The sequence below is a fragment of the Schistocerca nitens genome, chromosome 1 (assembly GCF_023898315.1).
Source record: "Schistocerca nitens isolate TAMUIC-IGC-003100 chromosome 1, iqSchNite1.1, whole genome shotgun sequence".
In the NCBI taxonomy this organism is placed as follows: domain Eukaryota; kingdom Metazoa; phylum Arthropoda; class Insecta; order Orthoptera; family Acrididae; genus Schistocerca; species Schistocerca nitens.
The window spans coordinates 748,271,061-748,415,239 of record NC_064614.1 but is presented as its reverse complement, the minus strand read 5'-3'; the positions used below and the strand labels follow the sequence as shown (position 1 = coordinate 748,415,239).

Here is a 144,179-nt window from a genome sequence, read left to right as displayed (position 1 = left end):
TTTCGGGACGCCCCGACTAATATTATGCCCCAGCTGACAACGCCGGAGGAAATTCGGAGGTTTATCAGGTATACCAAACACATATCACCCAGAACAAATCGGCAATAAGGAATTGAAACACCTACCGAGAAAGCCTCTCATGCTTTTCACCCGGATAGTGAACAGCTGCCTCAGGACTGGATACTTCCCCGAGGCATGGAAGATTGCCAGAATAGTGCCAATACCAAAACTGGGTAAGGATCTCTCACACCCTGACAGCTACAGACCCATAAGCTTACTGCCGATGCTGGGAAAGTGTCCTACTGAAACGCATGCTGGACATCCTTGTTGCACACAACATCATCCGACCGGAGCAGTTTGGCTTCCAGGTGCAGCTATCGACTGAGTTACAACTACTACACATCACAGAATCTATCCAAGACAATTTGAACAAGAAAAAACGTACCACTGGAATCTTTCTCGATATAGAGAAGGCTTACGATAAAGTATGATGACGCAACTTGATTTTCAAACTCCGACGTACTACGCCCTTGCTGAACTGCTATTTAAAACTTCTCGACAATTTTCTCCAGGATCGCAGATTATAGGTCCGCATTGATGACAATAATTCAACAACATGGCCTGTCCTTGAAGGACTTCCATAAGGATAAGTCATATCTCCACTGCTGTTTAATTTATACATTAACAACCTCCCGACAGTGCGACATGTTACTGCCAGTTTCTATGCCGACGACACAGCACTCCTGACTGCAGGAACCAGAATGGAACACCTCATCCCATGGATGCAGCGCCAACTAGATTTAGTGGACCACTGGATTCACAGGAACAAAATAACGTTCAATGCAGAGAAAACCAAAGTTCTTGTCTTCACACGTCGGAGACCCATTGTCAATGAACGCCTCTGGGTATCAGACAACTGTAAAATGCGTTGCAGTGCATCTGGACGCCAACCTGCGGTATAGTAATCACATTACAGAGAAGAAGACATCTGGCCTCAAAATTCTGGGAGCTCTCCTCCCATTTCTGAAGAGCTCGTACCTCAGCCAACACACGAAACTCCAGATGTACCGTGCCACAGTCGAACCATCTATTTTGTATGGATCGACCTCCTGGGGTACTATGTGTGCCACTAACTACAAGAAGTTACAGGTTATGCAAAGCAGATGCCTACTACGGATCACTGGAGGCCAATGGTGGATCTCTCAGACGAGGTCAAGGAGAAGGCACGAACCTTATGTCAGAAGTTGGACATGATACACGACAGTACACCACAACTCAGCACAGTAGGTATGGTAGAATACTCAAGCAACCACAAATATAAAGTACCGAAGGCATAGTATTTGAGCCCCCGTAAATGTTATCCCTACATAATTCTACATAATTTACGAACATAAAGTCCTTTAGCACTTCTACACACTGTTTTCAAACACACTCCAAATGCAGCAAATTAAAGAACCCCTGTGTGTGCCCAAACTAAAGATGATAGAAGAATAAATAATTAAAGCGCAAATTTTTACCCTTTCCATTCCCTATAGAAGTAAAAATTAACGAAGTTGATCAGACTTCAGCACCACCACACACACACACACAAATGCTTTACCAGAGTTATTGGTGGAGTTGTTTTCTTACAGAGAAATTTTATGGGCGCATATCCACGATTATGTTACTTAACAGATATATATCTAAAGAATGTAGGCATTGATGTTTTCGTATTTAGGCAGGATGTATGGTCGTTTACAAGACGCTAGAGTGCAGAGTTGTTACTGAACAAGTAAATGGAGTGACATTCAACCAACTCCCTCTACCAAACTCCAGTCCCTCAAGAACAGGTCGGAGTCCGGTAGTGTTCACTGCATGTTTCCTTGCGATTGTGCGCATAGATCTTTCGTTACGTTCATGAGTATCCTCTACAGCGTTGTGTTGTCGTTTCATACCACGTGATTTGTTACTGCCTTCTTAGACATTATTTTTGGTGTACGTTTTTTCGGCGTTGTTGTAGATACCACCCTGACTACACCGTTACAGCCAGGGTTTCTTGTGGATAACGCCTGGCCCTCAAAGCCGCAGCAAGACGACTCCTCCACCACCTTGCGTGGCAGTGTCGTGCTTCCGGTGGCGCCCATACTACCACCTCCCAATGGACTAAGGACCGTGTGTGGCGGGCCGACCGCCAAAAGTCTCTGGTCACCTCCAGCACTGACACCAATCGAAGTGTGCCTCTCCTGCACCCCCGAATGCGGGAAGGCTCATCGTCGTCCTCGTCTGACAGTTCACCTGCTCGCCTGGTGGTGACCTCTCGCCTGCCAGCTGTCCTTCCCTGTCGAATCAGACACCTGCTGTAACTCATCTCTACTTGGACACACCTCTTTGGGTTGCTCCGTCCGCCTCCTCTCACCAACTGGATGGGCCTTCTGAAGCTGTCACCCCTGACCGATCACACCATCACCAGACGTCCTACCGCTCGTCCGCTCATGCTCGTTGCAGTGGGATGGCTCTGCCTCAGATGCCTCTCTTCCTGGGGAAGCCGCACCTGCTGCAGTCGTGGACGTGGGTCCCCCTGCTGATCTCTCCTCTCAGGCTGCGTCGTCATCCCCACCAAAGCACCACCAATTTGCAGCCCTACCGAGTGCAGATGCGTCTACTCTGTCTACCTGACCTGACAGGCCTTCTGAGGACTTCACTCCTGTCAGTCCACACCATCACAGAACATCCAAACGTGCTCGTTGCGGTGACGGTGGTTCCATATCTGACATGCTTGCTAAACGGGAAGCCACGCTTGATGATGCCATGGACATGTGTCGCGCTCCTGGTCCCACTTCTCCAAAGAATTACATGAAGTTGAATGCTGAACTGCGACACCTCATTGGTGGCCATTTGTGGGCTGTCTTTCAGAAGGACCATGTCCAGTACCTCCTTGATAGCCGAGAAGATTACCTTGCTGTCCTTGATTTCATCAAACCACAGGAAATGCCTTACTACACTCATCAAGTTTCTGGTGACAGGAAGATGAAAATTGTCATTAAAGACTTGACACCTGTAGTTACGGAAGTGGATTCAGGAGCGAACTGCTCCATCTCAATTCTGTGGACCTTGGTCCATCAATACAGCAAGAGAGAACCTGAGACCCAGTGATTAACCCCATTGTCCACACATGTGGTCTCCCTCTTTAGAAGAGATGATGTTGAAAGGATCTACCAAATCCTGTATCTTCTGAGCACTAAAGTGCGCATTGAATCCTATGAAGGCTGCGCTGGGCCCTCCATTTGCCATAGGTGTCAGCACTTGCGCCACACTGCTAATTACTGTCCTTTGCCACAGCAGTGTCTCAAGTGCCCTGGACCACATGCGTCGGAGGTGTGCACCCTCCCAGCCTTGGAGAAGCCCATGTGTGCCAGATGTCAGGGCACTTCTCATGACCCCCACCTCCTGCCTCCTGGACAGGTTGCCCTATGTATCAAAAGGCGTTAAAGTCTTCCTGCCCACCCAGGAAGAAACTTCAGTTGAATCAACCGCCTCCACCCTCGCAAGACCTCGTCATTTCCCCCTCATCTGGGGCCAACCTGAGGTTTCTCTGACAGTGGGCGTTCAGACTCCAGCTGCAATTGCAACACAGGAGCCCCTTCGGTTCAGTCCCACGTGCCTTCCTTTGCTGATGTGGCGCAGTCTCCGTCTCCTGTGGTGGCCGCTAATGATCACCAAACGAAAAGACCAGCTGCAGCATCCTCACGAACACCTGCTGAAGTGGCTAAACCTGTCAGGGTGGTAACTCCTCTGCCTGCGTCAACTCCCGCACCTGCTCGTCGCAGGGTCCAGCAACCCACCCAGGATGTATCCCTAGCTGTGGAAACCGACACATCCTTTCGGGACGACTTGCGAGAAATCCTACAGGTCGTCTCCTTTTTCATGAAACCCCACATCATGACGGTTATTCGTGGAATGGCTTAAAAATCCGTCGTTTGGAGGACGGGGGCGGTTATTCGTGGAATGGCTTAAAAAATCCTTCGTTTGGAGGAGGGGCTCATGTAGGTCATCACCCTGGTTCAAGGACTCAGTCAGATCTTAATATAATGACGAATCACCCACCAGATGACCATCATCCCCCTACGGACCTCGTAGTCTGCATCCTTAATGCCAATGGTATCAAAAGGATGAAGACTGAACTGAACGGCTTCATTCATGACTACTATCTCGATATTCTCCTTGTTACTGAAACACAACTTAAGCCAACCATCAAGTTTCGCCTATGCAACATGGTCTACTGTCAGACAGACCAGCTCAATCACCATGGTGAAGGCACAGCAGTGTTCCTCTGCAATGCATTGGTCCACAACCAAGAGGCTCTTCAGCCACTGGACTGCATAGAGGCCACAGCTGTCACTGTCTCCACTTGCCTTGGGGCCATCACTTTTGCTGCAGCTTATTTTAGCCGTATCCAACCCCTCCTTGAGGTCGATCTCCACAAGCTGACGTCATTTGACGAGCTCATCATTTGGGCTGATCTCAATGTCAAACATTGAGCGTGGCATTCTCGTGTCGCCATTCCCAAAGTCTCCTCCTCCTTGAGCTGGAAGATATCTTGGCAATGTCCGTCTATGGTACACACACTCCTACACACATGCCAGTCCACTCCAACCGTCAACCGGGCACTTTGCATGTGGCCATTTTTAAAAACGTTGCATTACATGTTTTCCTTGGAAACAGTACATTACTTAACTTCTGACCATGACCCAGTACTTCTACACCTTACTGATGTTACGTTATCCTTTGATGTCTGTCCTTCTGTCACAGTTACTGACTGGGACAAATTTGCAAGGATCCTCAAAAACAGCACCCGGCTGGACCCAGACCTGATGACCCCTGCCAATCTTGTTGGTGCGGTTGACTACCTTCCCGCAACAATCCAACGAACGGTAAAAGTCTCCACTTCCCACTTTCCTAGGGCTCTAACCCCACTGGATGATTTACCTCCCTTTTATGTGAACTGAATATCCAGAAGAACCGCTGCCACTGCCAGTGGAAACAATATTGTGACCCTTGGGACAGGCACACAATGAAGCATCTCCATGGGAGTTTGGTCGCCACCTAGCGAATTGGAAGTTGGAACAGTGGGAGGATAGGATGTCCACATTTCTCCTCCAGCATAAATCAGACTGGGCTGTTGTCTGAGTCCTGTGTCGTACCACCTTGTGGACCCACCACCCCATCCACACAGGTGCTGGTCTCATGTATGAAACCCTCCAAGTGGTGGAAACTCTGGCTGATGCATTTGAGGCCCAAAACCAACTGCTCATTCTGGACTCCACGCCTGGAGAACTCCAGGATGACCAAGATATTTTGAGGGCTGTGGCTGCCTTCCAAAACAGACCACAGCTCATAGCCCCTCGCCTTATGTCCACGGTGGAAGTGTTCCAAATCCTCCAGAGGAAACATGGTAATTCAGCCCCCGGCCTGGATGGGATTGTCAACGAACATCTCTGTTGGCTACCACGTAAATCCCTGGTCCTATTCACCAGGATCTTGAACTGTTGTCTTCAGAGTGGCCTTTTCCCTCCACAGTGGAAAAAGGAAAAGCTTATTGTGATCGCAAAGCCTTCTAAGGACTCTAAGACCCCTAAAACAACAGGCCCATCAGCCTTTTGAACACTGTGGCGAAAGTCCTGGAGTCTCTCACACTCTACCACATTTCCCAGCCTCTGGCAGCAGCCGAGACGATCCCTCTCGAGCAGTTTGGGTTTACCTCACACCTGTCTACTGAACTACAAGTTCTCTGGATCACGGAGCACACCAGCAAGGGTTTTAACTCCAGCATGTCGACTGCAGTGGTCTTCCTGGATGTGCAGAATGCTTATGATAAGATTTGGCGTGACAATCTGGTGTATAACATGCTGACGCAAACGAGCATCCCTAACATCTACGTTAAGATTGTGTATGATTTCCTCCACCAGAGGACCTTCCCCGTAGCTCAGTGGGGAAAGCACTCCAGTGTATGCCACATGTCGATGGCTACCCCTCAAGGCTCTAGCTGTCCCCTCTTCTTTTTAATGTCTTTGTTAATGACATGCCCATCAATTACCACTGCCATTTGGCACAATATCCGATGACACAGCGCTTTATACGACTAGCCACAATCCTGATCAACTCATTGCTCACCTCCAAAGGCAAGTGTACGCAACTCTCACCTGGCGTCGCTCCAATAAGATTGCCCTCAATGCCGCCAAAACTACAGCTGTGTATTTCACTAAATGGCACCCTATACTCCACCACAACATCTCATTTGGGGGTGAACGGGTCCCCTGCGCCCGAGATACCAAGTATCTCCGGGTCTGCTTGGACAAGAAACTTTTCTTTCACCACTACACAGAATACATCGCCCATAAAGGATTAAAGTTAACTAGGGCCTTGTACCCACTCCTCTCCAGCCGAGAGCTGATTTTAGATACCAGGCTCTGGCTGTATCACTCCATATTACTACCCTCACTAACATATGGTTCCTGTGCATGGGCCACGATTAGTAAGTTCCAGATTCTGACGCTGCAGCGCCTACAGAATAAAGTTCTCCGGTGGAGTCTTCACGCCCCTCCGCTCACCAGAATTGTCACTCTGTGTGAGGAGACAAATATGGCCCTTCTCAAACGACCAACTGCCATAATGCTCGACAACTATACAGTAAAGTGGAAGCCCTCTGTGAGACAGTCGCTCGACTACAACCCATCGGCACCACAGTTCCATGGCGCTGGCACCGACTCCTAGTTCCACTCACCATCCTGGAGGACTCGGATTCGGTCTATGACTGACGATGGGCCCAATACAACCACATTTCTATGTCTGTTTCATACAATCACTAGCAGTGGCTTGTTCTCATCCAGCCACTTTTTTCCTTCATCGTAGCTTTGGAGAATTACTGCACCCCTCCTCTATACTTCCACCTTCGTAGGGTGGCACAGAACCTAAAGTTCCACTGCCATTCCTTCAAAGTGCTATGCTTGGCTGTTATTCAGCCATTGCATCAAGTCTCCTCTCACTTGTCCACTGAGACAGTTGGGCCAAATCTGAACCAGTGACGCTGTGTTATAGTAAACTGCCACAAAATAAAAATCCAGTCCCTATGAGCTGATTCCTTTCCCCCATCTGCTCCTTTTCCACAAACATATCTGCGCCGTCTACACCTCCTGCTGACTTGATCCCCCGCATCCCCTGGTTGCTCCTCTCGTCTCCAACCCCTGCCCTTTGCTGCACCTTCACCATTGTGTCCCTCTAACTTCCACCTCTGCACCCTTCATCTCCTTTCCCAAGGTGGCTTCCATCAACTCCCCCTCCCGGATAATGCCCTCTCTCCCTCCATTTATCCCTGGTATCAACTCTGCTCCTCACCTTCCCCCCATCCTCCTCTGTCCTTTTCCCAGTCTACCTCTCCCCCCCCCCCCCGTCCATCCTGTTTTTTCCCTGCCTACCCTCTCTCTGACTCCCTTCTCTCCCCCCCTCGAGTCCTTTTGCTTTCCCCTTCACTGCCTTCCCCAGTCCTTCTCACAACCGCCCTGCCCCCTTTCTTCTATGTCCTCTCCCTCCATCAGCTCCCCCTTTTTTCTTCTTTTCCTCGCCTGCCCCCTTTTTTTCCCCTTCATCGGTCATGGTCCTCACCCCGCCCCCATCTACCACCGTATCGCCCCTATAGTGCTGTTTTAAGTGAATGTTCAGTGTTGTGCGTCCCCTGTCACTGTTGCAAACAGCAATCATACTGTCGCTAGTTGTGGTTTTTATCTTGTGCGAACAGAAACCAGACTGTTGCTGTGTTCTTTTAATTGTGCCCGTGTCCTTACTGTGTGTCTTCATTAGCATCATCAATGCCGTGTTTTTATATTTTAAATTCCACAACTTTCGGCCATTTACTGTCTTTAACAACGTCACCATTTTGGAGCCCTTTTTCATATTGCTTGTTATCTTCCCACTATGTTTTTTAACTCTTCTATAGGCTGTAGAGCGGCGTATTAAGCTGCTGTCAGCCTGCCTCCTCCCTCTGGGGGGCGGGGGGGGGGGGAGATTCGAAATTCAATAAAGGAAAAAAAAACTCCAGTCCCCCACCCTGCTGCCCCTCTGACACCCATACACAACTACCGCCGCACTGACTGGGATGCCTACTGGGAATCCATTGTCTCACAGGTCGAAAGCACCCTATTATATTTCACCATCCTGCTGATGTCACCCATGCCTCTTCCTTCCTCAACAAGACCATCACTGATGCTGTGGAGGCTGACATTCCTACCAAACTCATCCATCCTCACCACCCTAGGCTTCTTCCATGGGCCGTCCTTCTTCTCCGTGAATCCTTCAGGGTCAACGGCTCGTTTCTCCACACTTGTGACTGGGATACACTCCTCCACCACTGGCAATTACAACGACACATCTGTAACCTCCCCACACCAAAGAAACGGCGGGACTGGCGCCAGACATTTACACACTTCAACTGTGCCCTCCCTGTCAACTCCTCCAAGTCCTGGTTTGCCTTCTATCATCTTATTGGTAGTCATCCTACTCCACATTACCCTCTTCTCCATGACAATCGCCCCTTCTCTAACAACCTCAATAAGGCTAACCATTTTGCTTCCCACCTTTCTTCTCCATTCCCGACGATCCCCATTTTCATTACTCCCTCTTCCCTACCATCCTTGAATGCACTGATACCTCTGTCCTGCTACTTGCCTCTAGTTTCCGGTACTTGGATCAGTTATCCCCCCTCAGACATAAACACTCGCATCACTGCACACAACATCGAACTTGTCCTCTGCCTCTAATGCAACACTGCCCCTGTTCATGATTGTGTCACGTACCACCACCTCAAGGAATCCCCTCCTCCTTCCTGGCTGCCCTTGCTACCCTGTACAGTATCCTCCTCTCCACTGGCTTTTACCTTGATCTGTGGAAGAGTTCCTGTGTCCTGCTGTTCCCTAAATACAACAAACCCCCCTCTGACACCTCTTCCTTTTACCTCATCTGCCTCACCTCCATGTTCAGTAAGGTCTTTGACTCCGTCCTCTCCCGCCGTTTTCATCACCACCTTAACCAGTATGGCTTCTGGCCCTCTTTCTCAGCTAACAACCAGCTCCTTAACCCTACCAATCTTCTTTCCCTCCAACTTAATTCCCGTCACTCTGCTATCTTTCTTTACCGCGACCTCCAGAATGCCTATGGCCATATCTGGCATCCCGGGCTCCTCTTTAAACTCCATCAATTTCGTCCATCTCGTTGCTTCCTTCATCTCTCATCGTCCCTGCTATGTCACTATCCACAATAACAGTTCCTGTACTTTCCATCCCACTGCCAGCATGCCCCAAGGCTCCATCTTTCCTCTCTCCTCTGCCTACTGTATACTGCCGATATGCCCAAACCTTCCCTGGCTGTTCACCTCCTCCAGTTTGTTGATGAAACCGCCTTACTGGCTCTTTATCCTACCCTACAACAGTCCCAATGTATCCTTCAAACCCACCTCAACCAGTTCACAGCCTGGTGCAACCAGTGTCTCCTTCACATCAATCCTTCCAAGACTCAGGTAATCATCATAGGTCATACCACCTGCTCCTTCCAGCTCCACGATTTTACCTTACCATTTATGGTTACCCTATCCACTTCACTCCTACCCTGAAATACCTTGGCCTCACCCTCGACCGTCACCTCACCTGGACCCCCATCTCCTTACGATCCAACACAAAGCCCACAATAGATCCCACCTCCTGAAACTCCAGCTGGAAATGGGGACTGCATCCTTCCACCATCCTTCACACCTACATATCCTTGATCTGTCCCATCCTTTGTTATGCCAGTGTCACTTGCATTTCCAATCCTCCCAGATTTTATAGAGCCCTCCAAATCCTAGAGTGCCATGCCCTCTGCCTCTCCTTCTGTATCCACCTTGTGTCCCCCACACAAGTCCTCTATGACCTCATCCACTTCCGACATCTTCTTATTTTCCTCAAACACATCCGGGCACTGATAACTATGCAGTTGAGCACCACACAAACCAAAGTCATCATCATCATCAAACATAAAACACATCTGCACCCTGTACATCACACACCGACTCGATCTCCCCACCCCCTAGTGTCTTCTATCCTCTCTTTACCCAGTCTGTTGCCATGCCGTGACCATGCGGTTCTAGGCACTTCAGGCTGGAACCAAGCTGCCTTTATGCTCACAGGTTCGAATCCTGCCTCAGGCATGTATGTGTGTGATGTCCTTAGATTAGTTAGGGTTAAGTAGTTGTAAGTCTAGGGTACTGATGACCTCAGATGTTAAGTCCCATAGTGCTTGGAGCCATTTGATTTTGTTGGCACGGCTTTGCCATTGTGTCCCACCCTCTCACCATCATCCCCACCCTCCACCTTCTTTCCCAACGCAACTTCCAACACTTACCCCTCCCAGATGATGAGCTTAATCCTGATCTCTACCGCTCCTACCAACTCTAACCCCACTTTCTCCCTCCTACTCTTCAGGGCTCCCTCTCCCCTCTTCTTCCCTTCCGCTGAGCGGTTTTCCTCCCTCCTACACCCCCCTCCCTTTCCCATGCCCCCCTTCTGTGTCTCAGTGCTCCCTCCTGGATTGCCTTCTATCTCCTGCTCTGCCTCTCTACTGCCTCCTGGTGAACCCCCGAATCAATTTTTTCTTTTCCTCCCACCCCCTCCAGTCCCCTCCCCCACTGCACCTTCCACTCCTTTTTTTCCCTCCTCTTAGGCCTCCCATCCCTTGGCAGGTCCCTCCTGGCAATTTTTATTCTTCATGTGTGCTCCACAGCTTACAGTGTTTTTTAAGTGTCTCTCGTTCTGTGTGTTTTTATACTGTGGCCGACTTGTAACTCATGTGTGTGACTCCAGTGTATTGTAAGTGCCCCACAAATCGCCAACTGTTTTCTTAATTTTATGTCGACTTTTTTAACTGTCCCCCAATAGAGTGTCTCCATGTCAGTATGTATTTTAACTTCCATTATCTCCATTTAGTAGGTTTTTATATCCCCCCTTTTCCGCCCTTATTTTATGTCTAGTGTCCTCGGAAGAGTGGCAGATTGTGCCACTTCCAGCCCTCTCCTGCCCATATGGGGCATGGGAATGAAATCACAATAAAGAAAAAAAAAACCTTTCCCAGACAATGATATCTGCACCAACTTTGAATTCACCCCAGCCTGTCCAACCCCACCCCGTCCTCCCCCTCCCATCCCTCATCATCCTGTTCCACATCTTCATTGTCATCCTCATCCTCTCCCTAGACCACACCACCCCTTTTTCCTCTCAAATCTCTAGACATATCACCTACCCCACTCTCCTTGTTCCCCGCAGCCACCTCTGTCTCATAACCACCATTCTCCACAGCCCTCCATACCACCTTTCGTTTCAACAACAATCTGTCATGCCAGGGCAGTCCTTTTCCAGTTTTAGCGAAAGCAGACAGTGCTCTGTTTTTAAAGGCCAGTATATCTTCTGCCATGTTCTGCGTGTTTCAAGAGTTATTTCAAGTGTTTAGTGTTAACAACTGTTTTTTCACATAATTAGTGTACTTTAAGTGTTTTTGATTGTGCTGTCTGTCCATATTGTTGTCAATGTTTTTAAATAATTCATGATGACAGCTTCATTTGCTTACATTCTCCCATTAACATCACCTATTAAAATAATTTTCAATTCATGGTCTATATATCTCCGTGTCTTTTGTTGTAGCGTCTAAGTTAGAGACTAATGTCTACTGCCTGAAGAACGGGTTGTTTGTACTGCTGACAGCTCCCCCCCCCCTCCCCTGCCCACATGGGGTGAGGATGGATGAAATATAAATAAAAAATGAGATCTGCCCTGATGTCTATCCCTCCTACCATCTTCAATTCTTCTCCACCTATCCCACTCCAGATCAGGCCCCTTCTCATCTTTTCCTTCTCCATCCATTCCTATCCCTTTCCTCTTGTAGCCACTACTCTCTCCACACCACACACTGCTCCTCACCCTCTGTCTTTCCCACTGTCTGTATTCCCCCTATCCACCTTATCTACTACCTAGGATCTCCATAGTTTCCCTACCTAACAGTCCTTCCATCTCTACCTACACCCTCAAACCTACGAAACTTCCTTCAACAAAACTTCTTCTTTTTTTTTATTTCATCACCCCATGTCACATGGGGGGGGGGGGCTGTCAGCCCTTCAGCCAAGCATGCTCATAAAAAGGTAAAAGAATGTGATAGGAATATAAAAATATGACGACTGTTTACATTAGACGTTAAAAAGATTAATGATGGACAGCTAAAAGGACAAAGAAAATATACAATTTAAAAAGACAGTTGCGATGAAAAAACACTGGAGCACTGCACTTACACTTACCATCTGACGTACCTGTACTGGGTGCAAAAGTATTCTCAGAGAAGAGAAATATGTTCCACAGACACTCAGGAAGAGGGTGTGGGCAAGGAGATAGGGGTCTGTTAGGTGGAGAAACTATGGCGATGAGAGGTAAGAGGTGAAGCAGATAGTGGAAAGACAGAGATTGGGAAGGACAGAGAGTGAGGAGGAGTAATGGTATGTGTAGACAGTAGTGACACGAGAAGAAAGGGATATGGATATGTACAGAGGGAAGAAGAGAGAGGAATTCTAATGTGGAGTAGGTTGGTGAGGAAGGGTTAAAGTTGGTAGGAGGGATGAATATCAGTGTGGGTCTCATTGTCTGGGAGAGAGAGTTGGTTGAAGTTGCGTTGGAACAGGATATGGTGTGTGTGGAGGTGCAGGGATGGAGGGATGTGTTTGTGAAGTGCGGCACCAGGGTTGGTGATCAGAGGGGAGACAATGGGGTTATTGGAAACTAGTTAGCAGACAGTATCAGAGGTGCACAGGTGTTCAATGTGGGCGAGGAGGGTGGGAAATTGATAAGATGTAGAGGATCTATTTGGGGGAAGGTAATCAGATGCGGAAAGTGAGAGCGATTTATAGAACTTTGGAGAAACTATGTAACTTTTGCATAACAAAGGATGGATCAGGTGAGAGTTTTACAGGTACAGAAAATATTGGAGGGATGTAATCCCTAAGTTCGGCCTGTTAGTAGGTTTAGTAGTTTCAGTCTGTTGTGGACTTTCTGTTGGATGGTTAGTAGGTGAGGGAACAATATTCCCCCCCCCCCCCCCCCCCCCCAGTGATGGTCCTTCAGATTTTAAGTGAATGTGCAATGATTCACTGTTTTTTATCAGAAGAATTTCATCTTTCAGTGATGAGTTTCTAAACTGTGCACATTTTCGTTTTTGGCTGATTTTTAATTTAAAAAAGAAAAATGGCATGAATTTTATTTCTCATTCCATTTTTTTAAGTCACTTGGCTCAGGAGAGGAATATTGTACCACTAACAACCTAACCCCTACCCATAGAGGGCGAGGGAAAGAAAAAAAAAAGACGAAGCAACAACAGCAGTGCGACTGTCGTGCCTCTCTCCAATCTGGATGGCGGAGGTATACGACATTGCATCGTGACTCAGTCGCAGGCAGAAGATGGTGGGGTGCAGTACAAGCCCTAGGAAGTAGTGTAGTTAGTGCGGTTACTTTTATGCGTGTACTTTGTGATAATTTTGAATTTTTCTACCAGACACTCACTGAAAATTGTGGGTCAGGGCAGTAAATAAGCCATCTACTCGCAGCTACTAAGGTGAGTGTGCTTGCATTCCCTTGTGCGAGAGTGCATGCAGGCACACGCAGACAATTAATAGTGGCAGTGCAAACCCGGAGACTGCTGCAACGACGGCAACCTCTCCGGCCCTGGCATATGGCTGTGCTGCATTGCCATTTATGTCTTCCCATTGTCCTCATCAAGCCTGACTGCCAGGGTCAACCTGAGAATGGGCCGACAGTTTGATTTGCAGGCCTCAAAAATGGACACAGTCGAGACACTGAAAAAACTGATTTTGAGGAAGCTGAAAGTGCCCAAGAAGCACATTTTCCTGTTACACAGGGATAGATGAAACACCTGTCTTATTAAATATGCAACATCCCGGCATAGGCTACTTGGCATTTGCTTTGTATGGCCTGATTAATGAACAAACCAAAGGCTGTATATTTAATATAAGGGTCAATGTATTTTCTTATGATTCAGGGCCACATAATTTAGAATTAGGGCCATCATGGTTGCAAAGACAGCAACCTTTCAGAATAGCTGCACGTTGTTGCTTCTTGTCAACATGCTGATACAGCCTTTTTGTTATAGGCAACTGCAGGAAGGAACTTTGCAAGAAATCCAAGTTGCAGATGGTAGCAGACTAACCTTATTACCCAGTGTCGAGACTAGTTTACTGGTGAGTAGAACAGTAATACTTAAGGGGAACCAGAACGATCTATCTCCTCCATGTTAATTTTAGCAAATAGAAGGAATATTTCTTCTAAAATCATTAAACATATTGTTCTGAAATTTGGACAAAGTTATAATGCCATGTTAAGGAATATTTATTGGTTTTTGTTTTACAATTTTTTTAAACAGATGCTTATTTTTTTTGTCTAAAGTTTTGCACTTTTTCTTGTATAACCCTTGAATTATACAATATTTTTTTACAATTTGTTATAAAAATGAAGGAAAAGAAGTAAACAATATTGTATATAAATTTCATTGTATACTGTTTGCGGTTTTTGAGAAAATTTTCCTCAAATTGAAAATTTTAAAGCTACAGGAAATGGCTTCCAAAGTTTTTTAATACATTCCTGACCCTTATGATGGATTATCAGCATCCTCTTCTTTTTCCAGTGTTAGTTTCCTTTTCATTGGTCTTTTCTTCCCTTTTGCTGCATGTTGTAGGCTTTTGTCTCTTCTTCCTGCACTTCTTAGTCTTTCTTCATCAATTAGGCGCATTGTGGAAATGGTGTTGTGTCCTGGTTGGAAACCTGAACGTTTCAGCATATCAGATTTGATAATGTTTCCTTCATTGTACGTTACCACTGCATCATACATTCCAAAATGCTATGTTTTTATCTGTACAAACACTCTTTTGGGAATCCTAATCCAAAGTAAATTATTTACACTTTCATTTGGATTTTGTGTTTTCCCATGTAAATATTTTTCCAATAAACTTGGTTGTGATAAATCTCTGAATATGGGCTTAATTACATCAATTACAGCACTTTGCAAATGTTTTTATGGGCATATTCCTTTCCTGATTGATACTTACACCATGAGTCATCACCTCTGGGGCACAGTGCATGTTGTGGGTGCTCATTTGTCGATGCAGTATGAAAAAATAATGCCCATTCTGCTCTCCTCATATGACCAATCCTTCTTGTATTTTGCCTAACTGCACACCCATAATACCTCTGCAATCTATCAATTACTTTATCTGTCAATCTTCCTCCTCCTCCAAGGGTCTTACCATCACTAAGCTTCTGAGATCCTAATGTCTGCTTTTGTTTGCGCAAGTGAGCCCCCATGCGCTTCTGCACATATCCAATGCACTCCTGTTTTTTAATGTGAATTTCATGCCATAAGGTTTGAGTTCCTCTACAGCTTTATATCCCTTAGAATCACCATCTCCTAAATAGTGTAGTGTACATTATACCACCCCTGTGATCTGGAAAAAATTGCTTTCACTCCCTCTACTTCCATCGCTCCACTCGTGCCGTGAAAATTTGCTTCACAACTTTCACTATGTTCGTTCTAGGTACTGCCCTTACATCTACAATGTTTTGAGAGAATAGCAACATCAATTACTTTGCAACTGTCTCCATTGGTGGCTGTCACAACTCCATTTAGAGATTTATGACCTCTACGTTGCTATGATCCATCTAAAGCAACAGTTAAATCTCTATGATTCCCGTTATCTGTCACAGCTTCTTCAACTGCTTTCTTCATTGTTGCTTCAGCAGTATCTTCAGCAGAAGATCCCACAAATTCATTATAAAATCCAAACTTGGTTGGTGGTTTTGGCAAGTTCATAATTACACATAACATTGTCCCTGCAGCACAGCCCTTGCCAATGCAACGCAAGCCATACACTAGCCTAACATTTATATCATACACCTTCTTCCCACTATTACCACTACAAGAATTACTGTTAGAATTAGAAAACGAAACTTCTGCAGCACATTTGTTACACTTCAATAACATTTTACATGCCAAACCAATGTGTGAAGTTATTTTCAATTCCAGTCCTCTTTCTTTGCAAACTTGGCATAATACGCTATGTTTCAAAATATTAGAGAACAAGGAAATGTTAATTATTTCGTTCACATCATTACTGTCACTTTCATAGTTTTCAAATTTTTCTTTGTTGTCACAATTTCTTGCTGGAAGAAGTTCTATCACATTCATTTGGAGTAGTCGGTGAAGCAGTCTGAGCAGTATCTCCCTTCGAAACAACAAAATATTTCTTCTTCCACTCATTGTGCGTATTCTTAAACACTTGACTGCTGAAACGGGGCATATTGATATCCACAAACCAAATACGTAAAACAGGTAGAAACAAAATTCGTCAAATACGCAAAATTGAACAGCTAAAAAACACAAAGCAAACTCCACAAGTTAATACACACGGCATAGCGCTTATATTTACCGATATGAACAGTCACTTGTCACAGGGATAAAGCCATACAACGTTGGAAAACAAAACACTGTCTAATTCCGCAACGATACCGTGCTTGCAGCCAGCGAGCGGCCCCATCAGAGGTGACACACCAAGTCGCTGCAACCATTTACGCGGCGCGTCAACTTTGCAGCGATAAAAAACACACTTAGAATTCACTTAGAAGGGTGAAACTTGATTTGTTTTATTCAGAAAACTCCAAATAATTTTATAATGAAAACAACCAAAAAACGTTAATTTTGCAATTTTCATCGTTCCAGCTCCCCTTAAGCATTATACATTTTGGAGGTAGAGGAAAAAGTCTTGGTTTTTGTGCACCTTCTCGAGACTTTTGTCTAATCTTCCTGGGATTGTTAAGTTATAACTTTGCAGGTCATTTGAAATCATGGTTTCTCGGTTCACATGTTCCAGGCTCTCCTTTTTAGTGACAGTCCCCATGCACTGTCGCTGTTTGTTATGTGGCCTTGTTGCTACGGTCTGTATGTCTGCTGAGTAGAAGCTGAGCGCGACAAATGCTTCGATAAGAATTTGCGGAGCTCAAGCGACCGTAAATTCTCACTATCGATCCAACAATACAGATACTCGAGAAAAAGCCACTCCTGCAGGAATTTACACTGCTAAGCTGACGGTGAAAATGATGCCTCTTATGGGGATATTCAGATAAGTAGTTTCTATATCAAAGCATTTGATTGTTTTATCCTCTTAGTATTGTTATTGCTGTCAGAATCCTGAAGTTACTTCATCTCATCATTGGACTCTATCTTTTCCAATAATATACTCCAAAAATCTGGCTATAGCTCAGAGCTACTACCTTGCTTAAATTTAGTAATATCACCTTCTCTGTATCGCTTTGTCATAAATGGTCACTTACTTCCTATAATGTGATCAGTTTTTGATCTATTGACAAGTTGCTAAGTATTGTAGAATTTTAGGCTACACATCTCGAACTCCATGGCTGCAGGCCATTCCGCTATGTGAACTGAGGCTAAAGCCTATTTTATTGATGGTGGACCAGACAGATTCACTAGATACATGGTACCTAAAAACATGCAAAGAGACACAAACCACACTTTTGCGGTTTTGCCAGATGTGAAGACCTTGATTGCCCCCCACCTCCTCGAACAGCTGTTGACGCAGCTGCATCATCAGCTGCTGGTTCTGCGTTCCTCAGTGATGTATTCTCACCACCTGTTGATCGATCAAGAAAGCTCAACCACACCATATTGATGTCATTTGCTGTCACCTTGTTGCTGTGTGAACGAGCTGTTGTAGTCTCGTTCGTGTCTACTTCCACAGAAAGACACATTTATTTACTGTAGCCTTCAGAGAGTTACTTTCTCATCAAAGATGACATCTCTTCTCAAGAGGATTTTTCTCTGTACAAGACTCCACAGATGATATCCTTTTGATCCTACTTCCACTCCAAGAAAAACACACTCTTCTGCTCATTCCACGAGTTTGTCAGATGTCAATGTGCTTGGCTAAGCTTTGCAGCCAAATACATTGAGCATTTTCAAATAGTCTTTAATCACTTCTTTCTGCTTCCAGATATCATACGGGATTTTTCCTCCAAGAGATCTTGTTGGGCATCTGTTCTGGATGTAGCAGGCCAAAATCAGAGTCCATCTGTTCTGGATGTAGCAGGCCAAAATCAGAGTCCCCTCTCCCAAAAATAAAGGTGTTGGGCAAACCACTTTACAATGGTAGACACCTAACTATGGATATAAGTGTTTGATTTTTCTGTTAGATGGAGGAGAGAAAACTGTGCTTTTTCAATACAATATGCCGTCTTCAAATTTGCTCCTGATGTAGTAATTCTGACTGTCCAATTGGAAACGTTGCAGTTTCCTTCCTTTCTCACACTCTGCACATCCCTTAAACTCCACAAAAGACTCAGACGTGCCATTTGTTTGCTTCAACTCTTTCACTACTAAATATCTTGAGTGATTATCCAGGTAAGTAGCACAATAATGTGCTCCACCCAAGGTGGTCTCTCTAATACAACCTACCGGTTCTTGAACATTTCCAGCAGTAGTTTGGATTGGTCTGAAAGACTGCATAGCTGGAGGCAGGGGCTGGTTTTCTTGACAACGACCAGGAACATGACCTATGCACTGGCTTTAAAAGATTCAAGCACCCTAGACTCATGAAGACAGTCACGTTCCTATGGAAAGGCCACCCACAAGAAGGCTGAAATTATTCATGCCTGACAGAAACAGGACACGGTGTCCAGATGGTAAAACAACCGAGTTAGAAAACTGCTGCGGAAGCAAAGGGAACTTCACAGCAAACATAAACATAGCCAAAGCCTTGCAGGCAAAAAAAAATTACGCAATGTAGTGTGAGGAGGGCTATGCGAGAGGCGTTCAATGAATTCGAAAGTAAAGTTCTATGTACTGACTTGGCAGAAAATCCTAAGAAATTTTGGCCTTATGTCAAAGCGGTAGGTGGATCAAAACAAAATGTCCAGACACTCTGTGACCAATATGGTACTGAAACAGACAGACTAAAGGCCGAAATACTAAATGTCTTTTTCCAAAGCTGCTTCACAGAGGAAGACGGCACTGTAGTTCTTTCTCTAGATTGTCGCTCAGATGGCAAAATGGTAGATATCGAAATAGATGACAGAGGGATAGAAAAGCAATTAAAATCGCTCAAAAGAGGGAAGGCCGCTGGACCTGATGGGATACTAGTTCGATTTTACACAGAGTACGCGAAGGAACTTGCCCCCCTTCTTGCAGCGGTGTACCGTAGGTCTCTAGAAGAGCGTAGCGTTCCAAAGGATTGGAAAAGGGCACAGGTCATCTCCGTTTTCAAGAAGGGACGTCGAACAGATGTGCAGAACTATAGACCTATATCTCCAACGTCGATCAGTTGTAGAATTTTGGAACACGTATTATGTTCGAGTATAATGATTTTTCTGGAGACTAGAAATCTACTCGCTAGGAATCAGCATGGGTTCCGAAAAAGACGGTCGTGTGAAACCCAGCTCGCGCTATTCTTCCACGAGACTCAGAGGGCCATAGACACGGTTCCCAGGTAGATGCCGTGTTTCTTGACTTCCGAAAGGCGTTTAATGAACAAAGTCGTTTAATGAACAAAGTAAGAGCATATGAACTATCAGACCAATTGTGTGATTGGATTGAAGAGTTCCTAGATAACAGAACGCAGCATGTCATTCTCAATGGAAAGAAGTCTTCCGAAGTAAGAGTGATTTCAGGTGTGCTGCATGGGAGTGTCGTATTTACAATATACATAAATGACCCTGTGGATAACATCGGAAGTTCACTGAGGCTTTTTGCGGATGACGCTGTAGTATATCGAGTGGTTGTAACAATGGAAAATTGTACTGAAATGCAGGAGGATCTGCAACGGATTGACGCATAGTGCAGGGAATGGCAATTGAATCTCAATGTAGACGAGTGTAATGTGCTGCGAATATATAGAAAGAAAGATCCTTTATCATTTAGCTACAATATAGCAGGTTAGCAACTGGAAGTAGTAAATTCCATAAATTATCTGGGAGTAGGCATTAGGAGTGATTTCAAATGGAATGACCATATAAAGTTGATCGTCGGTAAAGCAGATGCCAGACTGCAATTCACTGGAAGAATCCTAAGGAAATGCAATCCGAAAACAAAGGAAGTAGGTTACAGTACATTTGTTCGCCCACTGCTTGAATATTGCTCACCGGTGGGGATCCATACCAAATAGGGTTGATAGAAGAGATAGAGAAGATCCAACGGAGAACAACACGCTTCGTTGCAGGATCATTTAGTAATCGCGAAAGCGTTACGGAGATGATAGATAAACTCCAGTGGAAGACTCTGCAAGAGAGACGCTCAGTAGCTCGGTACGGGCTTTTGTTGAAGTTTCGAGAACATACCTTCACCGAGGAGTCAAGCAGTATATTGCTCCCTCCTGCGTATATCTCGCGAAGAGACCATGAAGATAAAATCAGAGAAATTAGAGCCCACACAGAGGCATACCGACAATCTTTATTTCCACGAACAATATGAGACTGTAATAGAAGGGAAAACCAATAGAGGTACTCAAAGTACCCTCCGCCACACATCATCAGGTGGCTTGCGGAGTATGGATGTAGATGTAGATGTAGATACAGATGCAACCCCACACCAGATGCGAAGATAGGTACAAAAGTGGTACAAAGGTTGATTAGTTCCCGGAAGGAAGCATGTCAGAGATGATCTGGAACATCTCTAATATCCTTTGCAGCACATGATTTTGCTAGGTGTCGCGTGGGACCGCTTACCACAATGTCAGGACAGCTTATGAAAATCTGGCACGTAATAATCTGATATTCTCTCAAAACAAAAATTATAAAATAATCTCCCTGTCGTTACCAAGTGGTCATCAGCGACGATAAAATCGCGATAGTGAGGCATTAAACACTGGACTAGTCAAAGCATCCAACTTACAGACGAGAATTGGATGGCATCGTGTTTTGCACATTGCCTGACATCGTCTGAATCTGCCTAAGTTGTCACAGAAGAAAATGTACTTTGGGAACACCAAACAAATTCATTTCCTGCGTGACTTTACTTGCTAAGACATTACTGACTTGATGTACCTAAAAACAAAGTTTTTATGCCACAGCTATGGAGATGAAGTTCGCCGCACATCTGACCACTCCAGCTCCATTCCCCTAAAAATGATGCATCACTCCCCACTGCTCCCTGTCCTAGGCGTCAGTGACGTCACACCATGCACTTTAACAATTGTTAATTCTTTTAATGCTATAATAACTTAAATTGATTACTCCATAAGAAACACTCTCTGACTTACATCTGACACAGTTTCTCATATGTCTTAACTTTGACACTGCATAACTTCTTTATGTACTGTTCTTCCTTTGTCCTGTTATGCGATCTTGGACTCTTCCTTCACTTCTGCATACTATGCAGTATTTTTGCTTAGGACACGTTTAGTAGACCTCTGCTAGCTTTTGAGCATTCCTCATGCCGTGGGCTGAGTTCACGTCACGGGTGACTTGCGTTTTTGTGGCAAACACTGCCTGCTACACAATTATGACAGTTCGCACTGGTCTCTGGATTGCATGAATTCATATCAACAGTTTGAATTAAAATTTAAATAACTCTTGAGTCTTCACTCAGATCACAATGCTGTTTACACCAAACTTGTTCTAATAAACTTTTCGATACATTTGGATGTGATTACATCTGATTATTTCTCTCCTTCGTTATTTTAATTTATTAATTTATTGACAAGGAGTGTGATGATCGTGCACAGTGGACAGGCATACCACTGCCATGTCTCAAGCGTCAACTTGATTACCGGTGAAGATTTTTTTGAATTTGTATTTTTGTGATGTAAATATTGAATTGTGTAATATGAAAATGTATCTTGAAGTGAAGTCAGTTGTGGTACCTTTTATGCAACAAGAGGGCGAGGGTAATAAGGCTGTAGAAGCTGAATATCCAGAGGTGGAGGATGGAGAGCAAGTGGATCGAGTAAGTCCCATACAGAGAATTTGGAGAGAGAATCAGAAAGAGAATCTGATGGTTAAAGACCAACAGTAGGTTATGGATGAGTTAAGGTAGACAGCTGATAATCTGAAGATCTCATTCAATACACAGAAAGAAACAATGAATGAGCTATTGCTACCAATAGTGGTAAGTTTTCAGATTTTCCTTGGTGGTGAAGGAATTTGAATGTCACTTAAAATAAAGCCTCTCAAAATCTTTGCGGTCAAGATATATACTGTGCCTTTTGTATGAAGAGAATGTGTGCAGACGGAAATAAATTGGATGTTTTCATGGGGGGGGGGGGGGGGGGGGGGGATTATTGAACGAACCGGTAATGAATACTTCAGTCCATTATTTGTGATCCCGAAAAAGGATGAGAGTATTTGTCTTGTGTTAGATGCTTATAAATTAAATGATACCGTGGAAAGAGAAAATGATAGGCCTGGAACTGTTGATGAACTGTTACAGAGGGTTCATTGGACAAAATTTTTGTCATCTGCGGACCTGTGTGTGTTTGTGTGTCTGGAAATCTCAGATTAGCACAGGAGTTCAAAAAGTACACACCATTCGTACATGGAGTCTTCTGTTACAAGTTTTGTGTGGTGCCATTTGGTCTGAACATTTCGTTTCATGGTTTGCGCGAGCAATTCGTAAAGTCCTAGGGCCGAAGTTGATTGAGCAACTGGTGCAATGCATTGATGATGTATTGCTAGCTTCACCCACCTCGGGAGAGCATTGTTGCTTGTTGGAATGAGTACGGGTGGCCGTGCACAAAGGAGGAATGAAGGTGAAATTTATCAAAGCCGAACTGGTTGAAAGTGAGATAATATTCTTAGTGCGTGTCATTCATGTCTAAGGCATAGCACCTGAAGAAGGAAAGCTTAGAGCAAAGGAGGAATATCCTAGTTTAAAAAATAAAAAGCAGCTGACGAGTACGTTCAGTCTTTTTAGCTTTGATGGACTGGTGGCGTGTACACAGGCTTTTAACACCGAGTTTGGAATTGGCGTAGAGCTCCTCCAAATGGAAGGTGACGAGGGTGTAACTCAACAGCATATGGTGTCCTTCGCGGGTAGGATGCTCACAGCAGCAGAGTGATATAAATGTAAGAATCTTCAACATCGCAGCGCGTCAGCAATCGTTGGTTAATATATTTAAAAAAACTAAAAACCCGCCTCGATTGCGAAAAAAGCACATAGTGTTAAGTGTTAACCCAGGTTTCGGCGTAGATAACTACACCTTCTTCAGAACAACAATAAAACTCACAAGTGCCTAAGAAGACCTTTGTCAATGATTAAAAGAACACCATAGCTATACATTTATAAACGAAAAAGTAAACGAAAACACAAACAGTACATATGTACAAAGTCAAAACCACTACTTAACTTAATGGTGTACACTCCACCTCACACCGGCCCATGTTTGATGGGCCATGACCCGCCATAAACTGCAGCTACAAATGGTCGCTCACTTACAAGCCCGACCCGCTACCTATGCACATGCTTAAGACAAGGGAAGTTACTTGAATGCACATGCACATACGAATACGAGAAAGTTTATACATGGGTCGGGGCTAAATAGCCCATATAATCCCAACCCTGGATCAACGTATATCAAAAAATGGAATGGATAGAATAAGTGATGAGCTAAATAGGAGATGAAACCTAAAAATAGCCGCACATGGTTGCTTATGCTGGAAAAGAAACTTATGTATGAAGCTACCTATGACAACAGGAGGAACTCTCAAAAACTATACCTAAAGCCAGGAGCGGGGGCGGTGAGGGGAAGTGAGGGGACGTAACCTAAAGACGTCGTGGTAATAAAGATATAGGGATAAAACGTGAGGTGTTCAACGGGCTAAAATCACCTTCATCGTAAAAGGAAAATGAGGATAAAAAGAAAGAAGATGAACAGCTTGCCCAACCGGGACCGCCAATCAGCGCGCACATGTGAAAATCCCCAGATCATCAGCCCTCCAGTTAATATCGAGTTACTTCATGCCAAGGTTAAGGGCTTAAAACTGGATATTTTGGAAGAAATGCAGATCTTTAAGCATCTGCAACATGCTAAAGACAATATCCTTAACGACGAACTCCTACTAAGAAACAGAAAATTTTTTGAAGGTTTCGCATCTTTAATTTGTTCTTCATACTTGTAAATGTAGGTGATTTTAGCCCGTTGAGCTCCTCACGTTTTATCCCAATATCTTGCATGTGCATAGGTAGCGGGTCAGGCTTGTAAGTGAGCGACCATTTGTAGCTGCAGTTTATGGCGGCTCATGGCCCATCGAACATAAGCCGGTGTGAGGTGGAGCGTACATCGTTAAGTAGTGGCTTTGACTTTGTACATATGTACTGTTTGTGTTTTCGTTTTCTTTTTCGTTTATAAATGTATAGCTATGGTGTTCTTTTAATCATTGACAAAGGTCTTCTTAGGCACTTGTGGGTTTTATGGTTGTTCTGAAGAAGGTGTAGTTATCTACGCCGAAACCTGGGTTAACACTTAACACTAAGTGCTTTTTTCGCAATCGAAAAAATGGTTCAAATGGCTCTGAGCACTATGGGACTTAACAGCTGAGGTCATCAGTCCCCTAGAACTTAGAACTACTTAAACCTAACTAACCTAAGGACATCACATACGTTCATGCCCGAGGCAGGATTCGAACCAGACTGAAGCGCCTAGAACCGCTCGGCCACTACGGCCGGCTTTCGCAATCGAGGCGGGTTTTTAGTTTTTTTAATATGAAATAACTGTGTGGCTGAGCACGAACTGCTAGCTCTTTAGTGTTTGGTTTCCAGAAATTTGAGGGTTGTTTACTGGGAAACTGTACCATAGTTTTGACTGACTGTAAGAAGCTTGGTTTTATGAAAAGTTGCCGTTTTAGACGTCCACGTTTAGTAAAATGAGCTATGAGCCTGCAGCAATTTAACATGAAGTTAGCTACATAAATGGCCAAGGTAATGTCATAGCTTATGCGTTATCCACGTTATCTCCAGAGAAGGATAAGCATGAGCAAGTGCATATTGTGGGGCTACAAGTATCGATAATGAAAGGAACATGAAACGAAGCAGCAATTCGGCGAATATATCGCGATATTTGAAGGGAACGCAATAGGGATGATCACTTGAAATACGTGAAACAGATTTTGGGATTCGAAGGTGAAGCTATATTACAAAATCCATCAAGTGATACTGTGGTGTCACCGCCAGGCACCACACTTGCTAGGTGGTAGCCTTTAAATCGGCCGCGGTCCGGTAGTATACGTCGGACCCGCGTGTCGCCACTGTCAGTGATTGCAGACCGAGCGCCGCCACACGGCAGGTCTAGAGAGACGTCCTAGCACTCGCCCCTATTGTACAGCCGACTTTGCTAGGAAAGGTTCACTGACAAATACGCTCTCATTTGCCGAGACGATAGTTAGCATAGCCTTCAGCTACGTCATTTGCTACGACCTAGCAAGGCGCCATTACCAGTTTATATTGAGATTGTTATTAGAGTACCGTCAAGAGCGATGTACACCAATTATGGATTAAAGTTAAGTATTCAAGCCACTACGTTCTTTATTTATTAGACTCAACTCCTTTAATTGTTCCAGACCTCACGCCAGTCTGCGTGAGCTTAAACGCGTGTATTTCGGCCTCCTCTAGCAACACGGTGTTGGCTCTTCTGCCAACACTACAGATACTGTTTAGAAGAAGCAAGAAAGATGAAGAAGAATGGAGGATGTGTTTTTCGAGTAAATATGTAGAAGCTCTAACTGACCCGATTCACAAAAGTTGTGGCCATTATAGTGCCTGCAGTTATATACCCAAATTACAAGAGACAATTAGTTCTGAGAAGATGTGGTGGTGGGTGAAGAAATGGATCACTGCATAATCGCTGTGAATATTTTTGATCCATTACCTGTGTATAGAGGGGATCACACTAATATTTTTTTTGTTATTAGAAGTGTTCTCTAAATACGGCATGTGAAATTCTGTCTAGTAACATGGGTGAAAGCAAAAGTCTTAATTGAGAAACTGGGAAAAGATTATTTTGCACAAGTGGGAGAGTGAAATGTGTTACTGTCAGACGGTGGTCCACAATTTATGGCTAATATCTTTATAAATATAACCTAAGTGAGAGGGTTATGAAAGAATTAAATCGGTGTGTCAGTCTTTCTGTCATAGACAAACTATCATGGAAAAATTTTATTTTGGCGTTTGAAGAAGCAATAGTCAATCTATGGCATGAAACTAGGGGTTTCGAAATATGTGAACTAATGTTTGGTAGGAAACCTGCAAACGTCACTGGGGAAGAAGTCTCTTTTCTGGTGAGCCAGATACTCACAGAGCACACAAGATCGAGATGTCGACGAAGGAGGAAGTGTAAAAGAGACTCAAGCAGAGGCAGAAGAGGCATGATGAGAAGGCAAAGACGACAGTTTTTCAGTCGGGGTACTTGGTCTTAGTAATCACGAAAGAGAGGTCGAAGAAAGTATCACAAGGAATTAAAAAGTTTCTACTCGTATATCACAGATCGTTCCTGTGGAGAGTTCACCACATCCTAAAGTGTATCACTTGGTCTACCCAAAATCGGAAACAGTTTTTGGATTAATAAGTTCTCTGGACTTAAGAAAAAATTATTCTACTGGAGAAGCGTACAGGATTTCCTATGCTTTAGGAAACTTCACAGTGGAGCAAATGTGCGCACTCGAGCACCGTAGAACAATTCTTCGTTTTTATGATCTATTTTCTTCTCCTCTTGTTTGGTGTCTAGTTGTTTGTATTTCTAGGCATCGGAGAATTTTTCATGGAGTAGTTGGTAGATAAGTTGCAGAAATTCAACAGAAAATGCGAAGTAAGCATAGATAAAGAATGTTGTGAAGGTAGCAGAAGAAATGTTGAGTACCAGGGTCAGATCCAAGTGAATAAAGCTTTAAAATATAGGGAAGCTAACGAGATACAGGTGAATTTGGAACGACACATTAGTCTGGAGAAACCAGGATATTGGAAGCAATGCCCCGAGAAACTTATGGATTTTTTTGGTTTAATTTATAAAGATAAAAGGTGGACTAAGTATAAATGTAATACAGCTTGGAACTGAGGTAACGGTGTGAATTGTAGACTGTATACGAGGACGAGGATCGTATGCCAAGGAAATGAGTTATTTGGGCCACCAACAACTGATTAAGCTGTATATATCATGAGCTAGGATCGGAAAGTAAATCACAATAGTATGTCTTATATATCTACACTGTGTGATGGTTTTAGCTGTATTACTATTATAAGAACGAGTTTGTTCTGTCTTTCTGTTATTTTTTTTACTGAGTCTGTGTGTTACATGTGTGTCTCATCTCTTTTTCCTAGCTAATTGTGTGATTGTACTAATTTCTTTTTCATTGTTCCTCTTGTTGAGCAGAATACTGTTTAATGTATATAACACATGCCTTAGTGCTGCAAGCTTCTGGTTGTGGGGATGATTAGATGTGGAATGTTTTGTTGCATCTGTAGCCGCTGGTTTTCTGAAAATGTGAAATGTATGTTTGCCACGTTCTATTATTATGATTATGTGAAAAAAATTGTTGAGTCTTCTTTTTCTTTTTCAAGTGTGAATTTTATGTTCCGGTGTGCTTTGTTGATTTCAGAGTGGTGTTCATCTACTTTTCATTTGGCTCATCTACCACACAAATAATGCCATCCACGTATCAATACAATCAAGATACCTGGCTCAAGGTAGAAAGTAAACTGCGTTATGCAGTAAGGCAATTAGTGGCCTTCAGACATCAGTGTGAAACCAAAATTCTGAGATTTGTGGCCTTTTTCCACCAATGTTTGGCAAGTGTCAATTTGAGAAGTCATAGAAATCAGACTGCAATTGAAGATACAACCATACTCAACTTCCACACGAATTTGCGTTGCCTTCCAATTAGTCGTTTTATCCTAATAATGATGGGCGCTGATTTCTGCAATTTCCCTAACGGTGGTACGTATTAAAAAGCGTAAATGCAAGCTCCATTGTTGCCTTTCACAGCTGTTATATCTTTATGCACGTAAATCTACATAAAGCGCTAATATCACGTGTTTAATTTATTTGCTTTTGGGTTTCTATGCGTCTCGTGAGCGCGCGTGCTATGTTGCCGGACCTGTGAACAGTATTTACGATTCATTGTTTATTGTTGCAGTGTTTGCATCAAGGCTCCTGTCGGATAGGAAACGATCGTGCTCCCATTCGTTGTTTTGTATTCTTGTAAAAAAGTGCTCCTAACATAATTAGTTGCCTTGTATATACTTAGGTGAAAACTTGCATCATTTATGGAGTTACGAAGAGTCTTCGTGATCACTGCGTGTGCTTACTTCGAGGCCGAAAAAGAACTACAGTTCCGTATCACAATCAATAAAGATTATTTCTGAATGTCTCGGTATTAGTGAAAGTATCGTGAAGCGAATTTCGAGAGAGTATAGATAAACTTCATGTCTTGTATCACCAAAAAACAATTCTGGCAGGTGACGATGTTTGCATTGGGCGAGTTTACAGAGGGAGTCATAAGAACAAAAATCCACGACTCCTATGTGGAAAATCAGTTTCTAACAGTGGCAGCCATGTTGGAAAAGTTGAAGACTGAAGCGGAAGATTTTCCTGATATGAGTAAAACAACCTTTTGGTGTGCCGTTCGAAAATTGGACTTCAGATACAAAAAGTTCAGCAAAAAACCTGTGCTGATGGAAAATAACCAAGTAGTACGAAAAAGAAGTGAGTTCTTGCGGAAATAAGACACTTGTGCAACACTGGATGTACCATTTATGAGAGTGATGAGAGTTGGTGTGGTGCAAATCATTCCAGAAAGTGTGTTTGGCAGGAACAAAAAAACCCTTATGCACCGCAGAATGTGTACGATTATCACAGAAGTGTTCAAGAGTGGAATGGCTGGAAAGGAGGAATCCAAACACCGTCAGGTTCTGGAAAAAGGATTATAATGTGCCACATTGGCTATGAAGATGGGTTCGTCCAATACGCTGGCTTATGTTTTCTTGGACAAAAAGGAAGTGCAGATTATCGTCATCAGAAGATAAAAAAATTGCAAAACGATTTAGAAAAGATATCTGAATGGTGCGAAAATGGCAGTTAACGCTAAATAACGAAAAGTGTGAGGTCATCCACATGAGTGCTAAAAGGAATCCGTTAAACTTGGGCTACACGATAAATCAGTCTAGTCTAAAGCCCGTAAATTCAACTAAATACCTAGGTATTACAATTACGAACAACTCAAATTGGAAGTAACAGATAGAAAATGTTGTGGGGAAGGCTAAACAAAGACTGCGTTTTATTGGCGGGATACTTAGAAAATGTAACAGATCTACACTCCTGGAAATTGAAATAAGAACACCGTGAATTCATTGTCGCAGGAAGGGGAAACTTTATTGACACATTACTGGGGTCAGATACATCACATGATCACACTGACAGAACCACAGGCACATAGACACAGGCAACAGAGCATGCACAATGTCGGCACTAGTACAGTGTATTTCCACCTTTCGCAGCAATGCAGGCTGCTATTCTCCCATGGAGACGATCGTAGAGATGCTGGATGTAGTCCTGTGGAACGGCTTGCCATGCCATTTCCACCTGGCGCCTCAGTTGGACCAGCATTCGTGCTGGACGTGCAGACCGCGTGAGACGACGCTTCATCCAGTCCCAAACATGCTCAATGGGGGACAGATCCGGAGATCTTGCTGGCCAGGGTAGTTGACTTACACCTTCTAGAGCACGTTGGGTGGCACGGGATACATGCGGACGTGCATTGTCCTGTTGGAACAGCAAGTTCCCTTGCCGGTCTAGGAATGGTAGAACGATGGGTTCGATGACGGTTTGGATGTACCGTGCACTATTCAGTGTCCCATCGACGATCACCAGTGGTGTACGGCCAGTGTAGGAGATCGCTCCCCACACCATGATGCCGGGTGTTGGCCCTGTGTGCCTCGGTCGTATGCAGTCCTGATTGTGGCGCTCACCTGCACGGCGCCAAACACGCATACGACCATCATTGGCACCAAGGCAGAAGCGACTCTCATCGCTGAAGACGACACGTCTCCATTCGTCCCTCCACTCACGCCTGTCGCGACACCACTGGAGGCGGGCTGCACGATGTTGGGGCGTGAGCGGAAGACGGCCTAACGGTGTGCGGGACCGTAGCCCAGCTTCCTGGAGACGGTTGCGAATGGTCCTCGCCGATACCCCAGGAGCAACAGTGTCCCTAATTTGCTGGGAAGTGGCGGTGCGGTCCCCTACGGCACTGCGTAGGATCCTACGGTCTTGGCGTGCATCCGTGCGTCGCTGCGGTCCGGTCCCAGGTCGACGGGCACGTGCACCTTCCGCCGACCACTGGCGACAACATCGATGTACTGTGGAGACCTCACGCCCCACGTGTTGAGCAATTCTGCGGTACGTCCACCCGGCCTCCCGCATGCACACTATACGCCCTCGCTCAAAGTCCGTCAACTGCACATACGGTTCACGTCCACGCTGTCGCGGCATGCTACCAGTGTTAAAGACTGCGATGGAGCTCCGTATGCCACGGCAAACTGGCTGACACTGACGGCGGCGGTGCACAAATGCTGCGCAGCTAGCGCCATTCGACGGCCAACACCGCGGTTCCTGGTGTGTCCGCTGTGCCGTGCGTGTGATCATTGCTTGTACAGCCCTCTCGCAGTGTCCGGAGCAAGTATGGTGGGTCTGACACACCGGTGTCAATGTGTTCTTTTTTCCATTTCCAGGAGTGTACTAAGGAGACTGCCTATACTACGCTTGTCCGTCTTCTTTCAGAATACTGCTGCGCGGTGTGGGATCTTTACCAGATAGGACTGATGGAGTACATGGAAAAAGTTGAAAGAAGGGCAGCACATTTTGTATTATCGCGAAATATGGGAGTGTCACAGAAATGATACAGGATTTGGGCTGGACATCATTAAAAGAAAGGCATTTTTCATTGCGACGGAATCTTCTCACGAAATTCCAATCACCAACTTTCTCCTCTGAATGCGAAAATATTTTATTGACACCGACCTACATAGGGAGGAACGATCACCACGATAAAAAATAAGGGAAATCAGAGCTCGTACGGAAAGATAAAGGTGTTCGTTCTTTCCGCGCGCTATACGAGATTGGAATAATAGAGAATAGTGAAGGTGGTTCGATATACCCTCTGCCAGGCACTTAAATGTGATTTGTAGAGTATCCATGTAGATGTAAATTCTGAAATGAATGCTTGACACTACAAAGAGTGGTTTAGGACCGTTCTCGAAAAATTACCAAACAGATCTGCGATTGTTTTAGATCAGGCTCCATACCACACAATGATAAATCCACTATCACGAAATCCATCTATGAAATAGAGAATGGATTCTATTATTGAACGGAAGGAAAGAAATAGTGCAGAGCTGCCATCTAATGCCACGTCATATGAGGAATTTACTAAATTGGAACTAGCGCGGCCGCACTTCGGAGCACAGGAATACCTTTTGGAAAGTATATTGCAATCAGTCGACAAGGAAATTAAACTTCTGCGGTTGCCTGCAACACACTGCGAACTGAAGGCCACTGAACTTATTTGGGAATTTGTCAAGAACTAGGTAGCAAAGGAGAACAAGAATTTTAAAATAAATGATACGTTACACTTGTATCGCTCCTCTCTGGAAAGTGGTTCCCAAATTGTCTGGAGGAATTCAGTGAGTCACATACACAAACTTGAAAACAGTTATGCACACAGAGCCCACTGTCTGGAAGCGAACAATTAAGTCGTTGGGCGTGGCGTCCGCCATCACCACAGCAAGGTTATGGAGACCTGTTTTATCTCCCGCGTGCGGGACGGCCGTACAAAGCTACGACCCATGCAGTGTTGGAACGTGCAGACACTCTTATTCAAGGTGATAGAAAATGGAAATGCCGTGCGGCTAGGGCCTCCCGTCGGGTAGACCGTTCGCATGGTGCAAGTCTTTCGAGCTGACGCCACTTCGGTGACTTGCGTGTCGATGGAGATGAAATTATGATGATAAGGCCAACACAACACCCACTCCCTGAGCGGAGAAGATTTCCGACATAGCCGGGAATCGAACCCAGGCCGTTAGGTATGAGATTCCGTCGCGCTGACCACTCAGCTACCAGGGGCGGACTTCAAGGTGGTCAATGGATCACAAGGAAACACTCGCTGCTCATCTGAAATTCTCTGTTAGTAGTTCTGACACACTCGTCCACCAGTTGGGGTACTCAAAGTTGCGCACCCGCTGTGTCTCTACCTAACAGAAGGCCATAAATAGCAACGAAGGACCATCTGTGCGGAGTTACATGCGCGTTATGATGATTGTCACATGCGATGATACATAGGCTCATCACTTGGAAACGGAAACAAAACGGCAATCCATCGAGTGGCCCCACACCATCTTTTCTCTGAGGAAAAAGTTCAAAGGCGCACCCTCAGCCGTTAACGACATGGCGACGGTGTTCTCGGACTCTTAAGGGGTTGTTCTGTTTGGTGTCCTCCTGCAAGGTGCAACGATCAACTCTGAAGTGTCTTGTACTACCCTCAGGAAATTAAAGAAACAACTGTAGCGTGTTCGTCGCCACAAAAACCCAAACGAACTTCTCCATAACGATGTAAGGCCTCACAGAAGTCTGCGCACTCGAAAGGAGCTCACAAAACTTCATTGGACCGTCCTTCCTCATCCACCCTACAGTTCGTATCTTGCACTTTCCGACTTCCATCTGTTTGGCCCAATGAGGGTTGCGCTCCACAGGAAGCCTTACGTGGATGATGCAATAAGACGTTGGCTCTGACGTCGACCAGTAAAGTGGTACCGTGCGGGCATTTTCATTTCTCCACATAATTTCCATCCCTCTCAACTGCCTTATGGCATCTTGGAACCAGCGCCTATATACCCGCATGGTAAAATTCTGGACAAACCTGTTGGGCCGGCCGGGATGGCCGAGCGGTTCTAGGCGCTACAGTCTGGAACCACGCGACCGCTATGGTCGCAGGTTTGAATCCTGCCTCAGGCATGGATGTCTGTGATGTCCTTAGGTTAGTTGGGTTTAAGTAGTTCTAAGTTCTAGGGGACTGATGATCTCAGCAGTGAAGTCCCATAGTGCTCAGAGCTACGTATTTGAACTAACCTGTTGGAGCCACTGTTTGGCAGCGCACACAAGGGAGTCATCATCTTCAACAGTTTCAGTTTCCCAAAGAGATGATAGTCACATGGAGCCAGGTCAGTTCGCTGCATACCGTTTTTCTTGTTTCCTTGTGAGCCACTGTCAGCATCCTGGAAACCCACCTGGCACAAACATTTTTAACGCCAACACTTTCAGTGTTCTGCAAACACTTCCTTCCCCTATCCCAACGTAGTGTGACAATTCGTTCACTGTGATGCGTCTGTCAGCAGTCACCAATTCGTTAACTCTCTGCACATTGTCTAGAGTGTTTGCAATACGAGGCCTGCCGCTGCGAGGAAAATCCTCAATATTGCCATGCCGGCTTTCATCACGTAACCTGCTTGCCCACCGACTAACTGTACTGCGATCAACAGCCGTATCTCCATACACCTTTTTCAACCTCTTGTGGATGTTTCCCACTGTCTCATGTTCACAGAACAGGAATTCTATGACAGCAAGTTGCTTCTGACGAACGTCAAGTGTAGCAGCTATCTTGAAGACATGCTGTGACGCCGCCACTCACGGGAACAGGTTGAACTAAGTTTGAAAATAAGCGGGAAGGATGTATCTACACACTATAGAACTTTCACACATGCACAATGAAAACTGTATTTTTACAAAAATAGTGTGCATTTCTTTTGGAATGACCCTCGTACTTCAGCTAGCTGTACAGACACGGTAGGTCTAAGTAATCAGTGCACCACGAGCAATTAATTAACCTCAGGCGGAGATTGACAGAAGGAGGCGATCAGAAACCTATAAACAGGATCGAGCAAGCAACGATACCTTGAGACTACCGAGGTCCATTGTTTTAAATTCTCACAAAAGTACACACACTCAACCAAAGCAACTCTGTGGCCCCATCTACATCTACATCTATACTCGGCAAGCCACCTTATGGTGAGTGGCACTGTGTACCACTGTCACTTCTCCCCTTTTCCTCTCCCAGCCATGAAACATTCGAGGGAAGAGCGATTGTTGGTAAGCTTCAGTATGAGCTCGAATCCTTCCAGTTTTACGTTCATGGTTTGTGCTCGGGATATGCGTAGGAGGAAGCAATATATTGGATCGCTGTTGTAGAAACGTACGCCCTCGGGACTTTTAACATTAAAGAACACCGGGATGGACAGTGCCTCTCTTACAGCGCTTGTCATTGCCGTTGGCTGAGTATCTCAGAGACACTTTCACGCTAACTAACGAAGCTATAACGAAACACGGTGCTCTTCTATGGAACTTCGCAAAATCCTCTATCTATAATATCTGGTACAGATCCCAGACTGACTAGCAATATTCGAGTATCGATCGAATGAGAGTTTTGTAAGTTGCCTCTCTTGAGGGTGGACTGCGCTTCCTGAGGATTCTCCCATTGTATCTCAGTCTGGCATCTGTCCTATCTGCAGATAGTTTTGTGTGATCGTTCCACTTTAAATCGTTCCGTACGCCTACTCCTAGATATTTTATGGGTGTGACTGCTTCCAGCGATTGATTCGCGGTCGTTTAATCACACACTTACAGGTCTTTCTGTCTGTTTATGTGCAGTTCGTTATATTTCTTTATGTCGAGGGCCAACAACCGATCTGTGCACCAAGCGTTGATCCTCTGCAGGTCTTCCTGCATTCGCTACAATATTTCAGCATCGCGACTTCTCTGTATACAGCAGCTTCATCTGCGAAAAGGTTCATGGAATTTCTGGCATTATCCATTAGGTTATTTATATTTATTGGGAAAAGTAATGGTCCTATAACCATAGGCGTCCGCAAACGGGTGGCAAGAGGGGGCACCTGCCCCTCCCCCACCCCCGCCTTCTGAAATTTGGAGTACAGAGATTTCATTCATAGACTGAATGGATAACCACCAGTTCTCTAGGATATATTATAATAAGTTTTTGTGTCACCTATAAAAGTTAGTTCTTGTGGCATGACATGTCTCGAAACTGATCAACTCATTTATATAAAAAATAACAATTTTACGAGTTGTGTCCACAAAATAAGTTCCGCCTGGTTATATAAAACAAACGTGTACAGATACAGAAAAAATATTTATTGCACAAAAATCTACAACTGTTAAACTACTTTTCTACATAGCTTCCGAAATATTGTAGGCTCTTGTCATAGCGTGGCACAAGTTTTTGTATGCCTTCTTCATAGAAGGTTGCCGCCTGTGTATTCAACCATGTGGTAACATGTTCTTTCAGCTCGTTATCATCGTTGAAGTGTTGACCACCAAGGACAGATTTTAGGTGCAAGAAGAGATGGAAGTCGCTAGGAGTGAGGACCGGGCTGCATGGAGGATGATCAAATGCGTCCCAGTGTAATTCCCGTAAGAGTTGTTTGGTCACATTCACCGTGTGAGGTCTGACATTATCGTGGAAAAAAACAACACCTTTTGACAGTAATCCTCGGCACTTGTTCTGTATTGCGCGGCGCAATTTCTTGATGGTTTTGCAGTAACCATGTATATTGATTGTTTGGCCTTGTGGTAAGAAATCAATCAGCAAAGTGCCTTTTCTGTCCCAAAAAACGGTGCACATGACTTTTCGAGGTGTCAAAATTTGCTTAAGCTTAACCTTCGTTGGGGATGAAGTATGTCTCCATTCCATTGATTGCCCTTTTGTTTCAGGCTTGTCGTACGATACCCAAGTTTCATCCCCCGTGACTATCCGAGAAAGAAAACCATCGCCTTCTTCACTGTAGCGTGTCAAAAACTGACGTGCACTGCCCATCCGTTGTTTTTTGTGTTGTTCAGTAAGAATTTTGGGTATCCAACGTGAGCAAAGTTTTCGAAATTTCATGAATTAGTGCTCGTGAGATTTGCGGAACCTCTATAGCAAAGGCACTAAGTGTAAACTTACGGTTGTGCTTTATCTTCTCTTCAGTTGTGTGAACCAGTTCATCAGTAACCACAGACGGGCGTCCACTTCGTTCTTCATCGTGCACTTGATCACGTCCTTCATTGAACAGTCTGACCCATCTTCTAACCATTGAATCACTCGTAGCATTTTGTCTGTAAACCTCGCAGATTTGCCGATGCATTTCCTTTGGTTTAACTTTCTTTGCATTTAGAAAATGAATCACATATCTGATTTCACGCGCGGTGGCACTTTCAATTACGGCTGACATTATAAAGAAGCGCTACAAAGCACACTTCGGCTGCAGCGATCTAAAAATGGCGTACATGTCTTCTCCTTGAGTCAGAGAAACTGCCGCGCATGCTCTGAACTGCAATCGTAGCGCTGCCACGGGTAGAAATAGAAACAGAACTTACTTTGCGGACCACCCTCGTAGATTCTTATCCACCCTGAAAAAATTTCTGCAGACTCCCTTGCCCGTAATACCCCCTTGGCTTGTACCCCGGAGTCACTTTTACATCTGACGACTTCTCTCCGTAGAGAATGACATGTTGTGTTCTGTTTGCTAGAAACACTTCAGTCCAGCCACACAGTGGGTCTGATATTGCGCACACTCGTATTTTCATCATTAGGCGGCTATACGTAACTGTACTGAATGCGTTCCGGAAGTCAAGGAACATGGCATCACGCTGGGTGCTGCTATCCACCACTATATGGATCTCGTGGGCGAAGAAAACGATCTGGGTTTGACACGATCGTTGTTTTTGGATCCGATGCTGGTTCCGACTAAGAAGATTTTCGGTCTTCAGAAATGTTACAATGCACGAGCATTAAACATGTTACAGAATTCTACAACAGACAGACGTCAGTGACACAGGCCTACTGTTTTGTGCTTCTATTCGACGCCGTTCTTGAAAACAGGGCTGACCTGCGTTTTTCCCAGTCACTAGGAGCACTTCCCTCCTCCAGAGACCTACGGTACATTGCTGAAAGAAGAGGAGTTAATTCTTTCTGATACTGTATATAAATAAAATATGGCGTTTCAGTCGTCGATCGCTATTCTTTATTTTCAATTACCGGTTTCGGGCTAGCTGCCCATCTTCAGATCTGTTAGACAAAGTTGAAAATGTAATTAATAAGAGAGATACAGTTAGTGATTGAAATATCTTAGTTTACAAAAAGAAATTTTTGAGCGTATTAAATGCCAACATACCATATATTGTAGTTACAGAGTAACTTGTCCGTACAGAACACTCGGTTCGCTGTCATAAGTAAAGTAAATTTCAATCTGTTAAAACCTTATATCGCAGTTTTTAAGGGTAACCTGATTGGTAGCAGTAAAAAGTGCCCTCTACCAATAACAATTGTGCATCTGTTAGTATTTCACCGTATATATTGATGGCGAATATTCTTTTTAATAAAACAATTTTTAAGGTAATAACATGAGCACTGAAAGACCTGAGTCGAAACAAGACCCCCGGAGTAGACAACATTCCATTGGAACTACTGACGGCCTTGGGAGAGCCAGTCCTGACAAAACTCTACCATCTGGTGACCAAGATGTATGAAACAGGCGAAATACCCTCAGACTTCAAGAAGAATATAATAATTCCAATCCCAAAGAAAGCAGGTGTTGACAGATGTGAAAATTACCGAACTATCAGTTTAATAAGTCACAGCTGCAAAATACTAACACGAATTCTTTACAGACGAATGGAAAAACTAGTAGAAGCCAACCTCGGGGAAGATCAGTTTGAATTCCGTAGAAATATTGGAACACATGAGGCAATACTGACCTTACGACTTATCTTAGAAGAAAGATTAAGGAAAGGCAAACCTACGTTTCTAGCATTTGTAGACTTAGAGAAAGCTTTTGCCAATGTTGACTGGAATACTCTCTTTCAAATTCTAAAGGTGGCAGGGGTAAAATACAGGGAGCGAAAGGCTATTTACAATTTGTACAGAAACCAGATGGCAGTTATAAGAGTCGAGGGACATGAAAGGGAAGCAGTGGTTGGGAAGGGAGTAAGACAGGGTTGTAGCCTCTCCCCGATGTTGTTCAATCTGTATATTGAGCAAGCAGTAAAGGAAACAAAAGAAAAATTCGGAGTAGGTATTAAAATTCATGGAGAAGAAATAAAAACTTTGAGGTTCGCCGATGACATTGTAATTCTGTCAGAGACAGCAAAGGACTTGGAAGAGCAGTTGAATGGAATGGACAGTGTCTTGAAAGGAGGATATAAGATGAACATCAACAAAAGCAAAACAAGGATAATGGAATGTAGTCTAATGAAGTCGGGTGATGCTGAGGGAATTAGATTAGGAAATGAGACACTTAAAGTAGTAAAGGAGTTTTGCTATCTGGGGAGCAAAATAACTGATGATGGTCGAAGTAGAGAGGATATAAAATGTAGACTGGCAATGGCAAGGAAAGCGTTTCTGAAGAAGAGAAATTTGTTAACATCGAGTGTAGATTTAAGTGTCAGGAAGTCATTTCTGAAAGTATTTGTATGGAGTGTAGCCATGTATGGAAGTTAAACATGGACGATAAATAGTTTGGACAAGAAGAGAATAGAAGCTTTCGAAATGTGGTGCTACAGAAGAATGGTGAAGATTAGATGAGTAGATCACATAACTAATGAGGAAGTATTGAATAGGATTGGGGAGAAGAGAAGTTTGTGACACAACTTGGCCAGAAGAAGGGATCGGTTGGTAGGACATGTTCTGAGGCATCAAGGGATCACCAGTTTAGTATTGGAGAGCAGCGTGGAGGGTAAAAATCGTAGAGGGAGACCAAGAGATGAATACACTAAGCAGGTTCAGAAGGATGCAGGTTGCAGTAGGTACTGGGAGATGAAGAAGCTTGCACAGGATAGAGTAGCATGGAGAGCTGCATCAATCCAGTCTCAGGACTGAAGACCACAACAACAACAACAACAACATATGAATAATCTTTTTTGAGTGTACCATGAAACGAAAAATTTTTAGATTAATTTAAAATTTCTTTATAAAGAATGCAACAGCACGGCCCAGTAAGAAACAGCTGCAGCGGAACGGCCCCCAGCGTACTGGCGGCGAGGTGAATTGGGCGCTGCGGAAGAGGACTCGGCGTTGCGTTGTATAAGTTCTGACGTAGGGAAATCCACTCCATCACCAATCAAAACAAGGAAGTGGAAACGCACATTTTCGGAGGAATATCTACATTTTAATTATATTTTATGTTTCTTTATAAAGAAATTTTAAATTAACGTAAAAATTTTTCGTTTCATGGTCCACTCAAAAAAGATTATTCATATGCTATTACCTTAAAAATTATTTTATTAAAAAGAATATTCGCCATCAATATATACGGTGAAATACTAACAGATGCACAATTGTTATAGGTAGAGGGCACTTTTTACTGTTACCAATCAGGTTACCCTTAAAAACTGCGATATAAGGTTTTAACAGATTGAAATTTACTTTACTTATGACAGCGAACCGAGTGTTCTGTACGGACAAGTTACTCTGTAACTACAATATATGGTATGTTGGCATTTAATACGCTCAAAAATTTCTTTTTGTAAACTAAGATATTTCAATCACTAACTGTATCTCTCTTATTAATTACAGTTTCAACTTTGTCTAACAGATCTGAAGATGGGCAGCTAGCCCGAAACCGGTAATTGAAAATAAAGAATAGCGATCGACGACTGAAACGGCATATTTTATTTAATGAACGATCGCGGAATTCCCATTGAGACAATAATGTCTAGTTTTGATAAACTGTATATAGAATCGCATAGGTCCACTGTTGAGCGATTTCAGTTGATTTTCTATCCCGTCACTTATTTCGATATATATAATTTCGACGTTCTTGTGACTATTTGAAGGCGGAACTGCACTACGTGAAAGAGTTTTACAACAAGACGTGAAGTATTTTGACGTTCTCTCTGTCATACTCCGTTTCGATGTCATTATGGTCGTAGTGCGTCTTGGCAGATGGCTACCGTTGAAATTGAGATAGCTACCGATGAAATGGTGCGGAAGCTCCGATTCTGAGAAACCGCTCCGTACCTAAAACCGATTCAGCTTGTTCAGATGCTTGTTGCACCTCAAAATTCTTCATCTACATTGAGTTCCAGTAACACAAAGATTTATAAAAACATGAATATACATATCGCTATCGAACCAGGTATTCTGCAATTGTGAAGTCATCTGCGGTAGCATTCACGTGCATCTAGAGACTTTCCATTGCATATGTCACAACTGCGCACTTCAGCTTAGTGCAATGCTTTTGTACACATACTACGATGAACTTGGTGACTATAACTTAGGCATGGAACCGCCTCCAGATATACAGTACACTCATGTTGAGAAGAAACAGATCACCTTGAACGACTAGAGATAGGGCATTCATATTCGCAGGATATGTATATTAGTATGTTCTTCAGAAATGATTAGCATTGAACCATGTCGGCCCGTGGGTTCAAGGTCAACATCGATATCACGGCGCAACACCACCTACCCGTAAAATGTGCCTGTGGCTCTCGTTGTCGCTATAAACCGAAGGTAATGGATTGGAGTGACTTGAACAGATATGCTGGATGCCTCACACACGTATGCGCGAACCGTACCGTCAAAACAGTGAGTTGCAAATTGGGCGTATTATTCGTGTGAGAGAATGTGATGCAACCATTCAGGAAATTGCTGGTTGTGTGGGACGAAGTGTTTCGGCAGTGCAACGGGTGTCTGCGGAGTGGTTCACAGAAGACCGTAGAACACAATGAGATGGATCAGGTTGCACTATAAGACCATCCCTCGAGAAGATCGACACCTCATTCGAATGTCATTGCAGGACAGATCTGCGTCCTCCTCGGCTCTGGCACAACAGTGCAACACATCGTACATTATCAGGAGTGACAGTCCATGACCGTTTGTTGCGGCATGGATTACGTGCGTGTCGTCCACTTGTCTGCCTACCTTTAGCGAATGCGCAGAAACATGCTAGGCGGCAATGGTGTATGGAACGACGTCACTGAGGACAGGAATGGCATCAGGTAGTGTTAACGGACGAATCCAGATTCTATTTGTTTGAAAACGATGGCCGAAATTTGGCTCGCCGTAGACAGGGGGAGCTGCATCATAGTGCCTGCATTCGCACAAGGCATACAGCGCCAACTCGAGGCCTTATGGTGTGTTGTGCTATTGGATGCAGCCACAAATCACAGTTGGTGTGTGTCCATGGCACTGTGACAAGTGTGAGCTACGCGAATGACATCCTGCGATCTGTATTCATACTATTTCTGCATAACACCCCATACGCCATTTTTCAGCAAGACAATACACGACCTCATGTTGCTGCACGAACACGAGCCTTCTTGGCATTACAGGATGTCAGGCTTTTCCTTGGCCCGACAGAATACCAGACTTGTCGCCAATCGAAAATGTGTGCCATTTGGTGTAAAACGGATGCACCGCTGTGACTCAATGCCACCCAGTGTAGCGTGGATGGCTGTACCACAGGGCACCATTCCCGCATTATACGCGTCGATGCCATCACGCATGGAGCGAGTTATAAGGGCCCATGGCGGACGCAGTGCCATCTGAGCAACAGGACACATGCTGAACCGAGGTGGCTGAAATGTTAATCATTTCTGCATAACATACTAATGTACATGCCCTGTGAATATGAAATTTCTGTTTCTAGCCGTTCAAGGTTTTCTTTTTTTTTTTCTGAACATGAGTGTATTTAACGATTCCTCCGGCAACACGGCGTATAGCGTCTTCAAACACAAAAAATCATAAATGATCATATAAATTGATCGTTGTCATTTTCTGTGCAGTACAGTATAGGAAATCATTCCAGGAGGATTTTAAAACATTCTTCACAAGTGAGCCATTTTCCTTCAATCGAAGGCATACCATAGACTGCGTACGTTTGCATTGTCCTGCTTGACGGCGACGCACTGTAATGATTAGTCAGGCAAACGGGGAATATAAACCGTGCCGAAAGCAATCCCGATTCATTGTCGCTTCCCTCTGCTCGTCCTGCCTTTACTCAGCAGTTATTCTAAACTATCCATTGTGCTTTTGCGGAAAGCAGCCGTTTCACAAATGGGTCATTGTGTTCGTAGTCTCCCGTTCTATCGTCGCAGACGAATTAGCCATTATTCAAGTCGCCACGCGGGGTAGTCTTGCGGTCTAGGACGCCTTGCCATGCGGCAGTGGAAGTGTTGTTCTGTACCTTCTTGTGGTTGCAATATCTCACCGTATTCGTTACCACCCAGTCGTAGACAACATACCAATCACTAGAGACAGAACGAGCGCCTTACAGCGTAGCGCTGACGTCGAAATCTCCAAGACAGAATCGTAAACATCTTTCTGACCCTTGTATTTTGTTAAGACGCCTCACACATACACCACACTTCTAAGTCTCAACCTCACACATACAACACACTTCTTCTCGAGAGTCTCAACGGTGCACCAGGCATTTGTGACGTTTTAAAGTAAGGAATAAGGATATGAACGAATTTACGTTGAACCTACCAGCACCGAAACGAAAGATGGTAAACAGGAGACCGAAGGAAAAACTAAAATTTTGCTTCCGAACTTTTTTACTGTGTACTTTCATACTTATTTTGTTAATCAGCAACCGAAGATCTGTTACCGTTCCTTCATCGGACTTCTTAGGTAAGCGAATACTTCTACTTCATCAGATTTTAGTATAGGTCATCGAGACGTTTTCCATGTTTCTTAATTTTTTTTAAAAATTTTGATGAACTTTCTTAAAGGTTCGTATTTACATTAGAATGTAGAACATAACAGACCTGCAGACTAAACAAAATTTGTCTCTGTAAATTGGTTCTTAAGGACGCAACACATGCACAATTTCATCGGTAGGCCGACCGACAGATTGTACATGTCAAGCCTTATTGGCCGGCCGACCGACCGATTTTCCTTGTGGGGTGGGGCTGTCGACCGGCTGTTGCCACTTGACAGAAACCCCCTCCCCCTCGCTGTATTTCACTCAAAAAAGTGCATAGTGCTGTCTTGCCAACGGCACGAGAAAACTACAGGGTGTACATAAAGTCCGGGAATACTTTCAATTATTTGTTGCACAAGAACCAAACATTGTACAGATATCATACATATGTCATTTTGAAGAGAAACCCTGAAGCTTTTTTTTTTCATGTATAACCCCACAGCGTAGTTCGGTAATTTGCCAATAGACGGCACTAATCGCAAACATGGCGAGTTAAGATGCAGAGTGAGCTTTCTGTGTGTTGGAATTCGACAAAAACAAGTGTGCTACAGCTGTTCAACGGATGTTTAGAACCAAGTACGGTAAGAAACCACCAACAGGGAAGGCCATTTACCACTGGCACAACAAATTCGTTATGACGGGTTGATTGTGTCTGGCAAAGAGAACAGAATGTCCCAGTTCGAGTGAAGTGAATGTGGAGCACGTAAGAGAGACATTCATAAGAAGGAAATCAGTGCGTAGTGCATCCCGTGAACTCGAAATGGCTCCATTGACAGCGTGGAAAGTCCTGCGACAGAAGGAGCTAGTGCAGAAGCTCAATGACGACGACAAAGACAATCGTTTTGAGTTTTGTTCGCAGTTGCACCAATTGAATGAGGATGGGGATGGCATTGTTGATCGCTTAATTTTTAGCGACGAAGCCACTTTTCACACTAATGGGAAAGTGAACAGGCATAATTGTCGTATGTGGGGTACAAAGCATCCACACGAATGCATTTAATTTGAGCGTGATTCCCCAAAGGTAAATTTTGTTGTTGTTGTTTTTTTTGCCTTGTCGTGCCGAAAACTGTATGGGCCACTCTTCTTCGCCGAGAGCACTATCACCGGATATTCCTACTTGTACATGTTGCATCAATGGCTGATGCCTCAAATCCACTCGGATTCTCTGTTCATCTTTTAGCAGGATGGGGCTCCATCCCATTTTCATCGTGAAGTTCGTGGCTACACGGAGCTGCCACATCGATGGATCGGTCTTGATGCAGAAGGGGACAGCTGTTTCATGAAATGGCCTGTCCGATCACCGGATCTCACTCTGTGTGACTTTTTTTTTTGTGGGGACACATTAAAGATCTGGTGATGTACCGCCTCTACCACGTGATGTAGCAGAGCTCCGGGAGAGAATATGGGAAGCAACTGCCACAGTCGAGGATGCCATGCTGGGACGGATATGGCAAGAATTCGATTACCGTATTGACGTCTGCCGGGTCACTCGTGGTTGGCATATCGAATGTTTGTTAAAAAAACTTTCAGAGTTTCTCTTCAAAATGCAATATGTATGACGTCTGTACTATGTTTAGTCCTTATGCAATAAGTAGTTGAAAGTGTTCCCAGACTTTATGTACACCCTGTACATCTGCTGGCACTGTGCAGGGAATAAACGCTTTTCAAACTTGGCTACTATCACAGCGTGCGAGGTGGACGAAACTTTGATGACAGAGATCCTGGACACGGTTAAAGACTGCATTTGGTCATGGGACACGTTGTGCAAGGGCAATAGAGAAGCAAATTTTCATGTGACGTACTGAGACAGGACAAGATACATATTTTATGCATAAAAGTGCCTCTACTGCCTGCATTTCGATTTTTAGGTTTCTATCTCCGTTGCTTGTCGGGAATGAAATCTAAAAACCGATATAGAGACGTATTAGATTTTAGATTTATCGTAAATGAAATCAAGAAACCGAAATACCGACAGATTACATTTTAGATTTCATTTCCGACGGGTATAGGAAATAAAACTTGCAAATCGAAATACAGCCAGTCGGCGGAAATTTATTTATAAAATAGACTTGAAAAAATGTAGCCGATCGACGCGCTTTCTGCTGTGAAAAGCAAAGTACAGGACAATTTTTTACAGTTGTAATATTTGCTAAATGCTTCATTTTTTGTGTATCTGTTACTCTATTTATTACATGATGTGTGCGACCACCTTTTGTCGTCTTCCTACCTCAAATTTAAAATGAGCCCTGACAAATATATCATAATGATTCTTCTGGTATGTTATCTCAATAGCCTTTTTTCGGTGAAAATGCCTTCATAAAAGTGAAAAATTCTGTAATATGCAATTACCAAAACATACAACACAAAACAAAGAATAGTGAAACAACCGTCAGACACAAAATTAGCGTAATGTGGCTGACCGGCCGGAGTGGCCGTGCGGTTCTAGGCGCTACAGTCTGGAGCCGAGCGACCGCTACGGTCGCAGGTATAATAAAATCGTGTCAGCGCTTTTTCCAATCTTGGAAGCACTTCTGAAACTCACTTTTCATTATGGTGTTCAGCTCATTCAGCGATTCTGTTTTATCTCATCAATGACGGCAAGACGACATCCAGCATTGAGGTGTGAGCGGGAGCATTATCGTGATGCAACTGCCACGACTGGTTTTGGCACAATTCTGGCCGTATTCTTCAGAGTGCTTCACAATCGGCGCATAACTTCCAGGTAGTACTCCTTATTGACCACACGACCATTGGACAGGAATTCATGATGCATTATCCAATTATAATAGAAGAAAACAGTGTGAAGAACCTTCATATGTGATCGGACTTGCTTTCGGTCTTCGCTCTTCAGGCAGTGTCCATTCGGACGATTGAGCCCTGGTTTCGACGTCATACCTGTATATCCATGTTTTGTCAACTGTTGCAACGGAAACCTTTATTAGAAGTTCTGGATCTTTGTCGACTTCATTCAGTAATTCCTGAGCGATGTTTATGAAACGTCGTTTTTGGTTGAAATTCAACAATTTCAAACTTCGCTGCTACACGTTTCATTCCCAAAGCATCAGAAAACATAGCTTGGCATGAGCCAAAGGATAAGCCGATATCATCGGCAATCTTTCTGATGGAGATTTTCCAGAACCATTTTCTTTACTTGTTCCACATTGGCGTCAGAGAGGTCATCGTCTTCAGTCTTCTCAATCCTCTTCGAAGCGTTCATAACAGTCGTAAATTCTTGTCTACTCATAGTAGATTCGCCCAAAGCCACGATCAACTTTTCGAATGCGGTGCTGCGCTTAACTCCATTTTTCAAGCAAAATTCAATGCAAATTCTTTCTTTATCGAAAGTAAAAATTCGCCGAGCACTCGAAAACATGTATCACCTTTTCGACTGTCAGTAATAAACTAAATGTTGAAAACAGCTGAAAGTGCAAACATATATCAGGAACATGTGTATGCCTACCAAGAAAAAAAAAGAAAACAACATCTGAAAATCCGATGCATAAAACAACCGAATTTAATAAATCCCGTAGCTTTTTCGTCATAGCTCCTGAGTAACCAATAATTACTTTTGTCAAAAAATAAATAAATAAATAAAATAAAAATAAAAACGTTACCATTAAGAATGGAGTGGACGTAAGAGCTTGCAAAACAAACATACGAACATCTTCCTTATTCCTTGCATACACCATGTGATCAAAAGTATCTGGACACCCCCAAAATCATATGTTTTTCATATAACCTGCATTGTGCTGCCACCTACTGCCAAGTACTCCATGTCAGCGACCTCTGTAGTCATTGGACATCGTGAGAGAGCAGAATGGGGGGCTCCGATGAACTTATGGACTTCGAACGTGGTCAGCTGAGGGTGTCACTTGTGTCATACGTCTGTACGCAAGATTTCGACACTCCCAAACATCCCTAGGTCACTGTTTCAGATGTGATAGTGAAGTGGAAACGTGGAGGGACACATACAGCACAAAAGCATACAGGTCGACCTCGTCTGTTGACTGACATAGACAGCCGACAGTTGAAGAGAGTTGTAATGTGTAATAGGCAGACATCTAGCCAGACAATCACACAGGAATTCCAGACTGCATCAGGATCCACTGCAAATACTACGACATTTAGGTGGGAGGTGAGAAAACTTGGATTTCATGGTCGAGCAGCTGCTCATAAGCCACATATCACGCCGGTAAATGCCAAACGACGCCTCGCTTGGTGTGAGGAGCGTAAACATTGGATGATTGAACAGTGGAAAAACGTTGTGTGGAGTGACGAATCACGGCACACAATGTGGCGATCCGATGGCATGGTGTGGGTATGGTGAATGCCCCGTGAACGTCATCTTCCAGCGTGTGTAGTGCTAACAGTAAAATTATGGTGTGGTCGTGTTTTTCATGGAGGGGGCTTGCACCCCTTGTTGTTTAGCGTGGCAGTATCACAGCACAGGCCTACACTGATGTTGTAAGCACCTTCTTGCTTCCAGCTGTTGAAGAAAAGTTTGGGGATGGCGAATGCATCTTTCAACATGATCGAGCACCTGTTCATAATGCACTGATGTGTCGGAATGGTTACACGACAATAACATCCCTCTAATGGACTGGCCTGCACAAAGTCCTGACCCGAATCCTATAGTACACCTTTGGGATGTATTGGAATGCCGACATTGATATCCCTCCTCACTGCAGCATCCTTGAAGAATGGGCTGCCATTCCCCAACAAACCTTCCAGCACCTGACAACATATGCGTGTGAGAGTGGAAGCTGTCATCAAGGCAAAGGGTGGGCCAACACCATATTGAATTCCAGTATTACTGATGGAGGGTGCCATGAACTTGTATGTCATTTTCAGCCAGGTGTCCGAATTCTTTTGATCACATAGTGTAGTCCGCATACTACATACTTAGTTTGAACTTGGTGCCATGTGTCAGTGGCAGTAAAACTGAGACATATATGTTTAAATATCTCATGGCAAAGCCTTCTCTGTCTTGTGGGTAGTTCTCGCAATGCACCACAAATTGCTTCATTATTGACTTCGCGACAGGTAACAAGCTAATTGACAGCACAACTGAACTGTAAATATGTAATGGCTACTACAGTGATGTAGGAGTTACACGGTATTATTATTATTAGTGATAGCGGTCAAATACAAAGCGCAGTTGCTCGGTGAACATGTGTCGAGCATTAATTAATAAAGCATTTAGCGATGGCCCATCAGGGTGACTTACAGTTCCGACTTGCCTTATAGTTAGGGAAAAAAAAAACATGATATGACGTGAGACACAGAGTTAGATGTTTAGTAACTGCTTTAAATGTCATTTGTTTTGTACTCACTGACTTGTATTACAACAGGATTGATTGAAGTTCATATTCATTACTCAAAATAAGCAACACATTTGCATATGAACATTCCTATAATAAGTCTTCAAGAAACTTTAGTTCAATGTGCCATTTGTACCATAGCAGCTGATCGTTGCATGGAGCCTGATTTGGTAGCAATGCAAGATAAAGAGAAAACCATCCCCCCCTCTCCATCCTCCTCATCTCATGGCTCCTTGCGGTATGCTTTTTTTTTCTCTCGTTGACAAACATAACTTGAGACATCAGCATGCTACTAGATCACTGAGTTTGCTGGCCATCGTAAATAAAGGTGATATGTACAGATCACAACTTTGAAGCAAAGCTCAACTTATCTTGGGTATACTGGACCTGGACACACACACACACACACACAGTACATCGTTCCATGTCCTTGCTCATCGCACCACTTTGGTCACCGAGTGTCGCGTCCACTGGTGCTAGTGCCGTGGCATATTATAGTTATGTGTATGTGTATGTGTCAACAAGATCTATCCATTTGAAGATCAAAGATGCTATCAACCTTGAAGAATAAGGCTGATAGGCACCTATAGGAACAGCTTCATATCCAGCTTCTGCGTTGGTTCTAGTGACCCGCTGCCGCCCACCTAGGAGCAATTCAAGCATATAAGCTCATCCGGTCCACAGATACTGCTGACCCATGGAAATGGCATTCACAAATTGCTTACAAGTGGCAGTGCCATTTTGAATTGACACAAAAGCAGATCTACTAGCTCTTGGTATGGGCCAAATTTCAGTTGTTATCCAGGAAGAAGGCTAGAATTGTTTGAAACCTACCTAAGTACTGTTCTTTGTGGCTCAGTGATAAAATACCAGACTATGCATCAAAAGGTCACAAATTTGATCCCTGGTCAGTCCTAGGATTTTTATGTATCACTTGTTTCAGATCTGGTACTGTTTCTTGATGTGAAAAATGCTTAGCTGTACCATGGTTTTGAGTACACATGAAATTGTAATTTAACCTAGAATTGCTGTAATTCAGACCACAGGTTGAAAGAAGACAAGGGCATACCACCTTCAGTAAGACCATGCCTAATAAAGCATCTTCAGTTTGATGGCAGCTTTAATTTTTTATTTACATTTTATTCAAGCAGTGCAGCTATATACCTTTTTACACTAATGCATCTAAGAAGACACTTGACCATGTTTGCTGTTTGTTTCTTCAGTTGCATAATTCAAATTGTGCCATTATATTTTTCTCTCTGATTTCATTTAGTACTTATTGAAATTTCAATAAACACAATAAGTAAACAAATGGTGTTGAGTTTTGTTTTATAATACTTTGATTTACTTATGAATCTGATTTTAAGACATACGTTTAATTCTAAAATCCACTGTATTGACAAACATATGAGTCTAAGATAAGTGAGTCTATACACTTCACCAAAGAGCTTGTAAAGCATGAAAGAGTATAAGTGTGAGTATTGTGACTCAAAATAAAAGACGAAGATGAACAAAAGCATTATGTCATAAAAACCAAACTAAGTTAAACAAAATATCTCTATGCATGATGCACAGTTGCTTTTTGATTTGTACTTTAACACAATGTTTCTTTTAAATATATTATTCAAAGAATTTTCTTTAACACTTTCCCTTGTTAATTACAATTTTTTTAACAATAATCCCGTTTGATGTCAGAAAGTCTTCGTGTATGTCTTCGGTAGAGCTTTGATCATGATGTCTGCTATCTGCTCTTCAATTGAGATTTTTAGAACTCTAAATCTTCCTTCAGACAGTTTTTCATGAATAAATAAATGCTTGATGCCTGTATGTTTGCATCGGTAATGAAATTCAGGATTCTCTGCCAACTTAACTGCTGCTGAATTGTCAATTTGTATAATTGGAATTTCACATAGTCTTGTTATTTCTCCAAACAGCTGAGTTAACCGAATAATCTCCTTGACAGCTTCATTTGCGTCAACTATTTCAGCTTCAGTTGTAGATGTTGCTACCAAGGCAAGTCGCTGACTTAGCCATGAGATCATCCATGCTTGATGACTACTCCAGATTTTGATAAGCTTGTTTTTTAACTTTCTCCAAAATCTGCATCATTATAGCATTCCAAAGTCGTACCCTTACCTCTTGATTTGTATATGATTCCATAGTCAGTTGTTCCTGCTACATAATGCAAAACTATTTTTACTTTTAATATGTCTTCTTTGGTGGGATTATCAAGAGATCTTGCAGAATACTTGCACTGAAAGCTAGATCAGGGCTTCTGCTGAACATAAGATATGTTAATGCTCCAACTGTTTCTCTATATGGGAAGCACTGCTTTACCTTTTCATCTTTCCCTGACTGTGAACTTCTGTAACTTTCAACATTTGGGTAGAAACTGCTTTACATTCTGAAAAGTTGAAGCATTTTAAAATGCTTTGTGTATAAGCCTTCTGATGAATCTTGATATTGCCATCCTTGTCATGCTCAGTTTGCAGACCTAAAAAACAGTTTGCAACTGATGTTGAGATCCTGAACTCCTTTTGTAATTCTTGAAAAAAATTCAAGTAATTTTAATCAGTGGCAGCTATCAACCATCATCAACATACAGAAGTATCAGAACTTCTTTGCCATCTTTATTTTGAATGTACAAGCACGGGTCTGCTTGGCTTACCCTGAAATCTAGACTGAACAAAAAGTCTCTGAATTGCTTAAAAAATGGTTCAAATGGCTCTGAGCACTATGGGACTTAACATCTGAGGTCATCAGTCCCCTAGAACTTAGAACTACTTAAACCTAACTAACCTAAGGATATCACACACATCCATGCCCGAAGCAGGATTCAAACCTGCGACCACAGGAGCCACGCGCTTCCGGACTGAAGTGCCTAGAACCACTTGGCCTGAATTCTTTATTCCAGCATCTTGGCACTTGTTTTAAACCATGCAAGCTATTCATCAACCTGCACACTCTGTTGGTACCATCTTCACAACTCACTGGTTGTGTCATATAAATGGGTTCCTCAAGTTTTTAATACAGGAAGGCCATTGATACATCAAACTATCTGAGATACATACTTTTTGTTGCAGCAACACTCAGAATGGATCATATTGTTGTCATTTTTGCAACTGGACTAAACCTTTGACTGTAATCTACACCTTTGGCAACCAGTGAAGCCTTAAATTTTTTTATCTGACCCTCACTATTTGTTCTCAGTCAAAACAACCATTTACACAGTATTGCCATGGCACTCCTCAGCATGTCTTCAAGTTCTCAGGTTTCATGTTCCATAAGAGATTCCATTTCTCTGTCCATTGCTGCTTTCCATTTGAAGATATCTTCTTGTCTAAGTGCATCCTCATAGGTGTCAGGATCTCTGTTGTGTCTGTTGTGATTGAGGAAATCTTCTGACATCATTGCATAATTCTTGAGGTAATTTGGCCTCTTTAATGATGAATAATCTCTTAATTTCACTCCTATTCTCTCTTTGTAGGTCTGTGTATGTGCTAGCTTTCTACTCCAAGCTGTCTTCTGAGAGTGTTTTTTCCTCACTCTCTGATTAATATTCAATATAATATGAATCTGCAGCTAGTTTTTCACATTGAAATGGTAGTGTAACTTCTTCAATACAGCGTCTTGGTGTTTTTTCAAGCTGCACATCTCTTGACAGCACAACCAAATTACTTACTTTTATCCCAATCTTGAAGCATCTATCACCATCATAACCAATAAGAAGTTCTTTCACTGCTTTTTTGTGCGTTTTCTTCATTTTTTATTTGGAATTTGCGCATAACATGTTGAGCCAATTACCCTTAGATGTGTAGTTTGAGGCTTCTTCTGTTCCCACAACTCATAGGGACTATAATCTTGTGCATGATTTCCCTGTTCTGTTCAAGATGTAAATTGCTGTGTTAACCAGCTTAGCCCTTCTTTGTTCTGGATAAATGACATGTGAATTTGACTATTGAAGTTTAACGAAGTAATCCAATGCCTTTGGGAGTGAGAGAAAATCTCTGAGAACTTTTCCTCAACTCTCATTTTTCTGCAACGAAATAACCATAGTGAAACTTAGTGTAATTGTGTTTAAACAAAATGAGGTAACATTTCTTCTGGAATGACTGATCAAAAGGTCCACACAGGTCATCTGATATCAACTCAGCAGGCCATGTTGACTTTTCTCTTGTTCAGAATGGTAGATGATGTGCCTTCACAAATTTGCACGATTCAGAAGTCTCTGCTCATTCCTTGACATCAATGTTAAATTCCTTTTTGAGTTTTGTTTTAACCTGATATTTGTCTTGATGACCCCATCTTTCGTAACACAGTTGAAGCACATCAAATTTAAGATTCACATTTGCATCCTTCTCTGGTATTAAGTGCTTAATGACCGCTTTTTGCAAAGTGCCACCAACTTCATGTGTTCCACACAGTCTCACTTTACCAGCAATTGCCAAAGAACAATATGTAGAACTTGACTGAAATGTGCTATTTTTGTTATAATCTTGGGCAGCAAAAACAGAAAGAAGACTTTAGGAAAATTTTGGTTCATACCAGGTATGAATCAGGGTCATTTCTTCAAGTGTACTTCCAACTGTTAACAGAATCTGAACTGATCCTTTCCTATTGCTTCTAGAGACTTGTGTCCAGTGGCCTTAATACAGCAGGGATTGTTGAATGCTTTGAAGCTGACAAAACAATCATGACTATTTGTCATATGTGTTGTTGCACCACTTTCAATTCACCAGTTGTGCACATGTGCACATGAACATATCTCCCCACATGTGATGAGCAGTGCTACATTTGCAATCACAATTTTTACCACATTCTTCTACTCTGTTGCAGTTTTAGCCAGTCTTCCATCAGCACTCCACTTCTTGCAATATTTGATCTGATGGCCCAGTCCTTTTCAATAGTTGTGTTTTTCTTTAATTTTGAATTTGTGTGTGTGTGTGTGTGTGGTTTTTTATTTTTTTTTATTTTTGTGTACTTGATTTGGCTACTAATGCGTCTTATCCAGTTTTGTCACGACATTTTTTGAAATTTCTCTCAAACATGCACAATTGTTTCTTCAATTCATGAAATGGTTTCTTATTATCTTTCATTAATAACATCCAGCTCAATTTAAAAGAATCGAAACTTGCAGGTGAAATACGTAAAACTTTACATGCCAGTATAAAATCAGGTACACCATTTTCTCCTTTTGCTTTAAGGCCGGTGTTCAGCTTGTTCCACTGACATTTTAACTTTGCTGTGTGTGTGGAAATGTCCTCTCCCGAGTCCAGTTAAATGCCAAGAATTCAGAATAAATCTTGAACAGCTGATCCTTTGATGTTGCTTCAAAATTCTGCTTCAATGCCTCCCCTGCTTCATGAGCCATTTCTTTGTCCATGATCTTCTGATGCACAGTATCTGTAACTGCAGTAAAAATGATTGACTTGGTGTAACTGTTCACCTTACAGTATAAATGTGACTTAGCTCTGTGATCCTTTATTGCTGCATCATTAACACCTTCAGAAAGTTGGTCTGGTTTCACCATCTTGCCATCAATTACATCTAAAGTTACTTCATGATAGTCCATTAGATCTCATGTTTTTTCTCTTCCACATAGGCCAATCAGTTTCACTAGTCAATGTCTTGCTGTGTTTTATCCAATCCATTTCACCTTTAAAAATTAGACACACTCTAAATACTAGTTTAAAAAAACTGTGTCTGTTTACCTTTTGCACACATATGTAGCTGGCACCCATAGTCTATTGAAGTTTCAATAAACACAATGAGTTAAAAAAAAGCATTTAGTTTTGTTTTCTAATACTTTGAATTATTTATGAATCTGGTTTTAACACAACGTGTTTTATTCTATAGTCTGTTCAAAATTATTTGATGGTTGAAGTCCGTCAATTGCACAATGGTGATGCCACATCGGCTACCGGCTACCACTCTCAGTTACAGATAACACACAAACATGGCAAGTCACTTCACAAATGCTGTTAATGTGTAACACAGAGCAATGTTGGAAGTGCCTGCTACAAGGTATGTTGGAAATGTGAGATGCTCTATCAACACCTAAATTGAAGTGATCAGTGACTGAAATGTGGCAGTTGATGTGCATTGTAGCCCTGAATTTAAACTGTTATCTTAAGCTAACCTCATGATGTGTAATGTATCTGAGAAACTGGAGGTCAACAATCTGAGGCAGAAATAAAATCATGATCACTTTGTTCACAGATATTAAAGCTAATCTTCACAAACAAACTAAAAACAGAAAAAGTTCCTTTACAGCGCTAAAAGCAAACTAATTTCTTGCTATCATTGGTTATCTGAAACTATCCTTTCATGAACTGCTGCATTACTAACTAATGGGCAGTGCCTGTTGGCACTTGACTGAAGATTATAGGCAACACAGGCAGATTCCAGATAAAAAAAGATTGATAGGTACAAAAGTAAGAGCAAATAAAAAAGTCAGTAAGATGACGGAAATGACATAGCAAAGAATTAGAAATTAAAAAAAAAAATACATTTACACCAATTAACTGGATAAAAATGACAATCAGACTGAAACTTCCTGGCAGATTAAAACTGTGTGCCGGACCGAGACTTGAACTCGGGACCTTTGCCTATCGTGGGGAAGTGCTCTACCAACAGAGCTACCCAAGCATGACTCATGCGCTGTCCTCACAGCTTCACTTCTGCCAGTACCTCGACTCCTGCCTTTCAAACTTCACAGAAGTTCTCCTGTGAACCTTGCAGAACTAGCTTTCCTGAAAGAAAGGATATTGTGGAGACATGGCTTAGGCACAGCCTGGGGGATGTTTCCAGAATGAGATTTTCACTCTGCAGTGGAATGTGCATTGATATGAAACTTCCTGGCAGATTAAAACTGTGTGCTGGACCGAGACTCGAAATCGGAACCTTTGCCTATTGTGGGCAAGTGCTCTACCAACTGAGCTACCCAAGCACGACTCACGCCCCGTCTTCACAGCTTCACTTCTGCTAGTGAAGCTTCTGCCAGCTTCACTTCTGCCAGTGAAGCTGTGAGGATGGGGCGTGAGTCATGCTTGAGTAGCTCAGTTGGTAGAGAACTTGCCCACGATAGGCAAAGGTCCCAAGTTCGAGTCTCGGTCCGGCACACAGTTTTAACCTGCCAGGAAGTTTAATATCAGCGCACACTCCACTGCAGAGTGAAAATCTCATTCTGGACAATCAGGCTCTTTTGATCAGATTTACAACCTTCAGCATAGCAGGTTAATATGCTAACCATTCCACTAAAGTTCAGCACAAATTATGTTGTTATGTGTTAGTTTGTAATCACCCTGTTGCAATGATGAGTTGCAGCCTTCAAAAACTCAGTTTCATGCAATCTCATGCAAAGCTTATCTAAGGTAAGCTGATCTCTGTGATTATGATAACCGTAATTGTGATTCTGAATCACATCTTGTGCGGAAGTTTCCAGTAATGTGTAGTTAGTGCTGTGTATGAAATGAGCATATTTCATTGACATCATTATGTTTGTGTGTTGTTTGTGGTATGTTATCATGTATGATGAAATGTGAAATAAAACTGCCAGATCCATTATTCAGGATTCAAACACACCAGGCAAGAATGGTAGAGAAGGATTTGGAAGTGAACTAACCAATTGTTGTGGCAGTTGGGCAACGATGAATATTTCAGGCATAATGTTGAGCACTTTGGTCAGAGAAAACCAGCTCCAGAGTGTGACGTGTCAAATATAATGTAATTTTAATCAGACTATAAAATCTACTGCATTGACAAACTTATGAGTCTAACATGGCATGTTTTGTTGTTGCTCCATGACAATGTATACACTTGACAAAAGGGCATGTAAAGCACAAGAGAGTATAAGTGCAAGTGTTGCAACTCAAAGTAAAAGATAAAGTTGAACAAAAATATGTCCATAGAAACCAAACTTACTTAAACAGAATAACTCCAAGCATGATTACTTTTTGATTTATACTTTATTTATTTAAATTTTATGGCCTTCATTGGACCACACTAGCCAACTTTTTTTAAAAGTATGTTATTAAAAGAATTTACTTTAACAGTACTTCTTCACCTGTTTTCGATTTACCCATCTTATCTTTAGCATTCTTCTGCAGCACCCACTTCAAAAGCTACTGTTCTCATTTTGTCTGTACAGTTTATTGTCCACATTCCAAATCCATACAAGGCTATACTCCAGACAAATACCTTCAGGAAAGACTTCCTAAAACTTAATTTAAAGTTCAATGTTTACAAATTCCTCTTTTCAGGTATGCTTTTCTTCTGATTACCTGTGTGCACTTTACATCCTGTATATTTTAACAATCACCAGTTATTTTTCTGCTTAAACAGCAAACTCATCTGCTACTTTGATTCTGAATTCAGTTCCTTTAGCATAACCTGCTTTAGTTTGTCTACACTCCATCTATTTTTATTTATTTATCATATGAAGAAAACAAATACAAATACACCACATTCCTGGAAAAATGTGCGTAATCACAAGCTCGTCCAATCCTGTGATCCATTCGATTGCTTCACGTAATGCATAGTGAATGCCCATTGTTGTCCCTTTGTACACTAAAAGAGCACTGTGAACAACAATATCGTGAAATGACTGTTAGGAGACACCACAGTCACAAGTTTCGAAACTAATCCATCCCCATTTGTGTAGCAGATAACTACATCTGCCTTACCCGGTTCACATCCAATTCATGATCCTCCATTGATGTCATGGGAAAATGAATCCTTGCACCTGCATGAAAGGGTACTCAACTAGATGTTTGTTGGCTACTGATAACTGCTCCCAGTGATTCTCCAGGAATGACTGACTCTGAAAGAGACCCCAATAAGGGATGTTACTGGTTACCATAATGGTTTCGTTGATTTCAAGTGTTGGTGTTCTGATAGTGCAATATCTCAATGAATGCGTAGCTAAGGATTCTATTGAAGTCGCAAGGTTCTTTCTGGGACCCACAAATTTGTGAAACTGGACCACTGTTGTGCTACTACACTCCATTAGCAATGTGATTACTTTTGTTAATGACAACTGATCTTCCAAGTCCTTTTCCATCTCTGATAGTATTAAAATGTCATAAAACATTATAAAGTTTTGTTGTTTCTCTGTAAATAATAATTCCTTTTACAGCACTTGATACAGTCAAGTTTGTAGAGTATGCTATGCAATCTTGTTTTCAACATAAAATTTGTATGTCTTGATCACAGATTTATAACATGATCAGTTTCAATTTCTCACCCAGTCATCTTCAGATCTAAAAGAGACAGAAAAATATTGTACATAAAAATGTTTCCAACTACTTAAATTACCTACTGTGTAAAAATAAAATGATAGAGAACATCTCAAAATTTTGTGACAGTCAGTAACTCATCACATGTAGTACAAATACGTACTGTGTCATTAACCTTACTGTGCATTGTACAATGCTACTACTCAAAATAGGGGCAAACACACTCTGCCAGAGGGTGCAACAGTGTGCACAGTTACATGAATAAACTTACTGTATAAAACAAAATTAAACAATGGAAAAAAGTTGTGGAAGATTAATTGGGTTAGTAAAGTTTAGTTTGGGGTACTAAAGGAATCATAAAATGTGAAGTAATTTAAAAAAATAAAAATAAAGGAACAAAAGGACAGAGACGAAACATTGCAGCACTGATGTTAGACGAACTGAATTAGGAACCAAGATACTAAATATTAAAATGTGGTGCATTAGTATACAGAAACAAGAGAGATTCTGACACTGACTGCCTCATGTGAAACCAAAGTCCATCTGAATAGTCCATCTGCACTAGGGTTGCCATACGCCACGGATTTCACGGACAGTCCGCGATTTTAGGGTAAATGAAAACGTCCGGGCCGAAAAGGCAAATGTCCGCGATATTTGCTGGATTTGAAGTCAACTTCCGGTAATTTCAAAAATTGCTGTCAAAGAAGCATCTTATCTCTTTGCCTTCACATTATATAAAATGCAAACAGAACAGAACAGCTTTCGAGATATGGAAACAATGGGCAGTCAGGCTCTATTCAAGGTTCTGAGAAATACGATTGGTATAAGAAAAGCTCAAATGATGACAATAGAACTTCGTGTACTGAATAATGTAATGCATATTCTTATTTTTTGTAATAAATGCTTTCTTAATGAAGCAGTCCTTCCCAAACTCTGGATCATTAATTAAATGCACATTTCCCTTAGCTTATGGGCATGAGGACTCCTTATTCCTCTTATCTCTTTCAATCGGGTATGGTGACCGTAAGGTTTGTCCTGGTTTTGGATTCCGAGATTATGGCAACCCTAATCTGCACACACATATCAGCGACTGAATACAACAAGAAGTTAGTGTATGCCAGAAGACAGTGACCTTTCCTGGCAGCAAAGAACTCATTGACAGGGTCTTTGCGCTCTATCCTTTTGTACCTTGCATCTTAATTGTTTAAATTACTTCATGTTTTATGATAAATATTTAGGGAATTCTTTTATTACCCATAATTAAAATTCTGTTGTTTAATTTTGTTTTTATACATTAAATTTAATCATGTTACTATGCACATTGTTGTGCTCTCCGGCAGGTGTGTGTTTGCATCTATTTTAAATAGTAGCGTCACAGAACACACAGTAGTTTTAATGACACAGTATGTGTTTTTACTACCTGTGATGAGTTAATCTTTGTAACAAAATTTTAATGGTATTTTTCTATCAGTTTCTTGTCTTTTTACACAGAACATATTGTAAGTAGGTAGAAATTATTTATGAACAATATATCTGCTATATATCAGCCATGAAAACCAGTCATCATTTTATAAATACACACTCAAGATAAGTAAATTTTATAAATAATTCCTTTTCCAAATTTCTTGATCTCTGTATTTTATTTCTTTCAGCTTCAGAATTTTACTTCATTGTGTATAAAAACAAAATTATAAATAGCTGAATCATTTGCATTATGTTTTATGTTAGTAGTAGAGATCAAGGAAACTGAAATATAGCTTACTGGAACTGAATCCTATTTTAAATTCAGGAAGAGAAAAATATTAATACATTGATTGTGTCTAGCTTACCAGTGTTTTGAGTCATGTACCATCATTGTAAATGTTATAGTTTTGTTACATTTAAAAACAAGAGTAAATAAAAAAAAGAAAAAGTCCTTACAAGTCAACTGTAAGCCATCCAGTGAAAATAACTAGCACAGAAAGTAGTATAGAGCATACAGGATTTCCTTCTCTGCCTACAGAGGTTGGGAAATTAGATGACATTGTGCCAAGCATGTGAGAACTTCAGCCAATAAACCGACAGACGAAACAGGCTAGGAGTTGTTTAAAATTCCTACTGTGACACATTATGTCATCCCTCTGAGGTTAGCGACCTCGCGTCTGAGGCATATGGTCTGTATTTTCATCTTCACTGTGCTAGCCACCTAACACATTGTGGTGGATGGTATTTCTGCTGTCATCATTTCTATCCTTTCTTGTTCCATTCATGGATTGTGTGTAGGAAGAAAAAATGTCAGTAAATTTCCATATGATCATGAATTTCCCTGATTTCCCCTTTCTGGTCATTTTGTAAGATTTATGTGGAAGGAAGTAATAAGTTGTCTAACTCTTCTTGGACTGGATGTTCTCAGAAACAGTAAGCCTCTCCATGGTGCACAAAACTTCTCTTGTAGATTTTTGTCACTGGAGTTTAATGAACATCTCCATAACACTCTCTCTTTTACAATCCCCTCACAGAATATCCTACTTTTCTTTTTCCCTATATCTGCTATTAAATCTATGTGGTAGGCATCCCAGACTGATAAGCAATATTCAAGAATTGGTCAAATGATTATTTCTTTAAACCAATACATTTCCTTAGGATTCTTCCAGTGAATCTCAGCCTGGCATCTGCTTTTCATTCAACTTGATTTGTGTAGTCATTTCACTTGAGGTCAGTCTGAGAAAGTTTCAGATCTAGGAATAACCACTTGTCTGCATCATGTATATGAAGTTGAGTAGGTACTCCTAGATGTGAATCTTCCTTCATATTTATGAGCAATATTTTATTTTTTCATCTTAGTCCTTGCTAGTCCCTGCTCTAATTGTTGATTCTCTACAGATCATCCTACTTTTCACTACAATTTTCTGGCTTCAAAAATTGTCCATAGAAAACACCATTGTTCATGAATAACCTCAAAGAGCTTCTGACATTATTTACTAGATTATTTATATGTATGTCACAGTCTATTGCTGGACTTAAAAATGTAATATGTGTGCTGAGTTCTATACAGCAAGAAAAGATATGAAACATAATGCAGTATTTTGAGACAGTATTTTATTCAGAGCAGTCACTCATGCTAATATGTAGCACAATTAGAAAAATTCACAGAGAAGCTGTTGCATAACTAATTACACATGATTGTGTACTGTCAAGTGGGAATTAAAACACATAAATTAATAGCCACAGAACTTTGCACTCTGCAGCTAGGAGAAACCAATCAAGGTGCTCCTGGTGGCCAGTGCATGAACACTGTTGACACCTCATCGGATCAGCTGTCCACCTAACATTGCTGTGGTCTGCCGTATGTCACTACATCAGCTCCCTTGGTGAAAGCAGAGCATCATTCTCGATGTATGCTGGGAGCATCATCCAGGAATTGTCTCAGGAAGTGTATGCACCACCCAGAATACATATGTCATGGCAGTTGAGCCAAATATGATTACAATTGAGGTTGTTGAAATTCTGGTGTAGGATGCAACTGTTTGCATTGAGCATTTGGTTGTGATGTTTCTTACAAAATGAAAGCTGGCACCACTCTATTGAGACAGTAATATGCTTGATGTTAATGAGAATATCTATTGTTCTTCCACTTCTGTTAAGGATACAATATGGACCAGCATATTGAGGCATCAACGCAGGTTTCACCTCATACCTGTGCAACATTACATGAGCGCAGAATTACAACTTTCAATGCACAAAGGTATGTGGAGTTCCATGACATGATGTTTGATGTGGCTGGATTTGTGACGTTTGTTCCCTTAAGTAATGAAATCTGATTCATTTGAGATATCAGTCGTGATTGCACGTGAGTCAATAAATCCAACAGGTAGCCGCAGAACTTCTCCATAAACTAACTTATCCAGTGAAGAGTCTAGGTCAGGACTGCAACTGTTATGCAGGCCAAGCAAGACTAATGATAATCCAGATGCCCAATTTGATTCATTAGTGGGGCCTTAATGACAAGTGCCAGTGTCCAACCGTACCATTACTTGCAGGGTGGTAGTTTCTTCTGTGGTGCACTGTGCCACAAAATTTATTCTGCTGGGCAAATAGTTTAGACTCAAACTCCTTGGTCTGTTGTAATGTGAAGTGGACAACCAACGCTCAGTACCCAATGCAACACTAAGGTAGTGGCCAGTATCACAGCTGAATGTTGTCTACTGGGATGGCCTCTGGCCATCAAGTAAAACTGTCAATTGCTGTTTTGTTGCCAAATAAATGATGATAAATCATCAGCACAAGAACAACAATACGACAACCCTTGTTGCAGTGAATCTATGAATCTTTGCAATGTCTGAGCAGCATGTCCTAATCCAGACATCATGAATCAGCTTTCAAAGAGGCCAAATGATGAGTTGATAGTCATCTTCAGTATGTCTTTCTCAATGATAGGAATGTGAATATATGCTTCTGCACAATCTAACAAGCTAAAGACTGTTGTGCACATAATGCGTAGTTATAATCTCTCAATAGCAGTAGGCAATAGTGATCTGGTATTGTCTGAGCTTTAAGGGCACGATAATCCCTACAAGGGCACCATGCCCCACTCTTCTGTGGGAGCAGATGTAGAGGTGATGACTATGGGATGCTCGATGGATGAATGATGCCTTCTTTCGACATGAAATTAAATTCAGCCTTCGCAATGGTATAATGGTCTGGATGATATTGGTGGGCCTGCGGTAATATTAATATAATGTATGGTGCTGTGACATACCTCTTTTGGGGTACCTGGAAGATGCGTGATATGCTGGAACTGCCCCAGTAGCTGAGCATATAGTATTCTGGCTGTTGACCAGATCAGCTTGGTGATGCTCTTGATGAGATGTGCATTAGCAAATGGCAGCAGGCGATAGTGAGCTAAAACGTGGGCTTTTGATGATCAGGTCCATCACAATGCCACAGTAAAATTCCTCATAAATTCACATTGTAGAGCCAGATGTAATTCCATATGTTGCATTACATAAGTAGTGATGGATGAGTTGTTAGCCACAGAAAGATGTAACAAGATTGCTTGCTGATACTTGTGTAACAGGGTTCACCACAAAATACATGCATCAGAACCAGTGTCCACTAAAAATTTTTGTCCTATCTTGTGGTCTGTTATGAAGAGGTGCAGAGACAGTGAATGACAATTGGGTTCCCCTTCTTCAGGCTGTCATTTTTGATTGAAGAATGAGCACAAAGACATACACTTGTGTTCCTGATCTCTCAACTTTCAGTGATATCAGCAAGTGTCAGGTTGAGTAGAGTCATATGCTGCTGAGCAGTCTGCAGAGGAATGGCTTGTCAGTCAATTATGGAAACGCTCCTCAGTGTACTGGTCAGAGAGTAGTTCACTGATCTGTTTTCTCAATGTGTCGACCTGGGTTTTGAGGCTGTCGTGATCTGCACGTGTCACTCTTGATGTGCTGTGGCCTGCCATCGTGCTTGCAGTGCAGGAGGTCAGCACAGGTGCATCCTGAATCCTGTTTGCCAGGTCTGCTATGACATCTAGCAACATTTCTGTTTGGGAACCTATAATGGCTTTTACTTGTGCTGCCAGGTGTCTTCTCCATAATGTGTGTAATAAGTTATCTGGCACCATGCGCATATCAACCTTGATTAATAAATGACAGAGGTACTGGGATGGTTTTTTGCCTCCAGAGTCCTTCTGTATCAGTACTTGTCTTGTTCTTCTTGGCCGGCCGAAGTGGCCGTGCGGTTAAAGGCGCTGCAATCTGGAACCGCAAAACCACTACGGTCGCAGGTTCGAATCCTGCCTCGGGCATGGATGTGTGTGATGTCATTAGGTTAGTTAGGTTTAACTAGTTCTAAGTTCTAGGGGACTAATGACCTCAGCAGTTGAGTCCCATAGTGCTCAGAGCCATTTGAACCATTTTGTTCTTCTTGTGAAGCGGCCTCTCTACAAATTAACTTGACCTCAAGCTTTCCATATTCCTCCATATCTGGAGGTGAGAGTTTTACATTTACTCCTTTGCTGCATAACAATAATCTAATGAGCCAATCCCAGTGTAAATTTGGTGAAATCTTTTATCACTCCAGTGCAGAGAAAACTTGCCTCTGTCTGCACATACCATAATGCTGGGGTGTGTGGGCAAAATGGCGGTAGCCCCACTGCAGGTCTGGATACTGTGGGTGTGCCATCCATTTCGCAATTTCCTGCTTCTTGGAAATTCATTATGATGCTTCTGTATTGCTGATTTTATTTTCTCTAACTGTGTCATGCTGGGGTCACTGCTACCCAAGCTGTTGATTGATTTGTGAACTTAACATGTATGATGAATTCTATACAGTGAGAACAGATATGAAACATAATGCAGCATCCTGAGACAGTGTTTTATTCAGAACAATCTTACACATTCATATGTAGAACAATTCACAGAGAATCTGTTACATACTAACACAAATGAGAATTAAAACACAGTAATTAATAGCCATAGAACTTTGCACTGTAGCAAGGATAACCCGATTACAGTGCTCCTGGCAGCTAATGCATGGACCCTGTCAACAGCTTAGCTGTCTACCTGACATCGCTGTGGTCTGCTGCATGTCACTACACATATTGTAAGTAACTCCACTATAAAACTTCCTTGGGGCACTCCCAAAGTTACTTTTACTTGGTACCCCTGTCTATTTCCTCCCATTAAGAACAATATGTTGAGTTCTATCTGTTAGGAATTCCAGAATCTAATCACAACTTTAGTGCAATACTTGCTTAGCTCATGTTTTATCATGTGTCATAGACAGGATGAGTTCGCCCTGCCAGTATAATGAAATGCCCCCAAATAGAACATATAATTTCCACATTGATTAATTCTCTGATGAGATAAGTCATCCCTTAACAATTACAATAACCACAACAACAACAATAACTTTTTATTCCCATTCTGTTGTAGCAGAATAATGCTTTGTTATTGCTATACCAATTAGATAGCTTTACGCTGAAGCTTAACATGTTGGGTGGATCGCAATAAGAAAGAGAAATGTGAAGATCACTTCCAAAAAAAAATTCACGATTTTTTTTTTTTTTAACATCTAATTAATTTCTACACGTTTGATATTTCACAGTGTGTTATTATATTTTTGAGAGATAGAATTTCATTTTTCTACACAAACTCCATTTCTTTAAGCTGCCTTGTGGCACCATGGAACTAAGGCCTTTATACTTGTGTGGCAGACATCAGGATCAGCATGTATGGCCCACCATTTAGCAGCCTTCACAAGGGAGTCATTGTCTTCAAATCTCATACTTTGAAGGGATTCCTTCAGTTTACTGAAGATGTGGCAATCACTTGGTGCCAGATCAGCACTTTAGAATGAGTGTTTCAGTGTTGTCCACCCTAGTTTTGTGATCTAGGTTGTGGTTTTATCACCAACATGTGGCCTGATGTTATTATGCAAGAGTGAAACATCATGCTTCTGTCAAATTTGTCAAATGTGGCACATTCGAACATGAAGTTTTTTTAAGGTTACATAGTGTCAGGAATGAACATGGGAGAGATAAGGAAAGGAGATAAGGAATTTTTATTGTCTCAATGACTTATACACAGGAACACTGCGACGCCAACAACGATGATACCCACGTCGCAAAGGCATTGCTGTAAATGTCCCTCAGCAATGCCTTTGCGACATGGGTATCATCATTGTTGGCATCACAGTGTTCCTGTGTATGTGACTGAGAGCAATAGAGATTGACCTGGCTGGACATTTTAATAAACAGTAATTAATGGGTGGTCCAAATGTTTTTCGTGGACTATGAATGCAGTTCACATGTGATGTTTCTGCTGTATTTGGAGGCAGTTTGGCTTGGAAGACATGGAGTATAGCTGAGAGTACAGGACTGCTTGCTAAGGTTACATACGGGACTTTGGTGCCAGACAAGCCATTTACTTTGTCTACAAGAAGAAAGAAAAAGCCGAATGCAGATGAGTATCTATTTTTATGGGCCAAAGTGGGGAACAACAATTGTAAAATAAAGATTACTGGTGACTGTATGTTCTATTATAGACAATAAAAATTCATTATCTCCTTTCCTTATTTCTCCCATGTTTTAAACAAAAAAAAATTACTTATGCACTCTGGCACCAGTAGCAGTGTGAGCTTGAACTGGACTTAGTCTACTGATGTGTACCCAGTCTGTACTTAGTCTGCTGTGTTCCCAGTTTCACCAGACAATCTATTTGCACAGTGACTATCAGTATTTCAATCAAGAGTGTTATCTCCATACTCCTTTTTCAGTCCCTTGTTGAAATGATGTGGATTTCTTTTGTAGTGACCCTTGTACATGGAAAACTGTGTGTTGGTCTACAACTCTTTTGAGCCATCAGTGTGGACTCACTTGATATAAACTTCTGAAATATTTACCTTTTTCATTGCCACCCAAAGCTAAAACTGGACCACTGGCAAGCATATCTGAATATTTGCTGCATCTCATTTCTGTATTTGTATCTGTTATATGCATAATAATTATTGCTGTACAGTCATTTAATTTCCTTTGTAAACCCCCTCCCCTCCCTAACCAAATGTCTTTTACCACTACTGAAAATTAAGACTGGCAAGAACATTCTCCTAAAACCCTGTATGAATGAGTATAAATTGCTGTTAATGTGATGCAGCATAGAATGTTGAATTATAGGGGCACAGTTTTAACCACACAGTTGCTGCCATTGTGTCACTCCTGTGCTGTAATGTGGAGGCCATTATCAAACTAATTAGAAACACATTTGGGGCACCTTCTGCCTGATCACTTATCAGCTGATGTCACAATCTGGTGGGACTAATGTCTTCTCTGTCTATATATATGTGTTCCCCTATTGTATGACACAGTGATAAACCAATACTTGTGATTATGTTACTGTTACTATTTATCTGTATTTTATGCATAGGAAAATCTGTGTTTGGTCAACGACCCATGGTCCAAATATCTGATGGAAAAATAAGAGGAATTTATGACTTTGCCTATTATGGAAGGCAGTTTGCAGGCTTCATTGGTATTCCTTACGCTGAACCTCCACTTGGTCAACTTCGATTCAAGGTATCAGTGAAAATGGTTTCTTTATGTTTTATTCAAGTATATCTACAGGTGCATTTTTTGTTCTTGTGCAACCCACACCATAAAACTCACTTGTGTATAGATTGTCAAAGTTGTCAACAGAAAAATGTTATATCAGAAGCAGAGCAGCAGTTTTAGCGTAAGACTTAGGAGAGTAAATGTACATGTTTGGAAAACTTATGTAATATTTATTGCCATGCTGACATCAACTGCCCATCACAGACTTTCTTCAAAATATGCAGATAGTGTTATTTGTTACAGAAATTCAATACTAAACCACTTTTGTTGTATTTATTTTAATTTTTGTAAAAAAGGTGCTAAATTATGTTGGATGTTTACACTCCTCATTTGTCCATGAAATTAGATTCTTAGGTTGGATCTGAAGTAAATAACATTGTAAATTACTAAGACTGAACAACACATTTTATTCATGAATGGTATATTTTTTCAGGATACAAAGAAATTGTATAAAAACAAGAATATTTCAAAAAAATACCAAAGCATAGGCAAATGTTTTGCAATGAATGCAAAAACATTTTTCTTCCAAAAGGAAAAATAAAATATCAGTCAAATAAACAAATAAAGAGCATGCCAGTCTATGCTCACAGCAAATTAAATCAAATCCACTTAAGTGGCTTTGTCAGAAGATCACTTAACTGGTTCTTTCCATCTATATATTCCAATATGATTTCACCATTCAGAAATCTTTCATAAACATAAAAATGTCAGACCTCTATATGTTTTGATTGATGATGATATTCAGGGTCTTTGCCAATTTTAAAGCACATAAGACATCCAGTTGCCTCATGGTAGGGGATAGAGGACGAAAATGCTTCATCATGATCATTTTCTTCATATCCAACTTGAGTTGAAACCGTGTTGGAATCTGCCATTGAAAATCTTTCCAATATTTTTCATGTATCTTTCTTGACTTAACATAGTCACTCCATATTCATTTTGCTTTATTTTTAAGCCAAGGAAATTGTCAAGGGTTCCCGCTGTTATATCGAATTCATATTTTAAGGTGCTCAGAGAAGCAGTAATTTCTTCTTTGTCATTGCCAACAATTATATCTTCATCAATGTAAATTGCTACATAAAGTCTATTTTCATTGTATTTATGATAAACAAGGATGTGCAGCACTGCTTTATTCATGACTCCCATAAAACATTAGTTCCAGGAGCACAGTGCTTCTCTGAGTCCTTAATGACTCCATTCCAAGAGACATACTCTGTGCGTATTATCTTCAAAGCCTTCTGGTTGTTTGTATACACTTAATCTTGAAGTATTCCATTCAGAAGGTCATCTTCACACCAAACTGTATCAACACACCTTCCCTGAAGCAGCTGCCACTAACAAAACTCAAACTGTGTCATAATGTGCAACGCGATTGCATCTGGGCAATTACATCTCACATCATACAGGACATGTCGATTCATGATCATGAATTTCTCTGGTAAAAATATATCATAGACCACTATATCATATATGTGTAATAATTAAAATATTTTCATTTTCTCTTGGTTTTTGTTAATGGTATAGTCCTTTAAAAAGTGTATTTTGTAAGCAGAGAACTAAAAAAATATAACTAATAAACCAAAAGTACTAGACACCTGACATGTTTTGCTTTAAAGCTCCTCTTTATATGTTGAAATTTAGTTGACACACACTCTTATGAACTCTCTTTTAACTTACGAATTTAAGAAGAAAATACAAAAATTTTGATTTTTTTGCTTAAAATTTTTTTTCTAATTTGGAAAGTCACAGAATGCTAACTTCCTTGTTATATTACCAGACACAGCTGATATAATCATAGGTAATATCTTCTCTGCTCGAGCTATCTGTATTATCACTAAAAATTTTTAAAAAGCACATTTTTATTATTTTTACAAATTATTTACTTGAAAACACCATCACAGAATTTATGAAAATTGTGCAATACAGTGCGAACATTAATAAAACTGACAAACTGCAGGGACAGGTTCCTGACTGAAAATGGAGGAAAGAAGGTCCTATGAACATGTCTCTGGAAATGCATCGTTGCCACAATAGATGGCGCTGATGAATGACAATTCTTCTGGCCACATGCCATGCATTCCTTGTGTGTTTCAGGCTGTGTGACTGATGCAGCATACAGTAAGCAGCAGGATGGCCTGGTATTCATGTCAGGAACAATCTGAGATGGTGTTTGTGTGCGGCCAAGCACATGGAAATGGTAAAGAGGGAGCATGGCTATATCAAAGCAAATACCCTCACAAACACCAACCACATCACACAACATTTCAAGATCCTTTTGGGTATTTGTGTGATCATGCAAACGTACAAAAAAGGGCTTGAAATTTTTTCCTGAGGTGACAGTTTAGCTATGCATGTAATGGCTTTCTTTTGAAGTTTTAGGATTCTTTGGATATGTACATCTGCTCCACCACTCCATATTGGAATGCAGTACAATATGTATGGGAAAATAAGTCCATAGTACATTTTAAGCAAGGTTTCCTATGTCCACTGTGTAGCATATTTTTTTCATTAAAAATATGTTTGTACTTATTTTGGAACAGATCCTGTCAATGTGTTTTTCCCATATCAGAAATTTTTCCACATCTATACCCAGAAACTTGTTCTGTTTGTTTTGGAATTTGTACACATAGTCTTCTTCCTGTTGATTAATAAGTTATTTTCTGTAAAATGCCTTTCTGCCATTTACAAGTTCACTCTGGCTCTTTTTTCCAACTCCTTCACTGAGGCACTCCATATTGGTAAAGTTGTGTCATTGGCATACATGATCACTTTTTCATTTACAGCAGTGAACATATCATTTATATTTAATATAAAGAGCAGAGGTTGTAGTATTGAACCCTGAGCTACTCCATATTTTGCCTGCAGAAAATCAGAGTAGACATTTCTCTCTGTATTTCCAGATTTATGTTTTATTTCCACAAACTGTTGTCTGTTTTCAACAAGTTTTTATAATATCAGCAGCTTTCCTTCTTATGCCATAACATGCCAGTTTCTGTAGAAGAGCCACTGTCAGAAGCTTTTGAAAAGTCTACATAGACACTAGGTATTTTCTTTTGATGATCCAATGCCTCACTGATGTGTGTTATGAAGTTTGTTGCTGCAGTCTTGGTGGATCTACCCTTTCTAAATCTGTTGTGCCTCATTTAAGATGTTATGCTTGTTTATGAAGTTTATAAATCTATCTTTAATCATGGTTTCTATCATTTTAGGCAGAACAGGTGTAATCATTATGGGCCTATAGTTTCTGGGGTCTCCTTTATCCCCTCCTTTGAATACTGACACAACTTTACTCATCTTTAAACATTTTGGAAATACTCCTTGCTTCATTACTAAATTTATCAGTAATGCTAGAGGTTTAGCAAGATATCTAGCACAGTGTTCACTGAGATGCCATCCAGACCTGTATTTTTATTTCTACTGCTCCAATTCTTTTAAGAATTTCCAATTCATCTGTAGGAAGGAGGTATAAACCCTTCACTACCTTTTTGGGACTCTCCATTCTTTTTGGTACTGATATGTTCTTTTGAGAAGTTTCTACACTATAGCTATATAGTGCTGGTTGAAAGTATTGCACACTTATTGTGGATCAGTCACTTCATTCCCTTCTCTTTTCAGTGCTATATTTATATCTTTCAAGGCATGTGATTCTTTTCTGTTTTCCAGACTGTTTTATACATGTTAAAAGAATATTGTATTTCAAATTTTTGGTGGCTGGCCTTTGCTTCTCTTATCATCCTAGTGTATGCTTTCTTCTTATACTTGTAAGCCTCATGATTGACCAGACCTTTTCCATTCTGATATGTTTCAAAGAATTCAGTCAGTTCATCTCTTGCTTTTTTACTTTCTGTGGTGAATCATTTTTTATTTGGTTTACCCCTAGTAGTTCTGCATATCATAGGACCAGCTGTATGTTATGGGTGTGTTTAAGCATGCTGGCATGTCTTTCCCACAGTGCTACAGATGTGTCTACTCACACCACTTGGTGTTTTTCTGAGTGCTATGGGGAATTGGATAGGTCAGTGGTGCACTACACAGCTACTCGGGTAGCAGAGTACATGTGGAGTATACATGGGGCCTTTTTAGGCTAGGTGGTAGTTTGATGTACTCTGATGAACACTTGGCATATGACACACATATAATGTAATCAGACTGTGCTCAGAATTATAACACTTTTACTGTCAAACTTTTATCAGTGAATTGTTGACATGTTCGTAGCATAGTTCCTGAATTTACTGCACTCTAGGAAATCTTTCACCCTCAAATTATTCTTGAGACTGAGAGCTAGCTGAAACACAAAGTAGAAAGCTCACATACATTTAGCAATTCATCAAATGTGTATCAGAGAGGCAGATTACATGCCATAGGAGGGGGAGTGATCATTGCAGTTCACTAAAATATTATCTCTATTGAGGTTGAATTTGAGTGTGACAGTGATGTTATCTAGTTAGGTGTAACAGATCTAGACAAAATTGAGTTAATTGTTAGATTTTTTTACTGGCCACCTGATTCTGCTTGTGACAGTTTTAGAAACATTCAAAGAAAGAGTATGGTCAGTCATGCAGAAATATCCATATCATGCAATATTAGTTGGAGGTGACTTTAACCTGCTGAGTGTAGACTGGGAAATCTATGGATTCATTGTAGAGGGTAGAGACAGTCTTGCAAAGTACTTGTGAACACATTATCCAATCACCGTCTTGAGTAGCTAGTTAGACAGCCCACACATATGGGGAATGCATAGCTAAAAACAAGCCTGACCTTATCAATGACTTCAGTTGAGGGATGGTGATTAGTGGCCATGATGTCATCATATTGACTGTGTTTAAATGGATTGTAAATAATACTCTGTAGGAGTATGTACTGTGTAAGTGGATAAAGGATGGAAAAGAAGCACCATGGTTTAGTAATGAAATTTAGAAAATGCTGAGGAAGAACTCAGTTCAGAATATAAAGTGCAAATGACTACAGGGAAAAGTTGTAGAATTTTGTGTGGCTGTAAAAAAGTCAGTACATGAAGCATAAAACAACTACCATCTTTATACCTTAGCAAAATATCTTCCTGAGAACCCAAGAAAATTCTGATCCTACTGAAAATCATTTAGCAGGTCTGAGGTTTCTGTCCAATCATTCATTGATGAGTCTGGTGTGGCAGTTGAAGATAGCAAAAAGAAAATGAAAGTTTTAAAATTTGCATTTAATAAATCATTCACACAGTGGAATCATATAAACATGCTGTATTTTAAGCATTGTGCAGACTCCTGTATGGAGGTCATTGTAATAAGCATTCCTGACATAGAGAAACAACTGAAAGATTGAAAGAAGATAAGCTGTCATGTCTGAATGGAATCCCAATTTGGTTTTACAAAGAGTACCCTATGGCATTGGCTCCTTACTTAGCTTGCTTTATCGGGAGTCTCTCTCTCCCAGCACAAAGTTCCAAGTGGCTGGAAAAAATCACAGATAACTCCTGTATATAAGAAGGCTGAAAGAACGGGCCTTCAAAATTACAGACCAGTATCCTTAACATTGGTCTGCTGCAAAATTCTTGAAAATATTTTCAGTTCAAAGATAGTAAATTTCCTTGGCACAGAAAAGCTTCTGTCCATAAATCAGCGTGGTTTTAGAAAGAATAGCTCATGTGAATCTCAGTTTGTCCTTTCCTCACATGGTATCCTGTGAACTGTGGATATAAGGCAGGGCTGTGTAAATAACGTTTCATGAGTGTGGGCACTTGCAAATGCCCACGTGGCCTGTCCATGGCTCTCATCCACTCTGCCGGCCAGCAGTACTCCCACCATCTACTCACCTAGTCAAGTACGTCACTGCTCTGCACGGAGCCACACGCTCCATTTACTCCCCGTCGTTTCTATTGTCTGTGTAGACATTGCATTTGGTGTTTGTGATAAAACAGAACTAGTGAATGGAAAATAGCTGAAGAGGAGCTAAGATTGTTGAAACAAAAGTCCTTTGAACCCATAGTCGTTAATTCACAGTGGGAAGAAGAGTACATTTTTCTTAGAACAATAAAGCAGGCCTCAGTGTTTCATTTGCAATGCAACATTGTCTTCACAGAAGAAGTACAATGTGAAGTGACATTATCAACTGCTTCACAAGAAGGACAGAGTCGGTTTGAATAATGAAGAAAGAAAAGCCAAACTTATCGAACTGAAGCAGAAAAAGGAGAAAGACATATGTATACATGTTAATAATTATGACACTGATTCACATTATTACTGTCACTTTTACCTTCATCTGTATGTATTTACAAGACAAAAACCTCATCATCCACAATGATGCAGTGATGACAGTAAGCTATGATGTAGCTCTTAAAATAGCTAAAACAGATCAGCCCTTCAGCAATGGAGAATTTGTGAAAGAATGTTTTGTTGCTGCCACAACAGTTGTGTGCCCAGAAAGCATTGCACTAGTTGTTACTGAAAACCATTTGGAACAGGAGAGGCTCAAAGAAAGTTTTGATGGGTTTGTAATGGTGCTACAGACTCTTGAAGGCATTTTTGATAGTAGCTTCGAGGACTTAAATTGACTGGAATGTGATGTCAACCATTTTGCGACTGCTTTTGCAGTTAACATTGAAAATGTGCCTTCTTAAATTCAGTTGGAACTCATTGACTTTCAGTGCAATCATGTGCTGAAGGAGAAGTTTCACACTGCAGAAACCTTGGAAAGCTTCTACAAATATTTCCCACGTGAACACTTTCCATTGTTATTTAAAATAGCTGCTTGTGTGTATAGTTTTTTTGGAACAATATACACTCCTGGAAATTGAAATAAGAACACCGTGAATTCATTGTCCCAGGAAGGGGAAACTTTATTGACACATTCCTGGGGTCAGATACATCACATGATCACACTGACAGAACCACAGGCACATAGACACAGGCAACAGAGCATGCACAATGTCGGCACTAGTACAGTGTATATCCACCTTTCGCAGCAATGCCGGCTGCTATTCTCCCATGGAGACGATCGTAGAGATGCTGGATGTAGTCCTGTGGAATGGCTTGCCATGCCATTTCCACCTGGCGCCTCAGTTGGACCAGCGTTCGTGCTGGACGTGCAGACCGCGTGAGACGACGCTTCATCCAGTCCCAAACATGCTCAATGGGGGACAGATCCGGAGATCTTGCTGGCCAGGGTAGTTGACTTACACCTTCTAGAGCATGTTGGGTGGCACGGGATACATGCGGACGTGCATTGTCCTGTTGGAACAGCAAGTTCCCTTGCCGGTCTAGGAATGGTAGAACGATGGGTTCGATGACGGTTTGGATGTACCGTGCACTATTCAGTGTCCCCTCGACGATCACCAGTGGTGTACGGCCAGTGTAGGAGATCGCTCCCCACACCATGATGCCGGGTGTTGGCCCTGTGTGCCTCGGTCGTATGCAGTCCTGACTGTGGCGCTCACCTGCATGGCGCCAAACACGCATACGACCATCATTGGCACCAAGGCAGAAGCGACTCTCATCGCTGAAGACGACACGTCTCCATTCGTCCCTCCATTCACGCCTGTCGCGACACCACTGGAGGCGGGCTGCACGATGTTGGGGCGTGAGCGGAAGATGGCCTAACGGTGTGCGGGACCGTAGCCCAGCTTCATGGAGATGGTTGCGAATGGTCCTCGCCGATACCCCAGGAGCAACAGTGTCCCTAATTTGCTGGGAAGTGGCGGTGCGGTCCCCTACGGCACTGCGTAGGATCCTACGGTCTTGGCGTGCATCCGTGCGTCGCTGCGCCGGTCCCAGGTCGACGGGCACGTTCACCTTCCGCCAACCACTGGCGACAACATCGATGTACTGTGGAGACCTAATGCCCCACGTGTTGAGCAATTCGGCGGTACGTCCACCCGGTCTCCCGCATGCCCACTATACGCCCTTGCTCAAAGTCCGTCAACTGCACATACGGTTCACGTCCACGCTGTCGCGGCATGCTACCAGTGTTAAAGCCTGCGATGGAGCTCCGTATGCCACGGCAAACTGGCTGACACTGACGGCGGCGGTGCACAAATGCTGCGCAGCTAGCGCCATTCGACGGCCAACACCGCGGTTCCTGGTGTGTCCGCTGTGCCGTGCGTGTGATCATTGCTTGTACAGCCCTCTCGCAGTGTCCGGAGTAAGTATGGTGGGTCTGACACACCGGTGTCAATGTGTTCTTTTTTCCATTTCCAGGAGTGTACTTGTGCCAAAGTGTTTTCTCCATAATGAAACTGACAAAATCGAAGCTTAGGAGCAGTCTTACTGATGTTCATCTAACTGGTGCATTGCGCACAATGACTAGTAATTTCACACAAAATATAGAGATGCTAGTTCAAAATCATATTAAAAACATCCAGGATGATGTAAATTAATGCCTCTGTCCTATTCATATGTAGTACCCCTCCTCCTAACTACACAGGTCTGTGTGAATATAACATAGCATTTACAATACAAATGTGTTAATTTCTTAATTGTTTACGTCTACATCCTATTTGTGGCCATGAAAGTAGAACATGTTAAATGGTTTGAAACTGTGTTTCGTACGTATATGGCCAACCATTGCATGGCACAGGATACATGAATTTCGGATAAGCACGATTTACACATACATCCCATACACGCATGTTGTGCCACATATGACTGGCCTCCCAAAAACTGTCTACCGGTGCCAAGTTCATGGACACCACATACGCATGAAACAACCTCGGACATATGTGTACTCCATCTGCACTATGTACATTAGTTTGTCAATATTCGGCACGGTTGCCCCCAGTATTGTGTGCATACCCAAGCGGGCAGCCACATTGCACAGCTCTGCGACCTGCACTACATGCCCTTACAGCTGCTTAACATTGCCCTTGCGGCTCACGGTGCCCAAGGGCAACCATGCGAGCAGCTTTCGTGCCCAACCCTGAACAAGGCAACAAGCAGATTCCATGTTTCTAGTTTTCTGAAAACATGTAACACAGTGCCCAACTGCTGACTGTTAATGAAGTAATGAGTGTATGGAATAGATTCCCAGATATGTGATTGGCTTGAAGACTTCATAAGTAACAGAACACAGTGCATTGTCCTTGATGGCAAGTGTTCATCAAAGACAAGGGTATCATCAGGAGTGCTCTGGAGAAGTGTGTGAGGACCACTGTTATTTTCTGTATACATAAATGATCTGGCAGACATGGTGAGACTCTGCAGTGGTTTGCTACGATGCTGTGGTGTACTTGAAGATGTTGTCATTGAGTCACTGTGGAAGGATACAAGATGACTTAGACAAAATTTCTAATAGGTGGGTTGAATGGTTGCTAGCTCTAATGTAGAAAAATGTAATTTAATGCAAATTAGTAGGGAAAACAGGCCCACAGTGATAAAATACAGCAGTACCAGTGTGCTGCTGGATACAGTCATATTAATTAAATATCTAGGTGTAATGTTGCAGAGCGATATGAAATGGAGTAAGCAATTAAGGATTGTAGTAGGGAAGGTGGATGGTTGACTTCAGTATATCAGGAGAATTTTAGAAAAGTATGATTCATCTGTAAAGGGTACTATGTATAGGACACTAGTGCAACCACTTCTAGAGTAGTACATGAGTGTTAGGGATCCACACCAGGTTGGATTGAAGGAAGACATCAAAGCAATTCACAGGCGGTCTGCTAGATTTGTTACCAGTAGGTTTGAATAACACACTAGTATTATAGAGATGCATCAGGAACTCAAATGGGAATTCAATGAAAGGAAGGCAATGTTCTTTTCAAGGAACACTATTGAGAAAGTTTAGAGAAGTGACTATAGGAAAATTCTACTGCTGCTAATGCACATTCACATAAGGACCATGATGATCAGATAGAGAAATTATGGCTCATATGGAAGCATATTGACAGTCGTTTTTTCTTCATTCTGTTTACAAGTGGAACAGGAAAGGAAATGACTAGTAGTGGTGCAGTGTATTCTCCACCATGCACTGTACGGTGCCTTATGACGTCTACCATATAACAGCATTGTTCAAGCACAATATTTCACATGAATCATTATCTTCATCAGGTGCCACCTGCAACTGTTCATTGAGTGGAATTGGTCTAGAACTTACATGTCCTTCCCCCTCCACGGCCAGTTTCAGGTATTTCATTTGCAGTCTGCTCCCGCTAGCAACTGCCTAAGGCATTCCCTCTTTGGTCCAGTGCACCAGACTGAGTGCTGGCATTCCGTCTTTGATCCAGTGCATCTGTCCACGCACAGGCATTCCATTTTTGGTTCAGTGTAGTTCCAGGTGTTCCCTCTGCAGTTTGCTCCCATGAGAAATGTTCTTAGGCATTCCCTCTTTGGTCCAATGTGCCAGCTCAAGAGGTGGTGTTTTGCCTTCGGTCCATTGTACCTGTACCCATGGTGGTGTTCTGGTTTCAGTCTAGTGCAGTTCTAGGTGTTCCCTGTGTGGTCTGCTCCTACTTGAAGCATCCTATGACATTCCATCTTCAGTCTAGTGCACATAATGTTCTGTCTGTGGTTCATTCCCCATGACCACACACTCAGTTCTTCTTGTTGTGGTGTGTGCTGATGCCCCTGCTGCATTTTCAGTAACTCCAATGCAGCATGCCAGTCTCAACTGAGCTGGTACCCAGTATGACAAGTGATGAGATTTTCCTTCACCTTAATTTCTGTAGACACTCTTATAGCACTCCACCAGTATCTTGGGGCCTATTCAAGAACCTTTGTTTCATCATAGTTCATAGAATGATAGAGTTCCAGATGGTACTTGGCAATGGCTTATTTATTTTCCGTCTTAGTTATGTGTACCTCTGATGTTCTTTGCATTTGATGTCCACTGTCCTAGCTATTTGGCCAATGTACAGCATGCCTCATGGGCAAGTTATATTATAAATTCTTGGTTTTTGTAGTCCCAGGTCATCTTTCTCATTTCTCAGTAGTCCTCTTATTTTGATACATGGACAGAACACACACATGATAATATGCTTCTTTATAATCCTGCTGATTTTGTCATAAACAGATCCCGCATAAGGCAGGTACACCACCGTCTTTGCCTCATCTTGCTCTTCCTCTAGATGGCAGAGAGGCTTGTCCTAAGGCTTTCTGAATCTGTCTGGCTGTGTATCCATTCTTGCAGAACCCATTTTAGATACTCTGTTTCTACTTCCAAAGTATCTGGGTCTGACTAAGTGTGTGTCCTATGGACTAATGTCTTCATAACTTCTTTCTTCTGAACTGGATGGTTGACAGCTGCTGGCTTGCACATATAAATCAGTGTATACATCAGTGTACAGGATCACAATATACACTGTGGCCAAACAGCCCGTCTGCTCACCTTTTGATGAGTACATCCAGAAATGGAAACTGACCATCCTTTCTCAGTTTTATGCTGAACGTAATAATTGGCTGGTCTTCAGTAAGATGTTCCAGAAACTCATCAAGCCCTTCCCTACCATGAGGCCAGATCATAAAGGCATTGTCCACCTACCTGAAGAAGCATGTGGGTTTGTACCTAGCCATCTCTAACAAATCCTTGTCAACTCTCTCTATGAACAAACACTGAGTTGGCAAAAAAATGTGATACCAACTAACATTGTGTCAGACCTCCTTTTACCTGGCATAGGGCAGCAACTTGACATGACATGGACTCAGCAAGTTCCTGGAAGTCCCCTGCAGAAATATGGAGCCATGATGCCTCTCTAGCTGTACATACCAGGTGTAGAAGTGTAAAATTGGAATTTCCCTGTAGATGGTGCTAGCCATCAGTGTAGGGTCTGTGAGACCATGTCTTCAGCATCATCTGCTTCCTGTAATGGCTGATGATGAAAGTCAACACAACCCAAGTTACATACATCAGTATCTGATTCAAACCTGTAAACATGTCGAGTTTTGTGCCTATGAACTACAGTTTGTGGACAGCATTGGTTTTCTGTTATCATTTGAAGAAAACTGCTGCAGAATCACATTGAATGCTTGTCGAAGTTTTCAGCAAACATGCTCTTGGGAAAACACAGTGTTTTGAGTGGTTCAAAAACTCAAAATTGTTGATTTTGATGTGAGAAATGACGAGTGCTGGAAACCACTGAAAAAGTTTGAAGACAATGATTTGCAGACCTTATTGGATGAAGATGATACTCAGACTCAACAGGAACTTGCGGAACAATTGAATGTGATTCAGAAAGCCATTTCTCTTCGTTTGAAAGCTATGGGATAGGTGCAGAAAAAGGGAAAACGAACTGAATGAAAGACAGCAAGCAAATTGAAAGACCACTTTGAAATGCTGCTCACTAGATACAAAAGAAAGTCGTTTCTTCATCGAATAGTGACAGGTAATGAAAAATGGATATGTTTTGAGAATCCTAAGCATTGTAAATCACGGGTGAATCCAGGCAAACCATCGACATCCACTGAAAGACCAAATCACTTTGGAAAGAACACAATGCTCTGTGTTTGGCGGGATCAGAAGGGTGTTATAACAGACCTCTTCCTAAAATTTCCACAGTCTGTAAGTTGTCCTACTCTTTTGTCCACACGGTGACTTCAGGAATGACAGGAGATTCAAATTTATAGTCAGAGGTCATTAACATGTATGAACAGTCTAGTACTTAACTCTTGTATTGATGGCTGCGTTGTTGTCTTTGTAAAGTCTGGAGGTGATTCCACTGCGAGGTTCCCATGGTTTCCTTTGTGTTTGGATGAGACTAACTGGTTTGTAGGGCAACGTGGTATTTTGATTTCTAGAGAGCAAGCGTTACATTAGTTTTGCACGTCATTATTTAATTCATTTATTCACATTTAACACTTTTACACTAATATAAAATGAGACATTGTTTTCCACCACATCTGTATCACCACCTCCTAAAACGCACGCTCCAGATAAAAAGACCGCCAACCACCTCTCCCAAAGATCCACTTCCTTCCCGCATGACCAAAGATAACAGTCTCTAGTTATTAAACTCGCAGTCAAAGGCAATATTTACATAAAATATTACACATAAAGAAATTACAGACATACTTCATTTTACGTTCTGCTATAATCCCCCCCCACACACACACACACATAGATCCATGCCTGCCATGCATGGGATTGTGTGTCACTATGGAACATAAGCACTTCGTGAAAACCTTAACTTCCCCATTGATTAATATGTCCTAAGACCTGCAAAACTGTTTCCTCCAGTAAAGATCTGGTGGAGTACAATATAACAAGGATATTACTTAAAATTATTCCACACAAATTAGTCTTTTTAAATATTTCTTAATTAAATTGTATCATGATCAAAAGGCTGCGCAATAGGTCAGATAAGCCCCAAACTTTTACAATTGAACTCATGCAGAAGTTTTAACATGTGGTTTAAGGCTCTTCAAACTCACAAATTTAAATTCAATTCAATTCAATTTATTAGCGTCCTTGTAGTACATCATCGAAATGATATAGGACTTATCAATAAACATTACAATTTAAAATACATATACATGAAAATTTGTAATTGAATTTACTTGTCACTTAGACATTACAATTTTAATAGAACTTTTAGAACATTAACATAAAAATATACAAGTAGGATAACAACGTACAAAAAAAAAGTTAGTGATTCTCACATCAAAGATTATTTACATTCTTACATTAACACTGTTTCACACTTTCATAGAAACAGCAAGTATTTAAATGTGAGCAATTACACATATTTATTATGTCAGGGAAATATTAACTGCGCTTTTATTGTCAACGATTCATAAACTCTTCAATACTGTAAAAACTATTGCTCAATAACATGTTTTTTAATTCTCTTTTAAATACTGTATGTACAGTTTTGCTATTATTTTTAGTTCTTTGGGGAGAGTACTGTAGAGGATTTTGGGTTGGTATAGTACGCTTTTGTGATACATAGCTGTTTTATGAATTTCTCTGTGGAAATCATTCCTATTCCTTGTTTCGTAGTTGTGAAAGTCTCTGTTTAATGTAGAAAATTCCTCGTGTTCTTTTAAGAAACATATGCTTTCATATATGTATAAAGATGGCAGTGTCATGATTTTTAATTCTTTGAAAGCTTGCCTACAAGAGTCTCTATATCCTATACCTTTTATTATTCTGACTGCCTTCTTTTGTAGTCTAAATGAGTGTTTTGTTAGACTGATGTTCCCCCAAAACTGTACGCCGTATCTTAATAAACTGTGCATGAATGAGAAATAAACACATAACACTGTTTTAATATTACATGAGCTTTTAAGCATTCTAAGTATATAACATGTTTGATTTAATTTTTTGTTCAATGATATTACATGCTTTTCCCATCTTAAGTGTTCGTCAAACCATACTCCCAAGAATTTAGTGTATGATGCTTGTTCAATCTTACACTTACCCAGTTCTACTGTAAGGTTAGTTTTTATTTTATTTGTAATATGTCTGAAGTTGATCCACATCGTTTTTTTGGCATTCACAATGAGTCTGTTTTCATTAAACCATCTGTCTGCTTCGTCTGTTGCTAATGTGACTTTTTCCTGTAAGTCAGCTTCACTGTTTGCTTTAACAAACAAACTTGTATCATCAGCAAACAGTACTGCCTCCGCTTCAGATAGTTGACTTGGTAGGTCATTGATAAATATTAAAAAACAGTAATGGCCCTAATACAGATCCCTGGGGTACTCCATATGAAACTCTCTCGAATCTTGATGAATATGTCCTATCTGCCTGGCTTATCTCCAACTTCTGATACCTGTCTGACAGATATGATTCAAACCATTTGTGGGCAACTCCACGTATCCCATAGGCATATAACTTCCTAAGCAGTAACTTATGGTCGATGACATCAAAGGCCTTTGATAAGTCTAAAAACAATCCACAATTTAATTCCTTTCTGTTTATGGAATTTAGAACAAGTTGCAAAAAATTGAAGATAGCTGTTTCAGTTGATTTATTTTTACGGAAACAATTTTGCGCATTAACCAATATTCTATTCTTAGTAAGAAATTTGTATAGTCTCTGATACATTATCCTTTCTATTATTTTTGAGAAACCTGACAACATTGATAAAGGCCTAAAGTTACTAACATCATATTTATCACCATTCTTGTAAAGTGGCTTTATAGTAGACATTTTAAGTTTTGATGGAAACACCCCTGTCTTAAAAGATTCATTTATAATTTCAGTGAGATGCAAGGCTATGTTTCTTGCACTTTGCTTAATGACTTTGTCAGGAATCCCATCACACCCACATGACATTTTATTTTTTAACTTATTTATAGCATTTAGTACCTCTGAATCAGTTACTGGTTAAAGGAACATTGTCATGTCATTCATGGGGATTTTTACCTTGCTATTGGAATTGCATTTAGTTTTAATTAAATTTATGGCTATATTTGTGAAATGTTCATTAAATATGTTGGCAATCTGAAGTGGGTCCTTAACAGTTTTACCCCCACTTTTAATGACAAAGCTGTTATCTTCTCTTTTGTGTCTACCTATATTTTTATTTATTACCTCCCAAGTTGACTTCATTTTGTTGTTACCTTTCTCAATATAGGTATCATTATCAAGCTTCTTAGCTGCAATTATTTCTTTCTTGTACAGGCTTCTATAATGTTTCACATGTGCTTTCAGTACTACATTCTTCCTGGCTGATTTATTTAACTTTCTGAGAGTGTCTGATGACTTTCTAATCCCCTGTGTAACCCATGTTTTGGTTTTATGTTTAGTTTTGACTCTTTTTATAGGAAAGGCAACATCGAAGCAGTGTTTGTAGCTTTCAAGGAATGAGTCAAACTTTCTGTTGACATCACCACTTGATTCACTACCCCAGTTGTTATTTTCCAGAATGTAATTAAAAATTCTTATGCTGTCATCATTTATAAATCTCCTTTCTCTGTAATTGTTATTGATAACAGGGTCCTTGTAAGATGTGACATTTAAACTCAATTTGATACCCTTGTGATCCGAGAAACCAGTGTCAATTACTTCAGTGTTATATTCACACTTGTCCTTGTTTATAAATACTTGATCTATTATAGTTTCAGACATATTTCCGCATCTGGTAACTTCATTTACAGTTGCCATCATATTATGTCACAAAAACAGATTGCACAGTTGCTGTTGTTTACTACAATCATTCTTAAAGTTAACATTAAAATCACCAAGAACAATTACATTATGTTTAAGTTCATTCAGCAGTCTCTCAAGGTTTTCTATAAAAATGGCAAAGTTGCCCAGTGGTGATCGGTACAAACACACAATAGTAATTTTTAATTTGGTTAGCTCACATATACTGTATTCAAAATCTTTTTCTATGCATTTTAGGTTACATTTAATTTCTTTTGATTCTACCCCTGTCCTAACATAAATACATGTCCCACCCCCTTTATGGTTGATTCTACAAAATTTGCTAATCATTTCAAAATTTGGAATAATTATGCTAGACGCTTGCATTTCTTTTACCCAGTACTCACTTATGCATAGTATGTTAATGTCTTTTAGATAGTCAGTTAATAGAACTTCTATTTCAGCTAATTTACTTTCTAGTCCTTGCACATTTTGGTATACAACTGTTAAAGTTTCATGTAGTGGATTTGCTGCACTATTTACCTTTGTACTTTCTTGTTGCTGACACTGTAAAAATTCTGCCTTTTCTTCTTCTTCAAATTGCGAAGGTCCCATAAAAAATAGTCACTATGCACAGCAGCTCTTCTTATCCTGAGGCTCTTCCTTTGAGATGTCTGCAGAGCAGCTGATGAGTTTCTGGATCTAATTGAATGGTTCTTGGCTGTTGGTGTGGTTGCAGTCCTAGTTACAAGTGAGCATGAAGCATTAAGTGTGTCAAATGTGCTGACAGCTTCATCCTTGGAGGTTTCATGTGCACATGAGTTTACACTAGGTTTGTAGGCTTTCTCATCTGAAGAAATTGTTTCCTCAACTCTGCTGGATGTTCCTGACATTTCTGCTGGTACCCCATATTCTACCACTCCTTCAGATACTGGTACCGGTATGTTAGGTATCTCTCTCCTCTTAGACGTTTCCTTGCAAATTTCCATTTGCTCAGTTGCTGCTATGGTGAGGATACCAGGCAGTTTGTGTTGATCATTGAAATTATTTATTGTTTTCATAATTTGAGCACAGACATACAGTTGTCCTGCTCTATTTAGGAGATCTCCACTGTTTATGAAATGTTGTTTTCTGAACTCTAACTGGACAAATGTTGAATTTGGGTAGCACTTTGTTATTTTGTAAAGCAGTCTGTTAGTTTTTTTTATTTCTTCGTTAACACGAGATTTCTTAAAAAAATCGTATGGAATGCTGGTTACCATCACATGTACATTTTTGAGCTTTTCGAGCGTCTCTCTTAGCGCTCGTCTTGCTGATAATACATCATTGCAGCGGACGTCTACTCCGTCCCCTAGGATTAGAACACAATCATTTTTCTTTTATCTTGATACTCAGATTTTCACAGTTGTTGACGATCTCTTTCAGTGGAGCATCAGGTTTTATTACACAAGTAACACTGCATCCTGAGTGATATAGGGTTTCTGCCAGTCTTTTTCCGAGACTGTCGGCAAGTATATGTACAGTAAAAGCATTATTTGTTGTGCTCAAGTCTTCCGAAGTTTTGCAGTCTATTATACGATCTTCTTTCTTTTCACAGCCTCTATGTATTATATTATTAACAGATTTTAACGTTTTGAGCACATTATGGGCTGAGTTGTTAAGTTTTCGCTCGAGGTTTCTGTTAACAGTTGCTTGTATGTTAGGTGTAACGAACTTTTCGGAGGCTTGTTTACTTTTAGTTCTCACGACACTTACTGCTTCCACTCTCTCTCCGCAAGATTTTATTTCGCCACATATTTCCCGAGCATTGTATCTGTTTTGTACAGCGATCTTTTTAGTTGCTTGTAGTTTGTATTTTTTAAAATTTACACTCGTTTTTGGAAGAATAGATGTGCTGTAGATTTCGAAGTTTGTGTTAAGTGATGATACTCCATTCAATTCACATTCACGAAGCTTTGCTTTTAGGACTTTTATTGTTTTTTTAGCACTTTGCAATTCATACAACACACTTTGTAACACATTAATTTCACATCCGGTAGCGTAAGCGACTAACATGGCGTTAAATCCGTTACAACTTCCCTGATCACATTTACATGAAAACACAGTTTTTGCATCTACACACGTAGAATGTATCCATACTTGTGAATCTAAGCAAAGTCTGAAACCATTTTGCACATTTGAATTACAGATTACACACATGATTACTTTAGAATTACTGTTTTCTTTAGAGAAACTATCACACAATGCTGTTACTGATGCCATCTTAAACAGTTATCGCTGGAGGATTTTTTTCTCCATTTGAGTCTTTGATTACACAGTATTCAATTTTCATTGCAGTAGTTCACATATGGTACTTATCAATGCCTTCTCGTCTCTTGATAAATGTCCATTGGACGATCACCACCTTGCTCACACAGTGTCCCAATACTGGCTGTCCATGGTAATTTGTAAACGTATTTTCACATTTCCTTCTCAGCCTTCAGTATTATGCTGTCTTCATCTCTTATCTGAAATGTCCATTATAGCATTAATTTTTGGAGGGAGTTTTGTCATGTATAGACAAAGTTTTTTAAGAGGGGTGTGAGTCTGACTGTATCCCTAACTATAGTATAGACATGGAACAAAATATATCTAATACACACATCATAATAAAATTTCCAGTTCTGAAAGTTAGTTATAAAATTGGTTATCCAAGGGATCTTAGTTTATATATATATATATATATATATATATATATATATATATATATATATATATATATATATATATATATATATATATATATATATATATATATACACAATTTGAAGGTTACATTGGCTGTATTGAGTGAGAATTGCAATGGACTTAAATAGTATATGTATAAACTCAAGTTTACTTCAATACTGACTTAATGCTTCTTAGTTAAACTCACTCTTCTGATAGCAGAAAACATTGTCAGTGGTTTCTTTAGAATATATTAAGTGAACTGTGGAATGAAGGCATCTCTCACAACCTTTTAACATACGTGTTTCGATAAAATACCTTAAGGCATGGCTTTTGCCCAAAACAACCATTAAATCTAAAGAAATCATTATTATATTATAAACAGGGTCTTTTAACCACATACATAAAATAGACATAGTTCAAAATAATGCAATACTTATACACAATTTTAAATGGTTGTCTCTAAGGGAAAATTCATGTATATGTGATGAATGTAATCACATGGTGAATCCAGTGAAAATTCAATTATATGTGCTCAGTACTGTATTTTCTGAGTCAGACTGGTTTACATATTTATGATTTAATGTTTCCTTTATAATAAGGTAGCTGAGACATTCCTTATATGATTGTGTTTCTATCATTGAAATATCCTCACATTGTACATCTATGTCAGCTTTATAGGTCAAATTATGACAAACTCTACACTTACATTGTGTAAGATTGTTAGTATTTATATCTCAACTGCGCATCATTATTAAACAGTGTTTCATTTTGATTTACTCTCCTGTGCTCAAATAGCATACTGTCATGAATAGAAATTATTTCAAATTGTGTAACAGAGCATGGGATAAATTCCTAACATCTCTTCATTCACTTTAACATTAAATTACCTAAACTATTACAAAATATTCTCCCACAATATAAACCTCAAAATTAGTATCACATAACCTTCAATCCATCACAAGAGTTTCAAATATAACACATCAACAACTGTCTCCATAATGCTCTAAACCTCAACACATTCTTAATTCACATAATTAAATATCATGACTACCCTCCATATTTTTAACACACTACAACATACCTGGTCTTTCAATGCACACTCTCATAATCTGACAAGTACCACCAGTTTGCTTTATCCATTAAATAATGTTCCATCTGACGTAGCTTACAAATGATGAGGTTTTGTTTTCTTACACACAATTAATCATTATTCATACCTTACTATTTAAAAGTATGCACATCATTAACTTTGGCTGCTGTTAAGAAACATTACTATGAAACAGTAGAATGGTTCATAGTCTGACACACTGATCTCATACCAAATTTAATAAATGGGTATATTACAGAACAAAGAGAAATCAGTACAAACATAATTCACATTAACACAAAATCTACTTCATACTTTTAGCTGACATAGTACCACATTTTGACAGGAAGTTTTCTTCGAATGATAGAACAATAAAGGATATAGTTGGGCCAGTCAACTAGTTCTTTACGAGCAGAATTTTACTTATTAATGACTATTTTGTGGGTCATGTTTGTAGAGTTTTAACTCTGTAACATTGCGCTGTCCAAATAACTTCTTGGATTTGGGGTAGATTAGCCTATAGGCATTAGGGTGCGGGTTTTCCCTGATTTCAAAGGGGCTTATATAGATGTCAAAAAATTTCTTTATTTCCTGTGTTTTTACTAAAACCAGATCTCCTGTCCGGAACTGTGCTCCTTTACTTCTTGCATCATGTCTCCATTTTCTTACCTCTCCTTGTGTTTTGATAGTGTTCCTAACAGCTGTCTGCCTTTCCTGGGGTGTCATAGTTTGACAAGGTGGGAAATCAACATTCTAAGAAATCAAGTTTGCAGGTCTTCTATTAAACATTACCTCATAAGGTGCAAAACCAGTGGATGAGTGCTGTAGGCTGTTCATCATATCCTCGAAGTCAGTAACATCAAATCAGTAAAATCAAAATATGTATTATTCTTGTATCTTCAATAAAATTTTTCCATAATTTAGATGTAAACTGTGACCCATTATCAGACATGATGACCTGGGGTATACCTGGGGTATACCAACATTTGTGAAATAATGATTCGTCAGCTTGATGATAATTTGTTTACTGGTTACTTTCTTTAATGATACAATTTTATAAATTTAGAGAAAACATCAACTATAATGAAGATGTAACTGTACCCTTCCCTTGATTTTGGTAGTGGTCCATATAAATCGATAGCTGTCAACTCAAGGTTTTTATTTGGTAAAACGTTTTGCATCAATCCTTTAGATGTTTGGTTACTCACTTTTACTCTCTGACAACGATCACAGGTTTCAAGTTTTTTCTTCACTCTCCTACTGATATTATAGAAGTATACATTTTCTTGTATTTTCTATATACATTTTGTTTCTCCACAGTGTCCAAAGCTTTCATGTATGTAACTGATTAACATGTCAATACATTGCTCAGGCCAGCCTAGTTTCCAATTGTCTAAGTCAGGTCTAGGTCTCCTAAACAAAATCCCTTTTGTACTTTTTAATACTGATCTACCTTTTCTCCTCCCTTTTTCCCTAAGTAACTTTTAACCAATTTCCAATTTTCATCATGATTTTGGTCTACGAATATTATTACAGATTTTTAGTATTTCAGCTTCATCTTTTACACCCTTTAAGTACATAAGTTTGAACTCTTTCTCCTCTTTTCCATCAGTATTTTCAAAATCTGCACCTATTGGTAGTCCAGAAAAGGCATCTGCAATGACATAATGTTTACCCTGAATAAATTTGATCTCATAGTCAAACTGTTGAAGGAATAAAACCCACCTTGTTATACAGTCATGATAGAGTCTGCACTCCTGAATGAAAGATAGAGCTTTATGGTCAGAGAAGACAATTACCTTGTGCCCTAACAGATAATTTTTAAACTTATTGAATGCCCAGTGGATGGCAAGTAGTTCCTTCTCTGTGACTGTATATGATTTTTCATACTTTTGTAAGACACGGCTATCAAAAGCAATCGAATGGTGTTCTAATTTTCCTTCTATTTCTATGTTTTGAAACAAGTGTGCCCCTAAACCTGTCTCACTACTATCTATCATTATATACACTCCTGGAAATGGAAAAAAGAACACATTGACACCGGTGTGTCAGACCCACCATACTTGCTCCGGACACTGCGAGAGGGCTGTACAAGCAATGATCACACGCACGGCACAGCGGACACACCAGGAACCGCGGTGTTGGCCGTCGAATGGCACCACCGCCGTCAGTGTCAGCCAGTTTGCCGTGGCATACAGAGCTCCATCGCAGTCTTTAACACTGGTAGCATGCCGCGACAGCGTGGACGTGAACCGTATGTGCAGTTGACGGACTTTGAGCGAGGGCATATAGTGGGCATGCGGGAGGCCGGGTGGACGTACCGCCGAATTGCTCAACACGTGGGGCGTGAGGTCTCCACAGTACATCGATGTTGTCGCCAGTGGTCGGCGGAAGGTGCACGTGCCCGTCGACCTGGGACCGGACCGCAGCGACGCACGGATGCACGCCAAGACCGTAGGATCCTACGCAGTGCCGTAGGGGACCGCACCGCCACTTCCCAGCAAATTAGGGACACTGTTGCTCCTGGGGTATCGGCGAGGACCATTCGCAACCGTCTCCATGAAGCTGGGCTACGGTCCCACACACTGTTAGGCCGTCTTCCGCTCACGCCCCAACATCATGCAGCCCGCTTCCAGTAGTGTCGCGACAGGCGTGAATGGAGGGACGAATGGAGACGTGTCGTCTTCAGCGATGAGAGTCGCTTCTGCCTTGGTGCCAATGATGGTCGTATGCGTGTTTGGCGCCGTGCAGGTGAGCGCCACAATCAGGACTGCATACGACTGAGGCACACAGGGCCAACACCCGGCATCATGGTGTGGGGAGCGATCTCCTACACTGGCCGTACACCACTGGTGATCGTCGAGGGGACACTGAATAGTGCACGGTACATCCAAACCGTCATCGAACCCATCGTTCTACCATTCCTAGACCGGCAAGGGAACTTGCTGTTCCAACAGGACAATGCACGTCCGCATGTATCCCGTGCCACCCAACGTGCTCTAGAAGGTGTAAGTCAACTACCCTGGCCAGCAAGATCTCCGGATCTGTCCCCCATTGAGCATGTTTGGGACTGGATGAAGCATCGTCTCACGCGGTCTGCACGTCCAGCAGGAACGCTGGTCCAACTGAGGCGCCAGGTGGAAATGACATGGCAAGCCGTTCCACAGGACTACATCCAGCATCTCTACGATCGTCTCCATGGGAGAATAGCAGCCTGCATTGCTGCGAAAGGTGGATATACACTGTACTAGTGCCGACATTGTGCATGCTCTGTTGCATGTGTCTATGTGCCTGTGGTTCTGTCAGTGTGATCATGTGATGTATCTGACCTCAGGAATGTGTCAATAAAGTTTCCCCTTTCTGGGACAATGAATTCACGGTGTTCTTATTTCAATTTCCAGGAGTGTAGAATGGTAACGACATAACAGGTCTATACAACATCTGACTTTCGCACAGTTGTTGTTTTATTTCTACGAATGCATCCTGACATTCTTGTGTCCAATCCCAAACAGTATTCTTTTTTAGTAAGTTACATAAGCAATTTGCATTTCAAGTTTGGGTACTAAGAAATTTTCTATAGAATCCAGTGAGACCAAAAAAGGACTTGATTTGTTTTTTGTTCTTGCAAGTAGGAAAGTTTACAATGGCCTCAAGTTTATTCTTATCAGGTAAGATTCCCTTTTCTGAAATATTAAGCCCCAAAAATTTCTGTTCATTAACTCCAAAACTATATTTTTCCAATTTTACAGTCATTCCCCCTTCCCTCAATTTTGAACAGACTTGTCTCAGAAGGTTTAAATGATCTTCCCAGGTTTTTCCAGTTACAAGAATGTCATCTACATATACTATTAATTTTTAAGACAATTCATCACTTAATACAAAATCCAATGCTCTGATAAATTCAGCAACAGATACATTCAATCCAAAAGGGACAACACATTATTGGTACCTTTTGCCACCATACGAAAAGGCAGTATACTTCCTAGAATCAAGCTCAAGTGGTATTTGGTGAAAATCAGATGTCAAGTCTAGACTACTCATAAATTTTACATTATCAAATTTGTGCAGAAGTTCATTCATATTGTCAGGATGGTCATTTTCTCTAATCAAAAACTTATTAAGGTGCCTAGAATCAAGTACAAGTCTAACCCCTCCATTTCTCTTAGACACAACTACTAATGGGTATGAACTTCTACTTCTTTCTATAATCCCCCAAGTTTCCATTTTTTGGATTTCCCTTTCTACATCTTTCTTTTTTTTTTTTTTTTTTTTTTTTTGAGAATGGAATGCCATATGGTTTTAGGAAGAAAGTATGATGATCTCTGCACTGATAGTTTTTTACCTTCCCTGGTCTCTCACTAAATGTATCCTGAAATTCCCATAACACTTCTCTTAACTGATTTTTCTGACTTTTGCTTAGATTTACAGCTTCCTTCAATTTGACTCTGACTAATTCTTCGAAATTTTGTTCATTTATATGTTCAAAGGATGTGTTACCACTTATGGCTTTGTTATCTACCTTGCTTACAACAGTTTTGATATGGTTACAAGAATTACTACAGCTAAGGATGAACATATCTGTATAACACTCTTATCTTCCCAAGAGAAGCTTACACCCACTTTTAAGACCCAATCCATGCCTAAAACGATATTTTCTTCCAACCTTGGGACCACAAGGCAACCCTGTTCAAATTCCACATTTTCAATTTCAAATGTTAACAATATTTGACTCTTAACTACCTTACTTTGCTTATCAATGGCACCTCTGACTTTTACCCCTACAACCGGCATTTCTACAAAGTTCTTACCATCCCTAATTTTATCTCTAAATTTTTATGATATTGCACATATGGGGCTTCCTGTATCAATAAGACAATTTCCTTCCCACTGATTTACTCTTATTTTAATGTATGGACAGCCTAATTCCTTTTCATCTGCCTTCCCCTTGGGAACTTCATATAATAAATCTTTTTCAATTTATTATAATTTTCGTCTACTTCCTCCCTTTCAGTCTTCATCAAGTTTACCTGAGTGTCAGATTCTAAGTTACTAGTATCAAGTTTACACTTTGGCTGCACACAAAATAACTCACTACTGTTTATGTACCTTTCACTCAGACTCTTTCTTTTACTCTCCCACCAGCTTGGGCATACAATTCTACTAGTTACACCTAGATGATACCAAAACACTTTGCTAGTAAAACTTTCATTATACTGGTTCCACAGAATTTCTAAAAATTGGCTTCCTTTACTTTCAATAATCTCACACAAATCTAATTCTTTCACACTATTTTCACTTTTGTTATCACCACTTTGATTAACCATGAACCATGAACTGATCAGGACAGACGTGTAACAAATGTAACCATTGATTTTCAGCTGTCACTTCACTATTCTTATCATATTCCTTTGCTTCGTCACCACAACTATCATCAAGTTTCAACACTTCATTATTTATTTCAATAAAAACATTGTACCCACCTTCTGGTTTGCTTACCATACTTTTCACATCAATGATACTAACACCATCACTACTATGGTATACTTTACTACCAGTTTCATCTATTTCTCTCTGGTTGATTCTTTTTCCTGTTGCTTAGGTTTATCATCAGCTGACTCACTATTACCTTCTTGTGTGAACAACCTACCCCCCCCCCTCCCCCCGCAATTCTGAACTAAAACATTTATTACTCTCTTCATTATTAGCTTGCTCTCCCCTTTTTTTCCCAGCTGTGAAAATCATTTAACATCTCCTCATCCAGAATCGAATCAGAACTTTGATCTCGCCTATGTTTATTTTGTGGTGGTCTACTGTGCCACATAGCATCCCAAAATTTTTTATCAAAACTTATATAATTCACTTGGTATTCTTGATTTTTAACCTGTTTGTTAATGGTACAGTTATTTACACTGTTTGGTTTTGTGTGAAAGTTAGTGGTCCTATTATGTTTAAATCTGTTCGCCCCAAAGCTGTGGACCCTCACTGAAGCGGTCCGGAGTTTTCCGGATGGCGACCTCTATTGTCACTCCTCCAATTTGTATTCATTCTGTTGTTACCTTCCCATCTGTTGTTCCTAGTTACACCATTGTTTTCCCAGTTTATCCCTCTCCCATTACCAGTGTACTCTCTTGTTCTATCATATTGATGTTCATTGCGAAAATCTCTATCGTCCCTTCTAGGATTCTCCCCACGGTAATCAGAATTCCACCTCCCTCTGTAATGGTTTCCATTACTAAACTGTTGCACATTTCTCTCCATTGCCCTGTCTAATTTGTCTATATATTTTAGAAACTGGTCTAAACAGTCGTCAGGTCCATGCACTAATTCCCACTGTATTCTTTCAGGTAACCTTCTTTTAAGGGCATCTATTTGTGCCCTTTCATCAGAGGGTTTATCTAGAAGCACCAATTTCCTAAGTTGATCCCTGCAAAAGTCTTTCATTGAGTGGTTTCTGCCCCTGAAACTAGGCCCATTTAAAAATTCACTTTTTATCCTACCCTGTTCAGTCTTTTTTGACAAATTTAATCTTTAGATTATCAGACATACCATGGACAAGATTGTCAGAGCAGTGTTGTAAGAAGTCTATAGGGTGTAAATTATCACAAGGAAAACTTTTTACAGGTGAATTACTCCACACGTTTCCACCATTCATACATAAATTTCTAGACACAAAATTATCTTGCATTTCAGTGAATCTCTTGACTATTACACTTAAATTACATTTTACAGACTCTTGTATCTTATTTAATTCAGAATCTAAGGAATTAACTTTTGATTCTGTATCTAGACTTAATTTGTCTACCCTCTCCTCCACAGTTCTTTGAGCCGAGGTTAACCTTTTAATCTCTTTCCCTTGAGTTGAGCTAACTGTGTCCAGTTTATTTTCTAAGATCACAAACTTATTTTCTACAGCCTCAATTTTGGAGTTCAAACTTTCTCCTAATTGAAGTTTTAAATTTGAGATCTCTTCTTTCAGTACATTGCTTTTCATTTTTGCTTCCAGCGATTCACTAGTTAAGTTTAATTTCGCTTCTAGCGTTTCACTGAATGCATTTATTTTTTATTCTAGGAATTCACTATTTTAATTCATTACCATTGTTAATTCAGACTGTATTTGTCCCATTCTGGCAAAGAGTAACCTTACCCAGTAGTACTGTTGATCCAGTTTTCTTTTGGTTTGTAAGTCATCTGGATCGTCACTTACACCACACGAATTCTAGTCAAACATTTCTCCCACTTCTTTTTTAATTTCTTCTGATAGCGTCATTATGACACCATGTGTCTAGACACAGTCTTGATGAAAAGTTTAAAACCAAGAAGAATTGTACTTATCTTTTCACGCCATGACGTCGATCACAGGTCCACCTCTCCAGTAAGCCAGTACTTTGTTGGCTCTCACACTACTTTTTCTGCACCAGGAAACGTGTACAGTGTTATTCATGTTTTATAAATTATAAAGTTTATACTGTTCTGCAAACAAAGCACAATTAGTCTCGTCACACTTAACTGTAATATCCCAGATGAGCCCCCAAGTTTAACAGACCTCTTCCTAAAATTTCCACAGTCTGTAAGTTGTCCTACTCCTTTGTCTACATGGTGACTTCAGGAACTACAGAAGATTCAAATTTATAGTCAGAGGTCATTAACAAGTACGAACAGTCTGGTACTTAACTCTTATATTGATGGCTGTGTTGTTGTCTTCGTAAAATCTAGAGGTGATTCCACTGCGAGGTTACCGCAGTTTTCTTTGTGTTTGGATGAGGCTAACTGGCTTGTAGGGCGACGTGGTATTTTGATTTTTAGAGAGCAAGCGTTACATTAGTTTTGCACATCATTATTTAATTCATTTATTCACATGTAACACTTTTATAGAAATATAAAATGAGACATTGTTTTCCACCACATCTGTATCACCACCTCCTCCAACCCACGCTCCAGATAAAAAGACCACCAACCACCTCTCCCAAAGATCCACTTCCTTCCTGCATGACCAAAGATAACAGTCTCTTAGTTGTTAAACTCGCAGTCAAAGGCAATATTTACATAAAATATTACACATAAAGAAATTACAGACATACATCATTTTATGTTCTGTTATAGTGTCATCTATTATGAGCTGCTAAAACCTGGTGAAAGCGTTAACACTGATCACTATTAACAGCTAATGATTGATTTAAATTGAGAATTATGTGAAAAATGACCGGAATACGGAAAAAGGCAACACAATGTCGTGTTGCTCCATGATAACGCCCCCATCACACACAACAAAATGGGTCAGGGAAATGATAAAGACATTCAGTTGGGAAACACTAGGGCATGCAACTTATTGTCTAGACTTGGCTCCATCTGATTATCATCTATTTGCATCACTGGGACACACTCTTGCTGAACAATGCTTCAGTTCATATGAAAATGCACAAAAAGAATCGCTGACTGGTTCACTTCAAAAGAATAACTGTTTTTTTGGCATGGTATTCATAGCCTGCCAGAGAGGTGGGAGAAATGCATAAATAGCAATGGAGATTATTTTGAATAAAATATTGTTTATCAGTTACAAATAACAGATGTGTAATTATTGCAACCAAATTCTGGTTCCATACTTCTATGCCTGGTAGTTGTGATAGTGTTGCTGGTGCAGGATTTTGTGCACAAACTGAGCCCTTGATTATGTCCCAAAAATGTTCAATGGGATTCATGTCAGTGACCTGGGTGGCCAGAACATTTGCTCAAATTGTCCAGAATGTTGTTCAAACTAGTTGCGAACAATTGTGCCCTGGTGACGTGGCGCATTGTCATCCATAAAAATTCTATCATTGTTTGGAAACATGAAATGCAAGTGGTCTCCAAGTATCTGAACATAATGATTTACAGTCAATGATCAGTTCAGTTGCACTAGAGGACCCAGTCCACTGCATGTAAATACAGCCCACGCCATTATGGAGCCACCACCAGCTTGCACAGTGTCTCGTTGACAACTTGGGTCCATGGCTTCTTGCGGTCTGTGCCACACTTGAACCCACTTCTTACCAACTGAAATAAGGATTCATCTGACCAAGCCACAGTTTTACAGCCATCTAGGGTCCAACTGATATGGTCACAGACCCAGGAGAGTCGCTGAAGGCAATGTCGTGCTGTTAGCGAAGGTACTCAGTTCGGTCATCTGCTACCACAGTACAATAATGCCAAATTTTCTGTGCTTTCTTAATGTTTATGTTCATCGTATATCCCACATGGGTTTATGTGGTTATATCACACAGGGTTGGTTGTGTATTAGCACTAACAAATCTACGCAAATGCCACAGCATTAAGTGAAAGCTGTCAACCACTGCATTGTTCTCGATGAGAGGTAGCACCTGAAATTTGGTATTCTTGGCACGCCATTGACACTATGGATCTCAGAAAATTGAATTCTGTAATGACTTCTGAAACAAAGTGTCCCATGCGTCTAGCTCCAACTACCATTCAGCATCCAAAGTCTGTTAATTCCCATTGTGCAGCCACAATTATGTCAGAAATTCTCACATGAATCACCTGAATACAAATGACAGCTCCACCAATGCACTGCCCTTTTATACCTTGTGTACACAATACTACCATCATCTGTATATATGCATATCACTATCCATTGACTTTTCTCACCTCATTATACTGGCAGCCAGTGGAGACACAGAATATAAGTTGAGATCAGTTTATACCTTTGCAAACAGATCCAATGTGTCCTTCAGTGGTGCCCTGGTGGACAGAGAGACATCAAAACTGACCATTATATCAAATTCTGTGATATGTAGTTGCTTGAGGTGGTGCAAGAAGTCCTCTGAAGTGTGGATGCAGTGAATACACTTCCCCTCATATGGTAACAGCAGTTTCTTCAATTACTTGGCTTCCGAGTACATTTATGTGCTAGTTTAAATTACATTTGGGCACAGTGGCACACCCTCTTTGTGTACTTTTGGCAGCTCATGTTGTCTCATTGGAATTGCCACTCTTGATCATAGTTGTGTGATGACCTTGGCAGGCATACCAGTTTCCTACAAGAGATCCCTGATCTTCTTGTCCACATTGTCCATAAGGTCACATTCCAAAAGTCTGTATGCAGGGGACTCCATAGTCAGACTGCTGCAAAACAACTCTGGAGCTGCCTTTGTCCACTGGAAACACTGTGATGTTGCTGTCTTTCTAGAGTCTCTTGAGTGCAAGCTTCCCATTATTTGATATGTTCAATTTTGGAGGTTTTGCACTGGTGAGCACCCTGTAGGTCTTAGTGCAAATTTCTTCTCCTGTATATGACAGAAATCTTGGGTTAATTGTTACAGTGCACTGATGAAGCCTGAAATGGGCAAATTTCTAGGAGTCATTGTGAAGTTGAGCTCCCTGCCGAGTACCTTGAAAGTGGTCTCATCAAACTGCTTGCCACTTAGGTTAATCACAGTGAGAGAATGTCCTCCATCTGCTGTGCTTTCTTACTCATGCAGTCAAACTTCACTCACTGGCGTGCTAGGGAATTCTTCTTTCTGCGCTCCACTAGAGATGGAGAGGCACTGCCTACCCTGTGCCAGTCTTCCCCTGTTAAGCAGGCTGCCATGTATGGGTGAAGATATAAAAGCTCCCTACTTCCAACATCTAGCCTATGGTGCATATCTTTAATCCTCTCTCTCATAAATGTCATGCAGACACAACATTTGATGTTGTACACCACTCTGGGGTTGATGTGATGCTTAATGCTGGTGCAAACTGACACTATGTCACCATCTTGGCATCTGAGTAGGAAGCTGAAAGAATTCAGCACCCTTCCTCTCCTCTGTCAAAGTTTGTCCAGTTTCTTGGTATTTCAGTACATCTCCTCCCAGTTGAGTTTCTTGATGTAATTCTTCACACTTTCCCAGTGATATGATGATGTCTTTAAATGTCAGATATTCTACTGGATATCAGTGTCATTCATTCACAGTATTTTGACAACATGACTTTTTTTCTTCACCAGTTGCAACCTGAGATGGGCTTGTTGAGGGAAATTTGTCCAGTACTTATACCTACAGCCTTACACCTCCTTGGTCGGTTCCAGGTATCGTGCCTGCAGTCCGCTCCAGCAGAGGGAACATATGGAACTACACTAGCCCTAAAATGAACTGCCAGCATGCAGTTAATCACACAGGACCCCAAACGAAATGCCAGAGCTCAAGCTGGTGTACCAGACTGAAGAGGAAATGCCTAAGGCTTCTGCTAGTGGGAGCAGACTACAGACGGAATGCCTGGAACTGACCACACAGGATAAAGGCCATATATATAAGTGCTGGGCCTGTTCCACTTGGTGGGCAGTCACTGATTAAGATAACAAGTTGCGTTGTCAAAATATCATGCATGAATGGCACTGATACCTGACAGAACACCTGACACCTCGAAATGTCAATAGATTACAGGGAAAGTCTGAAGAATGATATCTAGATACTTTAAGGGAAGGAGATGTACTGAAATATCTATAAGCAGGACAAGCTTCGACGGAGGAAAGGGAGACTGCTGAGTTCTCTCAGTTTCCTTCTCAGGCATATAGATGGCAAGGTAGTACCAGTTTTCTCCAGGATTAAGAACCAAATCAGCTCCAGAGTGGAGGACAAGATAAAACATCGGGTGAGTGAGACACTTGTGAGAGAGAGGATTCGAGATTGATGGTGTAGGCTAAATGTTGTTGACAGGGAGCTTTTACACCTTCACTTGTATGTGGCAGATGAAAAATGGGACAAGGTAGACAGTCACCTGTATATGGCAGCCTCCTTAACAGGTGAAAATTGGGACAATGTAGACAGTGGCTCTTGGACTCTAGTGGAATACACCAAGAATAATGCCTCAGCATATCAGTCTGCAAAATTTGACCTTATGAGTAAGAAAGATGGAGGACACTCACACTGTAATTAACCTAAGTGGCAAGCAGTGTGATGACACCACTTTCAAGGTACTCAGCAGGTGTCAGAACTTCGCATCAACTCCTAGAGATGTGCCCTTTCCAGGTTTCATCAGTGCAGTGGAGCAAGTAGCCCATACACTACCACCAAATGTGGCAGAAGAATTTTGCTGGGAGGCCTACAGAGTGCTCAGCAAGGTAAAGCCTCCAAAATTGAATGTCTCAGGTGATGCGAGGCTTGGACTTAAGAGGCTCCAGGAAGACAGCAGCATCATAGTGTTGCCAGCAGAAAAGGGAACATCACAGCCAATTTGCAGGAGGCTGATTCTAATGAGTAAGTGCATCAACTTCTGGAGTATCCTGAAAACAGACTTTTGGAAAGTGATCCTATGGACAAAGTGGGCAAGACATTCAGGGCTCTCTTGAAGGAAACTGATATGCCTGACAATGTCATCAGACAACTTTGATTGAGAGCATCAGTTCTACTGAGACAAGACAGCCTGCAGAAATTACAGAAAGAGGGCATGCCACTGCACTCAGTTGTCAGCAGCTTTGGTTCAACAATGCACTCAACAGTTAAGTACTTGAAGAAGCTGCTGTTCCTATATGTGAGGATGTGTAATCACCAATCTGGAACACCTGTCCCCATAAGTGGGGAAGTTTAATCACCACATCTGCAACTCAGAGGACTTCTTGCAGCATACAGAGCAACTAGCAACTGCATATCACAGAATCTGATACACAGTAATAGTCAGTTTTGATGTTGCTTACCTGTTCACTAGAATGCCACTGAGAATCTCATTGGAACAGATTGCAGAGAAATTCAGCGATGCTCTATTAGACTTGAATATATTGACCTCAACTTAGTTTCTGGATGGGCTCAAGATTATGAGCAGGCAGAAGGTGCAGCCATGGGCAGCCCTCTGTCTCCACTGGTTGCCAATATGTTCTTGGAGAGTTTTGAAAAGGAGGCATTAGTGATGGCTAGATTCAAACCAACATGCTTCTTAAGGTATGTGAATTTCAACTTTGTGATGTGGCCTCATGGCAGTGAGTGGCTCAGTGAGTTTCTGGAACATCTTAATGCACACATCCCAAATATTACATACTCTATGGAACTGGAAAAGGATGGCCAGTTGTCATTTCTGAATGTACTTGTCAAAAGGAAAGCAGATGGGTTATTTGATCACAGTCTTGTAGTATAATTCTACACACACTGATTCTCAGGAAGCATAACATCAAATGTGTGTTCTGTTCATCTACGAAAATAAGAGGATTGCTGGAAAATGTGAAAGATGACCTGGGACTATGAAAACCAGGAATTTATAATATACTTCACCTAGGTGACAGGTTGTACATTGGCCAAACAACTAGAACAGTGGCCATAAGATGCAAAGAACATTAGTGGCACATCTAACTAAGACTGGTAACTAAATCAGCCATTCCCAGGCACTGTCTGGAACTTAATTACTCCATGAACTATGTTGAAACAAGGGTTCTGGCATAGACCCGCACATATTGGTGACAGTATTATAAGAGAGTCTATAGAGTCGTCACAGTGGGTACCAACTCAGCAGAGCCTGACTTTCTGCAATGGAGTTACTGAAAATGCAACAGGGGCAGCAGCAGAACCACACAAAAAGAAGTACTAAGTCTGTGAACAAGTACTGAGTCTGTGAAAATGTGCATTGGACACTAGACAGAGCACCAGGCATGCTGCACTGAAGAAGGAACATCAAAAGATACTTCCACAGGGAGCATTTGTTTTTACATGTTTATTAGTAGGCTCAATGTTTGCTCCCATTGTGTGAGCAAGTTGTCATTGTATTTGATAGTTAATTTTTTCTGTGTGTAAATATTTGTTCATAGCTGTAGTCCAAAAACTCAGTTTGACTTTTGTCATTGTTTTATTTTTTTCCAGTTTAGTAACACACCATATTACTTTTGCTTTATTCTTGGTATGGCAGTCTAAACTGTTGCATTGGTTTTGATTTTTTTTACAACATTAGGGATAAAAGTGCTGTCGGAAAGTGTTTAACAAATAATTTAATTTTTTGTGTATGATGTGCATTCTGTGTTTTTTTTAAAGTTCTCTCTAAATATTTTGAATGTGTGACTAATTGGAACCTCTCTTGTGAACATACCCACTCAGTATATTTAATTTTCAACATTTGATCAGTCTATTCATATAAACCATTTGCTATTAGTTTCATATTTGAATGATGAAAGGTAGTTTGGTCCACAAATGATGCTGTTGCATTATGACATCCAATGGGTTCTTGGAACTTTAATATAGGAAATAATCCAAATTATGACACACCAACAACGTTAGATGTCCTTGACTACAATTATCAGACTGAAAGTCAACAGTATAGTATCCATTAGTCTCCAGTTGAGTCTGCATAACCTTATGTTAGCTGTTTAATGAAGCTTAAGACATTTCCTATTTGTGGCATATAAGTTGTGAAGAGTACTAAAGTTGTGTATTTCCAGACTGACTAATGTCACACAGCATTCTGAGAGCTGTTCATCACAATGTTCAATCATCTAGCAAGCCGAGTATTTAACTCCAATTTTTGCATTAATAATGACTGCTCCTTGTTGACTATTTGCATGTGTTTATCTAGATGTGTGTATCTGTTTCCAAAGATTCCTAAATGATGTTCTTAAAACGATAAAGTATGTTGATGTTGCAATTACTCTGTCATCTCCTTCTATCAGTGATAGAAGTTAAACCTCTTTATTTATGCTATGAACTTCCAAAAAGACTCTAAATCACAGGTGGGAATGCTGAGACCAGCACTTGACTTTAAAATACCAGTTACCTGATAATCACCGTTATGGCTTTTCCTTCACATGACTGACACCTAGCAACATCTTATCTGTTTACCCTTCCCTTTCTATTGTCCCCAAAACACTGAAGCTACTCGAGGACATGGTCAAGATACACAATTAATTTATATAAAAAATCTCTAATGTTCTTTTATTCTTGAAGGAACCTGTACCAGTGAAACCATGGCAAGGGATATGGGATGCATCACGGTTGAAGATTAACTGTCTGCAGCTTGATGATGATAGGCAGAAAGTTGTTGGAGAAGAAGACTGCTTATATCTTAATGTTTTTACATCTCAGGTAAACATTTCAGTTAACTAGGAACTAATAAGTTGTATTTGTTAATGTAGAGCATATCATTGCTAATCTGACATAAAATCATAGCCTATAGCAGGAAACCAAACATCCCTTTACTGATGGAATGTTGTGTTTGTTCTGTATGTAGCTTAGTTGCCAACCTGAAGCTTTCTTTGAACACTACAGCACTTTACTAAACCCTGCAAGATAGGGTTGAAATGACAACAAGTTCATTCAGGAAAATTGTAACATCACATCAAGCTCAACACAAAATCTGTATCGTGATACAACTCGATAAATTTCATACAGAGTACAGCAAGAAGTAAAATTCACATTGGTAGCAATAAGATATATTGGAACTGATGAAGGATCAAAGGACTCATAGTCTTGTCCTTAACCACTGAGCAGCAAGTTACACATATACCCTTCATGCTAAAACAGTTTGTTAGTTTGATTTTACATTTAGTTTGCTGTATTTGATTCTAACAACTCACTGGATTCATGAACTCAAATTTCTTTGTTAAAACATAATTTTCATTATGTACTTTCATCAAATTTCTTTGTTAAACATAATTTTCATTATGTATTTTCATCTGTTTTCCATATTTTCACCATGAATTTTTGAACCGAAGATAAGAAGATAGCAAAGCATTCATCTGAAATGATGTGCAAAATTACCTCTTTTGTCCAGTAATGACCACAGGTTTATCTCATTTCTCAGATAGAACCAACCACTTTGACACTCAGCATTCTAACAGGCTGACAGATATTTACAAAACTGTACCAGCAGAGAATAATGTCAAGATGAATCCACTAGGTCTCAAGTTTTAGACCTTCCTTGTAGTCATTTAAAACTTAACTTTACAAATACACTGCTGTCCATAAAAACTGAAACACAACAAAGTGTAGCAAATAACAGCATTTTATTTATACTATGTTAGTAATGTAGCAGGAAGAGCACTTGATTATACAGTAAAACTACATTTTTTATGTTCCCACAGTTTATGTTTTTCCTACTTTTTACATTCTCTTTTTTGGCTCTAAAAATAAGTCCTGTTCTCTCAAAACAATGCTTTCCCACCATTATAAATTCTGTGTTGTAACATTTCTCATGTTTTAAGTTTACTTTGATGTTATCATAACCTTTAACTTTGATTTTCATATAGATTTCTGCCAAAAGTGCATCATATTCCTGCTCAAAGTTAGTTTTGGAGCAAAGCAGAAAATGGAGACTGCACACAATGTTACTGATCACATAACAAAGAGTTAGCAAAGGAAGAAAAATTTTCATTGTCGCTGTGTTGTGCCACAGCCACCTTTATTATGAATTTGCAGTGTTTGGAAGGGTAGGAAAGTATGCTGAGTCACTGCCTTAATGATCTTATTATAGTGACTCTAGTAGCAACTTTTCTTCTGCTCATAGCATTGTATTACAACAGCTTTACTATAATTTCATAGTCATTTATGCAAATAAACACCATTTCTGAAGATAGTCGTGTCTATAACTGGGTTTCATGAGTCATTGGTACTTCCGCGTGACATACGCTAATCCGTACTAGGCTTGCTGTCTTAGGTTCATACGACATGATGTTAGACATAAACATTCCTCCTTGAAGTGCTCCATAACATGGAAACAATTTCTGTCCTGTTTCTCACCCAGGATGTCCCTGAACCACGTAACATTCTTGTCAGCAACAAGCTATAAATTGTGTGCCTGTGGTTCTCTGTTTGTGAAGATTACTAACTTCAATCTTTTAACCAGTATTTTGTTGAAAGTTTTATTTACTGCAATTTTATAATCATTATCAATAATAAGTGTCACATTAGAACATGAATATCTTTTTAATGTGGTTTCATGAAAGACTTTTGCTTCCATGTTTTATTTACACCGTTTGACAGGATTGGAATGAAGAGGGAAACCTGCGCATGCATTTGTGTATGTCAGCACTCACCTACTGCCTTTGTAATTGTTGCTTTGTACACTGTGGAGGAAACCAAAACAATTATTTCAGATTTTTTTAAATAGACAAAATTTAAATAGACAATTTTTTTTTAAATAGACAGAATTTCATATTCTGAATAATATAAAGAGAATGGAAGTAATAGTAATTTATTCATTTTTGCTTGTTGTGTTTCCTATGCTTTCCCACATTACACTTTCCTGCATTTTACACGTTTTTGGGACAGTCTGTGGAGAAGTATAGAAAGGGAATTTTACTGTGTGTAGGTGATTTGGAGGTATACAAGGTGGAAAGTTTATGATACAGGTATGCCACCTTTGGCAGTGATAGAAGTTGTATTGTTAGCTGGGTGTCGAGTCAGAATGAGCTCTGATGACAGATTTGGGTATGTTGTTCCATATCGCTCCACCTCTGTGTCAGAGTTCATCAGTCATAGCAACTGGCAAGTGATGGTGTGTCACTCTGTTGGCGACCTTTGATCAGATGTTTGTGTTGGGTGAGAGATCTGGAAAATGTGGAGGCCAATGGCAGGACAGAACAGACAGCATGTAGTCTTGCGTTACCTTATTGAAAGATAACATCATGGAGACCTCAAAGATTGGGCACAGCTACTGCCTTAACATGTCAAAAATGTAAGGCCTATTGTCCAAATTACCAGCTGCGAGAATCAGGGGTGATCATATTGTGTACCAAGTGGTGTGCCATACCATCATGCCAGGTGATGTACCCATATGACAATGAGAAATGCAGTCTGATACATAGCTGTACTAAGAACCAGGACTCACCTGAAAAGATGATGTTGTACCACCCCTGTTGTAGCATAGCCGTTATCTGTACAAGTACAACCTCAGTGGTTGTGCTTCTGTTGAATCTGGCTGAAAAGTTTGTGATAAGGACGATATACTACTGTTATTCATTTCATAATGATTGACCCCTGATTTTGAGCTCATATTCTAATTACAATGCATTACAAACATTGATATGTTATACCTTTCCAGAACCATGTAAATATCTACTTTCGTTTAATGTATGAATATTACATCTTAGTAGAAATAGGGGCGACATACGTGGTAATATTCAAGAGAAACCATAATTTCTATAGCTTTTTCGGTGAGTGTCAACTCTAAGAATGCATAACAATCAGACTGAAATTAATAGAAAAATTTCCTTTGCACAGTTTAATGATACAGCCTTGTTCTTTTCAGGTGGATTTTCATTATTTTCTGATTACTCGTGTCATTGCTATAGTGTCAGATACAAGATGCTGTGATTTAGCTTACCATTTTAGCTATTGCGATGGAGAAGGTATTATTGTGAAGCTTGAACTTTTGTTGGGTGCATTATACACCTCTCCTAATGAATATTCCTCATGTTTGTTATTTAAGAGTCTGTAAAGCAATTGTGTCAGTAGATGCAGTATATGTGAGGCCATGGTGGAGTGTAGTTTTCACACCATTGCACTTCCATTTTTCTAATGTGCCATAAGCACCTATTCAGCAGTGAAGAACAACAACTTCATAGTCACATTCCAGTACAGCATTGCCATCTTCAGTTTTTGTTGCGAGCAGAGAGAAATAATATGGGAAATTGCAAATAAATGCTTGATATGCAAGCAGCTCACAATAAATGAAGATCTGGATAGCACATTTCAGCAGTAGATGGAAAACTTGATTAGTTTGAATAGATTTTGCATTAAAGAATGATGTCTGAAATAAAACCTATCGTAATTGCTTTTGCTGCTGGCTGAGGTCTCGCTGCTGCCATTGCACTCATCTACTTGAATCAGATATGCTTCTATTTCTTTGTTAAGACAGTGGATTCTTTGTGCATAACTGTTTACAAGTTTGTTTACATGACTTACTGAATTCTTCCAGATACGTTGGGTAACACTCTCGAGAGCGGAGAGACACAACTGTAAAGTATTATTTGTTTTGAAATTCTTGTTCTATTTTCTACAGTGTTCTCGACAAGTGACCAAATAAGTTCAATGGCGTTCAGTTTGCGGTGAGCAACAGGAAATCACAGAAGTTTAATTTCCTTGTTCACTGATTGCAATATACTTTCCAAAAGGTATTCCTGCGCCCAGGAGTACGGTCGTTCATGTTCCAGTAGGCCAGCTTTAGTAAATTCCTCATATGGTTCAGCATTAGATGGAAGCTCTACATTATTGCTTTCCATCCATTCAATAATAGAATTCTTCTCCAATTTCATAAATGGATTTTGTGATACTGGATTTATCACCATATGATATGGAGCTTGATCTAAAACAGCCGGCCGGTGTGGCCGTGCGGCTCTAGGCGCTTCAGTCTGGAACCGCGTGACCGCTACGGTCGCAGGTTCGAATCCTGCCTCGGGCATGGATGTGTGTGATGTCCTTAGGTTAGTTAGGTTTAATTAGTTCTAAGTTCTAAGGGACTGATTACCACAGATGTTAAGTCCCATAGTGCTCACAGCCATTTGAAACTTTTTTATTTTATTTTATTTTTTTTTATCTAAAACAATCGCAAATTTGTTTGGTAATTTTTTGAGAACAATCCTAAACCACTCTTAGCAGTGTCTGGCATTCATTTCAGAATAATAGTCTGCACCTCCTTTTTGACCAATAAAACATAAGCCAGGGTTTTGCATGAATCCATCTTTGTTCCATATTTGGCACATTACAGTCCTTTTTCCAGAACTGGACCATGTTTGAATTCCTTCTTTCTAGCCATTCCACTCGTGAACACTTCCTCTGCAATAACTGTTTACATTTTGTGGTGTGTAAGTGATTTTTTTTTTGTTCCTGTCAACCAAACTTTCTGGAATGATGTGCCCCAGACCAACTCTCATCGTTGTAATAAATAGTTCATCCAGTGTTGCATAGGTGTCTTATTTCCTGCAAGAATTCATCTCTTTTTCTTGCTACTTGGCTATTTTCCATCACCATAGGTTTTTTGTTAAATGAAATGATAATTAAATGGACACCCTAGCTGCAACATGCCCACACCACTACATTCATAGTGCGCCTAATAGATGTTTGCCCATCATACTCATTACTCGTGGCAGATTAATCTACCAAGTCCCGTACGAGTTTGGGCATAGCGTGTGCATTCGCACAAGATGGTCAATGGCCGGGAAGCCATATATTTTAACTATATATGACGGTAGTATCTGTTCCCGAAAGAACATGGACATGTTGGGAATGTGGATCTCACGGGGAGCGTGCAAGGGATAAGTCCCTGCAGACGCACTATCCTCTGTGCCCGCAGTGGCTCAGATGGATAGTGTGTCTGCCATGTAAGCAGGAGATCCCGGGTTCGAGTCCCGGTTGGGGCGCACATTTTCAACATGTCCCCAATGAAGTACATCAACGCCTGTTTGCAGCTAGGGTGTCCATTTAATTATCATTTCATTTCTAGCAAAGCTGCATGGTCATCCACGGTAACTGTTCTTTCGGGAACAGATACTACCATCATATATAGTTTTTTGTTAAACTTTTTGTATCTGAAGCCCAATTTTCGAAAAGTGTGCAAAATTGTTGTTTCACTCGTATCAGGAAAATCTTCTACTTCAGTCTTCAACTTTTACCATGGCTGCCACTGCTGGAAACTGCTTTTTTTACATAGAAGTCATTGGTTTTTCTTTTTATGACTCCCTGTGTAAACTCGTCCAATACAAACTTCTGTCACATGCCAGAACTCTTTTTTGATGATACAAGACATGAAGCTTCTCTACATTCTCTCGAAATTTGCTTCACTGTACTTTCAGTAACATCGAGACTTTTAGAATTTCTCTTAACTGGCTATGATAAAGAACTCCTCACACCCTTTTCTTTTTTGGTCTCAAAGTAAGCATGTGCAATGATTGCTATAGAATTTTCACAACTCCATAAATAATGCATGGTTTTACACAAGTACAAGGCAGCTAATCATGTTACAAGCACTGTCTCACATGATTACACAACAACAAATGGGAGTTCGATTGTTTCATATTGGATGGGAAGCTGTGATGTAAACACTGCAACAATGAACAATAAATGGAAATACTGTTCAGAGGTCTGGCAATATAGCGAACTTGAGCATGTGACACACAGAAACACAAAAGCAAATAAATTAAAGATATGATATTAGTGCTTTATGTAGATTTACATGCATAAAAACATAATAGCTGTGAAAGGCAACAATAGAGCTTGCATTTACACTTTTTGTCTTGTTAATACGTATCGCAATTATGCTAATTGCAGCAAACTACACCCATCATTATTAGGACAAAACTACTAATTGGAAAGCAATGACAATTCATCTGGAAGTTGAGTATGGCTGTATCTTTAAACTTGCAAAGGAAATTTTTCTCCATATTGTGGTCTGACTTTTAAGACTCTTCAAATTTGATGCTCACCAAAAAATGATCGAAAAAGCACGCTTCCTTTTAAATATTATCAAATACACTGCCTCCTGTTCAACTAAAATATTCATACACCAAATAAAATTAGACATTTCCACAATTCCAGCAGGGTATAGCACATTGATGTTCATCATACAATGTGATCAGAATATGAGCTCAAAGTCAGAGGTCAGTCATTATGAAATGGGTAATAATTATTTTGCCCACATGAGAAATTTGCAGTTCAAACATCTTATTTGAACTTAGATGTTGACTAAAGTACTGTTTAGCACTAGTTTGGTGTCTCATCTGTTTAAATTACACACAGATAAATGGCTAGCCATATACTGCACTAATATCCTGAATATTGTTGGAGTGCAGTAACCTAACATAAACATAATTAGCCACTAAAGCTCATATGTGGCAAACATATATAGGAACACTGTCACAGACTTCTACTCTTAAAACCCTGTCCTTTAAGTCTAATGGTCATAGCAATACAAAGATGATGTGCACAACAAATAACTATTGGAAGTAAACACTGTTCCTATTCTAATCATATTGTTGCAATATTTTCCGAAGATCAACATAGTTCATAAAATTAATTGCAAGTTCACAGTCATTCCTTAACAAACAGTCATTGAATCACTAATTAAACTCATTACATTTTCAATGTTGTACTTTGCACTACATTGTCTGCAATATGTTATCCCACATTTTCAGATACAGATTGTACTCATTTCACAACTTACTGCAGACTGACTTAAAATGGCTTTCAATATCATTTTTATATAGACTTAAACAATAATTTGACCTGACTTTAGCTGTTGTTTCATAGATTTTCACAAATTTTAATTAAAGCTGTACCGTATTTACTCGAGTCTAAGCTGCACTCGAATCTAAGCCGCACCTAAAAAATGAGACTCGAAATCAAGGAAAAATAATTTCCCGAAACTAAGCCGCACCTGAAATTTGAGATTCGAAATTCAAGGGGAGAGAAAAGTTTTAGGCAGCATCTCCAAATCGAAACAAAGTTGGTCCACTGTAATATGAGACAATTTAGGTCGAATGAATGACGATACAGCTACAGTAGTTTGGTTCGAGTCGTAAGCTTAGCAGTTAAGCTTTACCAGGTAGCCATTGCTATGCGTCAGGCGCTCAGTCCATATTTATACGGGTACCCATCCTTTTTCACGTGCTTTGTCTGGTTTGAATTGATTGCTTATTTTTCTTTGATCTGATAAGCGCAGTTTTCTTTGTTATAGGTGTTTACGTCACTCTACGCTGAAAATGCATTACTGTACTGGGTCATGCATTGTTTGTCATACTCTGATACTGCGTGTTTACGGCCTGTCGCCAATCACGGCATGGCTTGCTTTTGTGCGCGCTACTGCCGCTTACAAATAAAAAAAAAAAGAGAGAGAGAGGAATCGTCTCATTAGCAAAACAATGGCAAGAGACTGCTACTTGTTGTTACTTACACTGCTGCTTTCTTTGATAATGATTAACAAGAACCAAATAATAGACTGCGTATGATAGAAGATGTTCTGAATGAGAGTTTAGCGAAAATTTTTCTCCGTTTGAAAATCTTTGCAGGCACCTCTTTAGTACATTACATTCTGCACAGAAATTAGAGTCATCTTAGATTTAAAAATCTAGTCAATTGCCTCGCTTCATTTCTGACTGTATCACTATTTAGCATAAGAATAATACGAATATAAACATGACACGATATGTATATTCTTCCGCATTTGCTGTTGTCTCACTCCAGTTTTGTGGTTTATTACGCAGACAGGATTTAAATGAGATAGCAGCAAACACGAAACAATACATGGCAAAATGCTTATATTCGTATTATTCTTATGGTGACGAGAATACTGCATGTGATTCACAATTTATAAAAGTTCCTATTAGCAACCATCTCTTCTCACAGACAGGAAAAAAATCAGAACGTAGAGTTGGCCATATTGACAAACATCCTAAACATTCTTGCCAGTCGGGTTTTCGTAGTACATTGAAATGCTGCTATATTCGAAGATGAACAATACGGAATTTGTATTTACTTCGTTGGATAATGTATGAAAATGCAGTGGTCGAAACTCGGTGCAGAGAAAAAAAGCTTGTCTTCCACCTTTTTTTAAAAAAAAATTATTTACTGACGCAGAGGTTTTGCTGCCACTATTTATCTTTGTGCCTACAAAGCATGCCTGTGTAGCGCTACATATATTCGACGGCAGAACTAAGTTGTGGCGGCACCCACCGACATTTTTAAGAACTTCCGCTTGCTTTGCACTCGATACTAAGCCGCAGACGGGTTTTTGGATTACAAAAACCGGAAAAAAAGTGCGGCTTAGATTCGAGTAAATACGGTATGTATCTAAGTAACTCAATAGTAGAGGGCAAGTTGTGTTTAAATAGGACTTTTAGATACAGTGATAATATTTATTGCATTATGCTGGTTAGGTTGCCAAAATATGGGATTATGTTTCAGTAACAATGTTTTCACAATAAATTTCATTATCCCAGAATTAAATAGGTGCACATATTTTCATCAGTGAGTGTATAAATATTTTACGTATTTCTATATCTTCTTCATCTGCTTTATCAGGAAATTGGCAATTGGGTATAAGTTTGCATATGAACAATGACAAAAAAATGTGAAATTAATGATCTTTTTTTAATTAGTGTGAGTGTTAGGCAAAGTAGCTGGTTCATTAACTCCTGATAACCAAAAGAATGTAATACATTATAAACTTGTGTTGGTTAAGCCCTGGGTAAATCTTTGGAATTTTAGATACTGTGCACATTGTCATAAAATAACATTATTGAAGGTATTGGGGGGAGGAAAAAATGTAACAACTAATGGAAAGGATGTACCTGCTTTGTTACAATGCATCCAGTGTTGTCGTTGACCACACCACTGTTAGTGCTCTTCTCTCTGCTGCAGCATCAGGAAAGCCACAAGGATGGTACCAATACTGACAGGTCACATGGGGCCTTTGAGAACCTGCATGGTTAGCCCATCAATTCCATATTTCCATGATAGCCAGGGCATCCGAACCAATGCCAGCAGCAGTATTGGGGAATGATAAACCGCAGTCTTTATATCCCACAATCCTGCTACTATCAAACGTTGCTGTATACTGGCAGATGATTGAGTGAGCCTTGAGCAGCCACTGGTGAAGTAGCAGTGCAGTAGCGAGTCGCATATTTAGCTTTCATATTTGTTTTGTAGTTTGATTCTTAATTTATTTCCAAGTGTTTGTGCGCTTGCATATTTAATTACATAAAATCCAAGCGTATTCTCATATTTGAGAGGAGTAATATTGCTTATTGATAGCTGTAGAGTATAAATTCGTGGAGTTGTTTGTCAGTTGTTTGTTTTGGACAGCCAGAGCACTTTTGACACAGCTCAGTGAGCCTTGAGCAGCCACTGGTGAAGTATTAGTGCAGCAGCAGTGCAGTAGTGAGTCGCATATTTAGCTTTCATATTTGTTTTGTAGATTGATTCTTAATTTCTTCCAAGTGTTTGTGCACTTGCATATTTAATTACATAAAATCCTTGCGTATTCTCGTATTTGAGAGGAGTAATATTGCTTATTGATAGCTGTAGAGTATAAATTCGCGGAGTCGTTAGTCAGTTGTTTGTTTTGGACAGTCAGTGTGCTTTTGACACAGCTCAGTGAGCCTTGAGCAGCCGCTGGTGAAGTACCAGTGCAGCAGCAATGCAGTAGTGAGTCACATATTTAGCTTTCATATTTGTTTTGTAGATTGATTCTTAATTTATTCCAAGTGTTTGTGCACTTGCATATTTAATTACATAAAATCCTTGCATATTCTCGTATTTGAGAGGAGTAATATTGCTTATTGCTAGCCACAGGATGGATAGGGTGTGTGCGTGCTGTGTGCGCGTGCAGGAGGAACTGGCTGTGGTTCGTGAGCAGCTGAGCGTGCTGTTGGCTATGGTCAGCCACCTTCAGGCTGCTGCCTCGAGGTGCAGCGACGGCGGAGGGTCTGGCGCGTCGCTTGAGACACCCCAGGTGTCGCTTGCTGCGACTGCTGACTCAGCCGCTGAGACACCTTCTAGTGTACCTGGCGCTTTGGGGCTGCCCTCACCTCAGGGTGAGTGGCGGACTGCAATGCGTTCTCGTCGCTCAAGGCGGAGGGCCAATGTGGAGGCTGGCCGGCTGGCCTCGGCTGTTCATCCTGTCAGTGGGCAGGTGGCCGCTCCTTCAGCAGGGCCCGAGCAGGCACACAGGGGCAAAGGCTTGCTGGTTATTGGGAGCTCCAACGTTAGGTGGGTGATGGAGCCCCTTAGGGAAATAGTGTACAGGGCTGCAAATAAGTCCAACGTGCACTCGGTTTGTCTGCCGGGGGGCCTCAGCCAAGATGTGGAGGTGTCCTTGCCTGTCGCTATCGAGCGTACGGGATGCAGTCATCTGCAAGTAGTTGCTCACATCGGCACCAATGATGCCTGCTGCTTGGGTTCTGAGGCGATCCTCAGTTCGTATGGGTGGCTGGCGGATTTGGTGAAGACCGCTGGCCTCGAACGCAGGGTGCAAGCAGAGCTCTCTATTTGCAGCATCGTTCCCAGAGTGGATCGGCGTCCTTTGGTTTGGAGCTGAGTGGAGGGTCTCAACCAGAGGCTTCGTCAACGCTGTGACGGTCTTGGCTGCAGATTTCTAGACTTGCGCTATTGTGTGGGGAATTGTAAGACGCCCCTAGATAGGTCAGGGGTGCACTACACAAAGGAAGTGGTTACTCGGGTAGCAGAGTACTTGTGGCGTGCACATGGGGATTTTTTAGGCTAGGCAGTAGTGCGAGGTGTCCTGATGAACACTCGCCAGTCGACATGCAGGCAGGGAAATCAGGACATGCTCAGTGTAAAGACACTTCGGCTATCAGGATATTAGCAGTAAATTTTAAGAGTGTTCGGAATAAAGTTCCTGAATTTACTGCCCTCCAGGAAGCGTGTGACACACAAATTATTCTCGGGACTGAGACCTGGCTGAACCCTGAGATAGGAAGTTCTGAGATATTTAGTGAGGGTTGGAACGTGTATTGGAAAGACAGATTAGACACCTTAGGAGGTGGTCTGTTTATTACAGTTGACAAAAATATTGTGTCTACTGAGGTCGAAGAAGAGTGTGATTGTGAAGTTATCTGGACACGTTTAACAGGACTAGGGGAAATAAAGTTAATTGTGGGGCATTGTTACCGGCCACCAGGTTCCACCATGACAGCTCTGGAATTATTCAAAGGAGTCTACATTCTGTATTGCAGAAGTACCCGGATTATGCTATATTAGTCGGAGGCGACTTCAACCTACCTAGTATAGACTGGGATGTCTATGGATTCATTACAGGTGGTACAGACAAGCTGTCGTGTGAATTACTTTTGAACACATTATCCGAAAACTGTCTTGAGCAGCTAAATCGAACAGATCAGACCTCATTGACGGTGTCAGTGTTGAGACAGGGATTAGTGATCATGATTTAGTCATTACGACTATGATTACGAAAGTTAAAAAGTCGGTCAAGAAGGCTAGGAGAGTATTCTTACTAGAAAGAGCAGATAAGCAGTTGTTAGCACCCCACTTAGTAAATGAATCGACTTCATTTACTTCCGGTACGATGGACGTGGAAGAATTATGGGCAAATTTTAAACACATTGTAAATCACACACTGGACAAGTATGTGCCGAAAAAGTGGGTTATGGATGGAAAAGACCCACTGTGGTTTAACAGCGCAATTCGGAGAATGCTCAGGAAGCAAAGGCAGATGAACTCACGGTACAAGAAAGATCGGGAGAATGAGGACAGGCAAAAGTTAGTAGAGATTCGTGCTGCTGTAAAAAGAATGATGCGTGAAGCATTCAACCACTTCCACCGTCATACCTTAGCAAAAGATCTTGCTGAAAACCCAAGGAAATTCTGGTCTTACGTAAAATCAGTAAGCGGGTCGAAGGCTTCCATCCATTCACTCACTGATCAGTCTGGCCTGGCAATGGAAGACAGAAAAACAAAAGCTGAAATTTTAAATTTAGCATTTGAGAAATCTTTAACGCAGGAGGATCGTACAAACATACCACCATTGGAGTCTCGTACAGATTCCCATATGGAGGACTTGTGATAGACATCCCTGCGGTTGTGAAGCAGCTGAATGGGTTGAAAATAAATAAATTGCCAGGTCCTGATGGGATTCCAATTTGGTTTTACAGAGAGTACTCTACTGCATTGGCTCCTTACTTAGCTTGCATTTATTGCGAATCTCTTGCCCAACGTAAAGTCCTGAGCGACTGGAAAAAAGCGCAGGTGACACCTGTATATAAGAAGGGTAGAAGGACAGATCCTCAAAATTACAGACTAATATCCTTAACTTCGGTTTGTTGCAGGATTCTCGAACATATTCTCAGTTCGAATATAATGAATTTCCTTGAGACAGAGAAGTTTCTGTCCATGCTTTAGGAAGCATCGCTCCTGTGAAACGCAACTCACCCTTTTTTCACATGATATCTTGCGAACCGTGGATGAAGGGTATCAGACGGATGCCATATTCCTTGACTTCTGGAAAGCGTTTGACTCGGTGCCCCACTGCAGACTCCTAACTAAGGTACGAGCATATGGGATAGGTTCTCAAGTATGTGAGTGGCTCGAAGACTTCTTTCTGTTTGCTGGTGATGCTGTGATGTACGGGAAGGTGTCATCGTTGAGTGACTGTAGGAGGATACAAGATGACTTGGAGAGGATTTGTGATTGGTGTAAAGAATGGCAGCTAACTCTAAATATAGATAAATGTAAATTAATGCAGATGAATAGGGAAAAGAATCCCGTAATGTTTGAATACTCCATTAGTAGTCACGTCACGTCGATTAAATATTTGGGCGTAACATTGCAGAGCAATATGAAGTGGGACAAGCATGTAATGGCAGTTGTGGGGAAGGCAGATAGTCGTCTTCGGTTCATTGGTAGAATTTTGGGAAGAGGTGGTTCATCTGTAAAGGAGACCGCTTATAAAACACTAATACGACCTATTCTTGAGCACTGCTCGAGCGTTTGAGATCCCTATCAGGTCAGATTGAGGAAGGACATAGAAGCAATTCAGAGGTGGACTGCTAGATTTGTTACTGGTAGGTTTGATCATCACGCGAGTGTTACAGAAATGCTTGAGGAACTCAGGTGGGAGTCTCTGGAGGAAAGGAGGCATTCTTTTCGTGAATCGCTACTTAGGAAATTTAGAGAACCAGCATTTGAGGCTGACTGCAGTACAATTTTACTGCCGCCAACTTATATTTCGCGGAAAGACCACAAAGATAAGATAAGAGAGATTAGGGCTCATGCAGAGGCATATAGGCAGTCATTTTTCCCTTGTTCTGTTTGGGAGTGGAACAAGGAGAGAAGATGCTAGTTGTGGTACAAGGTACCCTCCGCCACGCACCGTATGGTGGATTGCGGAGTATGTAGATGTAGATGTAATTGATTCTACTTTTTACATGAGGCATAACATGATCTTCCCACAAACAACCAACATTCAAATGCAATTTCTGAGTGAGAAGCCATTATGTAAACTTTCGTCAAACACAGAATGTTGATGGTATTATTCCTACCTACTTTGTGCAGCAGGAATGCAAATCATTTTAATTTCTAAGCTTACTGTATACTTTTGCCAACCTGACTGTTGGTTGCATGCCACCTTTGTGGTCACTGAACACATCCACAAAAATAATCCTGTGAAATATGATATTGCCATCTCCATAGTGCTGAAGTTTTTAGTGGCCAACAGTGTACTTTACTGTTTGATGTCTGTGCAAAAGACTCCTAAAGCTCACTGAACATGGTCTCAGCAAATAAATAAAAGCAGAATTTCTCACTTTACTAATGTATAACATATAATGTAAACTATTATTTGAATAATGATGTATACTTTTGTTTTAAGCTTTTTATATGTAAACATATATATAGAAGTAATTTAATATTGAATCATTCATGAGAAAACTGTGTGCTTGACTAAGATCCAGATGTGAAGTACTATACAAATTCCATTATCTGCAGCTTCTTTGACTTTTGTGCCAACTCAGCTACTAAATATCTGATGTCATATCACTGTGGCAGTCTTCTTGGTGATTCTATTGTAGTCAAGGGTCACAGTGTATGTTCAGTAGTTTGGTTTCTTAAATGACTTTCCCCTCAACATTAATTCACACTCAGTTTTATTTGTGGATGATACTTCTGCCCTTGTTGAAAGCAGTGACTTGGAACAAATTCCCTCAACTGTCACAAATCTATTGAATAGCTTAGAAATCAAGTACTAACTAAATGGATTTGTCAGAGTATGATGACTTAAATGAATACACTAGGATTCCACTTGTAGAGATAAGCACTTTAATGATCAGCTTGATATCATTATACGTAAACACACAGTCACTCCAGTTCAAAAGTTTGCAATGGACTGAAGGCTCATGTGCTATCTGTCACCAACCTCAAAGATGGCAGTCCGAAGATAGGTCACTCGACCAATTGCATGCTGCCACAGATTGAAACTGAATTTTGGAAAAACACGTTTACTGTTGTTTAAAACTAAAACTTCTGAGGCAAATGAAACCCACATTAATCATAGAAACCAAGAACTGAAAAAAGCAGGCTGTGTTAAGTTTTTAGGAATGCCTCTGGACCCAAATTTATCCAGGACTTCACATATGAAGTAATTAGCAAATAAATCAAGCAGTCTGACCTGTGCAATGAAGATTCTGTCATATTCAACTAGCATGGAGGCAAGAAAAGTAGTTTACCACAGCTGGTTTGAGTTGGTTGTCAAGTATGGCCTTATTTTTTGGGGTAACACAAGCAAAATGATTAGAATATTAAAATTACAAAAGCCTGTTGTTCAAAAGATGTGTAACACAAAAGCAAGAAAATCATGTTGCCCACTGTTATAAATATAAAAACGTTAAGTGCCCCTGTTTGTACGGTTGTAAACATTATCTTTGTGTACAGTAACCCTAACTTATTCATAGATAATAATTTTAAACATCAATGCAGCACTAGGAATGAGGGGAATATCATGTTTCCCACTCATGATAGATAGGGTAACTGAAACAAAAGGTACAAAAGTTGTTAGTACAGGAAATCAATAGTTCCTTAGAAGAATTATGGATCGATAATATGAAAATCTGAACAATAAAACAAATGGTTGTTAATTAAACTTAGTAGTTTTATGTCAGATAAATGACTGTAATAATTATGTTTTTTATATTAGTGCTATTGTTATGTGTTGTTTCTGTAATGCATTGAAATTGTAATTGCAGTGTTCACAAGTCCCCTGTACATTAAATCAATGATTTAACTTTGTATGTCATGATACAGTAAAAATTCAGATTCTGATTCATTAGGAAACATTTGAGAGAATATTCCCAGTGCTTATGGATCTTTGTCCCCCCCTCCTTTAGACGAGTAGTCAGTGCAGCTGACTGCAATGCTGCAAACATGGCTTTGATTCACTGCTGGGTTAGATACATCTGCTTGGGAATTGGCTATTGTATTGTACTCATCATCATTTCATCACCATTAATGTGCAAGTTGCTGAAATAGTGTCAAATAGAAAGACTTGCAGCAGGTGGCTGAATGGCCCCAGATGGGGCCTCCTGGCCAAAAATGGCATACCATAATTTTGTTTCATGATTCACTTATATATCATTTTTCTTTTATGATCTGAACATAACTAATCAATATGTTTTATTCATTCCCAGATAAATCATTTACTTGTACTATACATTTTATATCTAAATCTCTGAAGGTCCTTGCATCTAAAAACAAGTTGACAGTGGCTGCTGCAGTATGACATGGAAACCTTGTTTGTAATATTTCTGTGGGAAACAATCCATAGGTGCACATTGACAACTTTAGGTATGCTAGATTAGTACAGCCTGACAGAAAATAAACATACAAGACCTCACAATTAATCTCCAGTTAAGCTGGCATGAACTTATTAATACTCTCTCCAATTAGCTGGTGAAAGTAAATATATTTCCTACTGATGGCCTCTTAATGTTCAGTACTATAAATTTGCATGTTTACAGACCCACTACCAAAACATGCAATCCAAAGAGTTGTTCAGCACAATATTTGCTAACTTGTAGGACTTGGGTCTCCATTTTTTTTTTACATTAAGTAACTCTCCTTTTTGTTTTACAGTTGGCTATTCAAATGAATGTATTATATTTGTTGTGTCATCTGAAGCAGTAAAATTGAGCAAAATTTGTATTTCATATTATAAGTTGGTAAAAATTATCTTTTCTCGTTTCAGCTGCCATCAGTAAATTCTATACATCCAAAATTGGATGTAGTTATCTTTTTCCACCCAGGTGCATTCATGTTTGGAGGTGGTGACTGGTATGGACCACACTACATAATGGACCGCAGTGTAGTGTTAGTGACAGTAAATTACAGGCTTAATGTACTTGGCAAGTATGATATAATAATAATGGTAATAATAAAACCTTTTCAAAATACAGAATAATAATTCATATTTAATGAATGTTAAATGAAGTGTCTCTAAAAACAAATCAGCTGAAAGTTTACTGGATTTTGTTCAATACAACAAGCATCCCTGTTGCATCATTGCCTTTTATCTAAGTGGGACCAGTTTAATTAGTCTCAGCTAGTCATACTGGGCATGGTGTCACAGTTATTACAACAGTGGTCTAACATTCATGAGAGGTAAGGTCTAAATACCTATCTGGCCATCCAGATTTAGAATTTAAGGTGGAGGCCAGGATGATTCCTAGGACAAGGTCACAGCCTGTTTCTTGTGCCATCCTTCTCCCATATGAGCGTATGTTCCCATCTCTATCAAGTCTACATCAACAGAAAATTAAACTCTGAACTTCATCCTTTCCTAACAAACAGTCACAAGAATAAATCCAGAGTACAAAAATATTTAGCATTGAAAGGAACCTGGCCACTGTTTTCACAGCATAACAGCCATCCATTATGCACCTAGGACCAAAATCACTCAGACATGTATAAGACAGAAACTGAAAAGACAAAAAAGACTCACTGCATGTAGAATAACTCTTAAAATCTGTCTAAATGAGACATTATACTTGGCGAATATAATGACATACAACCACTGCATGTAACAAAACGTACTTATTATGATACACTGATACAAGTCATAATCCACTAAAGTTCTCAATGGACTGAGTCAAAGATGATATCTGTCAGCTTTGTGGGAGTTTAGGCAGACTCTTGGTAGGCAATCTGCTATTGATAGTCACCACAGAGATCGCAGATCGCTCCACCCCCCCCCCCCCCCCCCCCCTGCCCCAGCCACCATCCATGTGGCACTAGGAAGCATGGGGAAGGAAACAAAGGACAGGCACTGTGGTCAATAGGATGGAGTGGTGGCTGGTCAGTGTTGGGCTAGGAGCTGTGTAAGAGTGCATCACCAGTCATGTCATGGCAGGCCCATGAGGGAGATGCGGCTGGACCATTTCTTAAGACCAGAGGCAGGGTGAAGCCACAGATTCTGGACATCACTTAGTCTCATAGCTAGTGAGGAAGATGCAAAGGTTGGCCTGCCCAAGAGAGAGGGATCATCAGGTCCTGTGCTGTAGAGGCAGAGTGCATGAAGAGCAGGATAGTAATAGAGAGTGGGCCATTGTCAACGGAAGCTGTAATGTTGGCCTCGTCACATCATGTGGAAGCTGGAAGGAATGGGGAAGAGTGATGTGGGCAGTTACTGAATTGTTGAGCAGATTTGGAGGAGCATCGAGAATGAAAAGAGTGCTGTCTTGGTGTTGGAGAGAGTGATCCTCAAAGCAAAATGCAGAGATATCAACCATGAAGTTGGCAAAACTGGGAGAAGAGTGGGGTGACAATTGTAAAGAAGTCAGACAGGGAGAGGGCATGTGATCCTGCAGGAGTCATCACTTGGAGCACTGACATTGCTGCATTTGTAGGGAAAGGAGAACTCGAAAGGCAACTGGTCAGTGCACATGGGGGAACAAACATTCTGGGGTGACATCTCAGAATCGAAATCAATAGAGGGTCCTTGTCAAGGGCCCAATTGGGTTTAACTTCATTAAGTGACAAGGTCTGTTGTTTCCCATTGAGATAAATGTCTAAACTTTAATTTCCGCACTGAAGTGCACTGTGCAGGCCAGAGTGATGAAGTTATAATGCTGCCCAGACAGTGTCATCTCGGAACATAATGAACTTGCAGTGTTCTACATCTTTGTGTATGACCACTTGCACTACAGTGTGTGTGCACAGAGCCAGAGTGCGGATGTTGGTAACGTATGGGCAAAAGCACTCAACTAAGACAGAGAGCTCAGGAGGGGAGTGAGGGCTAGGAATCTTCGACAATATTTTGGCTAAGAAAGAGTCAAGGTCATCTTTAAAGGCAGTGTGGATGCCGAGTAACATCCTCAAAAGGGCCTCTGACCAGGATCGTGATAGATATGTGAGAACCACTTTAAATATGCAGTGCCAATGTTTGACCATTCTAATTGCTGTGTGAGTGGAGCACAGTCATGTGGAACTTGTTGACACTGTACAGGGCAGATAATCTGGTAAAGAAGAATGACTCAAACTGTCTCCCTTGTTAGGCCGTGATATAAGAGGGACAGCTGAAGCAGAAGAGCCATGTAATGATAAGGGCTCATGCGACCCAACTGGCAGATATTCTGAGAGGGGAACAGCCACCACCCACCTGCTGGTATGATCGATGAATGATAGTATGTACCTAAAACGTTCCAAGGGACCCACAAGGTCAAGGTGTATGTGACAGAACCATCCTTTCAGTAGTCTGAATTGTGCTAGAGAGAGTTGAGCGTGACAACCAACCTTGCTGTACTGTCAAGGTGAGCAGATGTGTGTCCAAGGGCAATAGGTATTTTTTACTCCAGGGCAGATGAAACATTCTGTCATGAGGCATGCGGTAGCCTTAATTACTCAGTGTTCCAGGTCTCAAATGTCCAAAAAATCCTTATGTTAGAGGGAGTCCATGACCAAGGAACGGAGAATGCCTATAGAGGTATTGCACATCACTGGACGTGAAGAACCAGGAAGACATTGGGATTCCACTGCCAATGGAAAGTGGTGCTTTGTTGCAGATTTTGAATGTGCAAGTCTTCTGTGCCCAGCCACACTAATACATCCAAGTCCAAGGTAGAAGATGTGGCATGCTCACATGGCATGTAACCTGTGACAATATTATCACCCCCCTGATGTAGTGGACATTTGTGTTTCATTGACTAATGAAGTCCATAAGATGAAAACATCAGTAGGGAAGATCATTGGCAGGGTTGCAGAGTGCATCTTTGAGCAATTTGTGATTGGTGTAGATTGTGACTTCATGACCTTTGATGTCCGCACAGAAATATCACGCAGCCTCATAGATCATGAGACATTCCCCATCGAACCCTGACCAGTTGTGTTGGGAAGGGGAGAGTTACTTTGAGAAAAAATGGAGAGGTTGGTTGTATTGCCAACATGCTGCTGAAGAATGGTACCAGTCAATGATTCACTTGTGTTGGTCATGATAGAGATGCAAGCACCAGTAAGTGGATGCCTGAGTGTAATGGCATTCGTGGGGGCAGTCTTGAGAGCATCGAATGGGCGGATCATTTTGTCGAACCATTTCACTTTGCACGCCACAGAAGTGTTCTTGCCTGCCAAGGCATTCATCAATGAGACTTGGAGAGAAGTAGCTTGAGGTATATGGGACCATAAAAAATTTAGCATTCTGAGGAATCATTGCAGAATGCAGTAGGTCTGTGATGATAATTGATAAATGCAACACAGTCTGATGTCAGATGGTTTTCCTCAGTGGACATGGTGTGTCCAAGGAAGTTAACACTACTGTGCAACAATCATGATTTGTTGTGGTCAATCTCCACACCATGGTTGGGGAGGCCTTTAAAGGCATGCATTAAGTGTTGCTCATTCTTCTCAGCAATGGTGGACTAGATGAGAATGTCATCAAGGTAGGCATAGCAAAAAGGTATGGAAAAAGGTACAGAGTCAGTAAATCATTGCCACATCCGAGCAGCTTTCTTGAGATCACATGGTAAAAAGGAGCATTCAAACAAGCCTAATTGTGTAATGATAGCTGTTTATGGTATGTCATCTTTGTACTTAGGGATCTGATGTATTGTGTACAACTTCGTACACAATGGTAAGGAGAGGTGGGCTTCAGAGTGGTGCAGCAGCTGTCATGGTAGGAAAACTGGACAGGTGAAGAAATGATTAGTGAACATGTAAACACTGTAAATAGAAGTTTTACTTAACTTGTAGCTTTTTAGAAGCCTTGAAAAGAAACTTTACAAAAGAACACAGTAATAAACTGAAGCTACTACAAAAATCAAACTGAAGAGTGTCATGCAGAGTGATACTCCCGCTACAAATGCATAAGCAAACTGTCAACTTGGTAAGTAAGACAGAAGGATGTGACTAAGACTGGGCTGTGTAGCTGCCACCAGCCATCCTATATCACGATAGCAGAGGGTACTCATAGTTGGAGCCACTGAAAGTGTGGCTGAGCAGGTGTGCATCATTGGATTCACATGGACCCATGCGACCACAGGCACCCTTGCGACCACTAGCAGCATCTGCTGGAAATGTGCATTTCTGTTACCAACTGTGAGATGCCAGTGAGGGTGGTATCGATCTATGATACTAAATGACGATACACTTGTCAATCACGCTAAAAATCCTGTACCAATGAACAGCTGAGCAATGTCTTGACTGTGAGGAATAGATTAGTAGTCTATAATTGTGTTGAGCTTGTGATAGTCCATGCATGACCATCACAATCTTTCTTAGGAACTAGGTGACGGATGACAATCAGTTGCTATTCGATGGACGTATGAATCCAGCATTCCTTCACATGATGAAGCTTCTTAGAATTTAGGTTTTGGGCCTTGTAATGGGCCAGACAGTCTTCTGTAATTGATAACCTATCGCAGATACCATTTGTGATTGCAGTTTGAGTATGTGGGGGGCACCAAGCATATTTACTTGAGATGGAAGTGCCTGATCACACAAAACATTGATATTTTGTGTGTCACTGACCTGAGTTGTATGAAGCATGGTTGGGAGAGAGGGAGTGGAGGGCATGGAAACACGAAACAGCATCGAAGCAATGATGTTGTTGACCATGCGAAGAGCATCTGTCATGTTGGCTGACAGATTGGACACCATCTGATGTAGGATGTTGTTGAAACAGAGGATGTCAATCTCACAGCACTGAGTCACAAGCTCAGCTAGTGAGTTGACAAGGTTAGCTGTCTAACAGGAGCATTCAGAGGTTGTACAAAGAAGAGGATTGTACTGAACCAGAGGTGGGAGGTGGTGGTGGGAGGGGGGGGGGGGGTGTGAAGGAGCCAGGAAAGTGTGTGCTGGTTGCATATGGAGTAAGATGACCAAATGCAGTTTGGGAGAGAGACCAAAATGTGTATGGAACTTGATCTGAAGGACCAGGCTTTCCACATTAGCAAAATGGAAGAACTAAAGGAATTGTAGCTTGGACCTAAACTATAGCTGGAGGTCAGCAGCATTATAGACAGTAATGTCAAAGTTTTTGGCAGCATGAAGAACTAACATCATAGGGAGAAGTCTCAAAGGAGTGCAGGAGGGGGAATGACACTGGCATCTGCTCCAGTGTCAACCAGAAATGTGAGGTTGCTGGTGGAGTCTGAGACATTGAGTCTGCCACTGTCAGGAGCTGTCACATGGTACCAGCACATGGGATTTGCAGGATCCAGAGTGGACTGTGATGTGTGCCTCCAGACAAGCTGCATTTCAGGTCAGCCAGGAGGATGAAGGGGGGAGCAGGAGGTGCCAGCAGCAATCCACCAGGTAGCAGAGAGGTAACTTGTTGAACTGCAACAGGTCACGCATGACCTTTACCAGCCAGGTATAGAGGTGACGGGCAGGAAGCAGGAGAGCTGTTACCAACTTTGGAGCAAAGGCAATGAGCCAGCCATAGGGAAAAGCTGTTGGTGGTGGATGATACTATACACGTGAGCCACCAGTTGTAGGTCAGCTCGAAGTTTGATAAGCCACAGTGCCCACAAGATGACATCAGGCATGTTGTCCAAACGAACACACACTCAAATGTTCTTCCGCAGCTGTGGAGGTGTTATGTCTCAAAGCTGTACCTCATGGATGATGTTATCTATCACCTCTGAAGAAGGCGCAACAGGCATTCAGTAAGAAGAGCCCAATGTGATGTGTTTAGGTTGAGTAGATGGGTTAAGAATCAAATAACTAATAACATCTGTATGATCACGGAAATGGCTGATAAGTCAAATAAAATGAACATCTTCGTTAATTATTCCATGAATGTCCAAGATGTTGTCCACCAAGGCAAACCATGTTTTTGGGTTCTTTTTCTGCAACTGGAGCATCTGGCTGCAGGAATGTGCTACAATGGAACAGGGTAGAGTAGCAGATGAGGTAGGCAGAGGATGTGGTGTGTCACCTGAGACTTGTGTCAGAGATGATATCTCTGGGTTTCACAGCAGTAAGCACACCTTTTATAGTCAATCCACTGTTGGTAGTAACCAAAAATCATATAATTCCAACTAGGTTTACTTTTATATGAGGAAACATTATTACACTTCTTAGAAATTTATGTGACATTAATCAAAATGCATGAAATTTCTTAGTGTTAAGACTTCTCAAAAGTAAAAGTAGATCAATAGAGCATGTAATACTATATTTAAAAAAGTTGATCTTCCTTTCTTCTTAGTATATTTTATCAAGCCAATAGGCATTAAAGAATGTTGACATATTGATGAAAATTTTCTGTTTTGCTTTCTGATAATTATAGCTTTCTAAATATAAAAATAACCACTAAATATAAAAATAATCCTCATTAGCAGCTTGTATATTTTTCCAAAATTCAGAGTGTGAAGCCATATTCTGAAAACCTCTTTGATAGACAATTTTATGAAAAGGGTAGATTTCTACTTACCGTCTAGAGATGCTGAGTCGCATATGGGCACAACTAAAAGACTGCTAAATGTGAGAATTTGGCAAAAAAGCCTTTTTCTGAATTATACAACACTCTCTCTCTCTCTCTCTCTCTCTCTCTCTCTCTCTCTCTCACACACGCACACACACACACACACACACACACAGTCTGTGGCTCTCGAGGCCAAATTGTTATAACCAGTCATTTGTAAGGAAATGGACAGCGAGTTTAAAAAAAGGTGAAATTTAGTGTTATAACAGACATAACATGTCTTTGTTTTTAATTTATGATTTATTATACAAATATGAAGAGGACCTAAATTTTTATTATTTTAATGAATGTATGGCATTTAGACTGAAATACCAGTGTAAAAATGAAAGATTAGCTGTAATGTCTACTGAGAAAAAGGAATTTCATTATCATCTTTATTAGTTGCAATTTGTTCAGTTACTTATTTATTCCCATGTCACATGACTACGAAGAGAGTATAATGGTCTACATCTGTCAAAACTTTGAAAAAAAAATTAGTAAAAACTTTGCTCTAAAATATATCTCTCATTGTCTTAACCTACAGGAAAAAACACTAGTGTACTTTCTCTTCCAAATACTTTACACAATAAATGCCTTTGGGCAATTCAGCGATAAACAGATATCCTATATAGATATCTTCAAGTATCTTCAAATTCTTAAACTTACATGTCATTATGTTTTTTTTCTTCAGTGTTCTTCATGACAAACATTATCTGTTCCAGTCTACAGTGATACACATAACCTCAATTAGAATATACTCCATATGGATTTTGGGTAGAAATTGGAGTTTTTTCATATTGCAATAAGAACTGTTAGCAAGTCATTCACAGATTTAAGTCTGAAAAAGGGAATCTCTACATGCCTTCACTAATAATAATAGTTTTTGTTGTTAATTGCAGAAATAGTATGGTTTCAGTTGCCTGAGACTGCAGATGTGTGTGCATGTTGCGTTTGCATGAGTGTGTGTGTGCATGTGTGTATGAGTGTCTGTTGTTGAGAACGGTCTTAATGGCTGAAAGCTGTAATTGTGTGAATCTATTGGTTGTGCCTATCACGACTCAGCATCTCCACTCTATGGTGAGTAGCAACTTTCCTTCTCTAATATTGTTGCATTCCGCCCTGGATTTTCCATTGTTTGAAATAGTAAATTATTTTTAAATATATTCCATAATACATGTGTTAACTTGTTACTTTTTCTGAAGTTTCTTCTTCATAGTAGTTTCTAAAAAGTATGATGCATTAATGGAGACATAATTTTCTTTAACAGGGTTTTTAAGTACTTTAGATGAAGTGCTTCCTGGCAACAATGGGTTGAAAGATCAGGTATTGGCATTGAAGTGGGTTAAGAAGAATATAGCAACATTTGGAGGAAATCCTGACAGTGTAACAATTGCAGGGACATCAGCAGGTGCATCAAGTGTGCAATATCATTTCCTGTCACCACTTTCAAAAGGTAACGAGGACAAAATTAGTTTTATTTTACTCTCACTTACAGTAAAATTTGCATATTCCATGGATCATAATTTCTATCTTTCTTTCTATGGTGATGTGGTACAATTTATTTAGTTTACTGTTGTAATACATATTCTTAGTGAGAAATATTGCAACATGGTGATCATTTCCATTTATTTTAAGCTACAGCATATTTTTAACACAGTTATCTATAATTCTTGCGCTCTCTCCCTCTGCCCCCCACCCACCCACCCTCCCTCCCTCCCTCCCTCACACACACACACACATTACAGTTTCACACATTCACAAATGATTCTGTGGTGTAGAAGGAGTGGTCAAGTAGATATGATTTGAGTTTGAAATCCATTTTTTTGTCTACAAGAAAGATTTTTATAACTGAATACCTCACTCTAAGACAGTGATGAACTGTTTAAGTTATTTGTCTTTATACTATTACATAATGAATGCTAATATATTGGTCTACTACATGGTATGACTTCATATGTGCAGTCTGTTTACATACAACAATATTATTCACTGATATGGTTTTGTGTTTCATGAAAGCAATCCGAGATTCCATAAAGTCACAGTAATAAAGAACAATTTCATAGCAGTTATGGTAATTACTATTATGTTTTTCATACAAACCACTTATAAGCACACTGCTTATGCTCACACTTAGCTTGGATGGTGTACCTTTTCTTTCTACCGGTAGAGTGGAGAGTGAGGTCACATTGGAGGTAGAATTTATGAAGTAGATTCATATGGTATGGTCAATGTGCAGCTACGATGTGTAATTAAGTTGTGATTTTTCTGTGAAGGTTGAGACATGATAATGTTTCATATGCCTAACAACATCAGCAATAAAAATAGGTTTCACAAATTATTATGGGTATATCGAATTTTGTTGGATTTTGCTAAGGTCTAAGTCATATGTAGACCCTGACAATGATGATGGAGGAAGTTATCCAGGAGCTTCGGATTTTATCTGAATTTGACACGACAAGTTAACCAAGAACTTGTTATCCAGTGCGCCAGCTGTTTATTCCTTTGCCAAGATTTATAATTTCATAATCCAGGTGATTTTGCTTTGAGATGCACATTAAATGTACTTAACATTTTAAATTAATATTACTATGATCATGATTTTTAATTAACTTTCTCCTATTTTGATAGCATTACTAGAATTACCACATATAACTTATTTGACCAGTTTTGTCTATTTATTATGATTTTGACACTCAGTTACGTTTTGACTCCCAGTCACAAGGACCAAAATAACAACTAGTATTCATATTAAACTTCCTGGCAGATTAAAACTGTGTGCCCAACCGAGACTCGAACTCGGGACCTTTGCCTTTCGCGGGCAAGTTCTCTACCATCTGAGCTACTGAAGCACGACTCATGCCCAGTACTCACAGCTTTACTTCTGCCAGTATCTCGTCTCATACCTTCCAAACTTTACAGAAGCTCTTCTGCAAACCTAGCAGAACTAGCACTCCTGAAAGAAAGGATATAGCGGAGACATGGCTTAGCCACAGCCTGGGGGATGTTTCCTGAATGAGATTTTCACTCTGCAGCGGAGTGTGCGCTGATATGAAACTTCCTGGCAGATTAAAACTGTGTGCCCGACCGAGACTCAAACTCGGGACCTTTGCCTTTCGCGGGCAAGTGCTCTACCATCTGAGCTACCGAAGCACGACTCACGCCCGGTACTTACAGCTGCTAGGTTCGCAGAAGAGCTTCCGTAAAGTTTGGAAGGTAGGAGACGAGATACTGGCAGAAGTAAAGCTGTGAGTACCGGGCATGAGTCGTGCTTCGGTAGCTCAGATGGTAGAGCACTTGCCCGCGAAAGGCAAAGGTCCCAAGTTCGAGTCTCGGTCGGACACACAGTTTTAATCTGCCAGGAAGTTTCATATCAGTGCACACTCCGCTGCAGAGTGAAAATCTCATTCCGGAGTATTAATATTATTCTAATAATCACAACTTTTTCTAAATCAATGTCTTTTTATGAAAATCACTATTGTGCATTTTCAACTTCTTGCAGCATAATGTATAGTCCATTAAATTTCAGGCAAGTAGCCATTCAAATAAAATTTCCTCCACTTATATTTCGGCCGTGTATCATCTGGCCATGCTCAGAGTGAGTCACAAGCCTGACGACAAGATGCCAAGCACAGTCTCATATGCTCCACCATGGAGGTACTGCGCATGCGGGTCACAGATGCTGGTCGGCAGCAGAGAAATACATTAACACATGCACCGCCTGTGGAAAAGGCGTACAGACATTCAATTCACTTATCAACGTATGATCGGTGGCGGTAACACCATGATGACTTCTCTGCAGTTTACAAGTCTCCAAAGAAAAGATATGTGGTCTACTTAGTTCTTGTGCTTACCAGAAGATTAACAAAGATCCTACTAACAAGGTGACAATAAGGACTGCTGCCTTGCTGAACGCTACATCACTACCGAAGGAAGTCATAAGAAGTTTAAAAGTACGAGGTGCAGTACCACTGAGATTTTATGGTCCTCCTAAAGTTCACAAGATGGGTAAGGATGAGCGTTTAGAGGACTTGTCCATGAGACCTATAATGAGCACTATCGGTTCACCAACATATTTTTCTGCCAAATATTTAGCTTCCTTATTAAAACCATTGGTAGAAAAATGTAGTCACCACATTTGTAATTCTATGGATTTTATTCAGAGACTTAGCAATGTCGGGCTAAATAGTATGGATGTGCTTGTTAGTTTTGACGTAGTATCATTATACACCAAGGTACCTTTAAAGGACTCTTTATCCTTTATCGGCCAACATTTTGATAAGAACATTATGGCCTTATTTGAACATGTGCTTTTATTATTTTATTTTGAGTTGAATGGTGAACTTTATGAGCAAATTGATGGTATTTTTATGGGAAGTCCCCTCTCCCCTTTGGTAGCTAATTTATTCATGGAAGACTGTGAGGACAAGGCACTGGACTCACCAAGTTTTAAACCAATGGTCTTCTGGATGACACATTCGTGGTATGGCCCCATGGGATGGATGAATTACATTGATTTCTTGAGCATTTGAATTCCATCCATGCTAGTGTTAAATTTACTATGGAAATAGAAAAATACGGCTGCCTCCCTTTTTTGGTTGCTGCTGTTCACCGTAAAGGTGATGGCACATTAGGATATGCCGTATATCAGAAACCAACACACACAAATCTATATCTTCATGTCAGTAGCTGCCATCACCCTTCACAGACCAGAGGTGTCCTTAAGACCTTAGTGCATCAGGAGCACTGTATAACCGATAAAGACAATTTGCAAGAAGAGCTCACATACCTCAAATGGATTTTCTCTGCAATAAATTTGTAGAGCATTCGATGCAAAACCTAAAATGAAGGTACGTGATGGGGAAGAAGATAGTAATTCCTTCAGATGTAGTGCATTTTTGCCCTATGTGGGTGCTCTTTCCTCGAAGATATGCCGTATTCTTGAGAAACACTGTGTTAAGGTGATATTACGGCCCCCCACAAAGATTGCAGCTTTACTCGGCTCTGTGAAGGATGAATTACAGCTTCGTAAAGCTGGTGTGTATCAGATTCCTTGTAGAAATTTTGAGAAGTCATATATAGGTCAAACAACACACACCGTTCATGAGAGGTGTGTGGAGCATCGAAGAGACACACACTTATTACAGCCAGACAAGTCAGCTGTGGCCGAACATTGTATTGATACAGGGCATTCCATGAATTACAGTGATGTGAAGATTTTAACATCCACCTTTTCTTTATGGGAATCTGTCTTCAAGGAAGCTATAGAGATTAGAGTAGCTAATAATTTAATAAATATAGATAATGGTTTTAATTTGGACAAAGCATGGAATTCGGCTCTTGGGGTAATTAAATTGCAGAGAAATCGTCATGGTGTCACTGCCGCTGATCATACATTGATAAGTGAATTGAATGTCTGTATGCCTTCGTCACAGGCAGCGCATGTGTAAACGTATTTCTCTGCTGCCGACCAGCATGTGTGACCCGCATGCGCAGTACCGCCATGGTGGAGCATATAAGGCCAAGCTTGGCATCTTGTCATCAGTCTTGTGACTCACTCTGAGGATGGCTGGATGATACACGGCCAAAATATCAGTGGAGGAAATTTTATTTGTATGGCTGCATGCCCAAAATTTAATGGACTATTGGAACAATTGTGTAATGTTAACAATTAAATGTCTTACATATCGTCTGGTCGATTATTTCAATTGTAGAATAATGAATGTAAATAAAGGTTGGTTGGTTGTTTGGGGAAGGAGACCAGACAGCGAGGTCATCGGTCTCATCGGATTAGGGAAGGAAGTCGGCCGTGCCCTTTGAAAGGAACCATCCCGGCATTTGCCTGGAGCGATTTAGGGAAATCACGGAAAACCTAAATCAGGATGGCCGGACGCGGGTGTAAATAAAGGAAAAATGATAGAAATATGAACATAATTGCATAGCACTGATGTAATACTATGAAGAAACATAGGAAATTAAAGATTAACTATGAAAAATGAAATATACATGTATTACAGTGCTTATTAAACAAGCGTATCATATTGCTCATTAACAATTCTCAGTCTGTTACATTACAATGTCCATTTGATATAACAGCCTCATAATAGCCTAATGAGGTATTTGGCTTAACAAAATGTGTTCATAGAAACAACAAAACACAGAGAAGAACCAATACTCCATTAGTGACTGAATAGTGTTGCTGTTGATGATAGCAGACAGACAGCACAATATGGGACAACACATGAGACAAAATTGCAAACATCTGCCAAAACATGAGATAATACACTTGATGATTCTTAGAAGGGGGCTGGAGAGAGGAAGCAGTAGGGGAGGGAAGGTGGGATAGGGTGGGAGGGGAGGGGAGGGGAGAGAGAGAGAGAGAGAGAGAGAGAGAGAAGTAATTTTCCTCTTTTCTATGTTGGGATTTAGAAGTAAGATATATGAATTAATTAATGTACCCAGAACATAAAGAAGACTTATTTTGGTGAAGAGTACATGACAGTTATTGGAATCCTCAGCAAACAAACCTTATTATGAATCTATTGGAAATGTGGTGGTCAACGTCAAGGTAAGTGGCTTGTTGAACTGAAGAACATTATGTGAAATGGCATTCAGAGAAGGTCTTAAGATCTTGAAAGGAAAAATAGCAAGAATGTGTCCTTATTTTGGGAGCCAGATTATGAGAATATCATATTTGAAATTGTATACAGGGGCTTTTTCACAAAATGAAGAAAACTGTTACCATTGTTGACTCAACAATATTTTATTTCTGATGACTGGTTTTGGTGTTCTATAATTCCATCTTTTGGCATACATTGTAACTATGAAAACGATATGTCACAATTATGGAGAAGCAGTCATTCAACTATGAGAATGTAACATCAGACTGATCACTGGGCATTACACATATAAAATCTGTTTCAAAAGGTAATTCCTGACACTGTTTGTCCTGGATTTGACATTTATGAAATGATTTATGTTGAATTGAATATTTATTGCACCTCTTTGGTTCATTTTATTGTTAGTTTTAGCTAAATTGGTGAAACTGTTTGACAAAGAAATTCAACTCTTACCAAAGTGTACTCATTTACACTTTTCGTAACAAATTCACTATACTTGCTTTGGTGCTCTCCATAACTGGTATCTCTTCTCTAAGCCATTGTAACATGCTGAACACAGTCAAGAAAGGAGGATAGCTCCAACAATGTGGCCCACACATTATGTAATGTTCAAATTAATCACTTTTAATGCCACTTTAAGAAATATTAAAGGTTTAATGCCAGTTAAGGTTTCACCAGTTTGTTTTGCATGCAGGTAAAGTCACATTGATACTGCACATGGTTGTTGTTGTTGTTGTTGTGGTCTTCAGTCCTGAGACTGGTTTGATGCAGTTCTCCATGCTACCGTATCCTGTGCAAGTTTCTTCATCTCCCAGTACCTACTGCAACCTACATCCTTCTGAATCTGCTTAGTGTATTCATCTCTTGGTCTCCCTCTATGATTTTTACCCTCCACGCTGCCCTCCAATGCTAAATTTGTGATCCCTTGATGCCTCAGAACATGTCCTACCAACCGGTCCCCTCTTCTCATCAAGTTGTGCCACAAACTCCTCTTCTCCCCAATTCTATTCAATACCTCCTCATTAGTTATGTGATCTACCCATCTAATCTTAAGCATTCTTCTGTAGCACCACATATTGAAAGCTTCTATTCTCTTCCTGTCCAAACTATTTATTGTCCATGTTTCACTTCCATACATGGCTACACTCCATACAAATACTTTCAGAAACGACTTCCTGACACTTAAATCTATACTTGATGTTAACAAATTTCTCTTCTTTAGAAACGCTTTCCTTGCCATTGCCAGTCTACATTTTATATCTTCTCTACTTTGACCATCATCAGTTATTTTGCTCCCCAAATAGCAATACTCATTTACTACTTTAAGTGTCTCATTTCCTAATCTAATTCCCTCAGCATCACCGACTTAATTCGACTACATTCCATTATTCTCGTTTTGCTTTTGTTGATGTTCATCTTATATCCTCCTTTCAAGACACTGTCCATTCCGTTCAACTGCTCTTCCAAGTCCTTTGCTGTCTCTGACAGAATTACAATGTCATCGGCAAACCTCAAAGTTTTTATTTCTTCTCCATGGATTTTAATACCTACTCCGAATTTTTCTTTTGTTTCCTTTACTGCTTGCTCAATATACAGATTGAATAACATCGGGGAGAGGCTACAACCATGTCTCACTCCCTTCCCAACCACTGCTTCCCTTTCATGCCCCTCAACTCTTATAACTGCCATCTGGTTTCTGTACAAATTGTAAATAGCCTTTCGCTCCCTGTATTTTACCCCTGACACCTTTAGAATTTGAAAGAGAGTATTCCAGTCACATTTTCAAAAGCTTTCTCTAAGTCTACAAATGCTAGAAATGTAGGTTTGCCTTTCCTTAATCTCTCTTCTAAGATAAGTCGTAAGGTCAGTATTGCCTCACGTGTTCCAATATTTCTATGGAATCCAAACTGATCTTCCCCGAGGTTGGCTTCTACCAACTTTTCCATTCATCTGTAAAGAATTCGCGTTAGTATTTTGCAGCTGTGACTTATTAAACTGATAGTTCGGTAATTTTCACATCTGTCAATACGTGCTTTCTTTGGTATTGGAATTATTACATTCTTCTTGAAGTCTGAGGGTACTTTGCCTGTCTCATACATCTTGCTCACCAGATGGTAGAGTTTTGTCAGGACTGGCTCTCCCAAGGCCGTCAGTAGTTCTAATGGAATGTTGTCTACTCCCGGGGCCTTGTTTCGGCTCAGGTCTTTCAGTGCTCTGTCAAACTCTTCACGCAATATCATGTCTCCCATTTCATCTTCATCTACATTCTCTTCCATTTCTATAATATTGTCCTCAAGTACATCGCCCTTGTATAGACCCTCTATATACTCCTTCCACCTTTCTGCTTTCCCTTCTTTGGTTAGGACTGGGTTTCCATCTGAGCTCTTGATATTCATACAAGTGGTTCTCTTTTCTCCAAAGGTCTCTTTAATTTTCCTGTAGGCAGTATCTATCCTACCCTTAGTGAGATAAGCCTCTACATCCTTACATTTGTCCTCTAGCCAGTCCTGCTTAGCCATTTTGCACTTCCTGTCGAGCTCCTTTTTGAGACATTTGTATTCCTTTTTGCCTGCTTCATTTACTGCGTTTTTATGTTTCCTCCTTTCATCAATTAAATTCAATATTTCTTCTGTTACCTAAGGATTTCTACTAGCACTCGTCTTTTTACCTACTTGATCCTCTGCTGCCTTCACTACTTCATCCCTCAGAGCTACCCATTCTTCTTCTACTATACTTCTTTCCCCCACTGCTGTCAATTGTTCCCTTATGCTCTCCCTGAAACTCTGCACAACCTCTGGTTTAGTCAGTTTATCCAGGTCTCATCTCCTTAAATTCCCACCTTTTTGCAGCTTCTTCAACTTTAATCTGCAGTTCATAACCAATAGATTGTCGTCAGAGTCCACATCTGCCCCTGGAAGTGTCTTACAATTTAAAACCTGGTTCCTAAATCTCTGTCTTACCATTATATAATCTATCTGATACCTTTTAATATCTCTGGGATTCTTCCATGTATACAACCTCTTTTATGATTCTTGAACCAAGTGTTAGCCATGATTAAGTTATGCTCTGTGCAAAATTCTACCAGACGGCTTCCTCTTTCATTTCTTACCCCCAATCCATATTCACCTACTATGTTTCCTCCTCTCCCTTTTCCTACACTTGAATTCCAGTCACCCATGACTATTAAATTTTCCTCTCCCTTCACTATCTGAATAATTTCTTTTATCTCATCATACATTTCATCAATTTCTTCATCATCTGCAGAGCTAGTTGGCATATAAACTTGTACTACTGTAGTAGGCATGGGCTTCGTGTCTGCACATGGTTATAGCTCTTTTGATTCAATTTAAGTTTGCCTAAAGTTGACAAAATGATTAGCAATCATTTATTGTGAACAAAGTATATCAACATAACAGTCACAAGATAATTAATCTCTATCTCGTGGCAGAATAATTTCAACAGAATAACACATTTTTTATGTTGAGCAGAAAACATCATAATTAATAATACAATTGAGTAGTGAAGAAGATTTGCACTAGTTAACACTGTCTCTACTGGAACAAATGTATCTTTACAGATTAGTTACACATAGATGATAAACTTTTACTTCCCAACCATAGAATGGTGATTCTGGGGAGGGGTATTCTAGTTAAAGACTGGCATAAGAACATATTATGATTTTGGCAACTCATAATGTTTTGAAAATTAGCTAGGTTAGATTTAGTTACCTTTAGTGAAGCATAAGACTTAGTTGTTGTTCAGTTTATGAAAAATGTTGGCAGTTAGTAAATTATAAAAGTATACAGAACCCTGTTACGTTTTTGCATTGGGAATGAAGATAATTTTATGTAATGACAAATTGTTCCAACTCTCAGTTAGTGAAATAATTAACGTGAGGTATCATCTGAATCAGAAAAAATGTAACAACAGAAGTACAGTGTTACAAATCAGAATCTTGCAAGCACTGAGGCAAAATAGGCAACTGAAATGATGAGGGCCTGAACTTTCAGTTTCAGTTATTTCATAAATTAATTGGTTTCAGATATTTTAAAGTATGTTCTCAGAAAGAGTGAAATGTCTGCTTTTGAGTGAATGTCAACAGCACTTCATATTTTTCCTTTCAGCTCAAAAAGGTTTTCCATTGGGTACTATATTAGAATTTACTGTTGGCTACAGCTTTTGATTAAGTGGTTCTCTCATAAAATTAATGGCAATATTGACATCAAGAAGGTCAGCAGAATCAACAGGCCAATGAATTTATGTGAGACTTTGATTAAATAACACTCTGGCATATAAATGCACATTTTACACATTATGTTTGCAACTGTGTTGAAAACAGAATGAAAAATCAGAAAAGAATTTAGTATTCATAGGAGTGGAAAATTTAACAGATGAAGGTGTTCAGCATGTTATGCCTCATGATGTGCACAAGGTGCAGAGCTGGTTTCCCCTATATGCATACATGAAACTATATCGGACTGTGCAGAGTTCCTCTTCTGCATTCCTGCCACTAGCACTGTGGAAAAATATGTGGACCAGTGACGAAACAGAGCTTGCTGTAGACACTGTGGAAGCAGTACCAGTGCGCAGAGTAAATTATGATCAAAATTATGTTTAATTTTTTCAAACGCTGTTGAAGAATACAGAAATTCTGAAGAAAATAAACCGCACTGATACGTACAGTTGGTCTATTCGCATTCCTTCAGCTTAGAAGATACTAATAAAGAATACATTAATGTACGTTTGTAACACATTAAACTGATATTTTGTATTTACTACATTTCATTAAGTTTTTTGTTATTATTTTCTTTTTTTAAATATCATAATTTTTAATGTGCTTGAGTATTTGGGTCAAAAAAATATGGTCACCATACCGTAACTGTTTACTTGGGGGTTGCAGCTGCGGTGAGAAATTGTTTGTCAGCTACACATTTGTGTTTTATTTGTTATTTCAAGTATATGAAGCATTGTGTGTACACTTCAATCTATTTACAAGAATTATGTACTTTGCATAGGTTTGTTTGTCAGAGGCATATCAACAAGTGGCACAGCATTGTGCGCTTGGGCAAATGCAGAGGGAATGAGAGAAAAAGCATTCCGACTTGGAGCAGCAGTAGGTTGTGATACTGATTCATCTACTATGCTTATTAGATGCCTAAGGAGTCGACCTGCAGGTCAACTGGTTGAGAAGGTGCTCCTATTTCAGGTGCAGTAGTTGTTTGGCCATTATATTACATTTGATTAAATATTGAATTCTGCACACTTCTTTTTTTAATCACAGTTCAATAGATAAATTATATAATATAGGCAAATTCACATTTTTGTGGTAGATATGAATGTTATTTAAGTTACAGCAACATTATGAAAAGGAAAGTTGCTACTCACCATATAGCGGAGATTCTGAGTCACAGACAGGCACAACAAAAAGACTGTCACAGAAATAGCTTTCAGCCAGTAAGGCCTTCGTCAAAAATAGATGACACACACACACACACACACACACACACACACATTTGACTAGTCTCAGGCAATTAAAACCACACTGTGAGCAGCAGCACCAGTGCATGATGGGAGTGGTGACTAAATGGGGGTAAAGAGGAGGCTAGGCTGTGGAGGGGGAGGGAGGGGTAGCAGAAAAGGAGAGAAATAAAAAGACTGGGTGCGATGTGATGGTGGAATGAGGGCTGTGTAGTGCTGGAATGGGAACAGGGAAGAGGCTGGATGGGTGAGGACAAAAAGTTGAGGCCAGGAGGGTTACAGGAATGTCAGATGTATTGCAGGGAAAATTCCCACCTGTACAATTCAGAAAAGCTGGTGTTGTTGGGGAGGATCCATATGGTACAGGCTGTGAAGTAGTCACTGAAATGAAGGATGTCATGTTTGGCAGCATGCTCAGCAACAGGATGGTCCACTTGTTTCTTGGTCTCAGTTTGTCAGTGGTCATTCATGCAGACAGACATCTTGTTGGTTGTTATGCCCACAAAGAATGCAGCACAGTGATTTCAGCTTCACTTGTAGATCACATGACTGGTTTCACACATAGCCCTGCCTTTGATGGGATAGGTGATGTTTGAGACCCTTTGATGGGATAGGCGATGTTTGTGACCTGACTGGGTATATGATGGTGGGAGGATGTGTGTGACAGGTCTTGCATCTAGGTCTATTACAGGGGTGTGAAGTAAGGGATTGGGAGCAGGGGTTGGGTAGGAATGGATGAGTATATTGTGTAAATTCTGTGGATGGTGGAATACCACTGTGGGAGGGGTGAGAAGGATGGTGGGCAGGAGATTTCTCATTTCAGGCCATGATGAGAGGTAGTCGAAACCCTGATGGAGAATGTAATTCAGTTGCTCCACTCATGGGTAGATCGTGGCCGGACGGTGGGACTTTGGGAGGTAATGCTAGTCTGGAAAGATTTGTTTTTGTACAAGGTTGGGAGGATAATTACAGTCTTTGAAGGCTTCAGTGAGACCCTCAGTATATTTAGAGAGGGACCACTTGTCACTCCTGCTGCGACAACCATGGGTGGCTGGGCTGTAGGGAAGGGACTTCTTGGTATGGAACGGGTGGCAGCTGTCAAATTGGAGGTATTGCTGGTGGTTAGTAGGTTTGAAATGGATGGAGGTGCTGATGTAGCCATCTTTGAGGTGCATGTAGACATCAAGGAAGGTGGCTTGTTGAGTGGAGTAGGCCTAGTTGAAGCAAATGGGGGGAGGAGTTGTTGAGGTTCTAGAGGAATGTGGATAGCACGTCCTTGCTGTCAGCAAAGATGTCATCAATGAATCTGAACCAGGTGAGGGGTTTAGGATTCTGGGTGTTTAGGAAATATTTCTCTAGATGGCCCATGAATAGGTTGGCATAGGGTGGTGCCATGTGTGTGCACATAACCATACCCACGATTTGTTTGTAGTTGCCTTCAAAGGAGAAGTAATTGTGGGTGAGGATATAGTTAGTCATTGTGACTAGGAAGGAGGTTGTTGGTTTGGAATCCATTGGACATTGGGAAAATTAGTGTTCAATAGTGGTAACCCTGTGGGCATTAGGGAAGTTAGTGTAAAGCAGGGCACTGTGTGATAAAGGTACAGGAACTGTGGAGAGTCAATGGAGGAAATGGTTGGTATCTTTTATATAGGAGGGTAAGTTCCGGGCAATAGTTTGAAGATGTTGGTCTATGAGATCAAGAGATTCTCTCAGTGGGGGACACTGTAACCAGCCACAACGGAGCATCCTGGGTAGTTGCGTTTATAGACTTTAGGAAGCATGTAGAAGGTAGGAATGCGGTGAGTGGTAAGGATGAGCAGAGAGATGGACTCTGGGGAGAGATTATGGGATGGGCCTAAGAATTTTAGGAGTGACTGGAGATCCTGCTGGATTTCTAAAATGGGGTCACTGTGGCAAGGTTTGCACGTGGAAGTATCTGACAGCTACCAGAGTCATTCTGTCAGGTAATCCTTGTGGTTCATAACAACAGTTGTGGAGCCTTTTATTAAAGTTATAATTTATGTTTAGTGAATGGTTTTGTACCACTTGTAATCCTTGCATTGTGTAATTTTAGTTAGAAAATGATTCCATATTTATTACGTCTCTTTGTACTGAGTTTTACATGGAAATAAATGTAGAGCGCTGTCTACAATAATGGAACTTAGAGACTTGTGAGATATGAGTCCATACTGGATGTTTCACAATTCATGTTGCACACTTCTAGAGGTTGTAGAGGGGACTTAGTAGGTCAAGTTTTACTTGGGAACCCATGTCCAGAAATGGTTCATTTCCATTTTACAAGGAAGACAAAATGTACAGATTTCAGTCCTGTTTACTTTGATATTACAACAGCTGTGTGACGTGTTGACCACGAAGTTTGGGGCACACAGAATATCTGTGAGCTAAGTTCTAAACTCTGTCCAACATGAGTGGTGTATGGTTAATCACTTCTGCTACAGCCAAGATCCATGTAACCATATCTCCCTCCAACTGGACAGGGGTCTTGTAAACAAGACTCTTCATTTGGCCCCGCAAGTAAAAGTCTAAGAAGGTTAAATCGGGGGATCTTTGTGGCTAAGCATGTGGTCCACCTCGACTGATCCACCTGTACCCATAGACTATGTTCAGATGATGTCGGGAATGAATTGCAAAAGGTACTGCCATGTCATCATTCTGGAAGCATAATTCATGCCAAATGTCCGATGGGGCATCTTCCAAAAACTCCACCAACATTTGTTTCAGGAATATTAAGTACATGGCACTCTTCAGGTGGGGAGGAAGGATGTACAGCCCACTCACATGACCTTTGCAGATACTTTCCCAGACACTAATGCTAAAGGCATGCTGAAGTCTTCATGTACACATTGGTTTTGGGTTCTCTTGATTCCAAATGTGGCTGTTTCAAGTGTTCAAAACATATTGCTTTTGAAATGTGCTTTGTCGGTGAATAAAATTCACTTTGGAAATCAAGGAAAATCTGCACAACAGTGTACAAACCAAGTACAGAAATTGACAAATAGCACAAAATCCACCAGGAGCAAGGTGTGTACCTTCTGAATGTGATATGAGTGGATTTGCTGTTCATGCAGAACATGTCAGACAGATGAGGGAGACACATATATCATGTGCAATGGATCGAATATTCGTTGACGGGTTCTCTTCAACTTGATGAAGTGCTTCCTCTTCCAATAAAATAGTGCGCCCCCTTCTTGGAGCACCACAGTTTGCTCTATTGGTTGTGAATTTCCCACTTTCTCACAGTTGTTATTCTGCTCTGGCAAACATGGAATGGGATAGAGTCATACTGCAAAGTACTTGTACTACAGATATTGAGCTCCTCTTCCATCATGGTAAGCTTCACCATAATCTAACAACAAATTGATGTACTCTGTGAATGTGTACTCAGGCATCCTGTTTCTGCAGTACTAATCATCACAATGTCAACTGACACATTACCAGGAAGCTTGAAAACAAGGCAGATGGAAACAAAGAACATCACGTGATATCACATCATCATACCATTCATGAATGTGAGTCGCCTACCGTAATAGGCACACTGCATATGAAACATCTAGCACACGATTGAGTAGCTCATGTTTTCCTCATAACATGGAAACAAACTGTTTCTGGACATGAATTCTTACGCAAAACTTTATCTACTAAGTTTCCTCTTCAATCTCTAGAAGTGTGTAACATGAACTGTGTAAACACTCTTTATATCAAGCATCTTTAGTGTAATATGACAGAATAGTGACAAACAACATAAAGTGAATTTTTGTCCTGGAAACATGGAGGTCATTCTACAGTTAGTGGAACTACAACAGCAGCAGACAGCATCAGTACTGCACATCCTGAAATCAGTCAGGATCAACTTTGGCAGTGGCTTCAACTCCAGGCATCCCAGTGGTTTCAATTTTTGATGAATAGAAGAAGGCTTCATATATCTATTACATGTTCTTAATAGTTCTTTTCCTGGTAAATTAAATCACCAACTTATAGCAACTGAGGCATTTTTGCTGTCAACAAATCTACATTTGTATCATTTAATGCAGAAACTAGAGCTATTGTCAGAACCATACACCCTTTGATTGAACAGTTCCAGTACACTGATATCTGAAAATTTTACATAAAAAGTGCATGTCATAGTTGTTAAACTGGAATTCTTAAAGCATTGGAAAGGAGATATGAAACTGTATGCAGTGTGGGTTGCAGTACATATAACGCAAAGTACACATGTTGCAAGCGTACACCAAATCTTCAGTCCACAGCTCATGGTCTAGTGGCTAGTGTTGTCACCTCTGGATCACAGGGTCCCGGGTTCGATTCCTGGCCAGGTTGGGGATTTTCTCTGCCCGGGGACTGGCTGTTTGTGTTGTCTCCATCAATTAATCATCATCAGCATTCGTGAATGTGGCTAAAATTGTACTGTGTAAAGATCGGGACATTGTAAGGGCACTCATGACTGTGCAGTTGAGCACTCCACAAACCAAACATCATCATCACCAAATCTTTAGTTGGAAATGTAAATCATTTACCAGCAGAGCTCTCTTCCCCCGTCCCCATCCCCCCCCCCCCCCTCTCTCTCTCTCTCTAGTGTTCAATCCTGAGGTTTGTTTGCAGCAGTAAGCCATTCCCCTCTTTTGCCTTCCTCTTTGTTTCCTTATTTCCAGACTGATGTTCTTGTTGGTAAGTAAGTTCTTCCTCATATTCAGTGCAGCTTTGGCTGTCTGTATTCTGCTAACAATTTCTTTCCAGCTTCTACCATCTCTTGTGGTCCTGTTTGCCAAATAAGTAAGTTGCTCTGTTACTTCTAGCTTCTCAGTTTCAATTCTTATTCTCAGATGTTCATACTCTTTTTCATTACAATTCACCTTCACTTTAGTCTGTTGAATCTTTTCCAACGTGCTGAGGACCTTCGTTAAATCATCTTTTGTCTCCATGACCACAGCAATATTGTCTGTGTAATGATGCAGCTTGTCTGTCTTCTGCCCATTAATTCTGATCCCCACCTCACTAGTTTTGTGAATTTGTTCTATAACTTCCTAGATGTGAGCATTGAATATAAGCGGAGAGAGAGCACATGCTTGTCTCACTGGACGAACAGCTTCAATATTACACCAAGTCAGATTCTTCCCTTGCAGATGACTATAATCATCAAAGTCTTTGAGATTTTATAAGCAGCACAGCAATCTATCTCAACAGACTGTGATGCTTTCAAACTTCTTTACCTACATCTAAATTTATACTCCACAAGCCACCTTATGGTGTGAGACAGAGGGTACTTTGTGTACCACTCTCATTTCCCCTGTTCCAGTCACCTATGTTTTGAGGGAAGAATGATTGCTGGTAAGCCTCCATGTGGGCTTGAATATCTCTGATTTTATCTTCATGGTCTTTTTATGAGATATACATAGGAGGAAGAAATATATTAGTGACCCTTCTAGGAATGTACGCTGACCCTTCTAGGAATGCACACCCTCGAAACTTGAGCGGTAGATCATAACGTGAAACAAATACTAACAAAGAGATAGAGGGGCTGGGCAGTACTTACCTCAGTACATAAAACACAACAGAAAATTTATGTTCCAAGCTTTCAGAACTTAGTTCCTTCATCAGGGAGGAGAGAGGGGAAAGAAAGGGAAGAAGGGAAAGTGGATTCAGTTACTCACAACCCAGGTTATGAAGCAACAGGGAAAGGAAAACAGGGAGGGTAGCAAGGATGGAGTCATGGTTGTCACAAGAAGAAGCAAGCCAGGTGCATACTGTCCCCAATGAAAAACACAGACAAATGAGGACCTTCGTTAAATCATCTTTTGTCTCCATGACCACAGCAATATTGTCTGTGTAATGATGCAGCTTGTCTGTCTTCTGCCCATTAATTCTGATCCCCACCTCACTAGTTTTGTGAATTTGTTCTATAAATTCCTAGATGTGAGCATTGAATATAAGCGGAGAGAGAGCACATGCTTGTCTCACTGGACGAACAGCTTCAATATTACACCAAGTCAGATTCTTCCCTTGCAGATGACTATAATCATCAAAGTCTTTGAGATTTTATAAGCAGCACAGCAATCTATCTCAACAGACTGTGATGCTTTCAAACTTCTTTACCTACATCTAAATTTATACTCCACAAGCCACCTTATGGTGTGAGACAGAGGGTACTTTGTGTACCACTCTCATTTCCCCTGTTCCAGTCACCTATGTTTTGAGGGAAGAATGATTGCTGGTAAGCCTCCATGTGGGCTTGAATATCTCTGATTTTATCTTCATGGTCTTTTTATGAGATATACATAGGAGGAAGAAATATATTAGTGACCCTTCTAGGAATGTACGCTGACCCTTCTAGGAATGCACACCCTCGAAACTTGAGCGGTAGATCATAACGTGAAACAAATACTAACAAAGAGATAGAGGGGCTGGGCAGTACTTACCTCAGTACATAAAACACAACAGAAAATTTATGTTCCAAGCTTTCAGAACTTAGTTCCTTCATCAGGGAGGAGAGAGGGGAAAGAAAGGGAAGAAGGGAAAGTGGATTCAGTTACTCACAACCCAGGTTATGAAGCAACAGGGAAAGGAAAACAGGGAGGGTAGCAAGGATGGAGTCATGGTTGTCACAAGAAGAAGCAAGCCAGGTGCATACTGTCCCCAATGAAAAACACAGACAAATGGGAAAAGAAATGATGCAGACTTTAATAAGGAAAACATCAAACAGGATAGGTAATATTTTGAAGGCAAAGGGTTCCTCTGTGCTTTTCTGTGTCCCTCAGACAACATGCAGTTGCTTGTTCAATGCAAAAGACAAACAACCAGCCATCACAAAAAGTGGGGTTTATGAGATCATATACCGGGAGTGTCAGTCTTGCTACACTGGATAGACAGGGAGGTCAATCTGCACAAGGCTCAAACAACATCATAGAAGATGGGGACTGAAGAAGCAAGTCTTACACACAGAGGAAAATGGGGCTAAACTCAGCCAGTTAGAAATTCTAGAAAAAAAATACAGATGTGTACCTCCCCACACCTATTATTAAATGAGCAAACCCAATTCAATTATTCACCTCTTTTAGATAGTATCACACATCTGGGATAGAAATAAAACTTTGGGCCTCAATCCATCAGTAGGTAAAAAGTTCTACACTGATGCATAACTTTATTCCTAGGTATGTTTAGTCACTTTAGTGTAATTGGTGAATTGTATAATTTCATATGTAATTTGTCAATATCACTGAAGTAATTTTACATTAAGAAGTTGAGGTGACTATGTTTGCTTTATCATCATGTTTATCTTCACATTATCATCTTTGGAATCAGTAATGTACTTGTACTTGAAAATGGGTTCATAACCTGAAACCTAGGTTGTGCAGAAACATAATAAAATTGTAAAATAAGGCAAAAAAGTGTTTGTTTAGTTACTCAGAG

At 40.7% G+C, this 144,179-nt stretch overlaps 1 protein-coding gene across 1 annotated transcript; it reads left to right on the top strand.

Annotated features, from left to right (window-relative positions):
• The first annotated feature begins 65,495 nt into the window (after positions 1–65,495).
• Positions 65,496–140,674, top strand: LOC126198490 (esterase FE4-like). The gene is made up of 11 exons (XM_049934901.1): positions 65,496–65,519; positions 65,663–65,726; positions 66,310–66,458; positions 101,190–101,327; positions 107,179–107,319; positions 115,808–115,950; positions 116,951–116,966; positions 117,949–118,105; positions 125,924–126,109; positions 136,289–136,479; positions 140,501–140,674. Exons 1-11 carry the CDS (start codon positions 65,496–65,498, stop codon positions 140,672–140,674), a joined length of 1,383 nt encoding a protein of 460 aa, XP_049790858.1.
• The last annotated feature ends 3,505 nt before the right edge of the window (positions 140,675–144,179 follow it).

Bases quoted from the DNA above. Each gene is read 5' to 3' on its own strand.
- LOC126198490 (XM_049934901.1), top strand. From the start codon at position 65,496: ATGCACTCTGGCACCAGTAGCAGT. The intron at 65,520-65,662 runs GTGAGCTTGAAC...CTCCTTTTTCAG, and splicing joins ACTCTGGCACCAGTAGCAGT to TCCCTTGTTGAAATGATGTG. The intron at 101,328-107,178 runs GTAAACATTTCA...GTTTTACACAAG, and splicing joins TTAATGTTTTTACATCTCAG to TACAAGGCAGCTAATCATGT.